Genomic DNA, 144,179 nt, shown 5'->3' on the forward strand with positions numbered 1-144,179 from the left:
AGGTATTACATTACCTGATTTCAAAATATATTACAAAGTTATATTAATCAAAATAGTATGAGACTACCATAAAAACAGACATGTAGACAAATAAGAGGGAACAGAGAGCCCAGAAATAAAATCCATACATTTATGGTCAATTGATTTCAAAAAAGTGCAACAACATACATGGAGAAAGGACAGTCTCTTCCATAAATGATGTTGGGAAAACTGGATAGCCACAAGCAGAAGAATAAAATTGGATCCTTATCTCACACCATATACAAAAATCAACTCAAATGGATTAAAGTCTAAAACATATGACCTGAAACTATAAAAATACTGGAAGAAAACATAGGGGAAAGGCTTCTTGACATTGGTGTGTGCAATCCTTTTTTAGATAAGACCGCAAAAAGCATAGGCAATGAAAAAAAGATAGTCAAATGGGGTTCTATTAAACTAAAAAGCTTCTGTATAGCAAAGGAAACAAGAAACAGTGAAAGAACAACCTATGGGATGGGGAAAATATTTGCCAACAATACATCTGATAAGGGATTAATATCCAAAATATATAGGGAACTCAAACAACTCAAGCAAGAATACAAATAACCTGATTTTAAAAAGGGCAAGAACCTGAGTAGATATTTTTCCAAAGACACCCAAATGGTCAACAGGTATATGAAAAAGTGTTCAACATCACTAATCATCAGGGAAATGCAAATCAAACCACAATGAGATATCACACCACACCTGTCAGAATGGCTATTATCAAAATAATAAAAGATGAAGTGCTGACGAGAAAAAACCCCTGTGCTCTGTTGGTGAGAATGTAATGTACAGCCATTGTGGAAAACAAAAACATTCAGATCACAGCAACAGATGAACCTGGAGGACATTACGCTAAATGAAAGAAGCCAGGCACAGAAAGACAAATACTACAGGACCTCATTTATGTATGGAACCTAAAAAAGTCAAAATTCATAGAAGCAAGGAGTAGAATGGTGGTTTCCAGGGGGTGTGGGTGGGGTAAATGGGGAGATGTTGGTCAAAGGGAACAAAGCTGCAGAATTACACAGGATGAATAAGTTCCGAAGACCTAATGTACAGCATGGTAGCATGGTGGCTAATATTATCAATACTATATTGTATACTTTTTGAAATTTGCTAGGGGAGTAGATCTTAAGTGTTCTCACACCACCGCCCCCGCCTGTTCAAGTCTATATTCAGATGGCCCTAACCTGTTAATCCTGATGCATCCTCACATGGGGCTGGAGATGTGTTCCTGCTCACCACTGCCCTTCCAGCTCTGAGTACAGGCATTTTTGGTGCCGTAGTGCCAGGCAACAGGGAGAGATCCCCTGTCATGCTCACGCGTGTATCTATTCCCACCGCTCCTCCCTCTGCCCCTGCAGGGGTGGGCTGTAGTCGAAAGAGGGGGAAACACACAGAGACCCCAGTGATTTAAGGTCCTCCTCTTCTGAGGGCTCGAGTGCAAGTGTGGGTGATGGGAGGGGTAAAGGGCGGAAGCCAGGGCCATCTGAGTCACACTGTGGGGCAGGGCGGGGCAGTGCAGGGGGCCCAGTCTCTGCAGTCATCTGAAGGCCTGGCTGGGGCTGGAGGCTCTTCAGAGACCTCAGTTCCTGGCCACACAGACTTTTTCACAAGGCTTTGTGAGTGTCTTCGTGACACCTCAGCAGGCTTCCCCAAGAATGAGCGATACAAGAGTGAGAAAAAGGAAAAGGCCACAGCCTTTTGTGACCTAGTCCTGGAAATGACACACTGTCACTGGAAGCAAGTCACTGAGTCCAGGCCACAGTCAAAGGAAGGAGAGTTAAGCTCCACCTCTTGAAGGCAGAGCACCAAAAAAACTGTGGCCATTCCCCCACTACCTGCTCTTCTTGAGTCGAGCCTGTGCTTTCCAACCTGCTCTTTCCTTCTCAGAAGGCTTCTGGGTTCCTTGTGCATCCTCCTCAGCTCTCTGCCCTGAATCTGCAGGGGGCACACAGCTGGTCCTTCTCTTGAGCTTAGCACTCTTTCTCCAACTATGTGACATTGTCGCCCAGAACCAATTCACACCCGTCTTCCCCCTCCTGACACCCTGAGTTTTGGAAATGAGGCACACCTGAATAGCAGAAAAATAGGCCAAGTTTCCTCTCTTGGATGCCTGGAACTAAAAACTTATGAATCTGGGGTAAACAGGTCTAACTTGAGCGTGCGTCAGATCACCCAGAGGACTTGTTAAAACACAGATTTCTGAGTTTCCAAGACTCAGAAGTCTTGGAAGTTGGGTGGGGATTTGCAGTTCTTATGTTTCCAGGTGCTGCTGCTGGTCCATGGACCACACTTTGAGAACCACTGGTCTAAGGGTTAAGTTAGCAAAACAAGTGTATCTTCAGTGACTGAATTATTAGGGTACACTTACTCAGATGACCACTTTCTGCAGGGAAATTTGGATAAACTTACAACTTCCTTGGAAAATTCTACTTTGTGACAGTCTTCTTCTGGTCTCTTATCTTCTCCCTACGTTCCTGCCCTCCCTTTAAACATCACATCCACCTTAAAAGCATACATAACCGTATTTTAAGATTTCCGTTTGTAACTATATTTCAGTTCATCGGAGTACAGATTCTCAGAATTGAGGCACTCTGGAAGAGGCCTGTGGTTTGCAAATTCAAAAACATATTTTGAACGGAGGTCAATTTAAAATATATATCATTACTTCTTTTTGGCCTTTCTTACATGTTCCAAATTTCTTTTACCATCCCCCCACCCCCCGCCTTATATATCAGTTTCAATCGTCTTTATAAAAGTGAACAGCTCTTGAATTAGGAACTTCACAAACTCAAGGCAACTGATAAGTGGTAGCATCCAATATTCAAATGACGTTCTAAAGTAATTTTCCTTTTTTTGCGGTACGCGGGTCTCTCACTGTTGTGGCCTCTCCCGTTGCGGAGCACAGGCTCCGGACGCACAGGCTCAGCGGCCATGGCTCACGGGCCCAGCCTCTCCGCGGCATGTGGGATCTTCCCGGACCGGGGCACGAACCCATGTCCCCTGCATTGGCGGGCGGACTCTCAACCACTGTGTCACCAGGGAAGCCCAATTTTCCGTTTTTATTCCTGCCCTATTTCAGTCAGTCTGGGAGATTCCTGGAAAGAACTTGTGCTAAAAGTATTTCCATTTCCATTAGTAGGTGGCTCCATAAGTAGCCAATTTGTTTTATTTTTCTGTGGATCGTTCTCAACCCTATTTGCCCAAGTTGAGTCACACTGTCAAAGAAAGCTTAAATGGTTTATATTCAAAGAGCTCAAACTTGTTTGTCCTGGTGTGCAATTATAAACACATTTAGAGAAAAAGGAAAATAAAGCCATACCAATATATACTATTTTTCTGTCAGTGACCTCTCTTGTCTCCAGTCTATTTTTATTTAAAATGGAGTCCAGCTTTTAAAGAATAATGAATGTAAAGCGTTTATTACATAATGACTTAGAGGCAGGATCACTATGTATTAAAAGACCTACTGGGAGGCAATTTTCCAAGTTAAGGCCCCAAAGCCAAGGTCTCTGAGGAGCCCTTCCTCCCCCACATCTGCAGGTCTCATGAACGCCATGTCCTGTTCTGGTGAGTTCCTTTAGACAGGAATTTGTGGAGCAGCCTCAGCTGCACACACTCAAACACGCAGCCACGCAGATTATCGCTGAGGAGCTGGATTTATCCTCAGGTGCCTGTCGCTCAGGGCCCTGAACCCTCAAACCTCAGCCCAAAGTCAGCCTGGCGGCCCCATTAGCGGGTCCAGGGCTCGAGCTGCATCTCGTATCTTTTCTCAGATGAGGAATCCAGAGGCTCACGTTTTCCACACGCAGGGTTAGCGAAGTGAATGGTACTGTGTGATCTATTTCTTTCTCACTTTATCACAACTGTTCTCCATACTTTGCCATTATTGTTCTTCAGGAATCCTGAGGTTTTTCCCCCCTAAAAGCCCAGTATTTTGCAAGATAGTCAAAAGGGAAAAATCAAAACATTCTCATTTAAATTCACAGGTCCATTGGTTCTCTTTCAAATCTTTTTTCTTTTAAAATTGTCCCTTCAAGATAAAACCATACAATATGCGACCTTGGAAAAGTCCCTTGATTTCCCTGAGTCTGTTTCCTTATCCATAATATGGGAATTACAGATAATCTGTAATATGGGAATAATAATCCCTCCTTTCAAAAGATTGCTGTGAAGATGAAATACTTTATATGTATGAAAGTTCTTAAGAGTTATGTAAACTTGATTATCATTACCTCAAATTCAGATCAAAACAATACCGATAATATTAATGCCGTCTGGGAATTCCCTGGCGGTCCAGTGGTTAGGACTCAGAGCTTCCACTGCAAGGGGCCCAGGTTCGATCCCTGGTTGGGGAACTAAGATCCCACAAGCTGCAGGGTGCAGCCAAAAAAAAAAATTGAATTAAAAAGAAAAAAAAACCCTATTAATAGCTGCCTAAAACAGAACAGCCCTCACTGTTGCAGATTTCCTAGAAAAGTTATACTAAATACTTAGATTTTATCTATTTTCTCTTGCGCATTTTTTTCTTGTTTTCCCAAAGCCCCCCATTCCTTCAGTCAGTGGCATTCACTACCTCAGAGGATGGGTAAGTCTGCCAGGTCTGGGGAATCCCCAGCACAAGGGGCCTGAACCCCCAGAGTGTGGTCCCCGACGAGAAGCCACATCCAGCATGGCACCTGGTGGTAGCATTACAAGGTCTGAGGGAGAAGCCCAGGCAGCTGGGCCTGAGAGAGGCCTGCAGAGACCCGGGCATCCCAGCACAGTGTGGGGAATGCGGCCAGAAACTCCCCATGGCCCCGGAGGGAAGCCGAAGGGACTGAGCAGAGGGCAAACTGGAAGAGCTCTGGCTGTCTGTAGAGAGTGGATGCTATCTGCACATTAGCAGGGCCTGAGGCTGAAACACAAGGCAGATGAAGCCTAATGATAGAACGCCATGAGAAGAGAGGACAGTGGTGGCAGCTGGCCTCTGAAGATGGCCCCCAATGAACCACACCTGTGCTGTCCCCTCCCACGCTGAATCTGGGTTGGCCTGGTACTCCCTGTAACCGACAGAGTGCAAACGAAGAAATGCTGTAACAGCTCCAGGCCTAAGTCTTAAGAAAGCCTGGCAGCTTTTACTCTAGTTTTTGTGGAAGTCAGCCACCGTGTGAGAAGCCCAGGTCCCCTGCTGGAGAGAGCAGCCCGTGGAGAGGCCCTAGAGGGGAAGACACCACCGGTGGAGAGAGGCCATGTGGAGGAGTGCCAAGGCACCAGGGTTGTCCTCCTGACAGCTTACGACTGTCAGGTACAAACTGGCCTGACAAAGCCAGGTGTATTGAGCCACTGCAGAGACAGACCACACCCCAGAGGAACCATGGGGCATCTCACCAACAAAAGTAAAGCAGAGTTAGCATAAGGTTTGGGGGAAGGGTGGGGTTTAGCGGAATACAAATGAAGCTGAGATTTTTGTTTGTTTTTAATTGAAAAACCAGTTTACTAAACTGAGGTCATCAAAGAAACTCAGTGTAAAGTGGCATTAAGAGCCAACAATTTTCCATGCCAAGGGCTTGTCTATCATTTTTAAAACTGAGATGCCGTATTCCACAGGCCCAAAATTCACATACCATAAAATTCACCATTTTAGAGTATACAATTCGGTGATTATGGTACTGAATCAAAGTTTTGATAGGCTCAAAGCAAAGCAGGCTCCGTGTAAAGGATTCCACATTTGCTCAGGACTGTGAGATGGACGCCAGGGTCGTGTTTCCTCAGACACTAAAGGGTTATGATAGACGGAAAATGCCGTGTCCAGAAACTCTGCACCTGAGGAGGTGCATCTGAGGTTTGCCCAGAAACAAACCAAGGCTTTTTCTCTGTGTCCAAGTGACTTGGCTCCTCTGGGCAAAATTGGGGCGTGTCATTCTTACTGATGAAAGTTTCTGATAGTCTATGATTTTAGAAAACAAAGTTACTCAGGAATAACAAAGATGGTTGTTAGGCCTTTCCCCTTGCAGTGAGTCCCTGGATGGAATATATTCTGTCAATTCTGCATATCATTCAATCCATGTCTCATACTCCAGCCGAATGAAAGGCTGAGCAGATTTTTACATTCTTAGCCAGAGCTAATTATTACTTTCTCAGAAAGAGAAGGCAACCCAGACCTTCCAGCTCAGCGGGGCCTCCGGGACCCAGGTGCAGCTGCTGTCAGACCGCAGCTGCTCGAGATCTCAGGTGAGATGAGAAGAATCGGCTGAGCCCCATCAACCCACCAAACTGTGAGAGAGAATGTCTTGTGTTTACCCACTACATTTGGGGATGGTCTGTGATACATAAATAGATTACTGAACAGCCATGCCTGAAGCAGACCTCTCTTCTGATGGGAGACCTAGATCACCCTCAGGGAAGAAGAAGCCCGGGGAGAGGCGTGAACCTCAGTTAGAGGAAGCACTTAGTCAAAGGAGACTTGAGTGTTACCCTCTGGTGAAAGAAGTTAGAGCACAGTTACCTCTGACCCTCTGGTGATAGAAGTCAGAGCACAGTTACCTCTGGGGGATGTAAGGTTGGGTGGAAAGGGCAGGAGGGAGCCCTCTGGATTGCCGGGGGAAGTGTTAAATATCTCAATCTGGGCAGGGCTTACATGGACGCACACCTACATAACAATTCACTGAGCTGTACACGTAAGACAGCAAGCAGAACTGGAGCTCAGGAGCTAATTTCTATTAGAGTAACAAAGAAAAGTTAACTAGTTCTGTGAAATGTATACCTGCCGCAAACAGGCTGTATAAGTGAACACAAGGAATTATGACAGATGCATGAAGTAAATAAATATTCATGCAGGAAAAAGGTATTAATTATGAGTCTAAACACTGACTGAACAAGATGCCAAAGAGGAACATGATTGAGAGCAGGGAATTTAAGAAGAATATAAAATTACAAAATTGCTGGAATATTCACTCACACAATTCCTATTTTATGAATTAAATTAGAAGTAGGCTGTACCCTCTTCAAGATCACTGTCACTGGAATTAGAGATGGAAGGAAGCTTTGAAATTGTCTTTTACTGGTTCTCAAACTGGTCTGCACACTGGCATCACCAGGGGAGCTTTAAAAGACACTGATGCCTGGGTCCCACCCTAGAGATTCTGATGTAATTGGGCTGGGGTGTGGCCTGAGAATCAGGATCTTTAAAAGCTCCCCAGGTAAAGTAAAAAACGATCCCTTTTAAAATCGCATCAAAAAATATATAAATAAATAAAGGAAGTGAAAGACTTATATGCTAGGAACTATAAAACATTGATAAAGGAAACTGAAGATTATTCAAAGAAATGGAAAGATATCCCATGCTCTTGGATTGGAAGAATTAACATTGTTAAGATGGCCATACTACGCAAAGCAATCTACAGATTTAATGCAATCCCTATCAAATTACCCATAACATGTTTCACAGAACTAGAACAAATAATCCTAAAATTCATATGGAACCATAAAAGGCCCAGAATTGCCAAAGCAATCCTGAGGAAAAAGAACAAAGCTGGAGGCATAACCCTCCCAGACTTCAGACAATACTACAAAGCTACAGTAATCCAAACAGTGTGGTACTGGCACAAAAACAGACACATAGATCAATCGTACAGAATCAAGAGCCCGGAAATAGACCCACACACCTACAGTCAATTAATCTTTGACACAGGAGGCAGGAATATACAATGGAAAAAAGACAGTCTCTTCAGCAAGTGGTGTTAAGAAAGCTGGACAGCCTCATGTAAATCAATGAAGTCAGAACACACCCTCACACCATGCACAAAAAATAAACTCAAAATGGCTTAAAGACTTAAATATAAGACATGACACCATAAAACTCCTAGAAGAGAACATAGGCAAAATTTTCTCTGACAGAAGTCGTACAAATGTTTTCTTAGGCCAGCCTCCCAAGGCAATAGAAGTAAAAGCAAAAATAAACAAATGGAACCTAATCAAACTTTATAAGATTTTGCACAGCAAAGGAAACCATAAACAAAATGAAAAGACAACCTATGGACTGGGAGAAAGTATTTGCAAATGATGTGACTGACAAGGGCTGAATTTCCAAAATATACAAACAGCTCATACAGCTTAATTATCAGAAAACCAAACAACCCAATCAAAAAATAAGCAGAAGACCTAAATAGACATTTCTCCAATGTCTATTTAGGCACACAGTCACTATAGGGACATGGGGACTTCTCTTATCACAGTGGGACAAAGCTAGCTCTGTGACTCCATGAGGGTTGGGGACCAGAGGCAGAGGCGTGGGGGTCAGATGGCCAACAGGCACATGAAAAGATGCTCAACATCGTTAATAACTATAGAAATACAAGTCAAAACAACAAGATATCACCTCACACTGGTCGGAATGGCCATCACTAAAAAATCTACAAATAATACATCCTGGAGAGGGTGTGGAGAAAAGAGAACCCTCCTACACTGTTGGTGGGAATTGTAAATTGGTGCAGCCACTATGGAGAACAGTATGGAGGTTCCCCAAAAAACTAAAACTAGTGTTGCCATACGATCCAGCAATCCTACTCCTGGGCATATATCTGGAGAAAACTCTAATTCCAAAAGATACATGCACCCCTATGTTCATAGCAGCACTATTTACAATAGCCAAGACATGGAAGCAACGTAAATGTCCATCGACAGATGAATAGATAAAGAAGATGTATACACACACACACACACACACACACACACACACACACACATACACAATGGAATACTATTCAGCTGTCAAAAGGAATGAATAATGCCATCTGCAGTAACATGGATGGACCTAGAGATTATCATACTTAGTGAAGTCAGACAGAGAAAGACAAATATCAGATGGTATCACTCATATGTGGAATCTAAAATATGACACAAATGAACCTATCTACAAAACAGAAATAAACGCACAGACATAGAGAACAGACTTACGGTTGCCAAGGGGAGGAGGGGTAGGGGAGTGAAGGAATGGGAGTTTGGGATTAGCAGATGCAAACTATTATATATAGAATGGATGAACGACGAGCTCCTACCGTATAACACAGGGAACTATATTAAATATCCTGTAATAAACCATAATGGAAAAGAATATGAAAAAGAATATATATGTACATAGCTGAATCACTTTGCTGTACACCAGAAAGTAACACAACATTGTAATTACTTCAATTTAAAAAAAACTTTAAAAAAAAAAAATAGAAGCTCCCCCGGTGATGGCAGTGCACTCACCACTAGGGTTGAGAACTTAGGGGTCAATTTCAACCACTTTTCACAATTTCAACCACTTTTCACTTTGCACACGGAGGTCCAGTGCAGACAAATGGCTGTGAAATATGCATTAATTGGCCGTAGCCAATTTTCTCTGATGTGCCCTAACAGGAGAGAGCTGTGGCATGGATAATGCCAAAGAGTGAATAATCTAAAAATAATTTCTGTTTGGTTTGAGAAAGCAGCACGTGACTTCCCGGCCGCAGACTGGCCTGGCTAATTCAGTTTGGCTCAAATGAATGCGCCTTTTCCTGATTTTACACTGACAGCCCAGGCCTGTGCTGAGCTGTGGAAGGAAGGTGGCCAAATTAAAAGCTGGCTGTGGCCAGTTTCCCAATGGGAACAGACAAGCTGTCAAAGGTACACAGTCACTACAGGGACATGGGGACTTCTCTTATCACAGTGGGACAAAGCTAGCTCTGTGACTCCATGAGGGTTGGGGGCCAGAGGCAGAAGAGGGTGTGAAGGGAGAGGGGTTAATGGTGATCAAAGCACTCTTTTGTACAAGGTTTCCTGCTAAGCATTTCTGTAAACAGACATGCTCCAGGCAACTCTGAGTTAGGTGTTCTATTTCCTCCCCCCATTACAGAGATGAGGAAACTGAGGCTCAGAGTGGTATAACCACCAAAGCAGAGCAGGGTAGAAATTCAGGCTTATCATCCTCTGCCCAAGAGAAGAGTCCCGGCCCAAAGCTGAAAAATGAGCTGTTGATGGACCTGGGTCACATCCTTAGATTTTAAGTCTTGGTAATGAACTTTGGCCCCCTTATTTTTCAGCTCTAACAGTCTTACGGCAGCAGTAGAGAGACCTCCAGAAGTGCCCTGCGGCAGCAGAACTGACAGAGAGCCCCAGTGGAGGCTCCCCGAAACCTGTCTCTGGCATCTGTGCTGAACCTGCATCACCCAGGCACCATGTGGCTCCCCTCCCATGTCTGCGTCCAGAAGGATGTGAACGGGGGGGGGCCCTTTCCCGGGAGACATGGATCTCGGATAGAAGCCTTGCCAAAGCTTCCTTGGACCGCGTGGCAACCAGGGTGCTCCCACCCAACCTTCCCCCCTGTCCTCCTTTCCTGGGGTCCCATCGTCATCGCGTCTGATGGCCCTCCCAGCCCCTCCCATTTCCTCTCACACAGATGTTTTCTTTAATAAAATTCTCACGTTTAATCCCATCTTCACATCTGCTTCTCAAAGGACCTGGACTGAAGTAATGCCTCTCCCCACTGGTGCCCCAGCCATGCACACATCATCGTGGGTGGAAGAGGGAGCAAAGGAGGTCACCTTCTGCTGATTCACCTGGGGACCCTGGCCTGAGATTCTGAAGGTGCAGATGACAGAGGCAATATGTTTGCCTTCGTCACTGGTCTCAGTGCCAATGAAGGAAGGAAGTCGAAGTGGCAAGTAATTGACTAACACTCCCATTTGCCCTAATTCAACTGCCAAGAAGTCACTTTTTGTTGCAGGTGACCACAAGCACAAACAACAGTTTGGATTTTTTCCCCATCTTGTTATGTTCCTTGGGGAAGACGTTCAAGCCCTGCACCCTCAGTAACTCCTTGTGGGGAGATTTTCTTGCCATCTTTTGCTCCCCGTGAAGGAAGAGAGCACGTAAACGATATCCTGATTCTAAAACACCTAGAAGGAAGTGGTCCACGGTCATCAGTATCATTTAGCATTGTTCTGGAAGTACTAGCCAATGCCACCAGATGAGAGAAAGGAAGAAGAGGTTAGAGAGAATTCATTAAGGTACGGAATTAGTATACAAAATATGCAAACAATAGCCAAATATAAATATAGTGGAAGATAAGAACTTATTTACAATAGTGACAAAACAGAATAATGTCTACGAACAAGTTTAACAAAAGTTGTGTAGTGCCAATAGGATGAGAATTTTAAAACTCCACGGAGGAACAAATACTTTAATAAATTCAAAGATACCTTACTCTTGAATAGAAATAAAAGTTTAAGATCCAATTATCCAAATATTCATATTTAATACAATATTTAATACGTATCCATTTAACGTCACTCTGTATTAACCACATCTTATTTTCTGTAATGCTGATGCTTTGACACCTGGGCCTTGCTGACCCCAGGGACTGCCCCTCCCAGGTTAGCTAGTTCCCTGTTGGCAAACAACTCTTTTTATATGCAAATCAACCCTAAGCCCAAGATCCCAACCTCCCTCTTTATAGTGCTCTGTATTGGGCTCTCACATTCCAGGCCTCTTATCTCCCTGACCTAATCACCACAGGGTCAGGTACCAGATGCCTGGGGCAGCCCCTGAACCCTGGAGCCCATGGATATTGTTCAAACTAGCCAATCCTAAACCAGCTTAATCTGCCTCACCTGTTTCTTTCCAAGGAAAGCACGGTAAAGGCTTCAGCTGTAAGTTGCCTCTTTCTCTGTGCCCAGAGACCACCCTCACCCTTTCCCCGTGCAGCCCTGCACGGTGTGGGACCCTCTCCTCTCCAGAACTGTGAGTAAGAAACTATCTTTTCTTGGCAATCGTCTCCTGATCTGTTGGCCTTGCTGAATGTGAAGTCCTTCCATTAATGCACTAAATTTTAAAATGTACTCCAATGAAAATACTAGATTTTTTGTGCTACTAGAGTTAATACAGAAAAATACTCAAATGAAGATAAGCATGAAAGCTCTGAAGAAGAATGACGTAGGCAGAGTGGTGGGGAGAGGGCACAGCTGGACGGTGGGCGAAGGGCGGGGGGCGAGAATGGCACTGTGAGTTATGAAATGGAGTTAGAAGTGTAGTGGATGTAAATATCAGTGCACAGCACTAAAGTGTGAAAGAAGTATTTATCTCCAGTAACTCAACTTTACTTTTGACCTCCATTTGGAGAAGGAACTTGGGCCAGTTCCATCAGGGCCTCGAGGCCCAGACCCCACCCCTACACGGCTCTAAGGACGGTGGGGCTTGTCTAACCCAGGCACCAGGGCTGGGCTTTGATCCTCCGTGGCTCACCTCTCCACGCTGCACCCTCAGAATTGTTTGCTGCGGCTTTTGTGATATAACCCCCCCGGGGCCGCCACCGCTGCAAGAAAATGTCCATGGTGTATATATCACGATTCTTCAAGGGGGAGCCCACAGAGGAGCTTGCCAAACAGCAGGAGGATGCAGGCCCTGGTAGATGAGGGGTGGGTGACATCTGGGTACACAGGCACTAGGTCGAGGTGGGAAGGGAGATGGGAATTCGATGCATCATGAATATCGTGTGTAGTGATGAAGGTACACGCAGGGTGCAGTAGGAGGGCTGGGAGAGAGGATAGCTTCACGGAAGAGGTGACAACATGGCTGATACCACATGGCAAACAGCGGGGAGCACACAGAGCTCAGGTTAGAGGGAAAGCGGGTCTGATTTCCTGAGCCCTCCCTGATCACTGGGGTGAGGAGGCAGTACCTGGGAACACGCTGGGACCAGGGAATGAGCCTCAGGATGAACCAGGTAGCTGTAGATGAAGCACTCCACGGAGCTGGCTCCAGTGACCCCTGGGAAGAAGATCATGGATGATGCCATCTCTGGATATTTCCAGGCCTGAGTCAAAATTTAAAGTGTTCCCTTCAAACTTTGAAACTGGAGATCCAGGGGTTTCTATCTGTGCCTTTTCTCTCTGCTCCCTAACTGCAGGGTTAACCACACAACCTGGATTCACCATGGGTTCACTAACCAGCTAGCCTCTCTCCTAGAAGAAAAGGCCTTGGAGGGGAGGGACGATCCAAGATAATCCAGTGAAAACCAGAGGCTTAGGCAGCCTTGCCTGTCAGATCTGAACCCAAGGTGTACTTTAATCTGCACCTTCTCTTGGGGAGGATTTCACAGGATCTTCAGTTTCCTTTATCCACATTACTCCATTATTCAGATGAGCAGCAGCAAATGCAACCAGAAAACACCAGATGATTCAAACTTCATCTGTATACATTTCACTCTCCACAGCAGTCAGCAGAGTCAGTTTTACCAGAGTTTCTCAATCATAATTCCCATCTGGAATTTAACTGGTTTCCAACTTCCTTAATACACTCATAGGAAATTCCATCCTAGTCACTCTCAGTTTGCATGTATCAATACTTTAACCATGTGCCACTTCTTCATGGCAGTGCACTGCTTCCCCACTGCCTAGAGAAGTGTCTTAAAAACAGTAAAGGAAGTTGGTGCAGCCACTATGGGAAACAGTATGGAGGTTCCTCAAAAAACTAAAAATAGAACTACCATACAATCCAGCAATTCCACTTCTGGGTATTTATCCAAAGAAAATAAAAACATTAATTCAAAAAGATATATGCACCCCTATGTTCATTGCAGAATTATTTACAATAGCCAAGGTATGGAAACAACCTCAATGTCCATTCATAGATGACTGGATAAAGAAGATGTGGTGTTAATATATACAGTATACTACTACTCAGCCATACAAAGAATGAAATCTTGCCATTTGCAGCAACATGGATAGATCTGGAGGGTAAGTAAGTCAAACAGAGAAAAACAAATACTGTATGATTTCGCTTACAGGTGGCATCTAAAAAACAAAAAACAAAGGAACAAACAAAATAAAACAGACTCATAGATACAGAGAATAAGCTGGTGGTTGCCAGAAGGAAGGAGGGTGGAAGGATAGATGAAATAGGGGACAAGGTTTAAGAGGTAAAAACTTCCAGCTATAAAATAAATAAGTCACGAGGATATAATGTACACATAGGGAACATAATCACTAATATTGTAACAACTTTGTATGGTGACAGATGGTAACCGGTCTTATTGTGGTGACCATTTCATAATGTATAAAAATATCAAATCACCATGTTGTACACCTGAAACTCACACAATATTGTATGTTTCTTATAATTCAGTTAAAAGTAGTAAAAGAACAAATACATTTTTGGAAGCAATATTATTTTCATTTTCCTTTGGTGTTCGAAATCCTATTATTTCTTTGTAACAGATCTGAGACCTTTTCCCTAAGGAAAACATACTCAAGTGACATAATAAGCTGAGCTACTTCAGAGGTGCATATGTGAAATAACCATAGAAAATATCCACTGAGCTATTTCCAAACATCATGAATTCTCATTCAGCTATTATCCAGTGAGCAGGTGGCTGTTTAAGGAAATAAAAACACACAGCCCCTGTCTTCCAGGAAATGACTCATTCTATTTGGGAAATAAGACCCATTTACTTGCAAAGTGAAACCACACTGCTAAACAGGACACAATTCCAGCCAACATTCTCCTCTTCTCTAAAGTTGCATCTTCCTAAAACACAATGGCATTTATGGAGTGCCTTCTATATACCAGGCACTGGACTTCTGGATAACTTTTTGAACCCCTAGACAACCCCATGAAGTATGAAAGGTTTGGAAAAGAAAATCAGTAGAGGAACTAACCTGATAAGTCATTTCCAAGCCTGAATTCTCAGCGTTCCTAAATTAAGAAAACAACCATAATCTTTCAAAGTTCAGTTTTTATGAGGCACTTGAGTATTCAACATACAAGGATCCCGTAAGAATGTTCCTTATTAAACTAGGGGATACAAAATATTTACCAGTAAACTTTGACTATCAACCAACAGATTCATTTTAGAGGGGCTTATTCAATATCTTATCCTTCTAAGGAAAGATCCCATTTATAAAGCAGGCAGTCAGTGGACAGTGCTCCTGGACTAATCTGATCTTTGTTCAGACTGACCTCTGCTGGTCAGTCTATTAACCTGCCAACTTTTTTTCTCTCTTGAGATAGTATGACTAGAGAAGGAGCCTTTTCCCCAAATTACATCTAGTATCCAGATTTATATAGTTCAACCCACAAATGTTCATCAAGCCCTCAACCTTTCAGCAAAATCTTATGTAGCACTTGGCCGCCAGAGGCCAGTGTCCACGGGCAGAGTAGGACACTGATGAGATTACATAAGCCGCCCACTCTCTGCCCTCCTTGGATATTCCCTACTTCCGCAGCCCAGGCTCTCTAGTCTGTATCTCAGAATACATAAGAGAACCTGCCAGGGGGCCTGATCTCAAGGGCCTGTCAGGCAAAGCCACAGCTCCCTGCAAGTATCTCCTGGGTTCCCACCTCGAAGCTGGAGTCCACGACATTGTGGAGGTCACTCAGGCCCCTAACTAGCCAACGGATATAAGTCTGATATGTACGGTACAGTCAAACTAGCTGAACTTGGATATAAAGTCCTATACTCCAACTCATCTATAAAACTGCAGATAATAAACATGAATGACCCTGAAAGTAGGTGATACTTTTCCATTTCTAATGTTTTCTTAAAACAATGTCTGTTTCTGGTAATACAATTACATAATTATTTTTACTTTAAAATCTTATAAAAGTAGGAAAAACATGAGGGAAATAAAAATTACTTAAATCCCATCACCAAGTTATATTAAAACTTTGGTTTATTTTGTGCCCACCTTTTTTCTCTAAGTATGTATTTGTGTATGAGTAAAGATGTATATCCTGACCTGGACCCATCCATTTTTGTAGCTGTGATTATTTTTCCATTAATAAATATTCATTCTTTAACACAATTTTTATTTTATGATGTTGACAGATCATAATTTACATAACCAATGTCTTATTATTAAACATTGTGGTTGTTCCTAAATAAAACTATGCTGAATGTCCTTATATATAAATATTTGACCAAATGTTTTATTATTTCTTTAAAATACATTTTTGAAATAGGCCCACTGGGTCAAAAGTTATGGGGTATGAACATTTTATGATTGCAAATACAAGCAACGCTAGAATTCCTCTATGGAATTTGTACCAATTTCATCTTCCGCCCCAGCACAGCACTCCTCTCCTCACTTCACCCTCACCAAACATTGAAAATTATAATTTAAAAAGTTCTTTGCTAAGTGGCTGGGGTAAAAAAAAGGTTTTTCTGTTTAACTTACCTACTCATTTGTATTCATACTCATACTTTTATTGATCATTTGTGTTTTTCTGTTAATTATGCATTCATGCCCTTTCCCCATTTTTCTACTAGTGCATTAATATTTTTCTTATTTATAAGAGTTCTTTACATATTAAGGCTGTTGATTCTGTTGGTCTCAATGTGGTACACATAAACTAAGGTTGATAATCCAAATATACCCTGAAATTATTACTTTGGGTGTGGTGTGACTTCTCCTTTGGCTTAATAAGTTCTTTCCTGAAAAACTAAACAGAACAAAAACCTAACTCATAAGATGTAGAACAAGCCCCATTAAATACTGGGTAGACTAAGGTTGGGTAGACTAAGGTATGAAGTGGTCAACGGATAAACTATGAAGGAGAGATAGTCTAGATACTCCAAGTTACTGAACATGCCTCTACATTGCATAGTTCTGAACCTTTTTTCTTCGAAGATGTTATTAAAAGATATGTGACTTTAAGAATGGATTTCCTTAGAAGAATACTGATGTGTCATTCAATAAACCAGTTATGATGCTATTTAATAAATCCCTCTTTCATCTGTAAATGGTTATTTCTGTGGTAGAATACTGGTATCTTTTTATGGTTTTAATCAATTCCTGCACTATAAAATGTCATTTAGAAATGTTTTTTATTTTTCTTTGCAGAACAATTTTAACATTATAGTAATTTTGCTGTGGAAAATAAAATTCCATCTTACAGGAAAGAGATGCCAAGTCACTCACTGGCATCTTTATTTACATATTAGAGCGGGTCAGCCAGTGAAAATCCTAGAAAAAGAAAAGACAACAAACATTCAGTCAAAAGAAATAACTGTGTCAAACTATATCCTATTTTGCTAGCCACAGTGGTGGTAAAGTGAAGTTTGTCTTTGGTCTAGAGCTTTTCCCAAAAAGGAGCTAAAAATCCATTAATGAATCTTGCTGTCTTGTCCTACAAAACAACCTAACATCACTTTCTGGATCTTCCCTCATTAACAATAATCAGGGCACAAAAAAACTAGCGTCTGAAAGAACCAGAAGTACATGCAAAAGAAGAGAGGAATTTACAAAACAGAAATTAGAGTCACAGATGTAGAAAAAAAACTTATGGTTACCAAAGCAGAAAAGGGGGAGAGGGATAAACTGGGAGATTGGAATTGACATATATACACACTATTATATATAAAATAGATAACTAATAAGAACCTACTGTATAGCACAGGGAACTCTACTCAATACTCTGTAATGTCCTATATGGGAATAGAATCTAAAAAAAGAGTGGATATATGTATATGTATAACTGATTCACTTTGCTGTACAGTAGAAACTAACACAACATTGTAAATCAACTATACTCCAAAAAAAATTAATAAAAAAAAAAAAGAGAGAGAGGGAATGAAGGAGGCCCAAAGAGGACCACGAGCTCCCATGTCTAAGAAGAGCTTGAGGAGAAAAAGCAGTGCATGGAAGCCTTGCCCAGGACTAAAACCATCCTACCCACGTGGCCTGGACACAGGCAACTGCAGAGATTAGGTCTTCCCTGTATTTATAGCAGGAAGCAGCCAGCTACACCATGAATTGATGACAAATGGTAACCATTTATAGTTTGTTCTCTATATCTGTGAGTCTGTTTCTCTTCTGTTATATTCATTTGTTTTATTTTACATGCCACATATAAGTGATAATATACAGTGTTTTTCTTTCTCTGTCTGACTTATTTCACTAAGCATAATATCCTCTAGGTCTATCCGTGTTGTTGCAGATCACGGAATTTCCTTCTTTTTATGACTGAGTAGTATTCCATTGTATACCTATACCACATCTTCTTTATCCATTCCTCTGTCGATGGACATTTATGTTGCTTCCATACCTTGGCTATCGTAAATAACGTTGCTATGAACACTAGGGTGCATGTATCTTTTCAGACTCACAGATACAGACAACAAATTAGTGGTCACCAGTGGGGAGAGGAACAAGATACGGGTATGAGATTAAGAGACGCAAATTACTATGTATAAAATAAATAAGCTACAAGGATATATTGCACAGCAGAGAATATAGCCAATATTTTATAATAACTTTATGAATAATTTTATAAAAGTATAATCTATAAAAATATTGAATCACTATGCTGTACACCTAAAACATGATATTGCAAAATCAACTATACTTCATTTTTAAAAAATGACAAATGGTAATGGACACACAATCAATCAATGAAAAATAAACAGTTTAGAAACTATAATATATGGGGAATTCTACTGGAATGAAGATAAATAATGTTGAAGTGGTAGATGCAAAAAATACAAGGATAATCCTCATGGAATTATACAAGAGGAAATAAGAACTTGTATTCTCCAGCAATAGCCCCCAAATTCATAGAGAATTCAGAGAATAGACCATTAGAAGCAGATCATTTAGACAGGCATTAGCAGAGAAGGGACAATCAATTAGGGCCCTTCCGTGACTAACACAGGTCTCAAGTCTATTTTGTCTGTGTGTTCTGAATGTGCTTACCAAGACCCTTGTGGCTTTAGTTTCCTTAGTGCTCTGATGCCCTGATGCCAGGAGGAGGGCATTCTGGTTGCAAAACTGACATCCCAGCTATTGAAAAGCATATACTCAGCTACAGATAAAATGACATGCGATTTTAAAACCTATCTATTGGGTGTCTAGCTTGCAGAAATCATTTCAACAAATAGTTTCTTTTTTTTTCAAGGCAATCAGTAAACCTACAAAGGTACTGAGTAGGTTCTGAAAGTTGTTAATCCTACCTGAAAACAGTCTGCCTGCTTGCTCCACATAAATCCCTGCTAATGCCACCTACGCCATCACCTTTCTGGCCTAGCCTTTCTGTGCTCATCATCCCCATCACCATGCTTCTTAAGTATCTCTTCTCTCTGCTATGAGAAGAGCCTGAGAGGCTATGCCAGAGCCTCTCTCTTTCTCTCTTTCTAAATTTTAACTGAAGTATAATAGGCATACAACCTTATATTAGTTTCAGGTATACAACATAATGATTTGATATTTGTACACATCGAGAAATGATCACTACAATAAACCTAGTTAACATCCATCACCATATATAGTCACAGAAATTTTTCTTGTAATGAGAACTTTTAATATCTATTGTCTTAGTAACTTTCAAATATGCAACACAGTATTATTAACTAAAGTCACTATGCTGTGCATTACATCTCCAAAGACTTTATAACTGGAAGCTTATACATTTTGACCCCCATCACCCATTTTGCCCACTCCCCACCCCCCAACTCTGGCAACCACCAATCTGTTTTCTGTATCTATGAGCTTAGTTTTTTTGTTTGTTCTAGGTTCCATAAGAGAGATTATATGATACTTGTCTTTCTCTGTCTGACTTAAGTCATACAGCATAACGCCCTCGAGGCCCATCCATGTTGCTGTAATGCTAAGATTTCATTATTTTTTATGGCTAAATAATAATCCATTGTGTATATATACAACACATTTTCTTTATCCAGTCATCCATTGTAGACTGTTTCATATCTTGGCTACTGTAAATAATGCTGCAATAAACAAGGAAGTGCATGTATCTTTTAGAGTTAGTGTTTTAATTTTCTTCCCATAAATACACAGAAGTGGAATTGCTGGATAACATGGTAGTTTTGCATTTAATTTTTTGAGGAAACTCCATATTGCTTTCCATAATGGCTGCATGTATTTATATTGCCACCAAGAGGGCACAAGGATTCCCTTTTTCTCTACATCCTTGCCAACACTTATTTTTTGTCTTTTGATAACAGCCATTCTAACATGTATGAGGTGATACCTCACTGTAGTTTTGATTTGCATTTCCCTGATGATTAGTGATGCTGAGCATCTTTTCATGTACCTGTTGACTATCTGTATGTCTTCTTTGGAAAAATGTCAATTCATATTTTCTGCCCAGTTTTTAATTGGATTGTTCTTTGCTATTGAGCTAAATGAGCTCTTTATATTTTTTGGATATTAAACCCTTATCAGACAATATGATTTCAAATATTTTCTCCCATTCAATAGGTTGCCTTTTTGTTTTGTTGATGATTCCCTTTACTATGCAGAAGCTTTTTAGTTTGAGGTAGTCCCGCTTTATTTTTGCTGTTGCCTTAGCTTTTGGGTCAAATTCAAAAAATTATCTCCAAGACCAGCGTCAAGGAGCTTACTGTCAGTTTTCCTCTAGGAATTTTATTGTTTCAGGTCTTATATTCAAATCTTTCATCCATTTTAAGTTAATTATTGTGTATAGTGTAAGATCGTGGTCCAGTTTCATTCTTTTGCATGTGGCTACCTAGTTTTCTCAACACCATTTAATGAAGAGATTGTCCTTACCCCACTGTATATTCTTTTCTCCTTTGTCATAAATTAATTGATCATATATGCATGGCTTTATTTCTGGGGTCTCTATTCTGTTCTATTGATCTATATGTCTGTTTTAATGCCAATACCATATTGTTTTGATTAATAAAATTTTGTATTAATTTTGTATTTTTGTATTGAAATCAAGTAATTTAATGCCTCCAGCTTTGTTCTTTCTAAGATTGCTCTATTTGAGGTCTTTTGTGGTTCCACACAAATTTTAGGATTGTTTGTTCTATTTCTGTGAAAAATGCCATTAAAATTCTGATAAGAGATTGCACTGAATCTGCATATTGTTTTGGGTAGTATGGACAGCTTAACAATATGAATTCTTCCAATCTGAGAACATGGAATAGTTTCCATTTCTTTGTGCCTTCTTCAATTTTTTTCATTAATGTCTTATAGTTTTCAGTGTACAGATCTTTCATCTCCTTGGTTAAATTTATTCCTAGGTATTTTATTCTTTTTTTTTTTTTTTTGCGGTACGCCCGACTTTCACTGTTGTGGCCTCTCCCGTTGCGGAGCACAGGGTCTGGACGCACAGGCTCAACAGCCATCGCTCACGGGCCCAGCCGCTCCGCGGCATGTGGGATCTTCCCGGACCGGGACACGAATCCGTGTCCCCTGCATTGGCAGGGGACTCTCAACCACTGCGCCACCAGGAAAGCTCTATGCTTTGTGATGCAGTTGTAAATGAAGTCGTTTTCTTAATTTCTCTGATAGTTTGTTGTTACTGTATAGAAACACAACAGAACTCTGTGTGTTAATTTTGTATCCTACAACTTTACTGAATTTATTATAATAGTTTCTCAGTGGAGTTTTTAGGGTTTTCTATATATAATGTCACACCATCTGCAAATAGTAACACTTCTACTTCTTTGCTTCCAATTTGTATGCTTTTCATATCTTTTTCTTGCCTAATTGCTCTGGATAGGACCTCCAATACCATGTTGAATAAAAGTGGTAAGACTGAGCACCCTTGTCTTGGTCCTGATCTTAGAGGAAGCTCTAGCTTTTCACTGTTAAATATGATCTTAGCTGTGGGCTTGTGACACATGTCCTTGATTATGTTGAGGTATGTTCCCTCTATAACCACTTTGTTGAGATTTTTTTATCATAAATGTTGAATTTTGTCAAATGCTTTTTTCTGTATCTGTTGAGATGATCATATGATTTTTATCCTTCATTTTGTTAACGAAGTGTACCACTTTGATTGATTTGTAGTTATCGAACCATCTTTGCATACCTGGAATAAATCTCACTTGATCACAGTATATAATCCTTTTAATGTATTGTTGAATTTGGTTCGCTAATGTTTTATTAAGGATTTTTACATCTACGTTCATCAGGGATACTGGCCTGTAATTTTCTTTTCTTGTGGTATCTTTGTCTGGTCTTGGTTATCAGGGTAAGGCTGGCCTTGTAAAAATGAGTTTGGAAGTGTCCCTTCCTCCTTTAATTTTTGGAAGAATTTGAGAGGAATTGATATTAATTCTGCTTTTAATGTTTGGTAGAATTCACCAATGAAGCCACCTGGTCCTGAACTTTTGTTTGAGAGGTTCTGATTCAATCTCCTAACTTGTAATCGGTCCGTTCATATTTTCTATTTCTTCATGACTCAGTCTTGGTAGGTTATATGTTTCTGGGAATTTATCCATTTATTCTAGGCTGTCAAATTTATTGGTATATAATTATTCATAGTAGTCTGTATGAAATTTTGTATTTACATGGTATCAGTTGTAATGGCTCATCTTTCATTTCTGATTTTATTTATTTGAGTCCTCTCTCTTTTTTTCTTGGTGAGTCTAGCAAAAGCTTTGTCAATTTTATCTTTTTAAAGAATCAGCTCTTAGGTCCAGTGGTCTTTTCTATTGTCTTTTTAGGCTCTATGTCATTTATTTGTGCTCTGATCTTTGTTATTTCCTTCCTTCTACTAACTTTGGGCTTTGTTTTTTTCCCTAGTTCCCTCAGGTGTAAAGTTAGGTTGTTTGATTTTTGTTGTTGTTGTTTTTTGAGGTAGGCTTTTACTGCTATGAACCTCCTTCTTAGAATTGCTTCTGCTGTGTCCCATAAATTTTGATATGTTGTATTTCCATTTTCATTTGTCTCAAAGACATTTAAAATTTTTTCTTTTGATTTCTTTTTCGACCCCTCAGTTGTTCAGTGGCATGCTGTTTTATCTCCACATATTTGTGAATTTTCTAGTTTTCTTCTTGTAATTCATTTCTAGTTTCACACCACTGTGGTTGGAAAAGATGCTTTTAATCTTCTTAAATATATGAAGATTTGTTTTGTGGCCTAACATATGATCTATCTTGCAGAACATTCCATGTGCACTTGAAGAATGTGTATTCTGCTGCTTTTGGATGGAATGTTCTGAGTATATCTGTTAAGGCCATCTGTTCTAATGTGTCATTTAAGGCGAATGTTTCCTAACTGATTTTCTGTCTGGATGAGCTATCCATTGATGTAAGTGGGTATTAAAGTCTCCTACTATTATTGTATTGCTGTCTATTTCTCCTCTTAGGTCTGTTAATATTTGCATATATATATGCACTCCTATGTTTTGTGCATAAATATTTACAAATGTTATGTCCTATTGTTGGACTGACCCCTTTATCATTGTGCAATGCCCTTCTTTGTCCCTTATTACAGTCTTTGTTTTAAAGTCTATTTTATCTGATATAAGTATAGCTACCCCAGCTTTCTTTTGGTTTCCATTTGTATGAATTATCTTTTTCCATCTCTTCACTTTCAGTCTCTTTGTGTCCTTATATCTGAAGTGAGTCTCTTATAGGCAGCATATAGATATGCCTCATTTTTATGCACTCAGCCACTCTATTTATTTTGATTCAAGAATCTAATCCATTAATACTTAAAGTTATTATTGATAGGTATGTACTTATTGCCATTTTGCTGTTTTCTGGCTGTTTTGTAGTTACCCTTTGTTTCTTTCACCAACGTCCTTGATATCTGTCTTATAGAAACAGAACTTCAGTAGAATTCTATATATTTCAGAGTTTCCAAATTAATTTATATTTCATTGATTGTCCAGGTATCTGTTCTGCCCATTTGTCCACTGCCTTGTTCAAAAAAGAAAAAAAATCTAACAGCAGATACATGTATAAAGAACCAAGACAGAAAATACTTGAAAAAAAGTAAAACACTGAAAACAGCAGCTGATATGTAAGGTGCAGGCATGGAGGCCAGGTATATAAGAGAAAGCAAAAGTAGCTGGATCAGAATCAGAGTACAAAGTATGAAAAGCAACTTAATCTGGGATGGGAGAGGAACATACTACACACTTTGTCATTTATCTTACTGCTATAGTCTACACCGTAGTTTTGCTTTAGAGGCCAAAGTAACTAACTCTGAATATAATTGCATAAGTTACCCTATTATAGTCTCATATCCCATTGTGCTTCCTCCTCCACTCTCTGTCTTCCAGCCACTTTGGCTTTCTTTCAATTCCTTGGACTTGCCGTGTTCCCTCCTGCCAAAAAGCCTTTGCACATCTTTTCCCTCATTTCTTTGCTGAATTTGTCCCTACTTATCCTTCAGCTCTCGGTTTAAGCATCACTTCTGAGAAGTCTTCCTTGTGACTCCAATATAAATTGAATTCCTTTGTGGGGTTTTTTGTTTGTTTGTTTAAATTTATTTTATTGAAGTACAGTTGATTTACAATGTTGTGTTAATTTCTGCTATACAGCAAAGTGATTCAGTTATATATGTGTGTGTGTGTGTGTATACACACACACATTCTTTTTCATATTCTTTTCCATTATGGTTTATAATAGAATTTTGAATATAGTTTCCTGTGTTATACAGTAGGACCTTATTGTTTACCCATTTTATATATAATAGTTTGCACCTGCTAATCCTAAACTCCCAATCCATCCCTCCCCCACTCCCTCTCCACCTTGGCAACCATAAGTCTGTTCTCTATATCTGTCTGTTTCTGTTTCATAGATAAGTTCATTTGTCATATTTTAGATTCCACATACAAGTGATATCATATGGTATTTGTCTTTCACTTTCTTACTTCACTTAGTATGATACTATCTAGGTCCATCCATGTTGCTGCAAATGGCATTATTTCATCCTTTTTTATGGCTGAGTAGTATTCCACTGTATGTATATGTATATATATATATACATACTACATCTTCATCTGTCATTGGACATTTAGGTTGATTCCATGTCTTGGCTGCTGTAAATAGTGCTGCAGTGAAAAATGAGGTGTGTGTATCTTTCCAAATTATGTTTTTTTCCAGATATATGCCCAGCAGCAGGACTGCTAGATCATGTGGCAAATCTGTTTTTAGTTTTTTGAGGAACCGCCATACTGTTTTCCACAGTACGGAAATTTACATTCCCATCAACAGTGTAGGAGGGTTCCCTTTCTCCACACACCTCCTGGGTTCCTTTGTTTTATGTTCATTCAGAACTGGGTTTCTTTAATTCAGAGGAATTGCCTCACTCTATTGTGATACATTCAGTTGAGAGGTGACTGGACTGCACTCTCCTTCTGGACAGTAAACTCCATGAAGTGAGGTCCGAGCCTGGTTTGCTCACTATGCTATTCTTAGCACCTGACACAGCACAACTAACACATACCTCAACAAATATTCATTGAACAAACAAATGAAAGTGACAAGCTCAGAAACAGTTTAGACAGAACTCAGTAAATGACAGGGTGTTCTATTTGGTAGATACTTTTGGGGGTGGGAGGGGAGATGCATTTCTGCTTTCTGCTTAGCAATCATCTTTACCTGGGCTTTCCGCATGGCTTGCGGCTCAATCATGATGTTGATAAGAGAGGGTTTAGTTGTGTCTGCCAGGCTCTGCCTCAGGGATTTCTGGAGTTCTTCTGGTGTTTGTACAAAATACCCTTTGCCTCCAAATGCAATCATGACATGCTCGTAATGTGAGTGTGGCAGAAGACACATTGGAGGGGCCCTGAAAAAGAAGGTCACAAGTCAATAGAAAAAATTCTCTAAAATAATTTGTGGAAAAATTTCATCTAAGATGAAGGCATGCTTTTACGTAAACTGAGATGCCAGTATATTAAACTTTCCATACACTTTTTATTGTATGTATAGCAATGTGCAACAGAACTTTCTGTGATGATGGAAATTTTTATATCTGTGCTGCCCAGCATAGTAGTTACTAGTGACCTGTTGCAGTGAGCACTTGAAATGTGACTAGTAAAAAGAGGAAGTGAATTTTTAACTTAAACAGCCACATGTGGCTAGTGGCTACTATACTGGGCAGTGAAGGCTACACCATCAACTATTATGAATCCCCCCTCCAAAAAAAAAGAGAAGAAAAGGAATGGTTACTACAAAACAGCAAATAACAACAAAACAACAAACAGAGTCAGCGAGGCATAGCAAACATACCCACAGCCTCTCCCCTGGGGCTGACTAACAGATTCACAACTTCCTCATCACACAGCCAGCCACAAAACTGTCTCAGTTTGGCTCTGTCATCAAATGACCAAGATTTAGCTAAGTGGTAAAAGGAAGGAAGACCTCTATATCATAAACAATATGTAAGCATCTATATTCCTACATGGTGTAGTAGGAATAGTAGGACTGGCAGCATTTGCAATAAGCCTTTTCATTAACAAGGCTTAGACATGAAACTCATTCACCTGAGCCTTCAGTGGCTCCCTGATCATAAACTATTCATTGAAGTGCCAGTCAAGGATGGTTGTGCAAAAAGGAACCATGCACACAGGGTTCCTGTCCTTTAGAGCAGCTGACCATGAAAACAAGCAATACTGACACCACAGAAGCAGGTTTCCAGTATAGCAGACTTTTTAAAGAGAGATTAAAATAGATGAGAAAACATAAATATACACTGTTCTGGGTTACTTACACTGTAGTAGCATCTCCAAATTTTAACATTTCCTTCCAAGTATCTGTATCAAAACCTTGGTAAATTCCATTATTATTCACCACCAAAAGTATGATTGGCAAGTTGTACCTAAAATTGAGAGCAAAATATAAAGGAAATCATTTTTCATTCTGAAGCAATTTCTTTTCATTGGATTGAAATTTTAACTTGAAAATGGATAGTTTTCTATAAGCTTTTTTGTAATATTATGGTAAGACCAAAAATTAAGCATTTGCTATCCTAATAAAGACTATCAAATTATTAACAGAAACATCATGGAGCAGTAGAAAGAATGCAAGGTTAGTGGTTGGCAGACCTGGTCCCACCACTATGCAGCTACGGACCTCAGGCAAATGACTGAGCTTTTCTGACCCTTGGTTTTCACAGATCTGGGAGTTAATGAGAATGACACCTTCCATACTTAATTCCCTCTGAAGCACTTGTTCCTCACAACTGTCCTATAAGGTAGGAACTAGTACGACTCCTATTCCTACTTTAGAGGAGACTTAGGTTTGGTTAAGAGACTTAACCCTAGTCACCTGGGTCTGATGTGGTCAAGCCAGTATTTAAATCCAGGCCAACTGACCCAGAGGCCGTTCTTTTAACCACCAAGCTCTGCTATCTCCCTGCAGAAAACAAGCTTTTATCAGACCAGAACTTTTTTTTCAGTGACCTAAAAACTACTCCCCAGTTTTGCAGGTTTGGGGCATATGGTAGAGAGATCATGAACATGCTGTCCTGGATGAGACAGACCCCACGGTATTTATACTAGTATTCTCAGGACACAGCACAGTGCTGTGCACGGGGCACCTGGCACATGGTGAACGCTTGGTAACTATTTGTTAGGCAAGTGGGTCTTGGGTATAATTTTTCATATTTTGGAGAAAGAAATGCTGACTCAAGATGCTGTTTTACCTGCAGATGGTTTCCACTTCCATGCCAGAAAATCCAAATGCACTGTCTCCTTCCACACAGATGACCTGCTGCCCTGGGTTTCTATCTTTAGCCACTAGAGCAGATGCAATGGCAAAACCCAAACCGACTCCCATTGTTCCAAAAGTACCAGCATCAAGCCTGTTGGGGAACAGAGCTACAATGAAACCCTCTGGGGCATATCACAGATGGTGGAGTTGGCACAAAATCTAGTCATTTTTACATGGCTCATGGAAAAATAAAGAACAATAAAACATTCGCCTTAATATTAAGTTTTTAGACTGTGAGGAACTAATTTGTTAAGGATAAGCAAATGAACAGGAGAAATCGCTCATGATTTCTTGGAAGACTGTGAATATATCCTCCGAACACCGCGTATACAAATTACCACATGATCTCGGACATACCAAGCATAGAAACACTACAAAACGTTACCTACGAATACTTTTATGAAGTATGTCCTTACACTGGCTGTGTATAATTTTCAAATGTTTTCTCAATCTGCTTTTTGTAGTTTCTAATTTAACACGTTCCAATTCATTATAATTGCCTTTACCTGTGACGAGGAAGGTAGTTTTGAAGCACAGTGCGCCCAATATCCATAGTATTTGCTCCTTCGCTCACCACAAAACAGTCTCTGGGCAGTTGTTCTTGAATGTGGTAGAATACTGTGTAATAATTCATAGGCAGGGATTTTTTGAAAGCTAATTCCTGAAATATCAGAGGGAAATAGAATCAAATTAAATTAATATACAGTGAAAATAAACAGCATCAATAAGCTACTTTCAAACTTACTTGCAACAGCCAAAGGCTATGAAATTCCCAAATGGCCACTAGATGATGACTCTGAGAAGCTAATTGATCTGTCAACAGTCCTAGGGGACAGGCTAAGAAAAACGGGTCCCAGTCCCAATTTGGGACACAATCAAATAAGGCAGGAAATATCCCTCTTCCTGGAGATCCACAACGCACACTAGCATATTAAAGACTAAGACGTCCTATAGTAAAGATAGCTGAAGACACTAGGTTAAGCAAAACTAAACAGTCTTATTTGAGCACTTTCAGGGAAACACTGCCTTAGAAAAAGTGAAAATTTTATTCTAGAATATTTTCATCTAAAATATGACCCTACATTTAAAATTAAAAGTGAAGTCGGGGTTTTAGAAAATCTAATCTTTCCCCACATATACTGGAAAGGGGATATGCTTCACCCACTATTCTGGAGGGTCTCTAAATGGAGGGGAAACAGAAAGGTTACTGTCCTTGTCTAGCCAAATGCCTTTTAGAGCTTCAGCAGCAAAGCCCCACTGCCTCTTCACCTGTACTACTTTGGTCTGCTGGAGATTATACCCAAGATGGATGAGGGACCCTCCTATACTCATGCACCAGAGAAGAGAGGCAAGATCCTTCCATCTTAAACTAAGGTGATTCCTACGGAAAAGAAGGAATTAATCACTATACCATTCAGGAAAGAGAACAGAGACTGGCTCCTGATAGGAGAAAGTCATTGATTAAACTTCCAAAAAAGAAAGAATCATATAGAGACAACTCTACTTGTTTGGAAAATGCAAATTTATTCCAAGACGACTGATATATTAGGGAACAATATGAATATAGCTGGAATTTCGTATTTGCTTATGCATGATTCCATCAGTTAGAAACACTACATGAACACAGAAAACTACACCCAGCTGAACCAAGATACAGAGGAATACACAAAACAGCAAAAAAAAAAAAAAAAAAAAATCAGAACAGCTGGAGAGGAACTTCAAGACGGCAGAAGAGTAAGACGTGGAGATCACCTTCCTCCCCACAAATACATCAGAAATACATCTACATGTGGATCAACCCCTACAGAACACCTACTGAACGATGGCAGAAGACCTCAGACCTCCCAAAAGGCAAGAATCTCCCCACGTACCTGGGTAGGACAAAAGAAAAAAGAAAAAACAGAGACAAAAGAATGGGGATGGAACCTGAACCTCGGGGAGGCAGCTGTGAAGGAGGAAAGGTTTCCACACACTAGGAAGCCCCTTCGTGGGCGGAGACTGCAGGTGGCAGAGGGGGAAGCTTCGGAGCCACGGAGGACAGCACAGCAACAGGGGTGCGGAGGCAATTCCCGCACAGAGGATCGGTGCCGGCCAGCACTCACCAGCCGGAGAGGCTTGTCTGCTCACCCGCTGGGACGGGCAGGGCTGGGAGCTGAGGCTCGGGCTTCGGTCGGATCACAGGGAGAGGACTGGGGTTGGCTGCATGAACACAGCCTGAAGGGGGCTAGTGCGCCACAGCTAGCTGGGAGGGAGTCCAGGAAAATGTCTGGAGCTGCCAAAGAGGCAAGAGACTTTTTCTTGCCTCTTTGTTTCCTGGTGCGTGAGGAGAGGGGATTAAGAGCGCTGCTTAAATTAAATTAAATTAAGAGCGACAGAGACAGGCGCGAGCCGCGGCTAAAAGCGCGGACCCCAGAGCCGGGCATGAGACGCTAAGGCTGCTGCTGCCGCCACCAAGAAGCCTGTGTGCGAGCACAGGTCACTATCCACACACCCCCTTCCGGGGAGCCTGTGCAGCCCGCCACTGCCAGGATCCCGGGATCCAGGGACAACTTCCCCGGGAGAATGCACGGCGCACCTCAGGCTGGTGCAACGTCACGCCGGCCTCTGCCGCCGCAGGCTCGCCCCGCACTCCGTGTCCCTCCCTCCCCCTGGCCTGAGTGAGCCAGAGCCCCCGAATCAGCGGCTCCTTTAACCCCATCCTGCCTGAGTGAAGAACAGATGCCCTCAGGCGACCTGCACGCAGAGGTGGGTCCAAATCCAAAGCTGAACCCCAGGAGCTGTGCGAACAAAGAAGAGAAAGGGAAATCTCTACAGGCAGCCTCAGGAGCCACAGATCAAATCTCTACAAGCAACTTGATGTACCCTGCATCTGTGGAATACCTGAAAAGATAACGAATCATCCCAAATTGAGGAGATGGACTTTGGGAGCAATGATATATTTTTTTCCCTTTTTCTCTTTTCGTGAGTGTGTATGTGTATGCTTCTGTGTGTGATTTTGTCTGTATACCTTTGCTTTTACCATTTGTCCTAGGGTTCTGTCCGTTTTCTTTTTTTTTTTAGCATCGTTTTTAGCACTTGTTATCATTGGTGCATTTGTTTTTTGGTTTCATTGCTCTCTTCTTTCTCTCTTTTTTTTATTACTTAAAAATTTTTTTAAAATAATTATTATTTTAATAATTTTACTTTATTTTATTTTATCTTCTTCTTTCTTTTTTTTCCTCCCTTTTATTCTGAGGTGTGTGGATGACAGGCTCTTGGTGCTCCAGCCAGGCATCAAGGCTGTGCCTCTGAGGTGGGAGAGCCAACCTCAGGACACTGGTCCACAAGAGACTTCCCAGGTCCACATAATATCAAACGGCAAAAATCTCCCTGAGATCTCCATCTCAACACCAGCACCCAGTTCCACTCAATGACTAGCAAGCTACAGTACTGGACACCCTATGCCAAACAACTGCAAGACAGGAACACAACCCCATCCATTAGTAGAGAGGCTGCCTAAAATCATAATAAGGCCACAGACACCCCAAAACACTCCACCAGATGTGGACCTGCCCACCAGAAAGACAAGATCCAGCCTCATCCACCAGAACACAGGCACTAGTCCCCTCCACCAGGAAGCCTACACAACCCACTGAAACAACCTTAGCCACTGGGGACAGACACCAAAAACAACAGGAACTACGAACATACAGCCTGTGAAAAGGAGACCCCAAACACAGTAAGTTAAGCAAAATGAGAAGACAGAGAAACTCACAGCAGATGAAGGAGCAAGATAAAAACCCACCAGACCTAACAAATGAAGAGGAAATAGGCAGTCTACCTGAAAAATAATTCAGAGTAATGATAGTAAAGATGATCCAAAATCTTGGAAATAGAATGAAGAAGATACAAGAAACGTTTAACAAGGACCTAGAAGAACTAAAGAGCAAACAACAGTGATGAACAACACAATAAATGAAATTAAAAATTCTCTAGAAGGGATCAATAGCAGAATAACTGAGGCAGAAGAACGGATAAGTGACCTGGAAGATAAAATAGTGGAAATAACTACTGCAGAGCAGGATAAAGAAAAAAGAATGAAAAGAATTGAGGACAGTCTCAGAGACCTCTGGGACAACATTAAACGCACCAATATTCGAATTATAGGGGTTCCAGAAGAAGAAGAGAAAAAGAAAAGGACTGACAAAATATTTGAAGAGATTATAGTTGAAAACTTCCCTAATATGGGAAAGGAAATAGTTAATCAAGTCCAGGAAGCACAGAGAGTCCCATAAATCCAAGGAGAAACATGCCAAGACACATATTAATCAAACTATCAAAAACTAAATACAAAGAAAAAATATTAAAAGCAGCAAGGGAAAAACAACAAATAACACACAAGGGAATCCCCATAAGGTTAATAGCTGATCTTTCAGCAGAAACTCTGCAAGCCAGAAGGGAGTGGCAGGACATATTTAAAGTGATGAAGGAGAAAAACCCACAACCAAGATTACCCAGCAAGGATCTCATTCAGATTTGATGGAAAAACTAAAACCTTTACAGAGAAGCAAAAGCTAAGAGAATTCAGCACCACCAAACCAGCCTTACAACAAATGCTAAAGGAACTTCTCTCGGCAGGAAACACAAGAGAAGAAAATGACCTACAATAACAAACCCAAAACAATTAAGAAAATGGGAATAGGAACATACATATCGATAATTACCTTAAGTGTAAATGGATTAAATGATCCAACCAAAAGAAATAGACTGGCTGAATGGATACAAAAACAAGACCTGTATATATGCTGTCTACAACAGACCTAGGGACACATACAGACTGAAAGTGAGGGGATGGAAAAAGATATTCCATGCAAATGGAGATCAAAAGAAAGCTGGAGGAGCAATTCTCATATCAGACAAAATAGACTTTAAAATAAAGACTATTACAAGAGACAAAGAAGGACACTACATAATGATGAAGGGATCTACCCAAGAAGAAGATATAACAATTGTAAATATTTATGCAACCAACATAGGAGCACCTCAATACACAAGGCAAATGCTAACAGCCATAATAGGGGAAATCGACAGTAACACAATAATAGTAGTGGACATAAACACCCCACTTTCACTAATGGACAGATCATCCAAAATGAAAATAAATAAGGAAACACAAGCTTTAAATGATACATTAAATACGATGGACTTAATTGATATTTATAGGACATTCCACCCAAAAACAACAGAATACACTTTCTTCTCAAGTGCTCATGGAATATTCTCCAGGATAGATCATATCTTGGGTCACAAATCAAGCTTGGTAAATTTAAGAAAACTGAAATCGTATCAAGTATCTTTTTTGACAACGTTATGAGACTAGATATCAATTCCAGGAAAACATCTGTAAAAAATACAAACACATGGAGGGTAAACAATATACTACTAAATAACCAAGAGATCATTGAAAAAATCAGAGAGAAAATTAAAAAAATACCTAGGGACAAATGACAATGAAAACACAACCACACAAAACCTACGGGATGCAGCAAAAGCAGTTTTAAGAGGGAAGTTTATAGCAATACAATCTTACCTCAAGAAACAAGAAACATCTCAAATAAACAACCTAACCTTACACCTAAAGCAATTAGAGACAGAAGAACAAATAACCCCAAAGTTAGCAGAAGGAAAGAAATCATAAAGATCAGATCAGAAATCAAAGAAAAAAGAAATAAAGGAAATGATAGCAAAGATCAATAAAAATAAAAGTTGGTTCTTTGAGAAGATAAACAAAATTGATAAGCCATTAGCCAGACTCATGAAGAAAAAAAGGGAGAAGACTCAAATCAACAGAATTAGAAATGAAAAAGGAGAAGAAACAACTGACACTGCAGAAATACAAAGGATCATGAGAGATTACTACAAGCAACTCTATGCCAATAAAATGGACAAACTGCAAGAAATGGACAAATTCTTAGAAATGCACAACCTGTGGAGACTGAACCAGGAAGAAATAGAAAATATGAGCAGACCAATCACAAGCACTGAAATTGAAACTGTGATTAAAAATCTTCCAACAAACAAAAGCCCAGGACCAGATGGCTTCACAGGCGAATTCTATCAAACATTTAGAGAAGAGCTAACACCTATTCTTCTCAAACTCTTCCAAATATAGCAGAGGGAGGAACACTCTCAAACTCATTCTACGAGGCCACCATCACCTTGATATCAAAACCAGACAAAGACTTCACAAATAAAGAAAACTGCAGGCCAATATCACTGATGAACATAGATGCAAAATCCTCAACAAAATACTAGCAAACAGAATCCAACAGCACATTAAAAGGATCATACACCATGATCAAGTGGGGTTTATCCCAGGAATCTTCAATATATGCAAATCAATCAATGTGATACACCATATTAACAAATTGAAGGAGAAAAAACATATGATCATCTCAATAGATGCAGAAAAAGCTTGTGACAAAATTCAATGCCCATTTATGATAAAAACCCTTCAGAAAGCAGGCATAGAGGGAACTTTCCTCAACATAATAAAGGCCATATATGACAAACCCACAGCCAACACCGTCCTCAATGGTGAAAAACTGAAAGCATTTCCACTAAGATCAGGAAAAAGACAAGGTTGCCCACTCTCACCACTATTATTCAACATAGTTTTGGAAGTTTTAGCCACAGCAATCAGAGAAGAAAAAGAAACAAAAGGAATCCAAATAGGAAAAGAAGACGTAAAGCTGTCACTGTTTGCAGATGACATGATACTATACATAGAGAATCCTACAGATGCTACCAGAAAACTACTACAGCTAATCAATGAATTTGGTAAAGTAGCAGGATACAAAATTAATGCACAGAAATCTCTGGCATTCCTATACACTAATGATGAAAAATCTGAAAGTGAAATTAAGAAAACACTCCCATTTACCACTGCAACAAAAAGAATAAAATATCTAGGAATAAACCTACCTAAGGAGACAAAAGACCTGTAAGCAGAAAATCATAAGACACTGATAAAATAAATTAAAGATGATACAAAGAGATGGAGAGATATACCACGTTCTTGGATTGGAAGAATCAACATTGTGAAAATGACTATATTACCCAAAGCAAACTACAGATTCAATGCAATCCCTATCAAACTACCACTGGCATTTTTCACAGAACTAGAACAAAAAATTTCACAATTTGTATGGAAACACAAAATACCTCGAATAGCCAAAGCAATCTTGAGAATGAAAAACGGAGCTGGAGGAATCAGGCTCCCTGACTTCAGACTATACTACAAAGCTACAGTAATCAAGACAGTATGGTACTGGCACAAAAACAGAAATATAGATCAATGGAACAGGATAGAAAGCCCAGAGATAAACCCACACACATATGGTCACCTTGTCTTTGATAAAGGAGGCAGGAATGTACAGTGGAGAAAAGACAGCCTCTTCAATAAGTGGTGCTGGGAAAATTGGACAGCTACATGTAAAAGAATGAAATTAGAACACTCCCTAACACCATACACAAAAATAAGCTCAAAATGGATTAAAGACTGAAATGTAATGCCAGACACTATCAAACTCTTAGAGGAAAACATAAGCAGAACACTCTATGACATAAATCACAGCAAGATCCTTTTTGACCCACCTGCTAGAGAAACGGAAATAAAAGCAAAAATAAACAAATGGGACCTAATGAAACTTAAAAGGTTTTGCACAGCAAAGGAAACCATAAACAAGAATGAAAAGACAACCTTCAGAATGGGAGAAAATATTTGCATATGAAGCAACTGACAAAGGATTAATCTCCAAAATTTACAAGCAGCTCATGCAGCTCAATATGAAAAAAAATCAACCCAATCCAAAAATGGGCAGAAGACCTAAACAGACATTTCTCCAAAGAAGATATACAGATTGCCAACAAACACATGAAAGAATGCTCAACATCATGAATTATTAGAGAAATGTAAATCAAAACTACAGTGAGATATCATCTCACACCGGTCAGAATAGCCACCATCCAAAAATCTACAAACAATAAATGCTGGAGAGGGTGTGGAGAAAAGGGAACCCTCTTGCACTTTCGGTGGGAATGTAAATTGATACAGCCACCATGGAGAACAGTATGGAGGTTCCTTAAAAAACTAAAAATAGAACTACCATACAACCCAGTAATCCCACTACTGGGCATATACCCTGAGAAAACCATAATTCAAAAAGAGTCATGTACCACAATGTTCATTGCAGCTCTATTTACAATAGCCATGACGTGGAAGTAACCTAAGTGTCCATCAACAGATGAAGGGATAAAGAAGATGTGGCCCATATATACAATGGAATATTACTCAGCCATAAAAAGAAACGAAATTGAGTTATTTGTAGTGAGGTGGTTGGACCTAGAGTCTGTCATAGAGAGTGAAGTAAGTCAGAAAGAGAAAGACAAATGCCATATGCTAACACATATACATGGAATCTAAAAAAGGAAAAAAAAATGGTCATGAAGAACCTAGGGGCAAGATGGGAATAAAGACACAAACCTACTAGAGAATGGACTTGAGGATATGGGAGGGGGAAGGTTAAGCTGGGACAAAGTGAGAGAGTGGCATGGACATATATACACTACCAAACGTAAAGTAGATTGCTAGTGGGAAGCAGCCGCATAGCACGGGGAGATCAGCTCGGTGCTTTGTGACCACCTAGAGGGGTGAGATAGGGAGGGCTGGAGGGAGGGAGACACAAGAGGGAAGAGATACGGAGATATATGTATATGTATAATTGATTCACTTTGTTATAAAGAAGAAACTAACACACCACTGTAAAGCAATTATACTCCAATAAAGATGTTAAAAAAAAATCAGGAACAACTTTCTCACAAAGAGAAACCACTATCCATATACAAAGACTTTAAACAAAAATTGCCAAATCCTGCAGAAGTGGCTCATTTTAGTGCTAACAGTGGATGGTTTGGTAGTTTCATACATTACTATAAATTTCAAAGCCTTCAGCTATCAGGCAGAGCCATGAGTGCAGATAAGGAAGTTGCAAAAGAATTTCCAGCAGTGATACAAAAGTTAATTGAAAAAGAAAGTTACAAATGGTCTCACTAACATAAAATGAAATGAAATGAAATGAAATAAATGTGAGGGGATGGATGTGTTAATTAACTAGATGGGGCGAACTCTTTCACAGTGTGTTTATCAATGCACCATGATGTACCTTTAAATATCTTACAATTTTATACGTCAATTACACCTCCACAGGGACTTCCCTGGTGGCTCAGTGCTTAAGAATCTGCCTGCCAATGCAGGTAACACGGCTCTGAGCCCTGGTCCGGGAAGATCCCACATGTCGCAGAGCAACTAAGACCGTGCATCACAACTACTGAGCCTGCGCTCTAGAGTCCATGAGCCACAACTACTGAGCCCACATGCCACAACTACTGAAGCCCAAGCACCTAGAGCCTTGCTCCGCAACAAAGAGAAGCCACCACAATGAGAAGCCCGTGCACCACAACGAAGAGTAGCCCCCACTCACCGCAACTAGAGAAACCCCACGCACAGCAACAAAGACCCAATGTGGCCAAAAATAAATAAATTAATTAATTAAAAAAATTATACCTCAATAAAGTGGAAATTAAAAAAAAACGAAAAAGGTGGCTATACATTAGATCAAATTTTCAGTTTTGATGAAACATCTATTATAAATGCATGCCTTGGTGGACTTATATCTTACAGGACAAACATGCCCCAACACGCCCCAGGATTTAAAGTTCCAAAAGATCTCTTGTGATTTGGTGCCAAGGTCAAACTGAGGACAAGGAGCCACATCCATCCACATTGGCTCTTACGACTCTCTGTCCAATGTCAGATCCCCTCTTTCCACGGCTTCACGGTAACTCACGAGCTATAACCTTCCCAATGCCCACTTCCACAAGAAACTTCAGGTGCCATATTTATTGTAATACATATATGAATGTGTGTGTATCTTACATGTTATGATTTTAGGAATGCAAATGTCATGCTATGACAGAACTAACTGAACCATGGCCCTGAAGTATTCTTGAGTTTCAGTGGGTCCCATATTACCTTGGATAAAGCTTCATTGCTCTTCATTTTTTCTCTCAGAATTTTCCACCACTTGCTCTCAGGAGGATACTGCCATGGTGTTTTATCAAATTGTTCTAAAAGCTAAAAAGCAGAAACTTTTTCTTTCCTTTTTGAAAATAAATCATATTAGCATAAAAATCTCTTCTAAAAAAGACAACACAGCTACAGTATCCTACCTTTCACATCACTCATACTCTGTTTTTCCTCTGGGCAGTAAACAACTGATAGAAGATAAATAGGTACCACGGAAAGCTTCTGCTTGGTTCAGTGACGACTTCTACCAGAAATTGGGATCCCACAAGACAAAGCAGAACTGTAACCCCCTCCATACTTCACAGCCAAGGGGGCTTGTAAGCCTTCCTCTGCCTCTGACAACAGAAGGAAAATCACCCTGCCAAAGAACCCCTGCAAGAAGACTCATAGCCCCAATACCTAGGGATTCCCATGATACAGATACCAAATGCTCCAGAGTGTTTTAATGTTGGGGATTACATCCTAATTTTGTATAATCATGATAATGATACCAATTTGTATCCAAAGTCATGTAACAAATGTGCCTATATTTTATCTGTCACAGTGAAATGTATAAATTATATACAAATAATAAGAATCTGGATAAGTCACTGATTACAGTTTGAAGAGTAAAAATCTCTTTATTGCCTAAAGAAATACTAAGTTAGATTTTTTCCAGTACATAAAGCCATTTCTTGGCTGCAAGTTCAGTTCCTCTGGAAGCTGTATTATAATCTTTCAGACAGCTGAAATCAGTTTGCCAACTGAATGCCTTTAAATTTTCGATCACCTTTCAAAAATGCTTAACTTACCCACATACAAATTATCTATACATAAGGAGTTGAATTTACCAAGTTCCATAGTTATATTTAAGAATAGCTTTACATCATAAATTTTACTTAAAATAGATATTAATAGACCTGTCACCAAGTGAATCAAGATTTAAACATTTTCAAGAACTGACTTCCCTAAAGACCAAGCCACATAAACTAAAACCCAGGCAAAATCTCTCACCTGTTTAGTGACAGCATTTATGTCTCCTAGCAAGGTCACCGCAGGTCTTACATTATTCCCCAACTCTTCTGCACAGATATCAACCTAAAAAAGAGGCAAGGCTAAAGAACAAACTGTGTTTATTCTTAAAAATCTTTGAGAGTTAAGACAGTAAATGGACTGCGCGTGTTACACATAAGCATAGGATTAAGATTTGATATTCAAGAAGTTCCTTGATAAAAGTATAAATCCGCGGAACTATATGAGTATCATAGCTAGTATAGAAACCTCACTATCATCACTTCAAGAAGTAAAATGGCTGTGTGTCAGTTAGGCTTGAACATTTAAAATTTTATTAAACCTTGTGTAATTGTTCATTAAAAACAAAGAAACCTCACTATCTTCTTTCATTTTAAAATCTACTCCGGGGACTTTCCTGGTGGCGCAGTGGTTAAGAATCCACCTGCCAATGCAGGGGGATGTGGGTTCGAGCCCTGGTCTGGGAAGATCCCACATGCCAAGGAGCAACTAAGCCCGTGGGGCACAACTACTGATCCTGCGCTCTAGAGCCCGTGAGCCACAACTACTGAGCCCACGTGCCACAACTACTGAGCCTGCGTGCCACACCTACTGAAGCCCGCGCGCCTAGAGCCCGTGCTCTGCAGTGAGAAGCCACCGCAGTGAGAAGCCCGCACACCGCAACGAAGAGTAGCCGCCGCTCGCCGCAACCAGAGAAAGCCCGTGTGCAGCAACGAAGACCCAACACAGCCAAAAATAAATAAAAATTAAAAAAAAAATCTACTCTGTAGAACTTTACTATTGTTCCACTATACTCACAGGAATGCATTTGACTTGATCAATTACAGTTTTGAATGTACTGAATAATAAGGTTCTACTTAATTACCCTGGAATTCTTATTCAGAGCAGGAGTTCTCAAATTTCAGCATATATCAGAACCTCCCGGTAGGCCTGTTAAGCCACAGACTGCAAGAATCCACCTCAGAGTTTCTGACCTCAAGAGGTCTGGGGTGGGGCCCAAAAATATACATTTCTAACAGGTTTCCCAGGAGGTGCTGATGCTGCTGGTCCAGGAACCACATTTTGAGACCCACTCCCAGGGAACGGCATGATTTCATCCTATTTACTCAGAAGCTCCATTTCTGGATGGCCATGGGCAAGTGAAAACAGCTTCTTGAGGAAAAGTAATTTAGGCACCCCAAAGGGGATGCACTTCATTCTGTAATCAAGAGGCAGCATCCTCCAGTACAATCCAGGTCTTGCTTGTTTGTGGTTTTAGTTTTCAATGGCCCCTATTAGAAGTTGACTTAGGAAGTAAAAGGTAAGCAGGGAGAAGACAGCAATTGCAGTGAGGCCATTAAAATACCTTTACACAATCTGTGTAGGGCAAACAGGTTTCTGGGAAGTACCTTTCACATCAGTAAGGAAACTGGTTTATAAAGAGGGGTCATAAAGATACAAGAGCTTATTCCAAACACATAGTTTTAGCACCATTGTTTAGATATTTCCATCCAAAGGGTGTTTGACGGTTTTGGAATCTAAAAGAATAACTTGATCCCTAACAATGCTGAATGTTTTGTTCTAATCTACCTCCTACTTGAACCTCTTTTGTCTACCTTTAAATATACTTGAACTATGAAGAAGAGCCAAATTATGCTTTTCAAACTATTGAAAACTTGATTTTGAAAGGTTTTCTGGTTAGCAGTAAAGTGGTACATTATGTTTCATAGGCTTGAAAAGGCAGCTTACTTTGGTACCTGTAATTATGCCAGACAATTTATAAAATTCTACTTTTGTAAAAAGAGAAGAAAGTGGAGCTGATAATGGCTGAGAGAACAATAAACTACACATAGCTCTGATTTTAAATCTCTCCTCTTAGGACTTCCCTGGTGGCACAGTGGTTAAGAATCCGCCTGCCAATACAGGGGACGTGGGTTTGAGCCCTGGTCCGGGAAGATCCCACATGCCAAGGAGCAACTAAGCCCATGTGCCACAACTAATGAGCCTGAGCTCTAGAGCCTGCAAGCCACAACTACTGAGCCTGCGTACAACAACTCCTGAAGCCTGTGCGCCTAGAGCCTGTGCTCCACGACAAGAGAAGCCACTGCAATGAGAAGCCCGCGCACCGCAATGAAGAGTAGCCCGCGCACCGCAATGAAGAGTAGCCCCCGCTCACCACAACTAGAGAAAGCCCAAGTGCAGCAATGAAGACCCAAAAATCAATCAATCAATCAATTAATCTCTCCTCTTTGAGTACCTGGATAAACTTCACATCCGGCTGATATCTTGGAGGCAATCCAAAATGTAAAATCCAATTTAATCTGGCACCAAATAACACAATTACATCAGCAAATTGCAAAGCCCTATTAAAAAGAAAAATCTGATATAACAAAAGGGATATCTACATTCTTATTTGAATTATTCTAAAGTATTTGGAAAAGTCTAAATAATTTGGATCTTGCACTGTTCTTGAGAATCAGCTTATACGGTAAATTTGATCTTTCAAACTGAAATAATTTATGAAGCCATTCTATTTAAATGGTAATCCAAAAGATGAAATAAGTAGAAAATACTACCATAAGACTTTATCTATACTCTATAACATTTATTACTTTTTTATCATTAGAAAAATTAATATAAGTATACTGTAGATAATCTGGAAAAAGCAGAAAAGTATAAAGAAAAAGCCAAAATTTCCCAATAATACTACCAACTTATAAACTATTATTAATATCCTGGCATAATTTCATCTAGTCTTTTTTTCTATGCATGTGTATTTTTATATAGTTGAGCTTATACACTAAATGTCTCATGCGCTTTTGCTTATCATAAATGTTTTCCTTTATCATTAAGTTCTTCTTAAATACAAATTTTAAAGGCTACACATTTTGTTGAACACAAATTTATTTCACCTCTTCTCAAATGCTGGATATTTTTCTTTGTTATTAACAGTACTGGGTTGCACATCTTTATTTGAATCTTAATATATACTTCATATTGATTCCTTGAAGCAGGTATTTTTATGATGATTGATTCACTTTCCCCAACTGCTTTAAAAAAATATTACACCAAGTATATTTCTAACAGTTTTATATATCTTAGTATTTTTGTCAATATAACTTCAAGTTTTTGATATTTACTTTGATATCTACTCTGATATTAATAACCCTTGCTTTCCTTTTGTTTACCTCATACATCTTTGCTTGCTTTTACACTGTATCATTTTGTTTCAGATGTGGCTCTAATGATGCATACAACTGTCATTATTATTGATCCAACTGAAATGTCATGCCTTTTTCCAGGATAATTTTTATTATAATAACTGCCGTGGGTTTTCTTTTTTCTACTTCTTGGCTATTTCCCATTTTTCTTATCTTTTGCCCAGAGAGGATCTGTTTTGGTTTTTTTTTTTTTTGCTTTTATCTTCTGCAGTGGCTTATGCTATTTTTCACAGAAATTCAGTTATTATTTCAACTATATAGTCAAAAAAGCTATCCTCATACTGTTTTGGTCCTGTGGGACCCAATTTAATTAACAGATAAAAACTGAAAATGGGGGCTTCCCTGGTGGCAGTGGTTGAGAGTCCGCCTGCCAATGCAGGGGACATGGGTTCGTGCCCCGGTCCGGGAAGATCCTACATGCTGCGGAGCGGCTGGGCCTGTGAGCCATGGCCACTGAGCCTGTGCATCCGGAGACTGTGCTCTGCAACGGGAGAGGCCACAACAGTGAGAGGCCTGCGTACCACAAAAAAACCCACAAAGAAACAAAAAAAAACTGAAAATGGAAGGACAGATTTGCTTATAGATACTCCAAAACCCTTGAAATTGTTGATACAATTATTTACAGTCCCTTACAACCTTTTTTATATTATTAATGTCATCAATATTATCTTCTTAAAATTCAACAGGAATGAAGATAAACTTCAGCTCAACCCAAGTTAAAGTATATTAAAAGAAAAAAACAGTGTAATAATTAATTTGGCTACTGTACAATGTATACTAATATGAAAAAAGTAAACATATAAGCTTATTAAAATAGCATTAAATGAGCAACATTAAAGATTGAACAGCAAACATGACATTTAAAAACCCCTCAAAATTAATTTAGTGTGTGCATGACAACATGAAAATTACCAAATGTAGAACAGTGGTAAACTGTGGAGAGGGAGGGAGGCAGTGGGATCAGGTAAGATATGCAGGGACTACAAACAAATCTGTAATTTTTTGTTTCTTAAAAAAAAAAACCTTAAAGCAACAACATATTACTTAATATTATATTTGATAAAGTTGAGTGGTGATTACATAGTGCTCATTGAATTACTCTCTCATTTGTATATTTATAATATTTCATAATAAAGAAATTAAAAGAAAAAAATACATGGTTTATCAGGAAGTGTGTTTTAAAAATTTAAAAAGAAGAGGGGCTTCCCTGGCAGTCCAGTGGATAAGACTCCAAGCTCCCACTGCAGGGGGTGTGGGTTTGATCCCTGCTTGGGGACTAAGATGCCGCATGTGGCAGGGCAAAAAAAAAAAAAACAACAGTAAAAAGAATGAGGTGAAGTCAATTAGAAAAAAAAAATCTAAGAAGAGACTTCCAGTGCCAGCCAAGGCTGGGTAATCCCACTCCAGCCAAGCTCTCCCACTGATACAGTGGAAACTCTGAACCAAGCATAAAAAGCAACTACCTGAGGCTTCTGAAAAGTAAACAACAGTAGGTGGACTGGGATGAGATCAAAGAAGTGACCCATGCAGGCGGTGAGTTTTTAAGGTTTTCCCCTCTTTTATCTCTTCGCTTTGATTCAGAGCAGTCCTAGTTGCAGAACTAAAGGAAAGCAAAAACTTGGAGAGAAACCGTGTCTTTTTGGCCAGAAGATCAGGAAAAGGGACCGTGCATGTCTGAGAGCATGGGGGGAAAGCTCCAAAATTTTCTTTTTCTCTATTTCTCTCTCACAGCTGTGCTCTGACGGCAGCACAGTGGCATTGTGGTAAGTCCTAAGCAGCTAAAATCCCAAGAGAAACTTCATTTTTCAGGCAAGAGGAACTGGGAAAAGGGGCCCCTGTGGTCTGGAGAGTATGGTGGCATCCCCCTTATCTTTCATCTTTCTTTTTTTTCCTGCCACTTTGCCTCAAAGGCAGCACCTGTTGTGTGGTATGATAAGGTAGCAGCAAGGGCCAGGAAAAGGGACTCTGGGAAATGGGTGGGCTATGTCTTAAGAAAGAAAAGGAATCCCTAGTTCTGGATATGAACCAGCATGTTTGTATCCAGAACTGGGGCTGGGGCTCACCCCTGGGCTGGGCATGTGTGGACAGATCCAAAGGAGCATAGCAAAGGCTTTGGAAATCAACTGACCCTGGAACCATGCTCACAGTGAGTGAGTCAGAACCTGCACTCTGAATCTAACCAAGCTAACTGCTTGCTAAAACAAACAAACAAAATCAGCATTCTACAGAGGATTTTGGTATGACCTAGAATCTCACAACACAGTATTCAAAATTCTAGGATACAATCCAAAACTACTCAAAACACAAAGAACCAGAAAAATTCCAATTTCAAAAGAGAATATAATGAATAGATGCCAATTGTACTGATGAGCCAGATGTTAGAATCAGTAAACACATACTTTAAATCAGCTATTATAACTATGTTCCATAAGGTAAACAAAAATACTCTTGAAATAAATGGGAAGATAAACGTTCTCAGCAGAGAAATAGAACATATAAAGTAGACAAAAGGAGTAAAAAGAATTAAACAGTTATTCAGGGACCTATGGGAGAATATCAACATGCCTAATATTTGTGTTACTCCAGAAGGAGAAAGAGATTGGTGTAGAAAAAAATATTTGAAGAAATAATGGCCAGAAACTTTCCAAATTTGGTGAAAGGTATCAATGTACAGATTCAAGAAGATTAGAGAAACCCAAACAGGATAAACTAAAAGTAAACCGTGTCCAGACACATCATAATCAAACTGAGAAACAAAGATAAAAAAAAATTCTGGAAGGAGCCACAGAAAGACAACTACATCGGCGGACAGAGATTCTCATGACTACAGATTTCTCATCTGAAACCATGAGAGTCAGGAGATAGAGGACAACATATTTAAAGTGTTGAAAAGTCTGAAAAGAAACAGATGTACTTAAAATTATGTGATTCTTTCAGAACTTCTCCTAGATTCATTAAAGTCACAAAACAATTTAAATTAGCCTGGAATCTGCCAAGCCATTGTATTTAAAATCTGGAGCGCCACGTACCTGGATCTGGCAGCACCTACACAGTTTGGATGGTTGTCAGGGATAACACCCTTTCCCATGGGGGTGGGCAGAAATGGCAATTTACATTGCTCCACCAACTTCCTGATACTCTCCTCTGCACGGGCATAAGCAGCACCTACAAGAAATTGAAATGTATTGGACAAGTCAGTTAAGCTCCAGACACTGTGACCCTTAAAATAGTTCATGTGAAATTGCTTTTAGAACTTCTCAAACATTCTCCTGCTCAGGGCTTAAACTCAAAACAAATTGTGACTATGGTTTTTGTTTGTTTTTTGGCCATGCTGCGCGGCATGTGGGATCTTAGCTCCCCGACCAGGGATCAAACCTGTGCCCCTGCAGTGGAAGCACAGAGTCTTAACCACTGGACCACCAGGGAAGTCCTGTGACTATGGTTTTTATCTTTGGTATTTTAAAATGTTTAAGAAGGCGCTTTCTAACCTCACCTCTCTTTCAGAGAGGTGTACGGCGCTGTACGGCGGCGGAGGTTCGGACGGTCCCGGGCCTGTGGCCGCTTGGCCTCCAACGGCTGGGGTGCAGGGCAGGAGCGCGCGGCCGCCCTGAGTGTAGTGAGGCTGGCGCCGCGGCTGGGCCGGGTCCGAGGCTCCCGGTTCCTGAATGCGTGTAGGACAGCGGCCTGGTCTGGCCTCCGCCACGTTGTCGGTGAAAGATGGACGCTTGAAGCATAGACTGCTGCTAGCTGACTACTTACTATCTGGGAGCACAAAGATGACCTAAGGATGTCCTCGGTGAGGAACTTGACAACTTGATCTTCGGGAGTTGCTTAGAGTATTTAAAATTTCCAGGATTGCTAAAAAAAATACTGCTTTTGGATAGTCCATAAATGTACATCTAAAACAGTGGGACTATAAATAAAATAATTTAATGTGCAAAAAAAAAAATGTTTAAGAAGGCAATAGTTCTAATTTCCCCCCCAAGTAATATTATCAATTATTCTGAAAGATGTCTACCCCTAAACAAAAGTTGCACTTCACACCTCTTGCTGCTCTTAATTGTCAGTTCTATGCTACCTTCCTACTGGATTACTACTCACAATTCCCCGGACACACATCTACTGGTAGGTGCAGGTAGGAGAGGAAGGACTCTGCCCTGACAGGGAAGAGCAACCTCACACTTTGCTCCCCACCACCAGCTAACCAGGACTGCACCGTCATCTAGTCTGTGTATGGAAATTCTAACAAGGGGTCTACGTTTCTAAAGCTCTGTAGATCGCTTCATAGGCTCTATAATCCTGTGATCACAACCGGACTAACTCGAATGGGTCACATCATTTGTTTTTACAGTTGTGTGCCTGCAGAATAACCATATGCTTTATGCCCTCAATGGCACTGAAAACAACTTACTGTTTGAATATAGAAATGATTTCGAGGGAGATGCAAGAGGGAAGAGATATGGAACATATGTATATGTATAACTGATTCACTTTGTTATAAAGCAGAAACTAACACACCATTGTAAAGCAATTATACTCCAATAAATATGTTTTTAAAAAAAAGAAATGATTTCGTTTCTAATGTCATCAAGGCCATCGTTTTAGCTATTTAACTTTATGCTCTTTCTCAGGATTAGTAGAATATTACTCCATATCCAGAAGTTATAATTCTCTACTGAGTCTCAGTAAATAGTATAGTATGTTCAGATTCAATTTAATGCTCCCCACTATAAAACTACCTTAGAATCTTTTGTCATCCATGTAGGATGAAAAATAATCCCTTTTTTTTAATCCAGAAAGTTTCCTTATATTCTCCTTCTTGCCTCAATATTTGTCCATTCAGTTCCCTCTTCCTGGAATGCGTGGGTTCTCTGTGTCCACTCAGTGACCGGTCACCCATTATTTCAAGGGGTGGCTACAGCATCATCTCTTCTGAATGGTCTTTCCACACCACCTACACAGGAACATTGTTGCTGCTTCCCCTGGGAATCCACCTCAGCTCTCTACACACACCCCACTTATTTGTGACCAGGTCTGTCTACTTATAAGTAGGAACCATTATTTCTCTATATATCCCACAAATGTTTTCTATAATCCCTGCCTTATCATAAGGACTCATTAAATGGTGGTTAAAGGAAGTACAAAAACTAGCATCCACTGAGCTCTTTCTATTATTTTGTTGTTTAATTTTAACAGTACTGTTGAGGTAGCTAACCTCTATTTTACAAGTGAGGTAACTGAGACTCAAAGCATTTTTTGCCAAGGTCACAGAGCTAGTATATCACATAGCTGTACACAACTCAGCTCTGACTTCAATTTTTTTCTGTTGTCCACCATTTTTACTAAAACTGTTTTTAGTTTCTATGTAGTTATCTCCTAAGTAGTTGATAACTGACTAGCATGGTCATAGATGATTCATAGCCCCTTTAGGTCTAGAACATATAATGGATACTATAATAAATTGCTGACATGCGTATAAATTGGTACAATACCTTGGAGAAAGCAATTGGACAATATGTTCCAAAGGCCTTAAAATATGAATACATTTTAACTTAATTAATTTTCTTTCTGGGAATCTATCTTATATCCTAAATATGGAAAAAGCTTTAAGTACAAACGAGTCTGTTGCAGCTATTCTAAACACAAACAAAAACTGGCAAAAATTTAAATATTTGCCAGTAAAGTATTAGTATATACATGAATGGATATTAAAAATTATATTTGGGAAAAAAATTTAAGACCATGAGAACATGTTATTCTAACATTAAATGAATTAAGTATAATACGAAACTGTCTAATAGAGTGGCCATTTGACCCAGCAATCCCACTCCTAAGTACGTACTGAAGAGAACTGAAAACATACATCCACACAAACATTTGTACATGAATGTTCATAGCAACATTTTTCACAGTAGTTCAAAAGTGGAAACATCCCGAATGTCCATCAACTATGAATGGATTAAATTAAATGTGGTATGTCCATACAATGGAATAATAATAATAATAGCTATGAATTATATTTATTATATTATATATAATTATAGTAACTATATCATCATTATTATTCAGCAATAAAAAGAAATGATGTACTGATACATGCTACAACGTGGATGAACCTTGAAAACATTACGCTAAATCAAAAAGGTCAGTCACAAAGGACCATACATTATACGATTCTATTTAAAAGAAGTGTCCAAATAGGCAAATCTATAGAGACAGAAAATAGATTCACGGTTGCCTGGGGCAGAGGGCTAAGGAGGTTTGGGGTGACAGCTAAGGGATGTGGGATTTGGGGGAGGGTAATAACAATATTCTAAAATTGATTGTGGTGATGGATGCACAACTTTGTAAATATACCAAAAGATATTAGGTTGTATACTTAAAAAAAAACTGTCTAGGGCTTCCCTGGTGGCGCAGTGGTTGAGAGTCCATCTGCCGATGCAGGGGACACTGGTTCGTGCCCCGGTCCGGGAAGATCCCACATGCCGCGGAGCGGCTAGGCCCGTGAGCCATGGCCGCTGAGCCTGCGTGTCCGGAGCCTGTGCTCCACAACGGGAGAGCCCACAACAGTGAGAGGCCTGCATACCGCAAAAAAAAAAATAAATAAAAAACTGTCTATACAGTATGATCACAAGGTATAAAATATACATGCAAAAAGGAATACAAAAGTACTACATGTTAAAATGATCTTCTTTGGATGAAGGGATTTCTTCTTTCTAATCTACTGGATTTTCCAAATTTTTAATAATATTCATGTGTAATCTTCATAATGGAAAGAAACACATTTTACTCATAAGAAATGTAATAGGGACTTCCCTGGTGGTGCAGTGGTTAAGAATCCGCCTGCCAACGCAGGGGACACGGGTTCGATCCCTGGTCTAGGAAGATCCCACATGCCAAGGAGCAACTAAGCCCGTGTGCCACAATCACTTAAGCCTGTGTGCCTAGAGCCCACGAGCCACAACTACTGAGCCCACGTGCCAGAACTACTGAAGCCTGTGCACCAAGAGCCCATGATCTGCAACTAGAGAAGCCACCACAATGAGAAGCCTGTACACCACAACGAAGAGTAGCCCCCGCTCGACACAACTAGAGAAAGCCCACGTTCAGCAACGAAGACCCAACGCAGCCAAAAATAAATAAAATAAACTAAATAAATTTACAAAAAAAGAAAGAAATGTAATAGGTGATATTCCAGGCATTCTAGAATAATTCTATGATTTCAAAACTAATAAATAATGCTAAATGAATAAAGAGAATTTTTATTTCAATTTCAAACATTAGAGCCAATGCTAATAAATAATGAAGACAATTTCTAAACAGAATCAGCATTCTTTTGAAAGCCTAGCAAGATTTAGAGTTCCATTCAATGCTACCTTTCCCGATGATAAGAAGGGGCTGTTTGGCATTCCTAATAACAGATGCTGCCATACATACAGCAGAGCTTTCTGCCATACTAACAGGAGGTGGCATGCAGCACTCCACGTACCTGGAAGTAAAGAGCTCTGTTAATTAGGAGGCCAACTTTTAAACTTTTTTATTGTGAAAATATCAAATACACAAAAAGGTAGAAAAAATAGTATAATAAACTCCATATGCCCACCCTGTAAATTCAACTACTAATATTTTACCACATTTGCTTCACACATACACAAATAAATATACATATACATTTCTTCCTAAACCATTTGACAGTAGATTACCACAGCAAGACTTAAAAATTAAAAGATAAGGACTTTCTCCCATATAACCATAATATCCTTATCATACCTGGTAAATTAATATTTATTCCCTAAGATCATCTAACAACCAAAGGAGCAATTCACTGACAGGAAATCTGAATTAATGGCTTCACACTGTGGTAGTAGTTGTTGTTGTAGTAATAATAAAAAAACATACTAAAAGTTAATATTTCATACCTACTATGTGCCATTTATCCATATTTAATTTTCAAAATAATGAAATTAGGTATTACCATTATCTCTGTTTCACTACTGTGAAAAAAAAAAAACTCAAAAAGTAGGTAACTTGCCTGGGGTCCCCAGATGGCATGTGGCAAAGGCTGGATTGAAATCGGTTTTTCTGTCTCCAAAGTCCATGCTTTTAACTACCTCACTATATTTCCACTCATTGAGTAAGTCAATATTTTAGTATCACAATATGCATTAGTAAAAGAAATATTAAATATTAAAACTGTCATAGTTAAGTATTTCTAGACACCAACTCCTCAGTGTTTTAGTTCATTTATCCTAATTAATAAACATCATACTGTACAAAACTTGGACATATAATACCAAAAAAGGACATCCAAATCTTTACAAAAATTTTAAAGAAGGCTTACAGAGTTAACTTACCTAAGGCACATCTCCCCCCAACCCCAATAATATTATTTTGATTGTCATGTTCAGGTATTATGAAGAATAGATGTCCTTTTTGTCTGACTCTCCCAAATAGAAACCTCTACTTGGTATCCTGAGTGAACAGAAATGCCCACTGTCTCTCTGTAGTCACTAGGTCCATGACAGCAGGAATGCGCTAAATGGTACTCAGGGTGATGCAGTAACCCAAGTACCCATCCTTACCAGGAGTGACTTAGATACCAGTTTGTTGTACTTATTGTTCACTCAGTGTTTATTTATGGAATAAGGGAATTTGGCAAATCATAGTAACATCTGGTGTTTAAATATTTTTAAATCACAGAGACAGGCTGAAATTTTTTATGCTGAGTTCTTACTAGAACTATTTGAAAATTACTATTTTTCAATAGTCACTTCAACTCTTGGTTTATACCATGAAGACTCTAAGTAACCATACTACATGAGGATTAGTTTTTTATGGTTACTGAAAGAATAATTTCAAATGAGGAGTTTGGGAAGCTCCAAGTATTTGATTTAGTAATTAAACCCCAAAATAATTCCTAAATAATGCCATTTTAATTAAGAGAATTAAGCCCTTTGGCCAGGATTCAGTTTAATTACTAAATCTTCAAAAGTTAAGACAAATTGAAGATTAACTTATAAACTGCTAGGTAAATTCTTTTTAAAAGGTAAGCATTATGGTAACACAATTAAGAAAGAACTCCAGTTAACTATTACTCACCTTACAGAGTTCACATTCACCTGGAGGTTCACAAAATCTGCAGGTATGTCAACATAGCAAGCACCTGGACGACCATAAATACTGCTTCTCACTGCCTAAGTTCATTACAAATGGAAGAAAATATTTAAAAAATCTCAATCCTTATTATCACATTCCACTCAAAGATAATTTAAAATTGTGAAATGAACACTATTTTGATTTTTCTCAACATCCTTAGTTGATGCAACATCCTTAGAAGTAACCAATTTTAATTACATTGAAATGCCCTCTATTGACTCTATATATTTTAAAAGATATTTTTGTTTAAAAGGGGAGAGATAAGAAAAAAATACACACTTAGGGCTTTAAAATTCATTTTCTATTACACTTTAGTCCTAGAAATTATCTACTAGGTTCTGCCTTCCAAGTCTTTACTTTATAACATTACTTTCACCTGCTTCCTAATCCTAATGATTTAGCAAAGGTTTCAGAAACTGTGATGTCGTAACATGTATCAAATGGTTTCTATAACACATGGTTTTTGAAACAGCTTAAAAGTAACTTCACATATAAAACTAACTTATAATACGCTGTTTAATCAACTAAGAGATGGTCTTACATTAATACTAATATAAGTACTAATTTTCAAAAACTTAAAGTAAATTTAAGTAATAATACTTAAATAATTTAAGTAATAAGTACTAATTTTCAAAAATTTAAGTAATAATACTTAATAATATAAGTATTATTTTCAAAAATAATCTTGCAAAAGTATAAGAGAAAGGGTACCCAGGGTTTCAATGTATCCTTCTTTTTATTTTTCCATAATTTAAAAAAATTTTAAAAACTAAAGTAGAGGGGAAATTTTTTCCAAAATAATTTATTTTATCGGTTTCTTTAATTAAGTTAATGACAGTGAATATTAAAATGTACATAGCTATTTATCAATATCATTGCTAACTGCCTGAATATATTCCAAATTGCTACTCATTCTATGGAGAATAAAAGTAACACAGGTAATAAGCAATTGAGAAAAACCAGATGACTTGGAGAGCTCGTAATTAAATACTGTACCTTTTCGATAATAGAGGGAATAGCTTCTATGCTACTTGGCCGGGCAGAGAACTTGCTATATAATCTACAAGCTTCAACCTATATGCGAAAAGAAAATCACTTAAAATTCAGCTCATGTATCATATTACTCTTCTGAAAGATGACAAAATGTTAAGCCATTACTTTCTATTATGTTTAGAGGCAAGATGGAGAAAAATGCATTACCTAGATTGCTTCTTAAAAGCCTATTCAGGGGCTTCCCTGGTGGCGCAGTGGTTGAGAATCTGCCTGCTAATACAGGGGACACGGGTTCGAGCCCTGATCTGGGAGGATCCCACATGCCGCAGAGCAACTAGGCCTGTGAGCCACAACTATTGAGCCTGCACGTCTGGAGCCTGTGCTCCACAACAAGAGAGGCCGCGATAGTGAGAGGCCCACGCACCGCGATGAAAAGTGGCCCCCGCTCACCACAACTAGAGAAAGCCCTCGCACAGAAACGAAGACCCAACACAGCCAAAAATAAATTAATTAATTAATAAACTCCTACCCCCAACAACTTCTTAAAAAAAAAAAAAAAAGCCTATTCAAAGTACAACCAAATCTCTGCCTTGGTGTGATTCAGGAAGAAAAACAAAACAAGCCACAATTTTCATTTCTTAGATTGGCAAACATAAAAAAGTTAGATAATACCCAGCATCTATCATAATACAAGAAAACAGGCACTCTCATAAACTCTGGTGAGAATATAAATAGGAAGGGAAGTTGACAATGTCTCCTAAAAATGTAAGTAAGTATATCCTTGGACCCAGAAATTCTAAAGCCAGGAATACACAACTTCATCTGTTATATCTCATTACAATAATAATCTATTTTTACATTTCTGCCAATTTTCCTGTTATATATTTTGTTGTTATGCTGTTTGACATAAATTCAGTAGTGTTAATTTTTCACTGTTTAATGTACTTTGAAGCATTGTATATTCAATAGAAACTGTTTCTCTTAATACTTTTTGATATAAAATCTACTTAACAGTTGGTAGTCTTAGTCCCACAGGTATGAGTAGGAGTTTTCCTCTCAACTTTTCTCTTCCTCAAAGTCTGATAGTCCCAAACCATTTTTATTCCTGCATTTTCTTGACTCTTTGAAGAGATTATTTTCAGAGTTTAAATTTCTGTCAAAAAGGTGTATTTCTTGGAAGATTGCTCCTAAACAGAGCCTAAGCTTTCTTAATAACCACACTGAGAGTTTCTTGTAGTTGAGGAAAATTACCTTTAAAATATCTCAGGTGCTTTTATTTTAATTGTTTATTTTGCAGACAGGAGTTTTAATTTCTTCTCCATAAATCTTAATGGAGTATACTTACGTTACTAAAATGATAGAGGGATGATCTTAGAGTTGGGTACCTGAGGAAACTCCTGGAAGGCCCCCATTGTTTCCTGACTTCTTTCAGAGGAACCACCAATCACAATCAAGGGCCTGAAATATTAATTTTTTTAAAAGAGAATTACAAATGAGATCAACATGTAAAGTACTCAGCAAGTACCCAATAAATAATAAACACTCAATGAATGTTAAAAAAGAGAGAAAGAGAGAGAATTACATTTTCCCTTAAAAACTGCCAATTTAGAAGGATTTAGGAAACAACTTGGTGTGAGAGAACACTTCCTCAATTTTGGAAAAATCTGTAATTTGTGGTAAATATTTTTCCTCCATGCCCCTCTCTCCCCTGCCTCTTTTGGATACTGATACCTCTGGGTGTGATGATGTAAAATGAATTGTTATGCCCTTCCTATTATTCTTGAAATTAAGAGAAGAAAAAAACTTTTGTCACACTTTCCTAAATGAGTCTATTTGGAAATGGCAGAATGAAAAAAATTCCTCAGCAATAAAATTCTTATGCTTTGGGGAGAAAAAAAAAAGATACAGCAAAGTTAAAGTTACTCAAAAATTATCAGACACTAAAGTAGATAAGAAAGAGAAAGTGTAGGAAGGATGAAAGAAAAGAAGTCAAACCCTAAAAAGTAGGAAACACATGGCAAGAAAGAAAACAATGTCCTTCCCACAGGAAATTTTAACATTTTATGAACTGATCAAAACATATCCCCCTTTAACATGATCTTATGAGTAAAGAACCAGAGATGGGATTAAGGGCAAGAGCGACTAATCTGCTTATAAAGCCAACTCAATAAATATAAGATTTCAATTGTCCTGCTAGTTATGCAAGACAAGGTGAAAAATTAAATACATTCTTGCATATTGAACTGGGATCTTTGATAAACAGTTCTTCACTTAAAGAGACTTATACACACATTCACACACATATATATATATAGATAGATAGATATGGAATATACACATATTTATTCCAAAATATTAATAGTCTTTTTTTCTAGGTAAAAGAGCTGTTGATGTTTTTTTTCTTATTTTCTTCCTAACTCTCTTAATTTTTCACTAAGCCATTTCCTTAAGCACCTGACCCCTGGTCTTCCCACCACAGATCAGTGGTTGCTCCACTAGGTAAAATCATGCATTGAGATTTTTAAGAAAATGTTTTAAGTAATTACCAACAGTTCATGTTTGCATTTGCCATACCACCCAAAGCATGGATGAGACCTGGGCCAGAAACAACAAGGCAAACTCCCGGCCTAAAAGCAAAACAGAATTAATTTTATTAAAAGCAGGTCAAATGCAACACTTGATTCATATCACTTTAGGGTGAAATGTCACCTTCTTGAACTTCAAAGGCAGGATATATAGATCTTTACTACAACTGTAAAACAATTATTAGAATATTTTTTTAATTAGAATAAAAAAGGTTATATCAGTCTTCCTGCAAGAAATAAGGTACCTACCATCCTCACACTGTATTTCACTAACCTCTTTATACTTTGCTCCTATTATATTTGGGCTAAATCAAGTTGACTGCATACAGAAGCAAATTTTTGGCTACTGAGTACATTTCTATATGGAAAAAAAGTGTTTTTAAAAATTTTCTTAACAAATATATAATGTAAATTGGTCTTTGCCAGGAAGTAATTCTGAAATGTAGTGCTCTGCCCCAATTTTTTAAATTGAACTTGAAAGCTTTACCTTAGATGACTTTCTAAGCTTAAAGCACTGAAAAAAAGGTATCTCCATATAATTCAACTTGCCATTTTCAATTTATACAGTAATTTCTTAAGAACCTCTATTTAAGACAGCCTTTAAATTGGTGCAGCCACTGTGAAAAACAGTATGGAGGTTCCTCAAAAAACTAAAAATAGAACTACCATACAATCCAGCAATTCCACTCTGGGTATTTATCAGAAGAAAACAAAAACACTAATTCCGAAAGATATATGTACCCCTATGTTCATGCAGCACTATTTACAACAGCCAAGATATGGAAGCAACCTCAGTGCCCATCCATGGATGAATGGATAGAGAAGATGTGATTGATACACACACACACTGAAATATTACTCAGCCATAAAAAAGAATGAAATCTTGCCATCTGTGTCGACATGGATGGACTCAGAGGATATTATGCTTAGTGAAATAAGTTAGATAGAGAAAACCAAATACCATATGATTTCACTTATATGTGGACTCTTAAAAACAAAACAATGAACAGAAAATAAACTCAGAGACAGAGAAAAAACTGGTGGTTGCCAGAGGGGAGGTGTGTGGAGGAATGGATAAAATAGGTGAAGGGGATTAAGAGGTACAGACTGCCAGCTATAAAATACGTAAGTCATCGGGATGAAATGTACAGCATAGGAACACAGTTAATAATATTTTAACAACTTTATATGGTGATAGATGGGAACTGGTCTTATGGTGGTGACCATTTCATAATGTATAAAAATACTGAATCACTATGCTGTACACCTAAAACTAATATAATACTGTATGTTAATTATAACTCAGTTTAAAAAAAGAAGTTGAGATAAAACATAGACTTGAGTTTACCTGCCTGTCAGATATCCAACCGCAGAGGCAGCATAACAAGCCTACAAAGAAAAAACACTGGGACTTAAGCATTTTGGGACTCTTATAGTATTAAATTGTATTAAGTATTATTATTATACATGTATAAAGTATGTATATAATAATTCACTCTCAAGTAAGGGGGAATTGGAACATTTTTCATTCTAACAAGTAATGTTCTACCTGTAAATTTTAAATAATGGTTTAAGCATCTAATTCTAATTTTGAGTTTTTCAAGGAATTTGTCCATATCATCTAGTTTATTCATAACATCATCTTATAATTGCTTAAACGTCTGCAGGATCAATAGGACTGTCCTCTTTTATTCCTAACATTGATAATTTGTATTTTTTCTCTTTTATTCTTCATCAGTCTTGCTAGGGATTTACCAAATTTATTAATCTTTTCAAAGAACCAATTTTTGGATTTGTTGATTTTTCTCTATTGTTTCTTTGTTTTCTCTTCCATTGATTTCTGCTTTTTTTAAAAAAATAAATTTATTTATTTTTGGCTGTGTTGGGTCTTCATTGCCATGCGTGGGCTTTTTCTAGTTGCGGTGAGCGGGGGCTACTCTTCCTTGCAGCGCGTGGGCTTCTCATTGTCGTGGCTTCTCTTGTTGCAGAGCACGGGCTGTAGGCACACAGGCTTCAGTAGTTGTGTCACGTGGGCTCAGTAGCTGTGGCTTCCAGGCTCTAGAGCTCAGGCTCAGTAGTTGTGGCACATGGGCTTACTTGCTCTGCGGCATGTGGGATCTTCCTGGGCCAGGGCTCAAACCCGTGTCCCTTGCATTGGCAGGCAGATTCTTAACCACTGTGCCACCAGGGAAGCCCAATTCCTGCTTTTGTACTTATTATTTTACTACTTTCAGTTTGGGTTTACCTTGGTTTTCTTTTTCTAGCTTCTTAATATGTAAGCTTAGAGCACTGATTTTTGATCTTCTTTACTAAGTATAGATTCATTTAAAACTATTTCCTCTAAGAACTGCTTTAGCTATAGCTTACATGTTTGAGATCTCATCTTCTCATCATCATTCAATTCAAAATGTTTTCCATTTTCCATTGTGATTTCTTCTTCACCCCACTGGTTATTTAGGGTCCATGGTGACATCCCCTTTTTCACCCGACACTGGTAATTTGTATTTTTTCTCTTTTATTCTTAATCAGTCTGCCGTGAAGGTTATTGATTTTATTAATCTTTTCAAATATTTACAAAGGATTCAAACATACTGAATTTCCAAATGTTTGGGGATTTTCTATCTTTCTGTAATTGAATTCCAGTTTATTTCCATATGGTCAGGTCACATATACTGTTTGTTTCCAATCCTTGGAGATTTGTTGAAATTTCCTTCATGGCCTTCATATGGTTAGTTTTTATTTTTAAACTGCACTTCAGCTCACTATAGGAAGACAAGGAAGGTGCTAAATTAAATACAAGATAATCTGGAAAAATGCTAAATGCCCTTTAGGAAGAAATGAGACTGGGTTGGCAAAATGTCCTAACTTCCTTTCTTGTGCTTCCAAATAAGCCTCCGAGAAGGGTGGCAAGGTAATGAGGTGGAATGAGCACTGGACTGGGGCTTAGGACACCTCTGGAGTCCAATCACGGCTTTACCATTTGTGATACCTGTCACTTTGCAGAGCCACCTACTATACAACATGAGACTTGGCCTTCACCCATTCACCTTGCAGGTACTACCGGACCTCCTATCAAGTGCAGGCTCTACCTACGCACTGGAGATACAGATGTGTCAAGAAAAAATAATATCCGTGACCCCCTGAAGCTCAGAGCCTACTAGGGAAGTCAGGCCGGACAAATAATACACAGACACATAATAATAGTTAGTTACAGAGTGAAGATCAGGGGACAGGACTCAGACCAGGTAAATGTCCCTGCCAATTCTGACACTCGAGACTGGGCAGAGTACAATACTGTATACTGTAAGAGCATGGACTCCAGACCCAGAATACCTAAGTTCAAATCCTGGCTCTGCCAATACCAGCTGCCTCCTTGAGCAAGTTTCTTAACCCCTCTGGGTCTCACTTTTCTCATTTGTAACTAGGATTAACAATGGTTCTTGCCTCCTAGGATTGTTGTGATTGATACGTGTGAAGTATTAGAGGCGAGATAAGCGGCGACTGTCCGCAGTGAAAATTTGCCATTATTATTACTCATCCCCAATGCTGCATTCGGCTCTCCAAGTCCATACTTACCGCCTGCTCGTTCCTCATCCCGATGTATCTGATGCCCACCTCCTGGGCAGCAAGGGCGATTTCGGTCACCGGGATGCCTACGATGCCAAACATGTAATTCACATCCTGTGGGCCAAGAACAGAGAAATGAGGCCGCTAAAAGGAAAACCTCCAGCAAAGCTCCCCCCTGCCCTCCCCGCCGCTCTCCCGTTTCCAAGACAACGTCTCGGCCCCCGTCGGCCGCCGTAGGAGCCTTTCAATCAGGAAGGTCCAGCACACCTGTGTTTTCAGGGCCTGGGCGACGACTTTAGCACCAGACACCAGCCTCTCGCGTCCGTCGCTGCGCTCTGCCAAGTTACTTTCCGACATCTTGCACCTGAAGTGCGAGGCCCTCTCGCAGTGGACAGCAGGCTAACGCGAAGTCACCCAGCCAAACCAACGCCGGAAACACCAACTGTGGGGCCGCTTCTCTGAGTGAGGAGGAGGGCGACCCACCGCTTTAAACGGCGGAGAGGAGAAGGCGGGGCTGAAACCAGCCCGCTCGGGGTGAGGTGAGATGTAAACACACTCTCTCTCCTGCCACAACCAGGCCCTTTCCCCGGGCCCTCCATTCGCGGCCGGCAGAGTGTCAGGAGGAGGCGGGACTAGCTGGAGGCGGAGGCCTGTGCCGAGCAGGTGAGAGGTCGAACCGCGGAGGCCTGTCGCCTTAGTCCACCACCCGGAGCCATTTCGAGACTGCGTAAGGCGGGTGGTACTTACGCAGAGTCCGGGCGGAAGGGGGCTAGGGGCTTGGGCAGAAGGGGACGTTGCGCGCGCTCCCGGCCCCGCCCCCGGCCTCGGGGCTCTGGGGGCTGCGGGCTGGTTTCGCAAAGGCTGCTGGGATGCGGGTGGCTGGAAGGTGCCGGTTGTACGGCGAGGTCGTTTTTGGGTTGCGTGGTCATTCTTCCGCGTCCCTTAGGTTCGAGGATTTGACTTACACGCTTTCTGATTTGTACGCTCATATCTTTGTGGCTTTGCAGTCCGTGAAGATTAATACCCGTCAGTTAAATCCGTAAGCGGATGTGTACTCTACGTCGTGTCTTAGAGGAGGACACGGAATCTCCCAAGCGAGAGATAAAAGTAACTTACCCAGAGCCATTGGACCAGACCGTGCTTCAGACTAACAATCTTGGGCTCTATTCACTGTTAAGCCCTTTGGCCACAGGAGATAAGAGGAGCCCCTTGAGCCTAGTTACTTTTGACCGTTATTTTCTCTAACCCTAGCCAATAACCCTCCACTCTTGTCTTTACAGTCAGGAAATGGGGGGTGGGTTGTGATTCTTAAGAGTCAGTCCCGCACCACAACCAGCTCCTGCAGCTGAGAACCTTTTTTTAAAAAAAAAAGTTTGATTAAAAAAAGAAAATTAGTAGTTGATTTACAATGTGTTAATTTTTTCTGTACAGCAAAGTGATTCAGTTATACATATATATGAATTCTTTTTCTTTTCCATATTCTTTTCCATTGTGGTTTATCACAGGACGAGAACCTTTTAAAACACATTTTTGAGTGAAAAAATGGCCTTACAATGTGTGATTTATGAGGCTATGGCCTCAGGGTCATTAGACCATCTACTCAGTAGCAAACAAAATCGCCAATGGTAAGGAAGGGTGGAACTTTAAAATTTTGATCTGGAGTGTTTTAAAGCAAAAAGACCAGTAATATGTGGAAAGTAAAAAAACAAGAAGAGAGAGGAGTGGGTCATGGGTAGTAAAATGAATGAAAAGCATTAGAAGTGAAAGGATTTCTAAAGCCAGTGGGACCTTCCAAAAAGGTTTCCCCTCGAATTTCAAGCCCTAATGCCCACCCTGGCCCCCTTGGATATGGGGGCCTAGCCTAAGGTAGTCCATCTAAGAGGGAGATTTCTTTGAAGTCTCAGAGTTCATCTGGAAAATAAATGCAGATCTTGCATTGTATTCCAGAATCTATCCATATTTTAATATAAAAGTGATCTTTTTATTGAGGTAAACATACACGTAAATGTACAGATCTTAAATGAGTTTTGACAATTGTATATACCTATGTAACCACCACCCAAAATACAAATGACATTTTAAAATATTTACCTGTGAAATAAAATTGACATTCCAGAAAGATGCACAGTGCTCTTTGTGTGGCTTTGAATAGTCCTTGGTACAGTGTCTCCTGTCCCTGTTTGAGAAGCATAGACCCTATACCTCTCTACCATGTGGGATTGTTTATATCAGTACCTGTATGACAGTTTCTATCCCCAAGCATCAGAATCACTAGGAAAGCTTTTTAAACAAACAGTTGCTTGGGCACTACCCCACATCTTCTGAATCAGCATCTTAAGACAAACCAGGCACCTGTATTTTTTTTAAAGCTGCTACCTAAATTTGATTTGCAGCCTGACTTGAGGACCACTAGCTCTGTACTCGTGCTAGAGGCATGAGTTAATAATTAAATGTGTGATTGCCTTTTACCAAAAACTGTTGCTTAATTTGGATTTATGGGTTCAAGGCTGGTTTGACATCAGTAGCACAGACCATGTAGATGGCAGTTAGTCAGTTCATGTGGACTTGTGTTCAAAGAAGAACTGTGTTCTTCTGTCCCAAAAGAATCACTGACAGAATCACTCAGTATAAAGTGAGAAAACTAAACTATGAATTGGAACAAATCCCCTGAATTCAGAATAACCAATTGTGCAAAGGGACAAATTCTCAACTGACTGGACTCTGCCCTTTAGCAGAGGGAGTCGGTGAGACTGTTGAAATTTGCTTCACCTTACAGCTTTGAGTTCAGGGCCCAACATTCCATGGTTCACTTGGGTCTGATGATTCAGCAAAAGTGCTGAGAGTCTCACCCCAAGATTTGCAGGCACTTGGAGCAACTGCTTTCAATCCAACGGCAATGACAGGATTCCAGGATTCTTTTGTAACTTACCCAAGGCCTTTTGTGCAGACATTGTAAGCGTTAACCACATTCTTTATTACTTTCATTGGTGGTAGGCATGGAATTTTATTTGTTTTGCCTTGTTTGTTTATTCGTGGAAAGAGGTCAAAGGAGGAGTAAGTCTAGGGTTTTTTTTTAACAGAAGAGGCTAAAGTAATGATTACATGCTCTCCAGAGAGCATACTGGTTACTGTATTTGTGGGCTCTGGACCTGAGATTATGAGGGAGATATTTGGTGGCTTTCTTACATCTGGGCGAAGAGAACATCTAGGCAACCAGGTCATTTCCTTAGAGTTGCAAAATAATACCTGGAGAAAATATACTTGCTAAAGATTTAAAATAGGCAGCTTCTACAGTAACTTCTTAGGCCCCAGAGTTATGTTTTAATGGGTAAACTAACTGCTATGAGGACATAAGTGACTTATGTCAAATGGCTTAGAAGTCATAACGTAGTATTTCTTCATATGCAAGTACTCCACACTCGGAGGTGGCCTGTGGCCCAGGGGTTGGTCAACCATCACATATGAAACATGGTATCAGTTTTTAAATGTTTTCTGTTTTCATTTGTTTCTTCTGTTTTGCCATCAGCTTTCATTACAGCCCCTTCCTTTAGCTTTTTTTTTAAAATAAATCTATTTATTTATTTATTGGCTGTGTTGGGTCTTTGTTGCTGCCTGAGAGCTTTCTCTAGTTATGGCAAGCGGGGGCTACTTTTCATTGCGGTGCGCGGGCTTCTCATTGCGGTGGCTTCTCGTTGCGGAGCATGGGCTCTAGGCACACGGGCTTCAGTAGTTGTAGCACGCGGGCTCAGTAGTTGTGGCTCATGGGCTCTAGAGCGCAGGCTCAGTAGTTGTGGCGCACGGGCTTAGTTGCTCCGTGACATGTGGGATCTTCCCAGACCAGGGCTCGAACCTATGTCCCCTGCATTGGCAGGTAGTTTCTCAACCACTGCACCACCAGGGAAGTCCCGATATTTTTTTAAATATATTTTTTATATACTTAAAGATGTCATTTATGACATCTTTCAGACACATGAATAAGAACAGAGATTAACACACACCCATGTGTCCAGCGCTAGCTTAAGAAACACTTAACAAATAGAACGAAACCCCTATTGTTTCCTTCCCCCATCACATCTCCTGCCCTGTGCCATAGAGGTAACCACTATCTTGAATTTGGTGTTTATAATTCCCACCTGTGCATTCTTTAGGTGATTGGCATTTAGGTTGTTTTAAGCTTTTTAGTGTTATAAACAGTTTTCTTTGAATATTCTTGCATGTCTCCTTGTGCACTTGTGTGAGTTTTTATGTATATGTATCTAGCAGTGTTATCAGAGGGTAGGTTCTTATCTCATAGCAGAAAGAATTCAGAGATGAGACAGGGAGGTCAAGAAAGCAAAGTGAGGATTTATTTAAGAGAAAGTATGCTCTCAAGGGGAGAGCAGCCAGTCTCAGGTGAGTAGCTGCACTGAGTTTCTTCAGCAAGCTGCTTTGTGGGGCATAGAAATGAAGGGGTGGAATATTCACTGGGGAGGGAAGGGGTGGGTTCATATTCCCTGATATTCCTCCCAGCTCCACCTTCCCGAGGGGAGGAGGGATTTCTGTCCTTATTTAGCCTTGATCAGAAGTGTCATGACATTGGTGCATGATGAGTACTTCTTATCTGTGAGGCTAATTTTATTGTAATGAGGGCATAGTGAGTGAAATGTTACATTCAGACACTGGAGATTCCCGCCTTTCCCCACCTTTCTTTGTCTACAGGACACTTATCACCCCCCAAATGTGTAGTTTCCTGTCAGTCTGGAGATTCCTGCTTTTCTTTGTCTGACCAGGGACCCCCATTGTTTACAAGATATGTGGTTTCCTGCCATTTGACCCCTGCCCCTCCTTCTCTGCTCGTATCTAGCTAACTGCCTGCTTTAACAGGGGTGGGTCATCATCAATTTTACTAGATATTACCAAATTGGTCTCAAAAGTTATTGTACCAATTTATACCCCTAACTTCTGTATATAAGAACTCCCCTTTCTCTGCACCCTCAATTGTGGAATTTAAAATTTTTTGCCAATTTGATGGTTGTAAAATGGATTTCATTTCCATTTCTCTGACTACTAATGAAGATATCTAGGTATAGATTATATAGTTATATATTTGGATTTACCATTGGGATTTCTGCTGTGAGTTACCTGTTTATATCTTTTGTCCTTTATTGGATTGTTTATCTTATTTATCTTTACATGTTCTTTATATATCCTTGATACTTATTCTTCATCTTTTAACTTTGTTTATAGTTACTTTTGAGGTACAAAATTTTGTGTCTTTTCGGTGTGTGGTCACAACTGACAATTTTGTTTTTCGGCTGTGGCGCACAGCTTGTGGGATCTTAGTTCCCCAACCAGGAAGTGAACCCACGTCCCCTGCAGTGGAAGTGTGGAGTCCTAACCACTGGACCACCAGGGAATTCCCACAACTGACAATTCTTTTCCTTTATTTTATACTCTTTGTATCTTGCTTGAGAAAACTTTCCCTAAACTGAGGTTATATGGAGTTTTTTTTCTATATTTTCATTAAAAAGTTTAGCTTTTTTTATATTTAAGCCTCTTGGTCTACCTGAAATTGATTTATATATATGACGAGAAGTAGCAATCCAGGGTTTTTTCCATATAATATATATATCAATTAGATTTTGATGTGTAACTAACCACTCTAAAACTCAGTGACCTAAAGCAACCACCATTTATTTAATTTATAATCCTGTGAGGCTGGGCTCAGCTGGGCTCCTTCATGTGTCTGTGATCAGTTGCTAGTCAGCTAGGTCACTCTGCCACTGGAAGTTGACCCCCGGTCCCCAGCGGTGGCAGGCTTATCCCCACTGTGCCATATATCTTTCATCATTCAGCAGGCTTCCCTGGGCTTCTTTTATTGGCAGCAGGTTGCAAAAGGGGACAAATCCTATGGCAGAAGCCTTTGTGTGCCCATGTTTGCTAACATCGCATTAGCCAAAGTAAGTTATAGGTAGAGCTCAGTCTCTGAGTGGGATGGCATTAATGTTACATGATAAAGGAAAATGAACACACAGAGAGGAATAATTGCTAGCCATTTTTATAGTCAATTTACTAAACTACTTGTTGTCCAAGCACCTTTGATGGTATAGTTCATTCTTATCACACTGATCCATGTTATCTATCAAGTTGCCATATATGTGTGGTCTGTCTCTGGACTCTGTTCTTTTCCTGTCCCAACACCAGTCCTACACTATCTTAATTTCTATATTTTTAAAATAAGTCTTTATTTTAGGACAAGTCCTTCTACTTCGTTCTTTTGAAACCATCTTATCTATTGTAATTAGTTTCCTATCACTGCTGTAAAAAATTACTACAAAATTAATGGCTTAAAACAACATAAATTTATTATTTTAACAGTTCTGTAGTTCAGAAATCTGAAATGGGGTTCACTGGGATAACAGCAAGGTGTTGGCAGGAGCACGTTCCTTTCTGGAGACTCTGGGAGAGAATCCATGCCTTTCTCCTTCTAGCTTCTAGAGGCCTCTCAAGTTCTTGACTCCATCTTCAAAGTGAGCAGTATCACGCCAAGTCCTTCTCATGCTGCCATCCCTTCTTCTGCCTCCCTCTTTCACTCCCAAGGATACTGGTGATTACATTAAGTTTACCGGGATAATCTCCCTATCTCAGAGTCAGCTAATTAGCACCTTAATTCCCCTTTGCCATGTAACCTAACATACTCACAGATTCTGGGGATTAGGATGTGAACATCTTTGCGGGGCCATTATTCCGCCTCTAGGTTTATTCTTAGCCTTTTTCTCTTTCGTACATATTATAGAATCAGTTTCTCGAATTCCATGAAATACTCATTGGAATTACATTGTTCGTAAATTAATTTGGATAGAACAATATCTTTATATTGAGTCTATCTTGCCATGAGCATTATATATCTCTCCATTTATTTTACTCTTCCTTAATCTTTTAATTGAAATCTTTCCTTATGTTTATTTCTAAGTATCTTACTGTTTAGTTATTTGCATTTTCTAGTTTTGGGGGGCCAATGTATTAGAATGCAATTAATTTTCTTATGCTGGTCTTAAATTTAACTACTGTATTTTCTTATTAATTATAATTTGCTTATAGATGCTCTTGGATTTCTTTGTAGATAATCATATCATTAATGAAAGTTTTGTTTCTTCTTTTCCTATTCTTATATCTTTTATACTTCTTTTTCTTTTTTTAACATTCCTAAATTTATTTCATTTTTATTTTTTGAAGGTTAGACTCCATTTATAGTTATTATAAAATATTGGCTATATTCCCTATGTTATACAATATATCCTTGTAGCTTACTTTATACATAATAGTTTGCACCTCTTAATGCCCCTTCCCTCTTCCCTCTCCCCACTGGTAACCACTAGTTTGTCCTCTACATCTCTGAGTTTTACTTCTTTTTTGTTATATTCACTAGTTTGTTGTATTTTTTAGATTCCACATATAAGTTATATCACACAGTATTTGTCTTTCTCTGACTTATTTCACTTGACATAATACTCTCCAAGTCCATCCATGTTGTTGCAAATGGCAAAACTGCATTCTTTTATATGGCTGAGTAGTATTCCATTGTGTGTGTGTATGTATGTGTGTATATACATACACACACACACCACATCTTCTCTACCTGTTCATCTGTTGGACACTTAGGTTGCTTCCATATCTTAGCAACTGTAAATAGTGCTGCTGTGAACACTGGGGTGCTTGTATCTTTTTGAAATTAGCGTTTTTGGGTTTTTTAGATATATACCCAGGAGTGGAATTGCTGGGTCATGTGGTAGTTTTATTTTTATTTTTTTGAGGAACCTCCCTACTGTTTTCCACAGTGGCTATACCAATTAACATTCCCGCCAACAGCGTACAAGGATTCCCTTTCTCCACATCCTCACCACATTTGTTATTTGTGTTCTTTTTGATGATAGCCATTCTGACAGGTGTAAAGTGATATCTTATTATGGTTTTGATTTGCATTTTCCTGATGATTAGTGATGTTGAACATCTTTTCACGTGCCTGTTGGCCATCTACATTTCTTCTTTGGATATACTTCTTTTTCTTATCTTATTGCACTGGCTAAGACCTCCTGTACAATATAGATAAGAAGCGCTGATAAGTCACATTTTAATTTCCTTTAATTTATTAATGTGGTGAATTAAGTTGATACACTTTCTCATATTAAATGATCCATCATTCTTGTGATAAACCCAACTTGGTCACGATGATTTTCTTCTTAGACATTGCTTAGTTAGTTTGCTTTTTTTTTTTTTTGCAGTATGCGGGCCTCTCACTGTTGTGGCCTCTCCTGTTGCGGAGCACAGGCTCCGGACGCGCAGGCTCAGTGGCCATGGCTAACGGGCCCAGCCGCTCCGCGGCATGTGGGATCCTCCCGGACCGGGGCAAGAACCCGTGTGCCCTGCGTTGGCAGGCGGTGTTTGCTATTATTTTTATTTAGGCTTTCTGCATTTGTGTTTAAGAGTGAGAGTCAACCATTATTTTCCTTTTTTTTTTTTTTTTTTTTGCTGTACGCGGGCCTCTCACTGTTGTGGCCTCTCCCGTTGCAGAGCATAGACTCCGGACGCGCAGACTTAGCGGCCATGGCTCACGGGCCTAGCCACTCTGCGGCATGTGGGAACTTCCCGGACCGGGGCACGAACCCATGTCCCCTGCATCGACAGGCGGACTCTCAATGACTGCGCCACCAGGGAAGCCCATGTCTGTGAATTTGAATCCTAAACCCACATAAGGAAACCTTTGTTATAACTTCTCAGGGGATACGTTTTCCCCCCTTCAAAACCCAAGATGAGATGTACAAGTTTCTATGTCAGATAGTTACTTTTGCTGGCAGGCAGGTGTTTATATGTTTGTCTGACATATCATTATTGCATTATTGCACTGGGTATTGCATTATTATTTGGATAATATCATTATTACCCAAAGTTTGTAGTTTACATTAGGATTCACTTAGTGTTATATGTACATTTTGTGGGGTTTGACAAATGTATAATGAAATGTATCCCCCACTATAGTATCATACAGAATGGCTTCACTGCCCTAAAAATCCTCTGTGCTCCACCTGTTTAGCCCTCCCTTCTGAACTTTTTACTGTCTCCACAGTTTTGCCTTTTCCAGAATGTCATATAGTTGAAGTCACACATATATACCCTTTTCAGATTGGCTTCTTTCACTTAGTAAAATGCATCTAAGTTTCCTCCATGTCTTTTCATGGCTTAATAGCTCCTTTCTTCTTAGTGCTGAACAATATTCCATTGTTTGGATGGACCATGGTTTATCCATTCACTTACTCTCAGTTGCTTCCAAGTATTGGCACTTATGAATAAAGTGGGTGTAAACACTTGCGTGCGGGTTTTTGCATGGACATAAGTTTTCAACTCATTTGGGGAAATACAGGTGTATGGCTGCTGGATCACATGGTAAGAGAACTGTATGTTTAGGTTTTAAGGAACTACCAGTTTTTTTCCCAAAGTGGCTGTACCTTTGTATTCCCACCAGCAGTGAATGAGAGTTCATGTTGCTCCACATCCTTGCCAGCATTTGGTGTTGTCAGGGTTCTCAATTCTCAGTTTTGGCCATTTATTAGGTGTTTAGTGGTATCTGTCATGGTTTTAACTTGCAGTTCCCTAATGATACATGATGTGAAGCATCTTTTCATATGCTTATTTGTCATCTATATATCTTCTTTGGTGAGGTAATTGTTCAGATCTTTTGCCTATTTTAAATTGATTTGTTTGTTTTCTTATTGTTAAATTTAAGAGATCTTTTTTTTTTTTTTTTTGCGGTACGCGGGCCTCTCACTGTTGTGGCCTCTCCCGTTGTGGAGCACAGGCTCCGGACGCGCAGGCTTAGCGGCCATGGCTCACGGGCCTAGCCACTCTGTGGCATATGGGATCTTCCCGGACCGGGGCACGAACCCGTGTCCCCTGCATCGGCAGGCGGACTCTCAACCACTGAACCACCAGGGAAGCCCTAAGAGATCTTTTTATATTTTGGGTAACCATCTTTTATCTTTTGCAGATATTTTCTCCTAGTCTGTGGCTTGTCTTATTCTCTTGACATTGTCTTACACAGAGCAGAAGTTGTTGTTTTTTTTGTTTTGTTTTGTTTTTAATTTGAGGTATAGTTGATTTACAATGTTGTGTTAATTTCTGGTGTACAGCAAAGTGATTCAGTTATACATATGTATACATTCTTTTTCAATATGGTTTATTACAGGATATTGAGTATAGTTTCCTGTGCTATACAGAAGGACCTTGTTGTTTATCTATTTTATATAGAGTAGTTTGTATCTGCTAATCCCAAACTCCTAATTTATCCCTCCCCTACCCCCTTTTCCCTTTGGTATTCATAAGTTTGTTTTCTATTTCTGAGTCTGTTTCCTAAATAAGTTCATTTGTGTCATATTTTAGATTCCACATACAAGTGATATCATATACTATTTGTCTTTCTCTGACTTACTTCACTTAGTATGATAATCTCTAGGTCCATCCATGTTGCTGCAAATGACATTATTTCATTCTTTTTTATGGCTGAGTAGTATTCCATTGTGTGTGTACGAATATATATATATATATGTTTGTATGTATGTATATATATGACATCTTCTTTATCCATTCATCTGTTGATGGACATTTAGGTTGCTTCCATGTTTGGCTGCTGTAAAAAGTGCTGCTATGAACATAAGAGTGCATGTATCTTTTTGAATTAGTGTTTTCTTTGGATCTATACCCAAGAATGGGATTGCTGGATCATATGGCAACTCTGTTTTTAGTTTTTTGTGGAATCTCCATACTGTTCTCCATAGTGGCTGCACCCATTTACATTCCCACCCGCAGTGTAGGAGGGTTCCCTTTTCTCTACACCCTCTCCGGCATTTATTTTTAGACTTTTTAATGATGGGCATTCTGACCGGTGTGAGGTGATACCTCACTGTAGTTTTGATTTGCATTTCTCTAATAATTAGCAATGTTGAGCATCTTTTCATGTGCCTGTTGGCCATCTATATGTCTTCTTTGGAGAAATGTCTATTTAGATCTTCTGCCCACTTTTTGATTGAGTTATTTGGGTTTTTTTGTTATTGAGTTGTATGAGCTGTTTGTATATTTTGGAAATTAAGCCCTTGTCAGTCGCATCATTTGCAAATACTTTCTCCCAGTCCATAGGTTGTCTTTTCATTTTGTTTATGGTTTCCTTTGCTGTACAAAAGCTTATGAGTTTGATTAGGTCCCGTTTATTTTTGCTTTTATTTCTATTGCCTTGGGAGACTGACCTAAGAAAACATTGGTATGATTCACGTCAGAGAATGTTTTGCCTATGTTCTCTTCTAGGAGTTTTGTGGTGTCATGTCTTATATTTAAGTCTTAAACACTTTTGAATTTATTTTTGTGTATGGTGTGAGGGTATGTTGTGACTTCATTGATTTACATGCGGCTGTCCAGCTTTCTTAACACCATTTGCTGAAGAGACTGACTTTTCTCCATTGTAAATTCTTGCCTCCTTTATTGAAGATTAATTGACCATAGATGTGAAACTGCACACCTCAGATTGGGACTCGAACCCAGCCAAAACCCAAATTGGGACTTGAACCCACTCTCTTTTAATTGCGATCACACACCTGGTCCCAGGACTTAAGCTCAGGTTCTTTATGTCTCATCGCAGAAAGAATTCAGTGAGAGACTTTCAGTGAAAGTGATAGGTAAGAAATGGAATTATTTAGAGAGATACACATTCCATAGACAGAATACGGTCCATCTCAAAAGGCGAGAATGGCCCTGGGAGAAACACACTACACAAAGTGTGGGCCATCTCAGGAGGCAAGAGACCCCAAAATATGGGGTGGTTAGTTTTTATGGGATGGGTAATTTCATAGGCTAGCAAGTGGAAGGATTACTCCAACTATTTTGGAGAAGGAGTGGGGATTTCCAGGAATTGAGCAACTGCCCACTTTTTGACCTTATATGGTTAACCTTGGAACTGTCATGGTGCTGGTGGGTGTGTCATTTAGCTTATGCTAATGTATACAATGAACATATAATTAGGCTCAAGGTCCCCTGGAAGTGGAATCTTCCTCCATCTTGGACCTAGTTGGTTCTAACCGGTTTATTTTTTATCCAATAGCTATGTCATTCTTTTACAGGTTGTACCCTGCCCCCTTCCCTCCTGTTTCAGTTGTGTGAGTTTATTTCTGGGCACAGGGCAGAGGTTTTTAATTTTAATGAAGTCCAGCTTATCATTTATTTCTTTCATGGATCATGCCTTTGGTGTTGTATCTAAGAAGTCATCACCATACTCAAGGTTATCTAGGTTCTCTCCCATGTTATCTTCTAGGAGTTTTGTAGTTTTACACTTTACATTTAGGTCTGTGATCCATTTTGAGTTAATTTTTGTGAAGGGTGTATGTGATGAAATTTATAATAACAAATATATGTTTAGTATTCATCCCCATTTCTATCACAGCGCTCCTAAAACCCTTGGAATTTCCGAAGTGATAAGGGCAATATGTGTCTTTTGATATTCATAACAAGCCCCTTTCAACCACACCTGAGTTTATGTTAATGTGTTAAATTTTGGAAAGCCCCTAAGTATGGGGTCTGATTGCCGGGGTAATCAACCATGTGATTGAAGGGTTGTAATTTAGCCCCTGACCTCCTGGGAGAGGGGAGGGGATGGAGTTTGAGTTCAGTCACCAATGGCCAGTGATTTAATCAAGGATACCCAAAAAGACAGGATTCAGAGAGCTTCTGGGTTGGTGAACATTTGGAGATACAGGGAGAGGGCACCCCTTCCCATATACCTTGCCCCTATATACCTCTTCATCTGGCTTTTTTATCTGTATCTTTTATCGTGTCTTTTATAATTAACTGTTAATGTAAATAAATGTTTCTGAGTTCTGTGAGTTGCTCTAGCAAATTACCAAACAGGAGGAGAGGGTTGTGGGAATCTCTATAACTAGTCAGTCAGAAGCACAGATAACCTGGATTTGCAATTATCATCTAAAGTGGGGAAGGAGTGAGCCCTTAGGCTGTGGGATCTGACACTACCTTTAAGTAGATAGTGTCAGAACTGAGTTAATTGTTTGGTGGTATTGGACAAAACACATAGGGGGTAAGAGCTCTGTCTAGACTGATTTTCTTGCATGTAATGTCTACTTGTTCCAGCACTATTTGTTGAAAAGACTGTCTTTGCTTCAGTGTATTGCCTTTGCTCCTGTCAGAGATCAGTTGACTGTATTTATGTAGATCTGTTTCTGTGCTCTCTGTTTTATTTTATTATTGATGTATTTGTTTATTCTTTTGCCAATACCACACTGACTTGATTACTGTAGTTTTATAGTAAGTCTTGAAGTTGGATAGTGTCAGTTCTCAGACTTTGTTCTTCTCCTTCAGTAGTGTATTGGCTATTCTGGGTCTTTTGTTTCTCCATATAAACTTTTGAATCAGTTTATCGATATCCACAAAATAACTTGCTGGGATTTTATTTGGGATTGGATTCAATCTGTAGATCAAGTAGGGAAGAACTGACATCTTGACGATATTGATTCTTCCTCTCCATGAACATGGAATCCTTTCATTTCATTCTTCAGAGTTTGGTGATTTCTCTTATAGATCTCTTACATATTTCATTAGATTTATACCTAAGTATTTCATTTTTGGGGTGCTAATGTAAATGGTATTGTGTTTTTCATTTCAAATTCTACTTGTTAATTGCTGGTATATAGAAAAGCAATCGACTTTTTAAAAAAAATATTTATTTATTTTATTTTTGTCTGCATCGGGTCTTAGTTGCAGCATGTGGGATCTTTTGTTGCGGTTCATGGGCTTCTCTCTAGTTGTGGCACATGGACTGCAGAGCACGTGGGCTCTGTCGTTGTGGTGCACGGGCTCCAGAGCACATGGGTTCTGTAGTTGCAGCACATGGGCTCACTAGTTGTGGCGTGTGGACTCAGTAGTTGCGGCGTGTGGGCTTAGTTGCCCCGTGGCATGTGGGATCCCAGTTCCCCGACCAGGGATCGAACCCACATCCCCTGCATTGGATCCCTGCATCCTCTTAACCACTGGACCACCAGGGAAGTCCCTAGGAAAGCAATAGACTTTTGTATATTAACATTTTATCCTGTAACCTTGCTATAATCACTTATTAGTTCCAGGAGGGTTTATTTTTATCAGTTCTTTCAGATTTTCTACGTAGATAATCATGTCATCTGCAAAGAAAGACAGGTTTATATCTTCTTTCTCAATCTGTATGTCTTTTATTTCCTTTAATTGTCTTATTGCATTAGCTAGAACTTCTAGTACAATGTTGAAAAAGAATGGCAAGAGGGAGCATCCTTGTTTTATACCTGATCTTAGTAGGAAAACTTAGTTTTTCTCACCATTAAGTATGATGCTAACTGTAGGTTTTTCGGTAGATGCTCTTGATCATGTTGAGGAAGGTCCCCCCTCTATTCCTAGTTTACTGAGAGTTTTTATCATGAAGGGTTTTGGATTTTATCAAATGCTTTTTCTTTTTTTTAAATTTAATTTTATTTATTTATTTTTTATACAGCAGATTCTTATTAGTTATCTATTTTATACATATTAGTGTATTCAAATGCTTTTTCTGCATCCAATTTTTCTTTTTTAGTCCATTGTTGTGATGGATTACACGAACTTATTTTCAAATGTTGAATCAGCCTAGCATGCCTGGAATAAATCTCATTTGGTCATGGTGTATAATCCTTTTTGTAAATTATTGGATTGGATTTGCTAATATTTTGTTGAGGATTTTTGCAGTTTTATTTTCTTGTAATGTCTTTGTCTGGTTTTTGCATTAGGGTAATGCAAGCCTCATAGAATGAGTTTGGAAGTACAGTTGATCCTTGAACAACACGGGTTTAAATTGCATGAGTCCACTTATACGTGGATTTTTTTTTCAATAAATACTACAGTACCACACAATCTGCAGTTGGTTGAATCCACAGATGTGGAACCTTGTGTACTGAGGGCTGGCTCTGGGACTGGAGCATCCGTGGATTTAGTATCTGCAGCAGATCCTGGAACCATGGATACCAAGGGATGACTGTATGCTCTCTGATTCTGTCTTCTAGAAGAGATTGTTAAGAATTAGTATAATTTCTTCCTTAAGTGTTTGGTAGAATTTACCAGTGAACCTATCTGGGCCTGTTTTACATGTTTTGGAAGGCCTGCTGTTGGACAGGGCTGGGTCCCAGGGTGGCTGGCTGTGTGGCCCTGGGGGATACAGGGCTGGTGCCCATCTGCTGATGGGCAGCTAAGCCTCCAGCACTAATAGGGTAGAGGGAGGACTCCGGAATGGTGCTTGCTAGCACTAGTGTCCTCGTGGTAGAACAAGTACCTCAAAATGGCTGCCATCAGTATCTATGTGCCCTGGGGGACCCCATTTGCCTCTTGCCTCTCTAGGACTCTCTAAGATCAGCAAGTGGGTCTGACCCAGGGTCCTTTCAAATTATGCCTCTGCCCTGGGTCTAGGAGCCTGTGAGATTTTGCTTGTGCCCTTTAAGAGCAGAGTCTGTATTTCCTTCAGCCCTCTGGATCTCCCCTATGCAATCCGCACTGACTTTCAAAGCAAAACTTTCTGTGGGCTCATCTTCTCTATGCAGGACCCCTGGGCTGGAGCCCAGTGTAGGACTCAGACCCTTCACTCCTTGGGGAGAACCTCCACAATTGTAATTACCCTCCAGTTTGTGGGTGTTGACTAAACTGCATCTTTGCCCCTCCTACCAGCTTCCTGTGGCTCCTTCTTTATATCTTTAGTTGTAGAAAATCTTTTCTGCTAGCCTTCAGCTTGTTCTCATATAGTTGTTTTGTAAATAGGTGTAATTTTGGTGTACCCAAAATGGGAGGAGGTGAGCTCAGAGCCTTCCTACTCTACCACCTTGGTCACACCAAAGCTTAGATTATTGATCTTAGATCTCTTTTCTTTCCTAATATATGTATTCAATACTGTTCAAAATATCCCTCTTTACACTCCTATCACTGCATCTCACAAGTTTTCATAAGTTGTATTTTCATTTAGTTCAAAATATTTTAAAATTTCTCTTGAGATTTCCTCTTTGACCCATGTGTTATCATAGAAGCAAGTTGTTCAATCTCCAAGTATTTGAGGATTTCCCAGTTACCTTTCTGTTATTGATTTCTAGTTTAATTCCATTGCGGTTTGAATGCAGACATTGCATGATTTCTGTTCTTTAGAATTTGTTAAGGTATGTTTTATGGCCCATAATGTTTTCTGTCTTGATGAATACAGGATATTTCATGCAAGCTTGAGAAGAATGTGTATTCTGGTGTTATTGGATGAAGTAGTCTATAATTATATCCAATTATTTTTTTGAATTTTTTTTTTTTTTTTTTTTTTTTTGTGGTACGCGGGCCTCTCACTGTTGTGGCCTCTCCCATTGCGGGGCACAGGCTCCGGACGCGCAGGCTCATCGGCCATGGCTCACGGGCCTAGCCGCTCCGCGGCATGTGGGATCTTCCCAGACCGGGGCACGAACCTGTGTCCCCTGCATCGGCAGGCGGACTCTCAACCACTGCGCCACCAGGGAAGCCTTATTTTTTTGAATTTTTGAAATTTATTTAATTTATTTTTTTATACAGCAGTTTCTTATTAGTTATCCATTTTATACATATTAGTGTATACATGTCAATCCCAATCTCCCAATGCATCACACCACAACCACCCCCCTGCCACTTTCCCCCCTTGGTGTCCATACGTTTGTTCTCTACATCTGTGTGTCTATTTCTGCCTTGCAAACCGGTTCATCTGTACCATTTTTCTAGGTTCCACATATATGCGTTAATATACGGTATTTGTTTTTCTCTTTCTGACTTACTTCACTCTGTATGACAGTCTCTAGATCCATCAACGCCTCTACAAATGACTTGATTTCGTTCCTTTTTCTGGCTGAGTAATATTCCATTGTATATATGTACAACATCTTCTTTATCCATTCTTCTGTCGATGGGCATTTAGGTTGCTTCCATGTCTTGGCTATTGTAAATAGTGCTGCAGTGAACATTGGGGTGCATGTGTATTTTTGAATTATGGTTTTCTCTGGGTATATGCGCAGTAGTGGGATTGCTGCGTCATATGGTAGTTCTATTTTTAGTTTTTTAAGAAACCTCCATACTGTTCTCCATAGTGGCTGTATCCATTTACATTCCCACCAACAGTGCAAGAGGGTTCTCTTTTCTCCACACCCTCTCCAGCATTTATTGTTTGTGGATTTTCTGATGATGCCCATTCTAACTAGTATGAGGTGATACCTCATTGTCATTTTGATTTGCATTTCTCTAATGGTTAGTGATGTTGAGCAGCTTTTCATGTGCTTCTTGGCCATCTGTATGTCTTCTTTGGAGAAATGTCTATTTAGGTCTTCTGCCCATTTTTGGATTGGGTTGTTTGTTTTTATAAAAATTGAGCTGCACGAGCTGTTTATATATTTTGGAGATTAATCCTTTGTCCGCTGATTCATTTGCATATATTTTCTCCCACTCTGAGGGTTGTCTTTTTGTCTTGTTTGTAGTTTCCTTTGCTTTGCAAAAGCTTTTAAGTTTCATAAGGTCCCATTTAATTTTGTTTTTATTTCCATTACTCTAGGAGGTGGATCAAAAAAGATCTTGCTGTGATTTATGTCATAGAGTGTTCTTCCTATGTTTTCCTCTAAGAGTTTTATAGTGTCTCGTCTTACATTTAGGTCTCTAATCCATTTTGAGTTTATTTTTGTGTATGGTGTTAGGGAGTGTTCTAATTTCATTCTTTTACATGTAGCTGTCCAGTTTTCCCAGCACCACTTATTGAAGAGACTGTCTTTTCTCCATTGTATATCCTTCCCTCTTCTGTCATAGATTAGTTGACTATATGTGCGTGGGTTTATCTCTGGGCTTTCTATCCAGTTCCATTGATCTATATTTCTGTTTTTGTGCCAGTACCATATTGTCTTGATTACTGTAGCTTTGTGGTATAGTCTGAAGTCAGGGAGTCTGATTCCTCCAGCTCCATTTTTTTCCCCTCAAGATTGCACTTCTATTCAGGGTCTTTTGTGTCTCCATACAAATTTTAAGATTTTTTGTTCCAGTTCTGTAAAAAATGCCATTAGTAATTTGATAGGGATTGCATTGACTCTGTAGATTGCTTTGGGTACTATAGTCATTTTCACAATATTGGTTCTTCCAATCCAAGAACATGGTATATCTCTCCATCTGTTCACGTCATCTTTGATTTCTTTCATCAGTGTCTTATAATTTTCTGAGTGCAGGTCTTTTACCTTCTTAGGTAGATTTATTCCTAGATATTTTGTTCTATTTGTTGTGATGATGAATGGAATTGTTTCCTTAATTTCTCTTTTTGATCTTTTGTTGTTAGTGTGTAGGAATGCAAGAGATTTCTGTGCACTAATTTTGTATCCTGCAACTTTACCAAATTCATTGATTAGCTCTAGTAGTTTTCTGGTGACATCTGTAGGATTCTCTATGTATAGTATCATGTCATCTGCAAACAGTGACAGTTTTACTTCTTCTTTTCCAATTTGTATTCCTTTTATTTCTTTTTCTTCTCTGATTGCTGTGGCTAGGACTTCCAAAACTATGTTGAATAATAGTGGCGAGAGTGGACATCCTTGTCTTGTTCCTGATCTTAGAGAAAATGCTTTCAGTTTTTCACCACTGAGAATGATGTTTGCTGTGGGTTTGTTGTATATGGCCTTTATTATGTTGAGGTAGGTTCCCTCTATGCCCACTTTCTGGAGAGTTTTTTTTTTATCATAAATGGGTGTTGAATTTTGTCAGAAGATTTTTCTGCGTCTATTGAGATGATCATGTGGGTTTTATTCTTCACTTTTGTGGGGGGACATTAAAGGTCACCAGGCTTTTTATTGCCATTAAAGCAGACTCGGACAGGATGGTCCCAGCCTCGAGAGGGGACAGCCTGGCGGTCATGGGAACACTCATCACAGAAGCCCTGTCTGCAGGCCCAGCAGTGGTACTTGGAAAGCTTGACGCTGAACTCCTTCTGGCAGTTGTGGTAGTGCAGGATCTCATGGTCTGGTACCCAGTACACCGGCCTGGCCGCATCCTTCACCAAACCTAGTGGTATGTCATTGGCCGTCACCACGGCTCCCAAAGTGTCCTGCACGGACTTGCCCACCTTCCAAGCAATCAGCATCCCACCCTCACTGAGGTACCCTGTGCCTCAGTGGCATCTAACTGAGAATTCCTGGCTTCATAGCAGTTGTCACACACCCGCATGGGTGCAGGGCCCCAGCCCCACTCCGGCACTGGCCGGGTCATGGGTGAACAGCTGTCTCAGAAGCCCTCCCCCCAGGCCCGGCAGTGATGCTTGATGTCATTATCTTTAAAGGATGTAGCACACTTGTTGCAGCTCAGGATCTGGGAGTTGGGCCTCCAGTAGGCAGGGGCGATCTGGTATGTCAGCCAGGATGTCACAACCTTGGTGGGCCCAAGGCTAAGCTCAGACACCGACTGAGCCATGAAGTTCATCCCATCCAAGAGGCGCTGGGCAGCATTGTTGTTGTCCTTCTGAAATCCATTAGTTCCAGGCCACACATGCACAATCTCTGTCTGCACCACTGTGTCCACAGGATATTGGTTCCCAAACCAGTACTGCCGGCTACAATAGACCACGCTGCAGTTGGGACATTCGATTACGTACCCAGACCAGGCATATTTTGCGAGACCCATCCAGGGGGAGTCGGTTGAAGCAGCCGTCTTGGGCACCACGCTGACTTCATTGCCTCTCTCGTAGCAGGCCTTGCAGGTAAAAACCCGGTTGTCATACTGGTGAGAGTATCTGCAGTGGCTTTTGGCTTCATGAGGTACTCCTTCTTTCCCGTGATTCATGCTGTTCTTACATCCAGCCCCACAGCTGAGGCACAGGACGGAGCAGGTGAAGTACTCATCTGGAAAAAGGGAGCTGTGTGCCATCTCATCATCGGGGATCTCACCGCTGAAGCGGTCGCTGAGGGCCTTCAGAGCTTTGAAGATGATCCCCGGGTGCCGGGGAGAACGGGTGGTGTTATTCTCTAGTTGTTGCTCCAAAGCACGCCGAAGACCAGAAAAGTCTGTGGGAGGATTGTATGTCCTCGTTCCCTTGTAACGAATAGAACTGGAGACTTCAGGGAAGCGGCCCAGCTTCCGGAACCGGTCCTGGATGAGCTTCTCGGGCACCTCGGAGGGGTGATCAGAGCCCAGCAGCTGAGCGTGCACAGTCTCGTGGAAAACGATAACAGCAGGGCCCAGGGTGGACAGGGGGACATCCAGGCCACAGCGGGCAGTGGTAGCCTTGAGCTCCTTGGTGAAGTGCTTCAGATAAGCTTCTGAGGCGTCCCCAAGGAACTTGAAGAGGTCATTGTGCAGTCGGTCTGCATGAGTTCGATAGATGACGAGGCCTAATGGCCAGGACCTTAAGCAGTACCCGTGTTCTCTGGCTTATATTCACTGTAGCCCCTAAGAGCCCTTCTGTGTCTATCACTGCTACTTTGTGGACTGGGTCATATGCCGCCCACACTCCAACAGTGCAGGACTCCTGGGCAGGGGAGGTTTTGAAGACTTCCCGGCCACAAAAGAAAGTGTGGTTGAGGGTATGAGACTTCTCATCCCCAGTATTTCCAAAAATGGAAACCACTTTCAGATGCTGATAGGGTTTGCAGTCCAATTTCCTAATAAAGTCCTCTTCATTCGTTACCTGAATTTCTTCATTCTCATCTACTAGGAGGAAACTCACAACCTTCTCAGTCATCTTCTTCGTCTTGGTGTCCTCATCCATCCCTTCTTCCTCCAGCAACGCCTGTACCTTAGCCACATGGTACACAGTAACAGGTTGCCTCCTTTTGTTACCCCCAGAATGAGTCCTCTCTGGCACTCCAGGAACAAGTTGATTTTACAGGTCTGGCACCTCACGTCTGCTGTCTGCTTCATACCTGGAGAACGCCCACTGGGGCCCTTGCAGGGGTCACAGTAAGGGACGTGGCCAGCTTTGAGTCTGATCCGCTCATGGTTTCTCAGGCGCTCCTGCCACTGGAGCTTCTCCTCGCAGCGGAGACACTGCAGGCTGCAGCACTCATCACACTTGGAGACGGCTTCGTCAGTCCCGCTGCAGGTGTAACTCTCCTGGCACCACAGCCCAGGGTTCAGGCCCTTCTCTGCTGGGGAAGTCTGCGCACTCATATTCAGACTGAGAAGGAAAGCATCTACAATATAACGGTACCTGGGCTTTCCCCAGAAGTGAAGACAAAGGCGTTGAGTCTGAAGACTGAGCACAGCCTCCACAGGGTTCTGAACACCCTTAAAAAAATGTTTTTAAAAAAACATTCGATGTCCTATCAGAATTCTTCACACATTTACAAACGTTCGGATGTTTAATTTTCTGCTGCCAAGCCTCCTGGATCAGCAGCAATGTTGACTTGGCTTGATAGTTTCATCCTCCATAAAGTGCAGGCAAATATATGGTTAAAATTAACTTGAGAGGGTCTGTTATGGCTATCTGAGAGAGATCTGATGGGTTCACTGAGGTGGGCGCATGCATGGGGCCTCAGACACAAGGTTTTGGTAATGAAAGAGAGTGGTCAGGAACTTTTCAATATTATCCAGCTTAAGTCAGTATTTCAGAGGATACCTCGACGCCTCTCTCCAGCCGGGGATTCCTCACCCTTCCTTCTTTCCGGACAACACCACCACAACCCGAGGGGCAGCAGCAAGGTCTAAGAACAAAGAAGGGCACCCCAAATCCCCCCCACGCTGGCAGAGGCCAGAGCCGCATCCATTGTTTATACCACCCCCACCGCCCCCGCCCCCCCCCCTTCCTTCCCGGGGGCAGAGGGAGCTCCAGGGCTATCACTCGTCCGGTGCAGGGCTATGCCCTTCCCTCCCCGACCGCAGCATCCCGAGAACCCTACCAAGAAGCAGCTCTGCTGTGGCGAGGAAGCGTCAGGGGATCCCGGGGCCCCAGTGGAGGTGTGGGCTGTTCCTCAGGGCACCAGTGGATCTATCCTCATCTCCATTTCCATCCCCCTCCTCCTTCACTGCCTCCTGGGGTTCCTCCTCTCCTGTTGTCAGTTAGGATCAGCTGATGTGAGTGAACTTCTCCCTGCTCCCAATTTGTTAATATGGTGTATCACACTGATTGATTTGTGTATATTGATACACAATATAAATATTTTGCATCCCTGGGATAAATCCCACTTGATTATGGTATATGATCCTTTTAATGTGTTGTTGGATTCTGTTTGCTAGTATTTTGTTGAGGAATTTTGCATCTATATTCATCAGTGATACTGGTCTGTAATTTTCTTTTTTTGTAGTATCTTTGTCTGGTTTTGGTATCAGGGTGATGGTGGCCTCATAGAATGAGTTTGGGAGTGTTCCTTCCTCTGCAATTTTTTGGAAGAGCTTGAGAAGGATAGGTGTTAGCTCTTCTCTAAATGTTTGGTAGAATTCACCTGTGAAGCCATCTGGTCCTGGACTTTTGTTTGTTGGAAGATTTTTAATCACAGTTTCAATTTCATCACTTGTGATTTGTCTGTTCATATTTTCTGTTTCTTTCTGGTTCAGTCTTGGAAGCTCATACCTTTCTAAGACTTTGTCCATTTCTTCCAGGTTGTCCATTTTATTGGCATACAGTTGCTTGTAGTAGTCTCTTAGGATGCTTTGTATTTCTGTGGCGTCTGTTGTAACTTCTCCTTTTTCATTTCTGATTTTATTGATTTGAGTCCTCTCCCTGTTTTTCTTGATGAGTCTGGCTAATGGTTTATCAATTTTGTTGTTTATCTTCTCAAAGAACCAGCTTTTAGTTTTATTGATCTTTACTATTGTTTTCTTTGTTTCTATTTCATTTATTTCTGCTCTGATCTTTATGATTTCTTTTCTTCTACTAACTTTGGGTTTTGTTTGTTCTTCTTTCTCTAGTTCCTTTAGGTGTAAGGTTAGATTGTTTATTTGACATTTTTCTTGTTTCTTGAGGTAGGCTTGTATTGCTATAAACTTCCCTCTTCATCTCATAGGTTTTGGATCATCGTGTTTTCGTTGTCATTTGTCTCAAGGTTATTTTTTAATTTCCTCTTTGATTTCTTCAGTGATCTCTTGGTTATTTAGTAACATATTGTTTAACCTCCATGTGTCTGTGTTTTTTAGGTTTTTTTCTCTATAATTGATTTCTAATCTCATAGCATTGTGGTCAGAAAAGATGCTTGATATGATTTCAATTTTCTTAAATTTACTGAGGCTTAATTTGTGACCCAAGATGTGATCTATCCTGGAGAATGTTCCTTGCACACTTGAGAAGAAAGTGTAATCTGTTTTTGGATGGAGTGTCCTATAAATACCAATTAAATCTATCTGGTCTATTGTGTCATTTAAAGCTTGTGTTTCCTTATTAATTTTCTGTTTGGATAATCTGTCCACTGGTGTAAGTGAAGTGTTAAAGTCCCCCACTATTATTGTGTTACTGTTGATTTCCTCTTTTATAGCTGTTAGCAGTTGCCTTAGATATTGAGGTGCTCCTATGTTGGATGCATATATATTTATAATTGTTATATCTTCTTCTTGGATTGATCCCTTCATCATTATGTAGTGTCCTTCCTTGTCTCTTTATTTAACATTCTTTATTTTAAAGTCTATTTTATCTGATATGAGTATTGCTACTCCAGCTTTCTTTTGATTTCCATTTGCATGGAATATCTTTTTCCACCCCCTCACTTTCAGTCTGTATGTGTCCCTAGGTCTGAAGTAGGTTTCTTGTAGACAGCATATATATGGGTCTTGTTTTTGTATCCATTCAGCGAGCCTGTGTCTTTTGGTTGGCACATTTAATCCATTCACTTTTAATGTAATTATCGATATGTATGTTCCTATTACCATTTTCTTAATTGTTTTGGGTTTGTTTTTGTAGGTCCTTTTCTTCTCTTGTGTTTCCCACTTAGAGAAGTTCCTTTAGCATTTGTTGTAGAGCTGGTTTGGTGGTGCTGAACTCTCTCAGCTTTTGCTTGTCTGTAAAGCTTTTGATTTCTCCGTTGAATCTGAATGAGATCCTTGCTGGGTAGAGTAATCTTGGTTGTAGGTTCTTCCCTTTCATCACTTTAAACATATCATGCCACTCCCTTCTGGCTTACAGAGTTTCTGCTGAGAAATCAGCTGTTAACCTTATGGGAGTTGCCTTTTATGTTATTTGTTGTTTTTCCCTTGTTGCTTTCAAAAATTTGTCTTTGTCTTTAATTTTTGTCAATTTGATTACTGTGTGTCTCGGCATGTTTCTCCTTGAGTTTATCCTGCCTGGAGCTCTCTGTGCTTCCTGGACTTGGGTGGCTATTTCCTTTTCCATGTTAGGGAAGTTTTTGACTATAATCTCTTCAAATATTTTTGGGTCTTTTCTCTCTCTCTTCTCCTTCTAGGACCTCTGTAATGCGAATGTTGTTGCATTTAATGTTGTCCCAGAGGTCTGTTAGGCTGTCTTCATTTCTTTTCATTCTTTTTTCTTTATTCTGTTCCATGGCAGTGAATTCCACCATTGTGTCTTCCAGGTCACTTATCCGTTCTTCTGCCCCAGTTATCCTGCTATTGATTCCTTCTAGTGTATTTTTCATTTCAGTTATTGTATTGTTCATCTCTGTTTGTTTGTTCTTTAATTCTTCTAGGTGTTTTTTCTTTAATTTTTCTAGGTCTTTGTTAAACATTTCTTGCATCTTCTCGATCTTTGCCTCCATTCTTTTTCCGAGATCCTGGATCATCTTCACTATCATTATTCTGAATTCTTTTTCTGGAAGGTTTCCTATCTCCATTTCATTTAGTTGTTTTTCTGGGGTTTTATCTTTTTCCTTCATCTGGTACTTAGCCCTCTGCCTTTTCATCTTGTCTATCTTTTTGTGAATGTGGCTTTAGTTCCACAGGTTGCAGGATTGTAGTTCTTCTTGCTTCTGCTCTCTGCCCTTTGGTGGATGAGGCTATCTGAGAGGCTTGTGCAAGTTTCCTGATGGGAGGGACTGGTGGTGGGTAGAGCTGGCTGTTGCTCTGGTGGGCAGAGCTCAGTAAAACTTTAATCTGCTTATCTGCTGATGGGTGGGGCTGGGTTCCCTCCCTGTTGGTTGTTTGGCCTGAGGCTACCCAACACTGGAGCCTACCTGGCTCTTTGGTGGGGCTAATGGTGGACTCCGGGAGGGCTCACACCGAGGAGTACTTCCCAGAACTTCTGCTGCCAGTGTCCTTGCCCCCACGTTGAGACATAGCCACCCCCCACCTCTGCAGGAGACCATCCAACACTAGCAGGTAGGTCTGGTTCAGTCTCCTGTGGGGTCAGTGCTCCTCCTCCTGGGTCCCAATGTGCACACTACTTTGTGTGTGCCCTGCAAGGGTGGAGCCTCTGGTTTCCCCAGTCCTGTCAAAGTCCTGCAATCAAATCCCACTAGCCTTCAAAGTTTGATTCTCTAGGAATTCCTCCTCCTGTTGCCAGACCCCCAGGTTGGGAAGCCTGACGTGGGGCTCAGAACCTTCACTCCAGCGGGTGGACTTCTGTGGTATAAGTGTTCTCCAGTTTGTGAGTCAACCACCCTGCGGTTATGGGGTTTGATTTCATTGTGATTGTGCCCCTCCTACCGTCTCACTGTGGCTTCTCCTTTGTCTTTGGTTGTGGGGTATCTTTTTTGGTGAGTTCCAGTGTCTTCCTGTCAATGATTGTTCAGCAGTTAGTTGTGATTCCGGTGCTCTCGCAAGAGGGAGTGAGCGCACATCCTTCTACTCTGCCATCTTGAACCAATCTTCACTATTTTTTTAAATGGTAACTTTATAATATATATATATATTCTTAATTATATTATTTATTTTTGGCTGCGTTGGGTCTTCATTGCTGCATGCGGGCTTCCTCTAGTTGCGGCAAGCGAGGGCTGCTCTTCATTGCGGTGTGTGGGCTTCTGATAGCAGTGGCTTTTCTTGTTGTGGATCACAGGCTCTAGGTGCATGGGCTTCTGTCGTTGTGGCACACGGGGTCAGTAGTTACGGCTCATGGGCTGTAGAGTGCAGGCTCAGTAGTTGTGGCGCACGGGCTTAGTTGCTCTGTGGCATGTGGGATCTTCCCAGGCCAGGGCTCAAACCCATGTCCCCTCCATTGGCAGATGGACTCTTAACCACTGTGCCACCAGGGAAGTCCAAATCATAGTTATTTTTAATTGCTGGTCTGATCATTCCAACATGTCTGCCACATCTGACTCTGGTTCTGTTGCTTGATGTGTCTCTTCAAAATTTTTTTTTTTTTTGCCTTCTAGTATGCCTAGTAATTCTTTTTTGAAAGCTGGATATGAGACATGAGGTACTGGGTAGAGGAACTGTAATAAATAGGCATTTAGCGGTGCTGGCCAGGTGTGGAAAGTGAGAAGTGCTCTTTTGTCCTGTGGTCTATCTTTTAGTGAACTTGACAAGTTCATGCTGCCCAGTCTAGCCCACCTCTCTGGTGGGACAGGATGGCTAGAGGGGGCTGGAGTTGGGTGTCTCCCTCCCCCTAGGTCGTTTAGGTTCTATAAAGCCCCAATAGGTTCACTGTGCTAAAACAGTTTCTTTTGAGGGCAGGCCTCCTGAGGAACAGTGCACTCTGGCTGCTTTTCCGCTCTTTCTAGCCGCAGAGATTATCTCCAGCTGCACTGCGAGGACCGGGTACAGCTCCTACAGGAAGAACTCAGAACTGTGGGCACACCCTGCCAAAGCCGGGCTCCCCCGAAGTTCTTCACTCTTGGACCTGTCCACCCTGAGCCTCCAGCAACTGGTCAGTTACAGTTTAGCTTTTCCTGTACTGGTACTGGCTCCACTGAGGTTTCTGCTCACAGGTTTCTACTCAGTTAGGTTGTGATTTTTTGTATTCACCTGTCTGTCTCTCTAAATTTTGGAGGCAGCAGTTTGCCCTGTGGTCTCAGTTCTCAGATGTATCTAAGAAGAGCTGTTGGTTTTCAGTGTGTTCACATTTTTACTTGTTAACATATAAGAAGAGCTGTTGGTTTTCAGTTTGTTCACATTTTTACTTGTTAACATAGAATGGCTGCTTCCAAGCTCCTTATATGCCAGACTGGAAACCAGAAGTCTCAACTGTTTATTTTTTTCCTTATGTTTTTCATTTAGTAGAAAAACAGTGTGACATTAAGAAAACATTTTAAATCTCCATAAGATGACCTGTCATGTTTTCAGTTATTCACATTCTTTTCCAGTCTTTGTTCACATGTATGCATGTTTTACTTCGCTATTACCACTGTAAACAGAGAAAAGTTTTCACCATGTTTGTTGAGCATAGCTATCTTTAAAATTTTTACTTAATATTCCACCTGGTTTGTATATATTTTCATAGCTTTCTTCATATTGGATGTTAGATATTGTTTGTTTCCAGCTTTCATCTACTGGGACTTATTCTTCAATTTTAGCTAGCATCCACTTATTAAACATTAAGTGCTTTACATCAGGTATTTTCACTTCCAGTTTGTAGTTGAAGAAGTTGAAGCTTCTTTGTGTTAAATAACTTATCCGAGCTTATATAATGAGTAAGTATCAGAGCCAGGATTTACTTTTTTTTTTTGGCTGCGCCACACGGCATGAAGAATCTTACTTCCCCAACCGGGGATCAAACCCGTGTCCCCTGCGGTGGAAGTGTGGGGTCCTAACCACTGGACCACCAGGGAATTCCCAGATCCAGGATTTCAAATCAGACATTTTAAAACTCAAAAGCCCATGTTCTTTACTTCCATAGTATGCTGTCATTTCAACTGACTTTTTTCTTATTTAAATGACTTCCTAAGATAAAGTCCCAGAAGAATACTGTTTGTGATTTATAATATGAATTATTAAACTTTTTTCCCAATAAGAAAGTACTATTATTATCACTTTACTAGTTTATTTTTTTTCAAATTTAATATTTTAAAATAGTACAAGTTAATGTTTATTTTGTATGTAAGTTGAGTTTTTCAAAGTGTTTGTTTATGATTTGTTTTCTTCTTTAAATCTGTTCTTGTTTATTGCCTATTTATAAGTGTTATCTTGATGTTTATATTTTGCATGTAAATTTTAATTTATCAATCTGTTTCTTCTATTATTTTAACTGCTTCAGATTTTAGAAAGTTGTTTCATCAAACCCTTGATAGCCAATTATAATTTATTCTAGTTTTCCTAACATTCAACATGTAACTCCTGATTTTGAGTTTGTTTTTGTATATGGTGTAAGGTGTTTAATCTTATTTCCAAATTGTTGTTCAGTTATCCCAATATCACTTATTCAATCAAACTTTTCCTCTTGTTGTTCTGAGTGTGGTGGCATACAGAGAACTACCAGTAAGGCACACAAATAATTACCAGTCTGTCCAAAGCAGAAGAAAACAAAAATGCTCAGTGCCTCTAGGAAGAGAGGCGAAAGCAGAGATACTGACCATTTCTCTGCCATTTACCATGCCCTGCGTGGAGTCGGCCACGTTTGTGAGTAGGGCTAAGGTCACTCTCATTCTTGATCATGTGCTGCCCTCTAACTGCACTGCGGGTCACCTACAGCTTGCCACCATGCTTGTGTCGAGAGCATCCTCCACAGGTACTCAGAGGGACAGCATCTGGACCCATTTGCCTGCCTTTTGCTGTTTCTCTCTTGGTGAGCTTGACTGTGCCTCTCCCCAGCAGATACTTCCTGGACCCTCCATAGGAGAAGGTGGCCTTTGGCATGTTTTCTCTAGTGCTGTGTTTTACCTTAGATTTTTTTGTTGTTTCTTTTACTCTTCCTACTATTATTCATTCTCAGTGTTTCCAGACTATCCTATTAGGGATTGTTCTTTTGACTTGGGGACCACGGTTTCCTGGCTCTAATACCCATTCCATTGTCCTCCACGCTCTGCATGCAGGGCATCCTCACCATCTTGCTGGTCCTGTGATCTGGGTGTTTCAGTCCCGAGCACTGGCAGACAAGAGCACAGAGGTGATGGGACGTGGTGTCGTGATGTTTGGCCCACCATGCCCTTAGAGATGTTTTATCCACCATACATTTAATTCACAAAGAACCTTTGCATTGCCCCCACTTCTGAGCACATCTTCCCTGAAAAATTTGACCTGTGGTTCTAGGGCATCATATTTTCCATGGGCTGATTGTGTTTCTCCATGTCCAGTCTTCAGGTCCTCATTCCCTAGAAGGTGCTTCTTCTGATGACTCTAATTGAAGGTAGTCCAACAAAGAAATGGGGGAGAAATTTCCCAAGGGCTTTTTTTTTTTTTTTGTGGTATGCGGGTCTCTCACTGTTGTGGCCTCTCCCGTTGCGGGGCACAGGCTCAGGACGTGCAGGCTCAGCGGCCATGGCTCACGGGCCCAGCCGCTCCACAGCACGCGGGATCCTCCTGGACCGGGACACAAACCTGCGTCCCCTGCATCGGCAGGCAGACTCCCAACCACTGCGCCACCAGGGAAGCCCCAGATAAGCTTTTGAGAAGAAATCTGATACACTTCTGCAGAATATAATTGGAAGATTTTTCAGATTACCTATAAATGTATAATTATATTTATAAATAATTATGTTAAAATTTTTAAATTAAAATTTATTTAAATTTATAAATATATTATACATTATTTACTTATTCATTTAATTCCTACATATTTCTTTATTCATCTTATGTAGTTACCTAATGGAATATCTATCTCTTACCCCTGTTCTAGTCTTTTAAAATCAGGAACCTTATTTAAACAAATGAAAACCAGTAACAACCTGGTTCTACAGTGATGTTCCTGTCAAGGCAAAGACAAGCACTTAATCCTTTAACCGACCTGGACCAGATTGTTTTGGGGACTTTTTTCCCCCCAGTTTGAGTATTTAAATACTTTGCTGGTCATTTCCACTAATGTGGTGGGAGCACTTTGAAATCTGCCCACATTCTCTCAGCCCTTTTGTTGGAGAAGCACCTGGGAAATAAAGGTGATGGTTCTGACTCATGTCGTTCTTTGACGTGAGGGGAAGATAGTGTCAGAATGTACCTGCCTTTACCCTCCAGCCCAGTGGCTCTGCAGGTGACCCCAGGCCAGGAGTATCAGCACCACCATCACCTGGGAACTCATTAGAAAATGCATATTCTAGGGCCCTACCCTAGGTCTGCTGAGTGAAAACTTCTGGGCAAGGGGTCCAGGGAACTGCATGTTCAAGCCTTTCAGGTGCCTCAGCGTCAGCATCCCCATTTGAGAACCACTGCTCTGGTCTGACCAACCAGTCTCTCCCTTGTGAGGGTACTTTGAATTTCTGTTGAATTCTGCTGCAGCTGCAATGAAGACACCACAGTGGTCTTTGAAGGTCTGACTGATAAGTTACCCCCATCTTGAACATGTACTGGGAGGGTTGGACCAGGAGACAGGAGAGTTGCTTTCCATTCTGTTCTCACCACTAACTAGTCCTGGAGGATTCCCTCTTCATGAAAATGGAATTTTACCATCTGCTTTCATTGCTTTATGTGACAGGAAGATAAAATCAAGCAGTGGATGTTAAAGTGGTTTGAAAACATTAACATGTAACATAAAATGCAACGTGGCAGCCATGTAAAAATTTGTCCCTTTGGATCCTTTACCTCAACTAGATTTCCCTGTGAAGAGTGCTGTGCATCTATGGATGGGTTGCATTGCTTTGCACACCCACTCACATCTATGGGGTGTACTGCTGTAAGAAATCACAGCAAATTTAGAACCTGTGAATATAGAAGATGAAATAGGTCCTAGGAACATGGCAAATAAAAAAATAGCTTTCATGAGACCCAAATCTTGGAAAGTCAAATGTTGTCTAGTTTTTTCACTGTAAAAGAGTTAGGTGGGGAAAAAAGAGATAGATAAAGTGTTAGGAATGGAAAGGAGGAAAAAGCATCCATTTACTTCTTAAGAATGACCCACTCTTGCGGCGCTTCAGCGCAAATCCCCACGTGGGTAAGTGGTACTCCGTTGGCCCACAGGGTGGCAGTAGCGGACCTGGAGGGGTCTCTTCTTTGGAGCAGAGTCTCGTGGGCGCTCTTTTCTGTCTGCACAACAAAGTGAAGAAAAGAGACTTCTTCCATTAAACACCTGTGCATTTCAGGGGGAAGTTTTGTCTTAAATAATGAAGGTGATTTCCCATTTGAGGAAAAGAAAGGTGACATATTTAGGTTCAAGTGCCACGATTGCTCATTCGGTGTTCTAAGAGAAATTACTCCCGTCACCAGAAAGGGGCCCCAGTCCAAGGCCTGGTCCACGGTTACACTTTAGTATGTCACTCGCTTTTTGGAGGTAACAGCTGGAATGTTTTATAATAGTGTTTATTTTTACTTGTTGACAGTTTGCTTTATTTATTTATTTATGGCTGTGTTGGGCCTTCGTTTCTGTGCGAGGGCTTTCTCTAGTTGTGGCAAGCGGGGGCCACTCTTCATCGCGGTGCATGGGCCTAGCACTATCGTGGCCTCTCTTGTTGCAGAGCACAGGCTCCAGACGCGCAGGCTCAGTAGCTGTGGCTCACGGGCCCAGTTGCTCCACGGCATATGGGATCTTCCCAGACCAGGGCTTGAACCTATGTCCCCTGCATTGGCAGGCGGACTCTCAACCACTGGGCCACCAGGGAAGCCCCTGGAATGTTTTTAAAAGAAAAATGACAATTTACCAGTTCAGCCAGGAGTTCCTGGTAATTTACTCACTGTTCCATGTAAGTTCAGCCTTGAACCTCAGCATCACCCTCACTCAGTTGCCACCTGACACACACCCCTGAGGCATCAGAGTCTTGGTGGTGGATGGTTTGCACGAAGCTGTTCAAGCTACAACACTGTGGGGCTTTACATTGTTCCAGGGCTGGTCATGGACCAGGTCACTAGGCACAGAGGCAGAGAACAAGAGGCTTTCTGGGAAATGAAGGTCTCTTTGGGGTTTCTTTAAATTCAGATTATGTAAGTTAGATGCAGATGAGCATTTCTCCTGCTTATGTAAAAGGATTTAGACAAGGAAATCACAAAACTCATGAGAATGGGTTTAGAACTGTTTGGAACTTAACAGTATTTTTCATGGCATCCTGTCAGATACACGTGGAAGTGTATACTGTGCTCGCTCATAATGACTTAGCTGGTCCCTCAGCTTTGTTCCACAGGATATGACATTTCCTCTGCCAACTTCCCAATCATGGGGCTGTCATTCTCCTTCACAAGAGTGACAAGATCTTTTATTAAAATGATCAGTATGTTTATATATAAAATTTTAAGTGTATATACCTGCCTCTGAAATTATCTTATTAAGAATACCTTCATAATAATCCTTTCATTTTATTGCAAAAGACACTATTGTAATAGCATGGCTAGGAAGGAAACACAGCTAATTTTCAAGGTGACTCATTTAGCAAGATGGAAAACAAAAGTTCCTTGTGTGTAAAAATATCTAGTGATTGACATGTTACCAAATTTCCACAAAACAGATTTCCATGTAATTTAAGACTTGGATTTTTTTTCCTCATAGATCATAAGAACCCTCCTGACCAGGATTAGTGTCAAGGGAGCATGTTTCTTTATGAACTGAGAAGCAGAGGCTTCTGTAGGGCGGTGAGAAGACCAGGATGCTTTTGCATGAAGATGTCACTCCAGCAGTGCTGTCCCCACCCCAGCAATGATTTCCTGGCTCAGCTCTCACTCTGCAGGCAGCGGGGAATTCTGAGCAGAGGAGCGTCTTGATTGACCCAGGCTTTAACTGGATCTCCACGGAGATGAGGCTGGAAGAGAGTGGGGCGCTGTGGGAGCTGCCGGTTATCTCCCTCTGACTTCATTTTCTGCCGCCTTCCGTGGTCCCTGGTCCCTGGTCCCAGCCCACCGCTCTCCTGGCTGCTTCTTGAACCACCCGAAAGCTCCCAGTCGGGCCTTTAGAGCGAGCAGCCCGCTGCCTGGGACCCTCTTCCCCCGGCACCTACGGGCCTCCTCTCGCACCTTCTTCGGACGCCGGCTTCTCCTGGAGCCCGTCCAGGTCTAAAACCTACCCCCACCCACGCCAGGCCCTCCCTGCCCCCTCCCCGTGTTTATGGCTCCTTCGTACTTATTGCCAAATGACACGTTAGGTGCAGTCAGTTGGCAATGACAATGGGGTTAACGTCCCAATAAACCCATCGTAAGTTGAGAATATCATGGGTCAAAAATGCATTTGATACACGCAGCCTCCCGGACATCCCAGCTCAGCCCCGCCCACCTCACACGTTCTCAGAACACTCACATTAGCCTGCACGTGGGCAGAACCCTCTAATGCAAGGCCTAGTTTATAATAAAGGGTTGACTATTTCACGGAGTTTATGGAATACTGCACTGAAAGGGAAGAACTGAATGGAGTGCGGGTCTGGATGGTTGTCAGTGTATCAGTTGCTCACCCCCGTGACTGGGGGCTGCAGCTGCCCTGCCCAGGATCAGAGAGAGGGTCGTACTGCATGCCGGACCCCCAGGGAAAGTCCACATTCTGAATTCTGAGCACGGTTTCCACTGAACGCATATGGCTTTCGCACCATCGTAAAGTCGAACCATCACGAGTAGGGGGACGATCTGTGTTGATTGTGGCAGTTTCCTCATACATGGGGAGGGTCCACTCTGAAGGGCTAGGCGCCTTCACTGCTGGGTCCCCGACGCCTGCACCTCCGCGGGTATCACGTGGATGTTGAAGTGAGCGCGGTCCCGGCCCTGCCGTCTCCCGCCCCCGCCTCAGTGGAGCTCAGGAAGCAGGATGTGGGAGCACACTGTCACCTCAGTGGTGCCTTCACGCTGGGCCCTTCCTGGATTTTAGACTCCCGCCAAATGCCTACGATGGAAGGAGGTTCGAAGCTAGCTTTTCAGACTGAGCACACATCTCCAGCCACCATTCTGTTTATGGTCCAGGCCCTGCCCTGCTCAGCAGGTGGATCTGTTGCTGGATCACCAAGAACCTCGTGACTCCCAGGGAGACCCCGGCCCCTCAGCCACTCGGTGAGCGCCATCCTGAGCCAGCACCGGGCCACCTGTGCCCTTGCATCCTGTCGCCTGCCAGCACCTGCTGCTGCCATCCAGGCCTTTCACAGCCCCTGCCACGTAGAGAGGGAAAACCAGAACTCCACTCTTCAGCAAGGGTGCACTGTGGTGCCTATTTTTATTTTAATGACTCATTCTCTCCTACCTCATTAGGCTTGCTTCTTTCAAGGGGGAATACCTGGCTGAATCTGCATAACCCCTTATTATTGACCTACCTCTGTTCACGCAGAAATGATTGCCACTCACGGCTCTCCTACCAGGCTCTTTTTGTAAATAATCTAAATTTATTTTCTCAAAATAGAAAGGGGATATCTTGCTGGTTCCGCAATTTCCTTGTTTTGCTGGACTGCAAGGCCCTGAGATTTTATTTATTTATGGCTGCCTTGGGTCTTCATTGCTGTGCGTGGGCTTCAGTAGTTGTGGCACGCAGGCTCAGTAGCTGTGGCGTACGGGCTTAGTTGCTCCACGGCATGTGAGATCTTCCCAGACCAGGGCTCGAACTCGTGTCCCCTGCATTGGCAGGCGGACTCTCAGCCACTGCGCCACCAGGGAAGCCCAGTCCCTGAGATTTAAACGAATGTTCTTTGTCCCCACATCAGCGGCATGCAGCTCTTAGCTGAGGAAGGAGGACCCTGCAAACGCCGCTTTCAGCTCCAGGACCTCCTGACCTGCCCCCACCGGGTCCTGGTTCATGTGCTCCCCCCACCACCCGGCCTTGTTTCCCCCCTCTTAGTGAGGCCATGACCTTATACTTTAGAAATATTGCGAATTTGACTTTGAAGATGAAAGCTTTCCCCTCAAACCACTCCCCATTATCATCATTCTGAAACCAGAGCTGGAATGGGAAACCGATTTTGAGACTTTAAAAATTATTCCCTGCTGGGACGTAGAGACTGTCATACAGAGTGAAGGAAGTCAGAAAGAGAGAAACAAATACCATATATTAACGCATATATGTGGAACCTAGAAAAATGGTACAGATGAACCGGTTTGCAGGGCAGAAATAGAGACACAGATGTAGAGAACAAACGTATGGACACCAAGGGGGGAAAGCGGGGCTGGGGGGGATGAATTGGGAGATTGGGATTGACATATATACATTAATAGGTATAAAATAGATACCTAATAAGAACTTGCTGTATAAGAAAAATAAAATAAAATTCAAAAAAAATTATTCATTGCTGGTCTTCAGAGGCAAAATTCAGATAAGAGAGCTTATCAGTTATACTTCCGTTTCTACTCAAAAGCTCATGGCCGCTCACTCAAAGGCCTCTTGATCTGATCTTCCAACACTGCTTACAGTGCCCCAGACTGACGGCAGCACGCCCTGGAGCCTGGCATTTGGATGGAACATTTCTTCCCTGAGGAGAGAAGTGACAGTTTGAGACAGGGCGGGGTTGGGATGGAGAGCGCTGCTCACCCTGAGAAGTATCTGAGTTTGCGAGGATTCTGACTGAGCACCCCGAGTCCGTGGTCTGCTGCTGAAAATACTTATGGTTGCTTTTGTTTCTGGAACTTTGAGAGAAAAAGAAATTTGTGGCGGCCTGGGGGGTCTGGTTTTGAAATGCAAACACGGGGGTTCTGAGTCAGACTTGGGCAGGGTGGCATTTTGTCTTTAAAGAGCAGCAATGTGGTTCCTCGATTTGTCTCTGCTGTCTTGACATTTAGTTGGATTCCTGGGCAATTGGTTGGCCCAGGCACATCTCCACGGAGCACGGGGCCTGGCCTTGGCACTGCCTGGCAAGTCTGTGTGCTTGGGGAGGGACTGTGGCTGGGAGGCCAAGCCAATTTTCAAGGCAGAACTGTGTGTAAAAACACCCAGTGACACATAACTTTTAGAAATTAAAATGCCTATTCTTGGGAAAAAAAGGCACACAGAAGTGTCATTGAAAGTTTACTTCTAATCTCTTACGGTAGGAGCTACAAAGCTGAGTTTACTTTCTAGAAAATTCTAGTTTATTTTCTAGAAAGTTGCATTTTATTACTGCAAAGGGATTTTATTTCCAAATGAGTATGGTTTTTTTGAGCAGGAGTTTTGGAGTCCCAGAAACAGAGGTTGAGAAGGTGATGGGGTGCAATGGCAATTCTCAAGTTCAAGGAGGGGGAAAAAGTCATGCTTTGATGGGGAGACTTCTTTTTGACTGTCCATAACCTGGCATTTAAGTAGAAGTCAGCAGTTTCTCTGCACCAAGTTAAAGAATGTGGTGCTGGGTAAAGGGAGGCTTACGCTTTATATTCATCACTAACCAAAGAAAGGCAGGGAGAATTGTGATCCATCAGGTTTTTGTGGCTAAGATAGCCGAGCTGTATTATTAGGATCATGACAGTCCCAGCTGGTATAGATGGCTGACCTGTAGTATGTTTGTGTGTACTGAGGGCAGGCGGTGGGGTGTGGAGTATGTCACAGAGTTATCTAAAATAATTAGAATAGTTATTATTGCCTAAATCTGAAGTGTGCAACTAGAAGAGTCCTGCTGGGGAAGCAAATCGTGGCAAACATTGGGTCTGTTGTGGAAATGTTCTAAAACCAGACTGTTAACACAGTGAGCCATTTTAAACGTAACTCGCTGCGTGTTTGGAGAGAAACACATACCCTCTTATTAGGAACCTGAAACTCTTTGAGCTGCAGCATCACAGCCGGTGAGTCTGATTGCCGGGATTAATCAATCACAGCTGCGCAAGTCCCAATCTTGGTGGGATTCTGGATTCAGCTGTTTTCTCCTTGCCCCATTGCGTTCTAGATTGATGGTCTGCATTATGTCTGGAGCCAGCCGTCAGCTCGCTCTTCTCCTCTGCGGCTGTTGCGTGGCTGCCCTGGGGGCCCAGGCCGAGGAGCGCTGCCCGGCTGAGCGTCACCAGGCTGCCCAATACGTGGCTGCCGTGTACGAGCACCGGTCCATCCTGAGCCCGAACCCGCTGGCCCTCACCAGCCGCAAGCAGGCCTTGGAGCTCATGAACCAGAACCTCGACATCTATGAACAGCAAGTGACGATCGCAGCCCAAAAGGCAAGAAGCGCTCCCGGGTCAGCTTGTTTGCAGAGCAGGGCAGATTAGCCCTTGGTGTTGCGTTTCCCTCTGGGAATTCAGCCCAGCCAGTAAAGATGAGCTGAATGAGTCCATTGGCTGGAGTCCCGCTACTGAGAGGGTGGCCTGCATCAGCAGACCCTCCAGGGCTGGGAGGAGTGCAGAATTTGGGGCCCGCCCTAGACTTGCTGAGTCAGAATGTACATTTTAGCAAGATTCCCCAGGTGATGCTTCCCCTCCAGCCTGGGAAGCCCAGAGCCAGGCACGTGGCAGTGCCAGAAGAATCGCTCAGTTGCTTGTAAACAAATGTGTATGCCCGGCTCCCACGCCTGCAGAGTCAGCTGGGGAGCACGTCGGGGCGCTGGGATTTTTTAAGGTTCCCTGGTGGATTCAGATGTGCAGAAACATCTGAAAGCCAGCAGGCACGACGGCCTCTCATGCTCTCGGAGGCTTTCAAGGATAACTAAAGTAGTAAGCGGCCCCAGAGCTGTGTTTGCTGCCTCCCGATGACGTGGGGCTCCTTTCTGGTCCCCGCGCCAGACCCCGAAGCCTGAGAGCTCAGTCCAGACAGAACCCAGCCTAGCGGACAAAGGACGCCGGTGCCGCCTTTGTGAAGGCTTCCTGCGCGGCCCCTTTTCCGCTCCTGCCGGGAAGGGTGGGGCAGACGGGGAGGTGTGGGAGCCAGAAGTCTCTGTAGGAAAATGGCCTGCTGGGAGGGCAGTCTGGCCTTGAGCCCCGGCAGGGGTTGGGGGGGAACCTGCCCGGCTGCTTGAGGAAGCCCTGCTCTGCCCTGCCTGGGCAGCAGGCGGGCTTCCTGCGAGCAGAACGGCTGTGTCTGTGAGTTAAGCGGGCAGACCTGTGGTGCCTGCAGGTCCTGCCCAAACAGCCCCTGTCTCTGTTCTGGGTGGTCAGCACTGCCTGGACAACCACTGGCCGTCGCTACCTTTTAAAATGTAGCCTGTAGTACCTATATATGTAACACACAAATGTTGGAAGGGCGCTTAAAGGCCCGGTCCAGCTGTTCTGATGGGTGACACTGCTCTTTTTTTCCCAGCCCGACGTCCAGCTTCCCCTGGACGCCTCCAGTGGCCCAGGACTCACTGTCCACTTGAGGACAGTGGGAACTTCTGGAAAGGGCTTCCTTCCCATGAGCAACAATCAGCCTCCCTGTAACTGCCACGCATCGTCCTGTCCTCCTAGCCAAACAGAACAGACTGAATCCCATCCCACACACGCCATCTTTCCCAGATCTGAGGACGGCCCCAGCATGTCTCCCAGGCTGTGTCTCTCCAGTCCCATCCACAGTTCCCTGAGGGTTGCGGTTCCAGCCCTGTCCCCCAAGACTTTCCGGGTTACGTCTGTGCCCTGAGCTGCACGCGGTTTTGTCGAGGGCAGGGCGGAGGAAACCTGCCACCGTTCTCATCCTACGTGTTGTCCCCAGAAGGAAAGCTTTTGGCAGCCACACCTTGCTGTGGGTTCATCAGGGGCTTGCTGTCAGCCAAAGCCCCTGAGCCCTTTTCACACAGACACACACGCTGCCGTGGCTGTCCTGTACTTGTGAGGTTAATTTATTTAACCCGAGAGCAAAGCCTCACATTTATGCCATTAAATTTCATCCTGGTGGGCTATTTGGGGATCTTCACTGACAGACATCCTGCATATCAGTTACCTTCACGTCACTCACACTTCTGGGACATACCTCATTTGTGTCTGCACCGTAGCCGGTGTAAAAACATCCCAGCCCGTGCCCGCAGGCCGCCTCCTGACACAGGTCCGTTCTCTGCACGGAGGTGTTGGCTCACAGGCAGCTGAAATGTCACCCCCTTCTTCTTCATCCTGTCCACAAGACCATGCTAAGACACTTGGCAGATGCCGTACTGAAACCCAGAGACTGTGACTGCAGTTTTCCCCTGCATTTTAATCACCTGCCCCCAAATGAAACATGTTTTTCTTGAACCCATGATGCCAGCAGGCACCATTCCTTCTCTGTTTGTGGCCCAGGAGCAGGTACAAAGCTGTTGATCCAGTCATTTTTTAGGGCTTACAGACATCTCGGCTCCCCTACGTGGTTATATGTGTTAAAGTAACCTCTAACACAGGTTGATGCCATGCGTGTGTCAAAGTTTTCTATCAAACTTGCTATAAGGGCAGAGGTTCCTGCAGGCCAATTAAATGAGTTCTCGCTTGAGTCCTCTCATTTACAGGGAAGAAAAGGAGTTGCGCTTAAAGATATTAGGCTGGGTGGTCAGCTGGGTTGGCACCCGGAATTCCCCAGGAGTTCTTGAGCTCACTGGTCTGTCAGAAAATTGCTCAAGCCCTTTATCAGGAATGCAAATTCCTTCCTACAATGGATGAGTAATCACATCAGACCCAAAGTTCTGTCCCGGCTCAAGTCTGAGTCCTCATTCTGGGCAGATGTATATTCAGGAAATGCAATTTAATTTGAATATTAATCTAATATGTATCCATAACTGTTAATGTCCATAGGAAACCATTCAGTGCTTTCAAAGTTGTGTTTTTAATAAAGGAAAACATGTGTCCAAGTATAATTTTCAGAAAGTTAGAAACATGACTCTTACACATAGAGAAGAATGGACATGTGTCAAAGCTCTTATTTAACTCATTAATTAACTCAGGAACCAGCAAGATAGTAAAGCTGGTTCAAAAGATAACTTGAGGAACAGATGTGAGTGTATCCATCACTCAAATGAATGTTGAGATGAATCTGCTAATAGATACAAAACAGGCTAATGTCATACAGGGCAATAAAACTGTCATGTTTAGGGTGTTTTATTAAATAGCGAAGTCAAACAGTGATACATTCACTAGATGAGTAATCCTCGAGTGTGCTTGTCAGTACCCTGGTATATTGTAGAAAGATATACGTATACAAAGAATGTATACATAAATTCTTCGTCTTGCTTTATTTCCAAGTTTGTGATCATCTTTCTTTCTAATGTGCAATAAGATGACCAGCCTCGTATTCTGCTGGAGGGAGTGTACATTGCTGTAAGCTTTCTGGAAAGCTACTTGGCAAAGTATATTAAGAATTTAAAATTTTTCATACACTTGACTCAGTATTTTCACTTATAAGGCTTTATTCTAAAGAAATAATCAGAGCTCCAATCAAAGATTTGTGTACAACGCTCATTCAGAAAGTGTTTTGAGCACCCTGTACACAGATGGTCACCACAGTTTTTTTTATTACAAAAAGTTGGGAACAATTCAAATGCCCAATAACAGAGGATAAACTGCGGTGTCCTCTTAAATATAATCCAGCATATAATACAAGCGATATTTCTGAAGGTATCTTTGTAGTCTTGATGCTCTGTAGTGAGAGAGTCAAGGTGGAAAACCGTATGTTTATTATTGTCTCAATTATACACGCACACACCTATACAGAGAGGGGGAAAAAATGAAAAGAGGCAAGATGTTAACAATAAGTATCTTCATGATATAGGATTATGAATTCTTCCTTTATGTTGTGTTTTCCAAATTTTCTACACTTAAACTTTTGAAAAATTTTTTATAACCAGGAAAAAAATTATAAGGAGTTTGCAGTGCATTCCAGAAATAGTGACTCAAATTGCCTGTGATTTTAGATTATTCATGCCTGCTCTGCCATCCTCCTCCACCTTTCACTGTGGGGTGACGCTGCTCCAGGCTTAACATTTTCAGCCGAGCAAGTGCAGAGCGGCAGCAGAAGGGGCCCTGGCGCTGGGAGCTGAGGGCTGCTCTGTTTGGGTTTCCTCAGGTTGCTGCCACTGTCACAGGGAGCCTCGGGCTGTCACAGGCAAGGACCCCCAGTGTCTCCAGGTATGGGAGAAGGCCTGTAGGGCGGTCAGGGCTCTGACGGGAGTCTCCTAACTCCCAGTGGGAGAAATGCAAGATAGAGCAAGTCCTGGTTCCTATGCTAAAATCAACGCACTTGACTTTCACCCACCAGCCCACTGGGGCCCATTAGAATCTCATGTGGGGACCTGTTGCCGGGACCGCACCCACAGTTGATTGAAGCAGACTTTTTAGGGATGGGCCCAAGCATCACTGCTGAGCAAAGATTGTGTTTTCAGAAGTCCCCTGTCTGATTTAGAAGCACAACGAAGGTTGAAAACCACCCACCGGACTAGAGGTAGCACATCTGCTAAGCCTGATACTCAGGCCTGTTACAGTCGCCGCTCCATCTCCCATGGCACCGCCACCAACTCCAAACCCATCCAAACTCACTTGTAACCTTCTTCCCTGGCCAGCCCTCGGTACAGTGCTGGTCCCTAGAAGACTTGGTCTTTCTTCCCTCAGAGTTAGGCCAAGTGAGACGGCTCCCCCGAGGCTCAGATCCCTGCCGAGCCCAGCTACCACGTCTGGACCTTTGTGGTTCCTGGTTCAGAGCAGGTGCAGGACAGCTGTCAGAGGAATGAAGGGGTGCTTCCCATTATCTGTTAACGGACTATTTCTGATGTTTTGACTTGCAGGGTGTACAGATTATAGTGTTTCCAGAAGATGGCATCCATGGATTCAACTTTACAAGAACATCCATTTACCCGTTTTTGGACTTCCTGCCTTCTCCCTACTTGGTCAGGTGGAACCCATGCCTGGAGCCCCACCGATTCCATGACACGGAAGTATGTAAGGGGACCAGCCTTCCTCCTCAGGAGGTGGGAGGCTCACGGAGATGAACCAAGCCAAGGGCCAAGAGCCAGGACATGTTGAATGAGAGTGACAGGAGCCCTTAGGGGCCTGAGAACCAAACCCGAGCTCCCTGTGCCAGTCATTCACTTAAAAATGTCTGCTATTATGAGGCATTTACTCATCTGTGGATCGTTCTATTTGTTGATCACACAAGAAATGCATGAATATATGCTTCTACAACAAATCAAAGTTAATAAAATGAAAGCCCACCTTCACCACACCCCATCCCTCAGTCACCTCCCTTTCTAGACAAACTGCCGTCAGTGCATCCACTTATATTCTTTTCTATGCATCTCATAGATACTGACATCTTTATTTTTTAATTTTATTATTTTTACTGAAGTACAGTTGATTTACAATGTTGTGTTAATTTCTGCTGTACAGCAAAGTGATTCAGTTATACTTACATATATTCACTATTTTTTATATTCTTTTCCATTATGGTTTATCACAGGATATTGAATATGGTTCCCTGTGCTGTACAGTAGGACCTTGTTTATCTATTTTATATATAGTAGCTGGCATCTGCTAATCCCAAACTCTCAATTCATCCCTCCCCAGCCCCACTTGGCAACCAAAAGTCTGTTCTTTATATCTGTGGGTCTCTTTCTGTTTCATAGATAAGTTCATTTGTGTATATTTTAGATTCCCCATATAAATGATATCAAAGGTATTTGTCTTTCTCTTTCTGACTTAACGTCACTTAGTATGATAATCTCTAGGTCCATCCATGTTGCTGCAAATGGCATTATTTCATTCTTTTTATGGTTGAGTAGTATTCCATTGTGTGTATGTATATATGTATATGTGTATATATCTATACACACACACCACATTTTCTTTATCCATTCATCTGTCGATGGACATTTAGATTGTTTCCATGTCTTGGCTACTGTGAATAGTCTGCTGTGAACACAGGGATGCATGTTTCTTTTTGAATTATAGTTTTGTCTGGTTATATTCCCAGGAATGGGGTTGCTAGATCATGTGGTAGTTCTGTTTTTAGTTTTTTGAGGAACCTCCACACTGTTTTCCACAGTGGATGCACCAATTTACCTTCCCACTAACAGTGTAAGAGGGTTCCTCTTCCTCCACACTCTCTCCCGCATTTGTTATTTGTAGACTTTTTAATGATGGCCATTCTGACCGCTGTGAGGTGCTACCTCATTGTAGTCTTGGTTTGCATTTCTCTAATAACTAGAAATGTTGAGCATCTTTTGATGTGCCTGTTGGCCATCTGTATGTCTTCTTTGGAGAAATGTCTGTTTAGGTCTTCTGCCCATTTTTCGATTGGGTTTTTTTTTGTTGTTGAGTTGTGTGAGCTGTTTGTATATGTTGGAAATTGAGCCCTTGTCAGTCACATCATTTGCAAATATTTTATCCTCGTCTGTAGGTTGTCTTCTCGTTTTGTTTATGGTTTCCTTTGCTGTAGAAAAGCTTATAAAGTTTGAATAGGTCCCATTTGTTTATTTTTGCTTTTATTTCTGTTGCCTTGAGAGATTGACCTAAGAAAACAGTGGTACAATTTCTATCAGAGAATGTTTTGCCTATGTTCTCTTTTAGGAGTTTTATGGTGTCATGTCTTATATTTAAGTCCTTAAGCCGTTTTGAGTTTATTTTTGTGTATGGTGTGAGGATGTGTTCTAACTTCATTGATTTACATGTGGCTGTCCAGCTTTCCTAACACCACTTGCTGAAGAGACTGTCTTTTCTCCATTGTATATTCTTGCCTCCTTTGTTGAAGATTAACTCACTGTAGATGTGTGGGTTTATTACTGGGCTCCCTGTTCTGTCCCATTGATCCATATGTTTGTTTTTGTGCCAAGACCACACTGTTTTGATTACTGTGGCTTTGTAGTATTGTCTGAAGTCTGGGAGGGTTATGCCTCCAGCTTTGTTCTTTTTCCTCAGGATTGCTTTGGCAATTCTGGGTCTTTTATGGTTCTATATAAATTTTAGGCTTATCTGTTCTAGTTCTGTGAAAAAATGTCATGGGTAATTTGATAGGGATTGCATTAAATCTGTAGATTGCTTTGGGTGGTATGGCCATTTTAACAATATTAATTCTTCCAATCCAAGAGCATGGGATATCTTTCCATTTCTTTATTTTTTTAAATTATTTTTTAAAATTATTTATTTTTGGCTGTGTTTGGTCTTCGTTGCTGCACATGGGCTTTCTCTAGTTATGGCAAGCGGGGGCTACTCTTCGTTGTGCACGGGCTTCTCATTGTAGTGGCTTCTCTTGTTGCAGAGCAAGGGCTCTAGGCATGCAGGCTTCAGTAGTTGCAGCTCATGGGCTCAGTAGCTGTGGCTTGCAGGCTCTAGAGCGCAGGCTCAGTAGTTATGACTCATGGGCTTAGTTGCTCCGCAGCGTGTGGGATCTTCCCGGACCAGGGCTCGAACGCATGTCCCCTGCATTGGCAGGTGGATTCTTAACCACTGCGCCACCTGGGAAGTCCCTCCATTTCTTTAAATCATCTTCAATTTCCTTTATTAATATTTTATAGTTCTCACCATATAAGTCTTTCACCTCCTTGGTCAAGTTTATTCCTAAGTTTTTTTTTTTTTTTGATGCACTTTTAAAAGGGATTGTTTTTTTTACATTCCCTTTCTGATAATTTATTTTTAGTGTACAGAAATGAAACTGATTTCTGTATGTTAATCTTGTATCCTGCTACCTGGCTGAATTCATTTATCAGTTCTAGTAGTTTTTGTGTGGAGTCTTTAGTGTTACTATAGACTATATATATATAGTATGTCATCTGCACATAACGACAGTTTTACCTCTTACCTTCCAATTCGGATACTTTTTATTTCTTTTTCCTGTCTGATTGCTGTGGCTAGGACTTCCAGTACTGTGTTGACTACAGGTGGTGAGAGTGGGCATCCCTGTCTTGTTCCAGATTTTAGCGGGAAGGCTTTCAGCTTTTCACCTTTGAGTATTATATTGGCTGTGGGTTTGTCATAAACAGCTTTTATTATGTTGAGATATATTCCCTCTATACCAACTTTAGTGAGAGTTTTTTTCATGAATGGATGTTGAATTTTATCAAATGCTTTTTCTGCATCTATTGAGATGATCATGTGCTTTTTGTCTTTTGTTGATTTGTGTATACTGAACCATCCTTGTGACCCTGGGATGAAGCCAACTTGGTTGTGGTGCATGATCTTTTTTATGTGTTGCTGGATTCAGTTTGCTAATACTTTGTTGAGAATTTTTGCATCTATATTCCTCAAAGATAATGCCTGTAATTTTCTTACTTGGTAGTGGTTTCGTCTGGTTTTGGTATCAGGGTGATGGTGGCTTCATAGAATGTCTTTGTTAGTGGCCCCTCCTCTTCAATCTTTTGGAAGAGTTTGAGAAGGATCAGTATAGGTTATTTTTTGTATGTTTGGCAGAATTCCCCAGTGAAGCCATCTGGTCCTGGACTTTTGTTTGTAGGAAGTTTTCTTTTCTTTTTATTACAGATTCTATTTCACTTGTAGTGATCAGTCTGTTCAAATTATCTATTTCTTCTTGATTCAGTTTTGGTGGCCTGTATGATTCTAGAAACTTGTCCATTTCTTCTAAGTTGTCCAATTTGTTGGCGTATAATTGTTCATAGTATTCTCTTATGGTTTTCTGTATTTCAGCAGTATTGATTGTTATTTCTCCTTTTTCATTTCATATTTTGTTTATTTGGGTCCCCTCTCTTTTCTTCTTGGTGAGCCTGAGCAGAGGTTTGTTGATTTTGTTTACCCTTTCAAAGAACCAGCTCTTGGTTTTATTGATTTTTTTTCTATTGTTTTTTAATCTCCATTTTATTCATTTTCCTCTCTGATCTTTACTGTTTGCTTCCTTCTGCTGACTTTAGGTTTTGTTTGCCCTTCTTTTCCTAATTCTTTTAGGTGGTAGGTTAGGTTGTTTGAGATTTTTCTTGTTTTTTGAGGAAGGCCTGTATCACTATGAACTTCCCTCTAAGAACTGCTTTTGCTGCATCCCATATTTTTTTTTTTTTTGCGGTACGCAGGCCCCTCACCGTTGTGGCCTCTCCCGTTGCGGAGCACAGGCTCCGGATGCACAGGCTCAGCGGCCGTGGCTCACAGGCCCAGCCGCTCCGCAGCATGTGGGATCTTCCTGGACTGGGGCACGAACCTGTGTCCCCTGCATCGGCAGGTGGACTCTCAACTGCTGCACCACCAGGGAAGCCCATCCCATAGATTTTGTATGGTTGTGTTTTTATTGTCATTTGCCTCAAGGTATTTTTTAATTTCTTCTTTGATTTCGTTGTTGACCCATTGGCTTTTTAGTAGCATGTTGTTTAGTCTCCATGTAATTGTCTTTTCTCATTTTTTTTTCTGGGGTTGATTTCTAGTTTCATGCCATTGTGGTCAGAAAAGATGCTTGAAATAATTTCTATCCTCTTAAATTTGTTGAGGCTTATTTTGTACCCTAGTATGGTGTCAATCCTAGAGAGTGTTCCATGTGCACTTGAAAAGAATGCATTTTTAAAAAATTTAATGTCCTGAAAATATCAATTAAGTCCAACTTTTCGATTGTTATCATTTAGGATCTCTGTTGCCATATTGATTTTCTGTCTAGAAGATCTGTCCATTGATGTGAGTGGGGTGTTAAAGTCTCCTATTATTGAGCTCCTGTCAGTTTCTCCCTTTATGTCTGTATTTGTTTTATGTATTTGGCTGCTCCTGTATTGGGTGCATATATGTTGATGAGTGTAGTATCTTCTTCTTGTATTGATCCTTTTGTCATTATATAGAGTCCTTCTTTATCTTTCTTTATGGCCCTTGTTTTAAAATCTGTTTTGTCTGATATGAGTATTGTGACCCTTGTTTTCCTGTCATTTCTGTCTGCATGAAATATTTTTCCACCCCCTCACTTTCAACCTGTGTGTCCTTTGCCCTAAAGTAAGCAGCATATTGTAGGCCCTTGTTTTTTAACCCAATCTTCCACTCTGTGTCTTTTGATTGGAGCATTTAGTCCACTGACATTTAAGGTAATTATTGATAGATATGTATTTATTGCCACTTTAGAACTTGTTTTCTACTTGATTTTTTAATTTCTTCTTTGTTCCTTTTTCTTTTCCCTTTTGCAGTTTGATGATTTTTTTTTGTATTATGCTTATGTTCTCTTCTTTTTGGTTTTTTTTGAATATATTGTATGTTTTTGATTTGTGGTTACCCTGTATTTCAAGCACATTAACCCCTTCCTATATCTAATTGCTTTAGACTGGTAGTCATACAAACTGAAACACGTTCTAGAAAAATAATCTACGTTTTCATACTCTCCTCTTTCACATTTTATGATTTTAATTATTTTATGATTTTACACCTTCATATTCATCTGTTCGCTGTTCATTGTGGTTATCATTTTTATTTTAATCTGTGTACTGGCTTATTTAAGTGATTTATTTTCCAATTGTGATTTTCCTCTTTCCTATAGATTCCTTCTTCTTTTCTATTTAGAGAAGACCTTTCAATATTTCCCTTCGGATAGGTTTACTACTGCTGTATTCTTTTAGCTTTTGCTTGTCTGGGAAAGTGTTTCTCTCTCCTTCTATTCTAGATGATAATCTTGCTAGGTAGAGTATCCTAGGTTGCAGCTTGCCACTCCCTTCTGGCCTGCAGCTTTTCTGTAGAGAAATCAGCTGGTAGCCTTTTAGGGGTTCCCTTGTAAGGAACTCTGTTTTTCTCTTGCTGCCTTTAGAATCCTCTATCTTTAACTTTTGCCTTTTTACTTATAGTATGTCTTGGTGTAGGTCTGTTTTGGTTCACCTTGTTTGGGACCCTCTGTGCTTCCTGTGCCTGGATATCTGTTTCTTTCTTTAGGTTTGGGAAGTTTTCAGCCGTAATTTCTTCAAATACATTTTCGATCCCCTTTTCTCTTTCTTTTCCTTTAGACTCCCTATTATGTGTAGATTGGCATGTTTTACATTATCCTATAGGTCTTTTATATTGCTTGCATTTTTTCTAATCTGGCTTTCTGTCTGCTGTTCTGATTGGGTGATTTCCATTATTCTACCTTCTGGATCATTTACTTGTTCTTCTGAATTATTCAATCTGCTGTTCATTGCCTTTAGCTCAGCTTTTGTCTGGGCAAATGAGTTTTCTAATTTTTCTTAGCTCCTCTTTATTGTTTCTAGTTCCTTTTTACAGTAATCTGCATTTCTATCAATAGTCCTTCTTAATTCCTTTAGTATTTTCATTATCTCCTTTTTGAACTTGGTGTCTGTTAAAGAGATCTGTTTTATTGTTTGTTCTTTCAGGGGAATTCTCTTGATCTTTTAATTGGGAGTGGCTCCTCTGCTTCTTTATTTTACTTATGTTTCTCTTACTCTGTGAGTTTGGGAGAAACAATTATCTACTGTGGTCCTGGAAGGCTATTTTTATGTGGGAGTGTCCCTGTGTGGGTTTAATATTTTTTGGTATGAGGGCTGTTTTCACTATGAATGCCTGCGACCTCTTTCCTCAGTGTGTGCTGACCGTTATGCCCTTGATAGGAGGTGTGGTGGTGTTGTGGTGACCAGAGCCTGCACTGGGTATTGAGCAGGGTCTTCTCCCTAGTTGTTGGAGTAGAAGCCCCTAGGATCCATTTCTGAGCTGGGGTACGAAGTAGGCAGGATTGCAGCGCTCCCACTGGGAGAGGACCCACTGAATATTCCTCTGCCAGAGCTGTTCACCCGTAAGGGTGCTCTGTGGTGTCACCTATTGTATGCTTACAAAGTACACTGTTGTTGGCACTGCCTTCAGCCCCATCTCAACCTTGGGAATGCTGGCAGTCAGCCCTGATGTCCCTCAGGCATTGTTTTCACAAGGCTACCAGTGCAAATCCATTGAAGTCAGGTACCAAGACTGCAGTAGTCACACACCTGGACCTGCTGTGGGAGCTATGGAAGCAGCCCAGACCCTGGCCCAGCCTCTATGTACATGCACCCACAAAGCCCACAGATGCTAAGGCCAGTCCTGTTCCAGCCACGGGAACACCCATTGTCCACTTGGGTGTCCCTCAGGCGCTGAGTTTACAAAGCAGGCCCCAGTAGGGTAAATCTGCACAGCCACAGGGAAAGGGCTCAGATTTCAGCCCTACCTCTGCATGTGGGCAACCCACTAGCGCGCTCCCAGAGCTCGTAGAGGAGCGCATGGAGAAAGAGGCTGCTGTGCTGGGCCCCATCCCTCGCTTTGCTGACATGCGTGTTGACAATGGGGTTTCAGTGGCGGCGCACACCTGCCATGAGCATGCCGAAAGTGAGGCTACTGTGGCAGGCTCGCCCCTCCCTCCCGCGCTCCTTAACAAAGGCCCTTTGCTTCTATGGAGGACCCGGGCTTCCTCCATGTATACCGCTGGTTGCAGCCCGTACCACACTCCAGCCCCTTCAGGCTGTCTCTGCAGCCAACCGCAGTGCTCTCCCCAGGTCTGTCCTCTGAAGCCTGAGTTTCAGCACCCAGCCCCAGCACATACCAGTGGATGCACGTCTCAGGCTGAGGAGTGCAGGGCAGTGGCCTGGCTGATTCTCGTGCCCAGTGAAGGAAGGGGCTTCCCAGAGTGTGGGAACCTTTCCTCTTTCACAACTACCTCCCAGGGGCACAAGTCCTGTCCCAATTCCCTTTTTTTTTTTTTCCACTCTACCCAGTTGTGTGGAGATCCTTCTTGTGATTTTGGGTGTTGGAGATATTCTGCCAGGGTTCAGTAGGTATTTTGTGAGAATTGTTCCAGATGTAGATGTATTTTTGATGTATTTGTGGGAGGAGGTAAGCTCCATGTCCTTCTGCTCCACCATATTGATTGCAGCCCCCCAAGATAAGCACTTTTAAAAATTATTTTTTAAAGAGCACCAAGTTTTCCCTTTAAAAGATTTTGATTGCACTTTGCATCCCCAGTAATAGTGCATGAGTGCCTGTTTGCCCATCCTTTGGTCAATGCAAGATAGAATAGTCTTTTTAATTTTTGCCAATCTTACAGAGGTGAAAAATGATATCTCATTATCATTTTAATTTGTATCTCCTTACTACTAATGAGACTGAGCATCTTGTCAATGTTTGTTGGCCATTTGTATTTGTTCATCTGTGAACCACCTGTTCATATCCTTTGCACGCTTTCAGTAGTGGTTACTTTTTTCTTATTGATCTATGATAGCTATTTATATATTATCGATACAATACAGGTACTATTTTAAAATTGTAAGAAAAAGGCAGGGTTTAAAAATTTCCTTTATTTACACTTTTATTTTTTCCCTCTAGGTCCTCCAGCGCCTGAGTTGTATGGCTGTCAAGGGAGAGATGTTCCTGGTGGCCAATCTTGGGACAAAGCAGCCTTGTCATAGCAGTGACCCAGGGTGCCCAAATGATGGCAGATACCAGTATAACACGAACGTGGTGTTCAGCAGTAATGGAACCCTGGTTGACAGCTACCGCAAACAAAACCTCTACTTTGAAGCAGCGTTCAATACCCCCCTGGAAGTGGATCGCATCACCTTTGATACCCCCTTTGCTGGCAAGTTTGGCATCTTCACTTGCTTTGACATATTGTTCTTCGACCCTGCTGTCAGGCTCCTCAGAGACTCGGAGGTGAAGCATGTCGTGTATCCGACCGCCTGGATGAACCAGCTCCCACTCTTGGCAGCCATTCAGATTCAGAGAGGTTTCGCCATCGCCTTTGGCGTCAACTTTCTGGCTGCGAACATCCACCATCCATCTCTGGGGATGACGGGAAGTGGCATACACACCCCTCTGAAGTCCTTTTGGCACCATGACATGGAAAGCCCCGAAGGTCACCTTATAATTGCCCAGGTAGCCAAAAATCCACAGGGTCTCATTGGCACAGGGAATGCCACAGGGAAAATGGACCCATCCCACAGTAAGTTTTTAAAAATCTTGGCAGGGGATCCATACTCTGAGAAGGATGCTCAGGACGTCCACTGTGATGGAGCCCCCAAATGGAATACGAATGCCCCTCCCACGTTTAACTCTGAGATGATGTATGACAATTTCACCCTGGTTCCCGTGTGGGGCAAGGAAGGCTACCTCCAAGTCTGTGCAAATAGCCTTTGCTGTCATTTGCTTTACCAGAGGCCCACTCTGTCCAAGGAGCTGTATGCCCTGGGGGTCTTTGACGGCCTTCACACTGTGCACGGCACTTACTACGTTCAAGTCTGTGCCCTGGTCAAGTGTGGCGGTCTTGGCTTTGAGACCTGTGGGCAGGAGGTCACAGAGGCTGCGGGGATATTTGAGTTTCACCTGTGGGGGAACTTCAGTACCTCCTATATCTTTCCAATGCTTCTGACCTCAGGGATGACCCTGGAAACCCCTGACCAGCTGGGCTGGGAGAATGATCACTATTTCCTGAGGAAGAGCGAACTGTCCTCCGGCCTGGTGACGGCAGCTCTGTACGGGCGGTTGCATGAGAAGGACTAGGGGGTGTGGGGTGGGCTCCCCCTGCACTGGCACAGGCCAAAGCTCACAGCACCGGGACCACTTCTTCGCTCCAGAGCCCATCCTGGGAGCCATGGGAAGAGGTAGGGAGACAGATTTCGCCAGTGTCTTTTCCTCTTAAGCACAAATTCATGAGACATTTTCTGGTATTTTCTACTCACATTTCTATTATTCAAGCCACGTCTTCTTCCAGCAGATCTTCCATTACACAATTGTTTTAAGAGCGCAAACAAAAATAAACGTCAGTTTATATTTTACACGTCCACAAAACAGCAGGTTTCGTGTGTGTTCTTGCTGTTGATCAAGTGACACCCAGGATATACAGGTATTTCAGAAGCCTCAAACATTTTCTGGGGTAAGAAACAAACTCTCAGAGCAAAAGCCGTGTTAGAAATGGCTGCCATGGGGACGTTTCCATTCTGGTTGGCCAGAATTCATCCCCCAGGACTGATCGTGCCAGAGCCGCCAGCAGCATCAGCAATGTGGAGCCTGAGGCAGCTTTTAAAAATAGAAGGGAAGCTTTTCTCACATCTGCCTTTCTGTCAGTGATTGGAATGTGTCAGGCAGGACTCAGAATAACTGGAAAGAAAGAGTGCAGTGCGCCGGAGAGAGAGGGAGGCTGGAAAAAAGTGCTGAAGAGAGGGCAGCGATGGGAACAGATGAGTCATAGGGTTCTTGTGCACAGCGTGTCTCATCCAGGGATTCCAGGCACCTTAATAAATCACACTAGCCCTGGGCAAGAGCCTTCTGGCTGCCCAACTGTGCAGGGTGGAACAATGCTGGGAATTCATTCCCAGTCCGCTGGCAGGGCCTTCTCTTTGCAGACGGGTTGCAGGAACGGTGTGGGGTTTGGCCCGCTTAGTCTTTATTCAGTCACTCAACAGGTGTCTTTGGAAAGCCCACCAGGGACAGAGCGAGGACCTCCCAAAATATGAACTGCACGTGCAAAATCACATTCAGCGTGTGAAGACATTCTTTAGGCCACTGGTCTGTATTATTCGTATCCAACATTTCAAAGTCACTTTGACTCTATGCCTAGTAACTGTTTCAGATCATTTTTAAGGTGGAAAATCTGCAGCTTTTAAAGAAAATGGATAGTTAGCTTTCCGTGATTTGCCTCTTCAATGTGTGGCTATATTTAGTTTCATCTCCTTTATAAATTAGGTTTTTAAAAACAGTATGTGCATATATCTATACATAATTACATGAAGTAAAAACTGAAATTCTTTCCCCATTCCCCCCACAGTGTGGCTTTCCAGACCCCTTCCTGGCTTTTAGGCAGGATACTAAAGAGCATAGATCCTAGGGTCAGACTGACCAGCTTTACTTTCTTGGCCTCCCTGTTTGCTCTTCACTACGTAGACCTTGACTATTTATTTGAACCTTGGCTGTGCCCCAGTTTTCTCATTTGTGGGATGTGTATTGAATCATCCATGTGGGAAAGAAGCAAAGACCCGCTGACTCACTGCCCGCTTGCAAAGGCCTAGAATGAGTCAAGCCGGCCTTCAGGGAATTTGCAGGAACAGCTCAGGATTCCTGAGGAAACCCAGGAGGTCCCCCCGGAACGGGATGGCGACCTCTCCCACCAGATGCTGGCGCAGACCCGGGAGGGGCGAGCTGGAGGGGGCACACGGCTCCGGATGTGGTCGCCCCTGCTCCAGGGAAACAGAAATCATCTCAGAAATGCATATTGTTGCTTCCTGCCAAGATGATTCAAATCATCCAGAGAGAGACAGAGGCCAGGCCAAAACACAGACTTGGTGGAGCTACTTCACCCAGCAGACATTTTTGAAGCACCTGCTGGATGCACATTTTGCTCTTCTGAGCAGAGTACTGAGAACTTTCCCCGAGTTACTATCTACTGACAATTTAGAACTAACTAACTGCTCATGAAGTAGAAATGAGGGGGACAAGAAATTATGATTTTTATGATAAAAAGTAGTTGCCAGATGGCAGAACAAAGTGGAGGGTAGGGGGGAAATGAATAAAATAAATCATTTTCAGGAAAAAAAAAAAGGCACGTATGACTCACGGTTGTGATACGCTTCTGTCAGCTATGATCCTGCAACTCAGGAAGCAGATGGCGATCTTGACCATAACACAGGGGCAGACACCCAGTGTATTTTTGGTGGAATGAGGCCTGGGGAAGCGGCTCTCCATGTGGTTTCTCATGGGGGTGCAGCTGCGCCTCTCTGTGGTCTTCTGCACAGAGGGGGTGAGAGACAACGATGGGCTTAAAAAGTCCTGTTATTAGAGAAGGTAAAGCCACAGCCTGCTGGCAGCCTGTCCGCCCCAGTGCCCACCATGGGCTCTCGAGAAGAGGGCCTGCCCACAGCCCTGCTGAGGGAAACCCACCTGGGCCAGTGCTGACCCACAGGCGGCCGGCTCAGTGCCCTCAAAAGAAACCCTGTACCCACGAGCAGTCATGTCCATTCTCCCTCCCCCCATCCCATGGCAACTACTAATACACTTTCTATCTCTACGGATTTGCCCATTCTGAACATTTTATATAAATGGAATCATACACTATGTGGCCTTTCGTTCCTGCCCTCTTCCACTTAGTGTAATGTTTTCAAGGTTTATCCTTGTGTAGTATGTATAAGTTCTCCCTTCTTATGGTTGAATAGTATTTCATTGTATAGATATACCACATTTGTTTATCCATTAAGTTAGTGGACATTGCGTTTCCACTTTTTGGCTATTAGGAATAAATAATGCTGCCATGAATATTCATGTACAAGTTTATATGTGAATATACGTTTTTCAATTCCTTGGGTATAGTATATATCTAGGAGTGTAATTGCTGGGTTATACCAGTCAATGTTTAATTATTTGAGGAACTGTCAGACAGACTGTTTTCCAAAGGGGCTGCATCATTTTGCATCCCTATTAGCAATGTTTAAGAATTCAAATTTCTCCACATCCTTGCTAATGCTTCTTATTGTCTGTTTGTTAAAATCACAGCCATCTCAGTGGTTGTGGTTTCTCATCGTGGTTGTGATTTCATTGCCCTAGTTGCTAATAACGCTGAACATCTTTCCAAGTGCTTATTGGCCACCCATATATCTTCTCTGAAGAAATTATTAAAATCTTACGCCCATTTAAAAAATTGGATTGTCTTTTTATTATTTAGTTGTAAGAGTTCTTTGTCTATTTTGGATATTAGACCCTTATCAGATAAGTGATCTGCAAATATTTTCTCCATTTGTTGGTTGTCTTTTCACTTTTTGATACCATTTTTTGGTACACAAAAGTTTTTAATTTTGTGATGAAAATTTTAAGATGAAGCCGAATTTATCTTCTTTCTTTGGTTGCTTGTGCTTTAGGTGTCATACCTAATTAAAGGTCATAGGCTTACAGCTATGTTTTCCTCTAAGAGTTTTATTGTTTGAGCTCTTACGCTTAGATCTACGATCCACTGAAGTTAATTTTTCTGTGTGTTGTGAGATAGGGGTGCAAATTCATTCTTTTGCAAGTGAGCATCTAGCTGTCCCAGCGCCATTTGTTGACATTATTCTTCCCCATTGTATTGTCTTGGTGACCTTATTGAAATCTATTGACCATAAATATACAGGTTTATTTCTAGACTCAATTTTATTCCATTGATCTGTATGTCTGTCCTAAAGCAAGTACCACACTTGTCCTTATTACAGTAGCATTGTAGTAAGTTTTTAAATTGGGAAGCGTTGAGTCCTCTTTGTTCTTTATCAAAATTGTTTTGGCTATTTTGCGTCCTTTGCAGTTCCATATGAACGTTTTAGGGTCACTTGTTCAATTTCTGTCAAAAAAAATCAGTGGAATTTTGATAGGTATTGCATTAAATCTGGAGATTAATTTGGGGAATGCCATTTTAATAATATTAAATCTTCCAGTTCATGAACACAGGATGTCTTCCCATTTAGTTTTGTCATTTTTAGTGTACAAATTTTTATACTCCTTTTATTTTTATTCCCAGGTATTTTTTGGATGCTATTATAAATGGAATTGTTTTCTTAATTTCATTTTTGGATTGTTAATTCCAAGTATATAAAAATAGAGTTGGTTTTTTATATTGATCTTGTGTCCGGTAAGCTTGCTGAACTTACCAGCACTAATAATGTACTGGTGGAGTTTTTAGGATTTTCTATATACCAGATCATGTCATCTACAAATTAACTTTTTATATGAATGCCTTTTTTTTTTCCCCCCTTCCTAATTGTTCTGGCTAGAACCTCTAGTACAGTGTTGAGTAGATGTGGTGAGAGTGGACATACTTGCCTCATTTCTGATCTTAGGGGAAAAGCTTTCAGTCATTCATCATTAAGTATGATGTTAGCTGTGGGCTTTTCATAGATGAAGAAGTTTCCTTCTACGCCTAGTGTTTAGTGTTTTTATCATGAAAGGGTTTCAAATTCTTTTTCTCCATTAATAGTGATAATCAAGTGTTTACCCCCTTTATTATACAGTGTATTACATTGGCTTATTTTTTTTTTTAACATTGGCTTATTTTTATTTGTTGAAAATATCTTGCATTCCTGGGATAAATCCCACTTGGTCATGGTATATATTACCTTTTAAGCATTGATAGATTTGGGTTGATAGTATTTTTTTTGATGACTTTTGCATCTGTATTCATAAGGGATATTCATGGTGTATAAGACTTTCTAGATGGTGATAGATTTGGTTCAATATTATTTTGTTGATAATTTTTGCATCCACATTCATAAAGGATATTGGGTCTGTAGTGTTCTTTTCTTGAGATGCCTTTGTCTGGTTTTGGTATGAGGTTAATACTTCACAGAGCGAGTTGGGAAGTGTTTCCCCCCTCTTCAGTTTTTTAAGAGTTTGTGAAAGACTGGCGTTAATTCTTCAAATGTTTTGTAGAATCCACCAGTGAAGTCACCTGGTCCTGAGCTTTTCTTTCTGGGGAGTTTTTTTTATTACAAATTCAATGTCTTTACGTGTTATAGGCCTACTCATATTTTCTATTTCTTCTTGAAACAGTTTTGATGGTTTATCTTTCTAGGATTTTGTTCATCTGGGTTAGCAGATCTGTTGGTATGTAATTATTCATAGTACTCTAATAAATTTTTTATTTCTGTGAGGTTAGAATTCCCCCCTCTTCATTCCTGATTTTCAGTCGTCTTTTTTTCTTGGTCATTCTAGCTACAAGTTTGTCAATTTTGTTGATTTTTGTAAATGAACTTTGTTTTGTTGATTTTTCTCTATTTTTTTTGAATCCCTACTTCATTTATTTCTGCTCTAATTTCTATTGTTTTCTTCTGCCTGCTTTGGATTTTAGTCTGCACTTCTTTTGTCTAGTTTCTTAAACTGCAAGATTATAGACTTGAGACCTTTCTTCCTTTTTACTGTGTTTACAGCTTAATTTCCTTCTAAGCACTGCTTTCACTGCAGTGAAATGGAATGTTATACTTTTGCTTTCATTAATCTCAAAATATTTCTCATTTATTTAGTAGTACAGCCATTACAGCTCTCTTTTGGATGCTGTTGCCATGGTATTTCTCTTCATCCTCTGACTTTCAACTTATTTGTGTCTTTGAATCTAAAGCACATGTTTTATAGACAGTATATAATTGGATGTTTTATATTCATTCTGTTACTCTCTGCCTTATAATTAGAGTTTAATCTATTTACATTCAATGTATTACCGATAACGTAGATTTTACACCTGCCATTTTGCGATTTGTTTTGTATCTGTTCTTTTTTGTTTCTCTAGGCCTCCATCACTGCCTTCTTTTGTGTTAGATATTTTCTAGTGTACCATTTTAATTCTCTTGTCATTTCTTTTTTGTTTGTTTTGTTTTGTTTTGCGGTACGCGGGCCTCTCACTGCTGTGGCCTCTCCCGTTGCGGAGCACAGGCTCCGGACGCGCAGGCTCAGCGGCCTTGGCTCATGGGCCCAGCCGCTCCGTGGCATGTGGGATCTTCCCGGACCGGGGCACGAACCCGTGTCCCCTGCATCGGCAGGCAGACTCTCAACCACTGCGCCACCGGGGAAGCCCTGTCATTTCTTTTATAATTTATAGTTATCTTCTTAGCGTTTGTCCTGGGTATTCCAACTAACATGTTAACTTATAACAATTTAGTTCATACTAATAAAGCTAAATTTCAATACAGATACAGCTTGAAGATACTGCAGGTTCAGTTCCAGACCACTGCAGTAAAGCAAATATCACAAAGTGAGTTACACAAATTTTTTTTGGTTTCCCAGTGAATATAAAAGTTATGTTTACAATATACTGTAGTCTACTAGGTGTGCAATGGCATTATCTCTAAAAAACTGTACATGCCCTAATTAAAAAACACTTTATTGCTGAAAAATGCTAACCATCATCTGAGCTTTCAGTGAGTTGTAATCTTTTTGTTGGTGGAGGGCCTCGCCTCAGTGTTGACGGCTGCTGACTGATCAGGGTGGTGGTGCTGAAGGCCGGGGTGACTGGCAGCTTCTTAAAATAAGACAACAGTGCAGTCTGCCCCATCAACTGACTCTTCATTCATGAACGATTTCTCTGTAGCATGCAGTGCTGTTTGATAGCATCTTACCCCCAGGAGACCTTTCAAAATTGGAGTCAGTCCTCTCAAAGCCTGTCAGTGCTTTATCAATTAAGTTTATGTAATATTCTAAACCTTTGTCATTTCAACCGTCTTCACAGCATGTTCACCAGGAGTAGATTCCATCTCAAGAAACCACTTTCTTTGTTCATAAGCAGCAACTCCTCATCTGTTAAACTTCTATCATGAGATTGTAGCAATTCACATCTTCAGGCTCCACGTCTAATTCTAGTTCTCTTGCTGTTTCCACCACATCTACAGTTGTTTCCTCTACCCTCACAGTCATCCAGGACGGTTGGAATCAACTTCTTCCAAACTCCTGTTTATGTTGATATTTTGACCTCTTCCCATGAATCACGAATGTGTCATGGCATCTAGAATGGTGAATCCTTTCCAGAAGGTTTTCAGCTGACTTTGCCTAGATCCATCAGAGGGATCACTCTCTATGGTAGCTATAGCCTTAGGAAATGTAGTTCTTAAATAATAAGGCTTGAAAGTCAGAATTACTCCTTCATCCATAGACCGCAGAATGGATGTTGTGTTGGCAAGTATGGAAACATGCATCTCATTGTGCATCTCCCTCAGAGCTCTTGGGTGACCAGGTGCATTCTCAATGAGCAGTTGTCTTGAAAGGAATCTTATTTTCTGAGCAACAGGTCTCAACAGTGGGCTTAAAATATTCAGTAAGCCATGTTATCAACAGATGTGCTGTCATCCAGGCTTTGTTGTTATGGAGGACAGGCAGAATAGATAGCATAATTCTTAAGGGTCCCAGGATTTTCAGAATCCGAGTATTGGCTTCAACGTTAGCTGCATTGTTAACTGCAATGTTAGCCCCTAACAACAGAGTCAGCCTGTCCTTTGAAGCTTTGAAGCCAGGCATTGACTTCTCCTCTCTAGCTATGAAAGTCCTAGATGGCATCTTCTTCCCACAGAAGGCAGTCCATGTACATTGAAAATTTGTTGTTTAGTGTGGCCACCTTCATTAATGATGTTAGCTGGATCTTCTGGATAACTTGCTGTAGCTTCTACATCAGCACTCACTGCTTCGCCTTGCACTCTGATGTCACAGAGATGGATTCTTGCCTTAAACCTCATGAACCAACCTCTGCTAAGTTTCGCACTTTTCTTCTGCAGCTTCCCCCTCTCTCAGCCTTCACAGAATTGAAGAGAGTTAAGGTCTTGCTCTGGATTAGGCTTTGGTTTAAGGGAATGTGGTGGCTGGTTTGATCTTCTATCCAGACTACTAAAACTTTCTACATATCAGCAATAAGGCTGTTTTGCTTTCTTATCATTCATGTGTTTCCTGGAGTAGCACTTTCAATTTCCTTCAGGAACTTTTCCTTTGCATCCATTCACAATGTGGCTAACTGTTTGGTGCACTGGGCCTAGCTGTTGGCCTATCTGGGCTTTTGACATGCTTTCCTCACTAAGCTTAACCATACCTAGCTTTTGATTTAAAGTGAGAGACGTGAGACTCTTCACTTAAAGTACTTAGAGGCCATTATAGGGTTATTAATAGGCCTAATTTCAATATTGTTGTGTCACAGGGAAGAGGGAGGTCTGAGGAGAGGGAGAGAGATGAGGAAATAAATGGCTGGTTGGTGGAGCAGTCAGAATACACACATTTGCTAAATTCGCCATCTTATATGAGTGTGGTTCGTGACACCCCCAAATAATCACAATAGGAACATCACAGATCAAGGATCACACATCACCGTAACAAATATAATAAGAATAAAATTCCAAATATTGCAACAATTACCAAAACGTGACAGATAAGAAGTGAGCATACATTGCTGGAAAAGTTCAGCATTGCCACAAACCTTTAATTTGTAAAAAATGCATTATCTGTGAAGTGCAATAAAGTGAAGCCCAATAAAACAAGGTATGCCTGTACTATACAAAACCTTTTTCTACAGGAGCTAGCTCCATTTCCCCTGTTCCTTTGTGTTGTTATTGTCACAAACTACATTTTCATACATTGTGTGCCCATCAACACAGATTTATAATTACAGCTTTATGTAGTTGACTTTTAAATCAGATAAGAGAAATAAAGATTTACAAAAAATAGATTTGTACTGTCTTTAAATTTACTTAGCTGTTATATTTACTGTTGCTCTTTATTTCTGTTTTTGTTTATTTTAGTAACAAACAGGTAAAATAAATAGGATTATCTTAATTTGTCTGTCATTTTTGAAAGACAGTTGTGCTGGATATAGAGTTCTTGACTGACAGTATTTTTCTTTCAGCGCCTTGAGTGCCATGCCCCTGCCTTCTGACTCCCTTGACTCTGATGAGAAACCAGCTGTTACTCTTATTAGTAAGATTTCTTTTACATGATGAACTGCTTCTCTCTTTCTGCTTTCAAGAGTCTTGTTTTGTCTTTTGATAGTTTGATTATAATGTGTGTAGGCTGGATCTCTTTGAGTTTATATTCTATGTGGAGTTCTTTGAGCTTTCTGAGTTTGTAGATTAACGTTTTTGAAATTGTTTAAGTTTTCAGCCATTATTTCTTCAAATATTCTTTCTGCCTCCTCTTCTTTCTCTTCTCCTTCTGGGACTTGCCTGGTGTGTATGTTGCTATGTTTACTGGGATCTCACAGGTCTCTGAGGCTACGATTACTTTTCATTTTTTCCCCCTGTTCCTCAAGACTAGGAACTGACCTATTTTCAAGCTCACTGATTCTTCTGCCTACTCAAATCTAACACTGAGGCCCTCTATTCCAGTTACTATAATTTCCAAATACAGAATTTCCATTTGCTTTTAAAAATATTATCTCTGTATATTTATCGATATTCTCTATTTGATGAAGCATTTAAAAAAAACCTTTCTCTTAATTCTTTAGACATGGTTTCTGTTAGCCCCTTGAACATGTTTAAAATAAATGATTTATGGGCTTCCCTGGTGGTGCAGTGGTTAACAATCCGCCTGCCAGTGCAGGGGACACAGGTTTGATCCCGGGTCCGGGAAGATCCCACATGCTGTGGAGCAACTAGGCCTGTATGCCACAACTACTGAGGCTGCGCTCTAAAGCCCGTGAGCCACAACTACTGAGCCTGTGTGCCACAACTACTGAAGCCTGCATGCCTAGAGCTCGTGCTCTGCAACAAGAGAAGCCACCGCAATGAGAAGCCCTCGCACCACAACGAAGAGTAGCCCCTGCTCGCCACAACTAGAGAAAGCCCGCATGCAGCAACGAAGACCCAATGCGGCCAAAAATAAAGTGAATAAAATAAAATAAATAAAATTTAAAAAATAAAATAAATGATTTACATTCTTTGTGTAGTAAACCCAATGTCTCAGCTTCTTCAAGGATAGTTTCTATTGATTGTTTTTCCTGTGTATGGACCATACATTGTTTCTCTGCATATCTCAATCTTTTGTTGAAAACTGGACTTTTAAAATAATATAACATGGCAATTCTGGAAATCAGATTCATCTCCCTCCCCAGGGTTTGTTGTTATTGCTGCTTGTTATACTGGTTCAGTGACTTTTCTGAACATGTTCTGTAAAGTCTGTATCTTTTGCCATGTGTGGCCAATGAAGTCTCTACTCATTTAGCTTAGCTGTCAGCTAACGACTGGACAGAGATTTCCTTAAACACCTGGGACCAAAAGAATTCCCTGGTCTTTGCCAAGGGGCTGTGTACGTAAGGGCACATCTTTAGAACACAGCCTGGCAGTTGAAAATTGGCTTTCACTTCCTGTTTGTGCAGAGCCTCAAAATTAGGCACAGGCAAGAATTTCAGGTAGCCTCGGGTCTTCCACAAGCATGCACACAACTCCACGTATGTGTGGCATTCTAGAATTCCTAGAACCATGTCTTACGGATATCTATTCCCCTAGCTTTTCCTTTTAAGCTTTTTGGTTGTCTGTTGCTTGCCTCAGCTCTTATCCACCTGCTAAGGCAAGTGCAACATTAAAACTCTTGCCTGGTGCTGGGAAAACTGGAGAGCTACATGTAAAAGAATGAAATTAGAACATTCTCTAACACCATACACAAAAATAAATTCAAAATGGATTAAATACCTAAATGTAAGACCGGATACTATAAAACTCCTAGAGGAAATCACAGGCAGAGCACCCTTTGACATAAATCACAGCAGTATCTTTTTGGATCCATCACCTGGAGTAATGGAAATAAAAACAAAAATAAAATGGGACCTAATTAAACTTAAAAGCTTTTGCACAGCAAAGGAAATCATAAACAAAATGAAAAGACAATCTATGGACTGGGAGAAAATATTTGCGAACAATGTGACCAACAAGGGATTAATCTCCAAAATATACAAACAGCTCATATAGCTCAATATGAAAAAAACAAACAACCCAATAAAAAAATGTGCAGAAGATCTAAACAGACATTTTTCTAAAGAAGACATTCAGATGGCCAACAGGCACATGAAAAGATATTCAACATCGCTAATTATTAGAGAAATGCAAATCAAAACTCACAGAGTGGCCATCATTAAAAAGTCTACAAACAATAAATGCTGGAGAGGGTGTGGAGAAAAGGGAACCCTCTTGCACTGTTGGTGGGAATGTAAATTGGTGCAGCCACTATGGAGAACAGTATGGAGGTTCCTTAAAAAACTAAAAATAGAGCTACCACATGATCCTGCAATCCCACTCCTGGGCATATATCCGGAGAAAACCGTAATTTGAAAAGATACATACACCCCAATGTTCATAGCAGCACTATTCACAATAGCCAAGACATGGAAGCAATGTAAATGTCCATCAACAGATGAATGAATAAAGAAGATATGGTGTATACACACACACACTGGAATATTATTCAGTCATAAAAAAGAATGAAATAATGCTATTTGCAGCAACGGATGGACCTAGAGATTATCACAGTAAGTGAAGTAAGCCAGACAGAGAAAGACAAATATCATATCACTTATATGTGGAATCTAAAATATAACACAAATGAACTTATCTACAAAACAGAAATAGACCCACAGACACAGAAAACAAACTTATGGTTACCAAAGGGGAAAGGGGAGGGGAAGGATAAATCAGGAGTTTGGGATTAACATATATACACTACTATATATAAAATATATAACCAATGAGGACCTACTACATAGCACAGGGAACTATACTCAGTATTTTGTAATAACCTGTAAGGGAAAAGAATCTGAAATATATATATATATATAACCGATCGCCTTGCTGTATACCTGAAACTAACATGACATTGTAAATCAACTACATTTCAATTAAAAAAAAAAACCCAAAATTCTCTCCTGTAATTGTTTTCAACAGATACCTCTCCAGGGAGAGTAACTTTCACACTGGGTCAACTTTGAGTTAGCTCAACTACAGGCAGTGTGGTAAGTGGGATCTTCCAGGGAACCATCAGACAGGCAAAATAATGAGAATTCTTGGGAATGAAGCTTTGGAAGAGCTCTAGTTTTGTTTTGCTTCTTTTGGTGGGTGCTTGTCTGCACCAAGAATGTGGGCTTAGTGGGCTTCCCTGGTGGCGCAGTGGTTGAGAGTCTGCCTGCCGATGCAGGGGTGACGGGTTCGTGCCCCGGTCCGGGAAGATCCCACGTGCCACGGAGTGGCTGGGCCCGTGAGCCATGGCCGCTGAGCCTGCGCGTCCGGAGCCTGTACTCCACAACGGGAGAGGCCATAACAGTGAGAGGCCCACGTACCACAAAAAAAACACCAAAAACCAAAAAAAATGTGGGCTTAGTTGTCAAGGCTCCTGCAGAGCTGGAATGAGGAATGCAACTTGAGCACAAAGGTCAATGATCTTATCGAGACTCAGTGGTCCTTGCTCTGCCATTTTCACTGACATCACTTGGAAAAAGCTTTTGGACCATTTGCAATGTCTTAGGTCCTATTTCTACTAGTCACCTAACTGCAGGCAACAAATGGCCTTTCTTCCCATGCCCCTACACACTTATGGCCACCTAGATGTGAGGAGAGACAAAGCTCTTCTCAAGCCCCTTTACCTTGAATTCTTTTCATTCACATTCTCTTTGACTTTGCCATTTCTTACCATGAGTGAGTATCAGAACCATGAGAAACTTTCCTCTCATGTATACTGGGTCCTACCATCTTTGTGGCAGGCATGATAAGAGTTCAAACCAGGTTACACAAGAAGTAAGATGGTAAGTGAAAAATTTACTGTCAACACAAAAAATGCATTTTGGTTGTTTCTACTAGGTCTGAGGCAATATAACAGTGCCTGCTGTTACTTTGGGTACCAGAAATGAACCAACTTCCCATTTTTTTGGGGTGGCCAACATTACCGAAAAGTCTGTTTTAGAGCTTAGTGGTAACCTAACCCCAAGCACTGTGCCATGTTCATTTCTAACTGAAGGTTTAAGCAAGTTACATGTCATGGACTAGGGATGGCAGAGCTAGGAGACATCTGAGAAACACTTTCAATCAACCCAGATCCCCTCTATTTAAATGACAATTGATGCCTGGGTTAACCTATGACATGCTTTGGGTTAGTTTAACCTCAGGTTTGCTTTTGGGGATTAGCTCACCATCTTTCTCTATCCTTTTCCTGCTTTTATTAGTTTGTTGCTTCAACATTCTTCCACTTTCTCAGCAAAACCTTACGGTGTCTCACATCAGAAATTGTTTGTGTAGGGACTTCCCTGGTGGTGCAGTGATTAAGACTCTGCGCTCCCAATGCAGGGGGCCGGGGTTCGATCCCTGGTCAGGGAACTAGATCCCATGTGCATGCCACAATTAAGAGTTTGCATGCCACAACCAAGAAGCCCACCTGCTGCAACTAAGGAGCCCACCTGCTGCAACTAAGACCCAGTGCAACCAAAATAAATAAATTTTTAAAAAGGTTATCCCATTAAAAAATAAAACTGTGGAATCCCCTAGTGCATAAAAGGGCAAGGCATTTTTTAAATCAAGGATCTCCCCCAAATACCAAATCTCACAAATCTTTCTCTGCAGAATAATCGCCATTGACATCCTTTTTGTCTTTCTCCCCGACTAAAATGGAGGCCTCCTGAGGGTAGAGACTTCATCCCTGGCGTAGCTCCAGGATTTAAGACAGTGCCTGCTGCAGAGTGTGTACTCAAAAGATGTTTGCTGAAGGGCTTAAAAGCGAAAATGCAATTTTTCTTCAAGTTTAGAGAAGGGAGAAGGTGAAGAAATATTTTAAGATCAAATCACTGGCTTTTCAAATTAAGCCTGCATTTCAGTCCTAATCAAGAAAGAAGACAGATAAGAATCATAGGAAGGCAAGAGGAGTAAACCACCCTCGAGAAAATGAGAAATAACACAGAAAGAGGAAGGCAGAGAAATGGAGACTCACATGAGTGCTGGAGACGGTGAGGTGTGGAAATGACCTAGGCAGTGGAGAGTGTTCTACACCCGTGTACTTTTACTGTTTTCCATTAGATTAGGCTCCGATTTGGAAGGGATGGTCACAGTCAGACACGAGAGGGGAATGGTACTACACTGAAATCAAACACCTACCCAATCGGTTCGACACTGCCAGGGAAGAGCTTTCCAATTCCAAATTCATTTTTGCTACCCAGTTTTACATCTGAATCCCCTACACCAGAAGGAACCACAAGAAGGGAAGGAACAGGCAGAGAGCAAAGACTGCTAAGCATGCCCGTGGATAAACTGAGAACAATGACACGCTGGCCTGGCTCATCATTTCAGGGCTAAATGAATTGTGAACTGAACTCAAATTATCCTTCCCCAACGAGCACAGCCAACTGCCCGATCTCACTGAGGTTGGGCTTGGCCAGTGGAGTATTAGCAGCAGTGATGCATGCAGAGGCGTGAACTGTGTGGGTCAGGCTTGCCTTCTTGTGCTTCGTTCACCGAGAACACAGACGGAGCAGATCGAGCCCAACTCACGATGTGCGGTCAAGCCCAGCCAGACTCCAGATTGAGGCGTCACCCAGCTGAGCCCGTCAGCCAACCTGCAAAGGCATAAGCGAGGATGAGTATTTTAGCCTGACGAGACCTGAGGCAGCAACAGCAACAGAAATGTAAGCAGATGTCATTCTCTTAGGCTCCATCACGAGGACACATTCCGCTAACTCTTCCTTCACTGCTCTATGCCCAGAGCCTGGCACAGTTCTTGGGACACAGCAGGTGTTCAATAAGCATCTGCTGCGGTACATTTCTGTTTCTTTTAAAGCTAGTGACCTAGGATAATAAAACTGAAAGGAGCTTACATAACTTAGTGGTCAAGCATATGGTCCAACTTCAAAATGGCCAATTTCAACAAGGACCAGAAAGCATATTAGAGGTCATCAGGTGATTGAGCACCAGTGGTGGAAATGACTGCCTGGAGGTGAATCTAGGCTTCATGATTTACTGGCCAAACAAGCTTGGGCAAAAGTCACTTCACCTCTTTGCCTTATTCCTCACCTGTTAAATGGTGCTATGAATAGGACCCACCTCATAGGACAGTTGTGTGGATTAAGATATGGATTTCAAGTACTTACAACTTTGCCTGGTACATGACAAACACCGTAAATGCACCTTCTGTTGTTATCATCAACATAAGATGATTTGGAAAAGTTATTAACATCTTCTTGACCTGCTCCTCCAATCACCTATTTGTATCTCCTTGTTCTCACTTCTAGCTAATCTCTGTACATGTTTATAATAAGCTATTTTTTAGCTCGGGAATGCTAAGTGCTGATGTCTATTCCATCCACCTCCCCTCCACCAACCATTTTAAGAACTGCTGATTTTGTTCTTTTCACCCAAGATATCATTTGCCCCTTCTCCACCTGCTCAAATCATATTTGTTCCTCAATGTCCAACCTAAACGCCACCTCTTCCAAGAAGCCTGTTCTGATCACCCTTCCCAGAGTGAACTTGTTGTTCACTGACCTTCCATAGTTAGCAGTTCATCTCTACCTCAATTACACTTTCACACTTTCCACTTTTAGGTACGTACCTTTCCATGATGAAATTGTGAGCTCCGAGAGGACAAGATCCCAATTTCTAGGCTCACTTTCTGCCCATTCCCATCCCCAAGTATATAGCGGGCAAGCAGTAAGTATTTGTTGAATAACTGTATTTGAAAAGCCCATTTAGAAAGGTTCATCTAAATTGTAAAACAGCTTTATTGAAAATTCAGTAAGTTTCTAAAGAAAGGTAAAAACCAGTTACAACTGAACACTAATCAGATATTTTAAGGGAAAAGAAGTTTGCACATGAAAGACTTGATTTATTGCATTAAAAAACTTTATTTCATTTAAAAGGTCCAATATAAGCCAAATTAAACCCCAAATCGACAGCTACACTTAGAGATATCCTGAACTAAATGGCACTGTTTTGAGTTGTGTGTCTTATTAAAGGAGATCATTTGCTATTACCACCACTGCCCTAAAAGTAGTTCTACAACAGAAGCTGGTATTATAATACATAGCAGATACTTCAGATGTCATCTTTCATGCAGAAGTTAAAAAAGCAAACAGGCTTTTCTATTCTGTGCAGGTATAAAAACTACTACAGAACAGGGCCTGAATGCCTCTGACATACAAGGTGTAACTATAAAGGAACTCACTGGCACTGTGTCCCTTCATTCAAGCAGTCTGCGTGCTTCCCCCAACAATACTAGTGCCATTAAAATACTGTTCGGGACAGTACTTTGGGATTTCCCCTCATTAGGTGCCGACCAAAGGAAGTGGTCGATCAAGCTGGGGGACAGACTATCACAAAATGGGATCACAGAGCAATGGAATAGCTTTCCGAGTGGGCAAGTGATTCAGAAGACCCACCTCACCAGTACTTCCAGTCATGGCATCATTTACATAAAATGATGCAAGATCTAAATTCTGGTATGTGTGAGGATAAATTAAAAACAGCTTGTTGCTTTATAGCTACACCTTGGGTTTCATTAGAGGCGGTAAATCTAACAGTGTGTCTAATGAGTCCTTCTGGAAATCACTTCAGCAGACAAGTCAAATAGCCTGCAAAAGAGAAGACACGGCAGAGGGCATATAAGTCATCCTGCCGAGGTTCTCAGCCTTCTCTTGGAGGACAGACCAGGGCCCAAGGACAGAAGTTCCCAGGAGGGAAGGAGGCTTCAGCTCCACCTAAGGAAGACCTTTCTAACAGAGCTGCTCAACAACTGAATGGACTGCTTGGTGAGGTAGAGTCACTGGAAATATTCAAGGTGGAAAGATCACCCTTGTAGAAGAGACTCCTGTATTTGTTAAGAGGTTAGACTGGATGAACCTCAGGTCTCTTTCAATTCTGAGATTCTAGAAAATTCCCTCAGGGAATTCAGAAGAGAATTCCTAAAAGGAAAGAGAAAGCACACATATGTATACTTTTAGAATCCTCTTGAGTTTTTTTCTTTTTTTCAAAAGGTACAATAGAAAATGTAGTCTGCTGTCTTTAAAATGCATATTCACCTTCCTACCACTAATAATCAGGAAGGGTCCATTATGACTTCTTTATATTATAAAGAAAAGATGGATGATTACATTTATAATTTCTGTAAATACTTTAGAAAAAAATGCTTAAAATCTAGTAGTCAATGCCCTAGAAACTTTATAGATTTTTAGGTAATATGCACAGATACAAATACATTATTAAATACAACTCACATCTGTGTTTTATTATACTCTAAAATATACAGGAATCTTGATGTACTGAAAGAGTGCAAGTAAATACAGTATTCAAGCAGTCACTATTTCTATTTACATGCTCATTAATTCTTCAAAAACCCACAAAATTATCAAATAGATCAAAATACTGTTCTGTGTTTTCACACTTTATATTCAGAAAAACCAGCTGATAATTTACAATGTCATAAAGTTTCCAGTTTCACAATACAAAAAGAATAAAATGAAATTGGGTATCATTTTGTGAAAATTTATGGAACTCTACCCAGACCTGGAAGACCCCCTACATATGTGAAATCATTTTCACTGGGAAAGTGACAGTTACAGTAAAAGCAGACCCATATAAATTGTTATTTAAAAGCCTCAACATCAGCCTTTCCCCCCTCTTTTTGTTACTTAAAAGGCAGTCTTCCAATTCGGCAGGCAATTGCTTCCTTCCCTAAACAGTAGCATGTTATAAACACCCTACTTTAAATGTCAATAAGACCTAAAGGTTTTAGTATTTTAAACCTTGCCCAATATAGAAATGCCTTCCAAACCTGATGGCGTTAACTTATGAATAACAAGGGAGTTTCTCTTTTTGATTCTTCACTAAACAATGACAACAAAAATCCCCCAATCCACTGTGGAGGCACAAGGGTGACACAGGCGATGAAGGTGTACCATCCAAAGTAGTGAGATTGAAAACTCCACTCCCCAGGACCACTTGGCTGCAACAGGGTGAAAATCATCTACTTTCTGATTTCATGAAATTTCCTTCTTCTAGGAAACTCTTTACATTTTCAAACAAAAATAGTTCAATTTTAAACCTAAACCATTCAAAACTGGGCAACAATAGCCCGACCCCAATCTACATCATGTCTACATCACAAATATTTTCACCCTGACTGCACCCAATCAGCTGGTTTTCAATTCTAATATTATAAAAGTTGGAATTTTAAAATTTTTATGTAAAAGAAAAAAAAATGTAAAAATACATCTGCTTTCTCTCATGGTTTAATACAGTATTAGAAGGCTTTCAGATGTTTTCTTAAAAAAAAAATCAACATTTAAAACCAAATCTCAGCTTCATTTTCAGAAATATTAAAGTTTGGTTTAGATAATGTCTCATTTCACCCGCTCCAGCTTCCGCAAAGTGGCATTCTATTAAAACCCTTTGAGTTATTTGGTCCTTTGGCAATTTGCTGTGCACATCATGCCTACTGTACCAAACTTTTATTGCCCTTAAATTTAGTTGTAGTTTTACTGATAAAACTGAAATCTAGTGTCTTTATCTCTTCTTTCACCATAGTGTTGCTTGTATGAGCAGATTAGGGTACACAGTGTCCCAAGTAATTCCTGGCACTGCAAAACCAAATTACATAATTCCACAAAGCAATGTGCCATCAAAGTGTTTTCCTCTGGTCAAGTCTATTTCAAGATTCTAGAAGTTCCTTTTGCAAAACTTGCCTTTAAAACTCTTCTTCCTAATGTTACCACATTTCTTCTATTCGCCCACTCTGTCATCTTTCCTCTTAGGCTGAATTTGTACGTGAATGAGAAAGTGCCTTTTTCCTGAAAAGCACAGTTTGAAGCGTCAGTGCCAGAACTGCCCCCTGGACCTCTGGCTCAGCCGGTCAGTAGGTCTCCGAATCAGAGTCATTGAGCTCGTCCACATCGGTGTATAAGTACTCCTGCTCCCCGCTGACGTTGTTGAAGCTGCAGTAGGAGCTGGGTTCATTCCTCATGATGGGCAAGGCTTCGAAGCTCACTGTTTTTGAGGTGTTTGTATAACGGTTAATGGCATTGAATGTCAGAGATGATAAAGGGCTACTTGATGAGACAGGCATCATGGTGGCCAAAATGAGAGCGAGGCAATCAGCCACGTCCTTGTTGGGAGCACAGGCCAAAGCTGGGGTATAGCCTAGAATTAAAGATAAAATTTAAAAATTACTCACCCTAAGACTCATTTCACTAACACAAGGAAATAAGCCTAAAGGCCTTCAACTTTACACATACTTTAAATTACCTAGCTTATATAGTAAACTGGTTTTACTGGAATGACTCAGAACTTTCCAATAAGTAGAGAAAGAGGAAAGTCATAGAAATCTAGGGTGGGAGGAGACCTAACAGACTACATTATAGCAGAGGAAACTGAGGCCCAGGATGGATGATTCCTCCACTATCTCACAACTTATCTCTATCCATCCAGATTCATAGACAATATCAGACTAGAATAAGGGGAAAAAAACAGACTGACCAATCTTTGTTCAGAATGGTGGGAGAGTCTTACTGTTAATTCGTCGTTCTGTAAGTGCTTACATGCTGAGAAACCTAAATGTGCACAGATTCATGAATGAGGCTCTGAGCAGGTGCTCAAAAGATGCTTGTTCAATGAATGACACATGGCCATCAATTAACTTTTCTTTTAGGGTCACAGTCCACTGAAGAAAAACAGATAAACTAAACAGGTTTAAAGCTCCTAAGTCAAAACAAATGTTTCCTTTGTATATGTTCCCTTCTTTAGCAGAAGAAGACTGACTTTAGCCCTAAGGCACCACAGAGTATCAATACAACAGAGTAAGGAGACACTTGGTTGGGTAGGGAGAGCAGATGGTGATGGTGAGAACACAGATCCTAATTTAATCATCAACCTCTGTCGTTACTGCAGCAATTTATAACTGGATCATTAATGTGAAGGTTAGAATTGACTGTAAAATAAGATGGGTACTTACTATGACTTGCCAACTTTGGACCGTGATTACTATTTCACATTGCAAAGTATGTCAGAAGACATCAGGTCACAGGCGACCTTCATTATCATCTGTTATACTATCCCTTCCATCTCTTTATAAGGAAAAGCTATATAAAACCTTGAAAATGATCAACAAAGATTGCCTATTGGCTACTGATTTAGAGCCTCACAATGTGACCAAATATCTTATACAAGTTAGCGATTTAGGCTCCTGATTTTAATCTATATAGTTGCTGTATTTCCAGAAATGTAATTTACTGATAATGAAAGTTTCTTTTATAGCTAGGAGAGTCTGCACTTATCTTAGTGGGTGATACCACTCACTTCTATGGATTTCATGACTACATTTTACTAATGATTCCCAAATCTCTATGTCCAACCTAGATCTTGCTGACTTTGGGCTCCAGATCCATATATCTACATCCAGTTACCCACTTGGAGTTTCCAGTGAACTTTTCTCATGTCCCTAACTGAACCCAGCTCTTCCTCCTACATTCTCATCTTAAACAATGGCACTTCCCCCCCCACATCACCCCACGCCAGGCTGCAGGTGACTTCTTCCCTCCCCGACTTCCATCAAAAGGGCTCCAGAGGGCTTCCCTGGTGGCGCAGTGGTTGAGAGTCTGCCTGCCGATGCAGGGGACACGGGTTCGTGCCCCGGTCCGGGAAGATCCCACATGCCGCGGAGCAGCTAGGCCTGTGAGCCATGGCCGTTGAGCCTGCGCATCCGGAGCCTGTGCTCCGCAACGGGAGAGGGCCACAACAGTGAGATGCCCGCGTACCGCAAAAAAAAAAAAAAAGGGCTCTAGAAACATCAACGTCCTTTCATCTCCAATGTCTCTGCCTTAATTCTGCCCACCCCCTCCTTCCACCCTTAACTGTGAACTTGTTTCCTAGTCTAGGCTTGCTCCCCTTCAGACTAGCTGCTGTCTCCCTGATACACAGATCCTTTGCCACTTGACCTAAGAGACTCTGGCGTAACTCAGTACTCAAGCTGCCCTGCGTTGTATCTCTAAATACGTCACACTCTCTGCTTAAGAAGTTTTCTCCCCACTTTTTACTTGTCCTTTGGATTTTGGCTCAGAACGCACTTTTGGGGGATGCCTTCCCCGATATCTCTCATGGCATTCTAGGGTTATTCTAACTGAACTACTTCAAGGGCCTTGTGTCAGCCTGTTTATATGCACTGCCATTCAAGGAAGTAGGCTGTCTTACTCTACACTGTATCTGCAGGATTCAGCACAGTTCTCGGCACATCATCACCTAACACATACTCACTGAGCCCCACATGGCCAGGCGCTCTTCTAACTGCTTAGAGTAGATCTGTGAGTGCAGCTGACAAAGACTCCTGCCCTCATATGTTAGAAGATAAACTCTATGGAAAAAAGAACGAGGAAGGAGTAGAGCAGGTTAAACAAGAGCTGAAAATGCTATGGGGGGTGTGCAGCAGGCTGCAGTATAAAAAGGGTAGTCAGGATGGGATTCATTGAAGAGATGATATTTGAGTTAAGACTGGAAACAGGTGAAGGGTTTAGTCAGAGACTGCTGGGGGCAGAGTGCTCCAAGCAGAGGAAGCAGCCAGAACAAACATGACAATGCATGCACATCCCTGGTGTGAGGCGCCGCCACAGAAGAATGCGACGATGGAGGAAGAGTAGGAGATGAGGTGGGAGAGGTAATGGCGAGCGGGATGACCCAGTAGGGCCTTGGAGATCATTTAAGGGTTCTCAGTAAACTGAGATTCAGAGGGAAGCATCTTCCCATGTATTCTAAAAGGATCGTGGCCAGGGTGGTAGATGAGGGAAAAAAGTGGGCATATTTTGAACATACTTTGGAGGTGGGTCAGTAGTACATGCCGGTGGACTGTACCCTGGGTGTGAGAGGGGTCGAGGAGCAACTGTAAGGATGGAAACGGCCACCAGCTGAGCCAAGGGTGGTAGTGGGCACAGCAGGCTTGGCAGAGGGGGAGAGAAAGGCCCATCAGTTCAGTTCTGGATATGTGCACCAGACATCCACTGTCAATTAGGCAGCTGGAGACAGAAATTTAGGAATTCTCAGCACAGAGGTAGTGTTTAGAACCAAAGGACTGGATGAGGTCACCCAGGGAGTCAATGTAGGTAGGGAAAGCAAAAAGAACTGAGTACTGAGTCCGAGAGCCCTCCAATATTAACAAGCTGGGGATAGCGCAAGAAATTATAACTAGTACTGTAGGAGGAAAACTAAGAAAATGTGGAGTCCTGAAAGCCAAGTAAAGAAAGTTTATCCAGAAAAAGGGATACACCTGAAACTAATATAATACTGTATGTCAGTTATACCTCAATAAGAAATGAGTAAAATAAAAAATAAACAAAAAATTTTCAGTTCCAGTAAATCTGGTTATTTAATCTAACCAACAAAGTAGTGAGTTACAAATCCTCACCCGGTTATCAATTCAAGGAACCAGGCATTTGTGAATGAAGAATGCCCTAGGGACCTCCCTGGTGGTGCAGTGGTAACAATCCGCCTGCCAATGCAGGGGACATGGGTTCAAGCCATGGTCTGGGAAGATCCCACATGCTGCGGAGCAACTAAGCCTGTGCACCACAACTACGGAGCCAGCGCTCTAGAGCCCGCAAGCCACAACTACTGAGACCACGTGCCACAACTACTGAAGCCCCCGTGCTCCGCAAGAGACGCCACCGCAATGAGAAGCCCACACACAACAAAGAGTAGCCCCCACTCGCCGCAACTAGAGAAAGCCCGCTCACAGCAACAAAGACCCAACATAGCCAAAAATAAAATGAATAAAATAAAATAAACAACAAAAAGAAGAATATCCTAAAGAAGGATATTATAATCAAATCATATGTATTCTCTCTGACTCTCCCTCTTATCCTGCCCTGAAATGATCTGTACCTACTGATCCCGGGAACAGTGTGCAGCACAATAGAAAGTATGGAGATTTTGGGGGGGGAACAGCGGACACTAGCTATGGTAAATCGCAACCTTCACATCCCTTATTCACATATGTTTTCAATTCCACATTAAAAGCCTTTTTTTATTTTTAAAGAAGGAATAATCAGTTGTGTGAAATTCTGATGTGTCAAGTGAAAGGAGAGGTGACTCTTAGCATTGCAGTGGTCACTGGTGACCTTGCTGAGAGCCGTTCTGTAGTGCGGTGGGAGTAACAGCCTGACCAGGGGGGATTCACAAGAGCAAGAAAAAGGGGAAGTGGAGACAGAGGGAGAGCCAACTTTTGAGTAACTGTGCTGCAGAGGGGAACAGAGAAATACGGCAACAGCTGGTAGGAGCAGTGGGAGTAATGAGAGATTTTTTAAGATGAGAGAAATAATGTCTTTATGCTGATGGGAGTAATCTAGAAAGATTCCTACAAAAAAGTCATTATTACAGGACACGAAAGCAAAGAATTGCTAAAGTGACAGTCTCAAGTATGCAAAAGAGGATAGGACCTAGTGCATAAGTGGGAAGATTAGCTTTAGACAAAACCTGGCATTTAAGTAAGGGCCTTGATAAATATTTGTTGACAGAACAAATTCTTTGAATACTAAGGTAACTAAACCAAAGTTAGTAAACCCTAACTCTGATTTAATAAATACATGAAACTCAGAAGTTCACCTGTTAGATGGACTTTTCCTGCTTCTCTTGCCCTTATTCCCTTTGCCACAAAGTATAAGTTCTAGTCAGTATTAACTTCAGCTCTTCTCTTTGACCAATAAAAAATATCCAAGTCTACTTTACTTCAAATATGTATCATCGAAAGATGAAAGCTTCTAACAGGTTAAGGAAAGAGAACACAGAAGCTACTTACCATTTTCATCTACTGCAAGCACACTTGCTCCTTTCCCCAAAAGTTCTTGAACCACCATTGTTAGCCCATTTCGGGCAGCAACATGCAGAGGTCTGGAGGGAAAAAAATATGTGTACATGTATATGTGTGCACGCCCATGTGTGTGTGTGCTCGTTCTCTCTCTCTATCCTGGTTGTTGAAGACCATTTTTGCTTGGCTGTGCAGATCTAGAGATGCAAACTGGAGGCCCGTGGTCCTGATAGCAATGAATATGGGAGCAGGGCACGGCAGAGCCAGTGTGCAGTGCACTGTCAGGCATCGTCATGCACCTGAGCTCAGCACTGGGCCCATCAACAGGTTTCCACCTTCACCAAACCCTTTTGTGAGTTTCCTTCAAGACTCAATGTTTGAAGAGATTTTACTAACTAAACTGCCTTCTTTTTTTCTTTTCCTGTATACCAATGTTTATTTAGCATTATATATAATAGCCAGATACAAAAAGACAACTGTTGTATGATTCCACTTATATGAAGCACCTAAAAAGGCAAATCCATAGGAGAAGAAAGTCAACTAGAAACTCTCTGGGACTGGGTGCGGGTAAGGGCAGTGGAGCAGATACTGATAAACTTGCCTTCTTAAGTTGTTTTAAGAAATGTGGTTGGCAAACACGTATAATAGAATATACAATAAAAACTGTAAATTGCAACAGCACAAATTCCAACAGGCTCTGAAAACAGTTTACAGGTTCCATGACTCATTTTTGGACCCTTAAGGGATCTGACTGATACATGAATGGAAACCAGTATTATAAGGTTTTTCTCTTTACTAAGTCTCAAAGTAGAATAGCAAATGAAAATGGAGAGAGGACAATGGGAGACACTGATCCAGGATTTAATGAGTCACCTGGAGGCTGGCGGTTCACAATTAGAACTTGATTATTTCTGAAATCTCTCTAGCTCACAGACACGTATAAAACCTTTTGCCTCATTTACTGCTAGTGTCAAATAATTTATTATTCCAGTTGGTTGCCATAAAATACACAGAACAGTATTACTTTCCTCCATAAAACTGGATTGAGAAACAACACATTTCAATTCAAAAGCTTTTTTAGTAATATGCCTTTTAATTATGATGATTTTAGAAATGAGTTTTGTCACTTATAAGAACTGTTCCTTATTTTTTAACTGCTTCTGTGATAGACTGATTCCAATGGTCCCATGTTAAAAAAGAACCCCATTAATCATTTTTATAATTATAGGTCACAAGGTTTACACTAGACACTGAAAGTACTCACGTTTGCAAAGCTGCATTGGTTGCATTGATGAGGTTTCTATCTGTTATCTTTTCCAGTATTAACAAGGCACTAGTTTCATGACCCTAAAATTATGGCAAATAACTCTTAAAAACTTCAGCACCATTAAAGATAAATTTATACACTCAATACACCCCAACCCTAGTCCATGTAACATATACATCACCATACATATGCCATGCATTTTCTTGGCTAATGCCTTAAATATTTGCCCGAACATGTGTTGGTGTAATGGGGTTACAGAAGAAGACAGGAATATTTAAGATCAGAGAGATTAGAGAAAGACAATCATTACATTTAGGCTTGTGGTCCAAAACTTACTTGGCTTACTGGAAACTTTCATATACCACGGTGCTTAACACATCAGTATTTTTTCCCAAGAAATCTGATGTCAGTGATTATTAGAGAGGTTTGGTCCCTAGCTCTGTGCATTTTAGTTAAGTGGAAAAACTTTAAATGCCACTGTTGATATTAACAATGAAAATATATCCTTAAGATGTGTACCTACCTTGCTGCAAGCCAAATGGAGGGCGGTGTTTTTACTGTTATCTTGTAAAGTCAGATCTGCACTAGCGCTGCTGACCAGCATCTCTGGGAGGAAAAATTGTATCAACTCTTTTGCTTATGAACATACACCTCAGATTACTAATAACTCACTGTAGAGAAATGAAGACAGAAAGGAAAAATATCCCTCTAGCAAAATCTTAAGTGCAAAAAACACACTGTAATATAAAGGTCTATACCATATTTTTATACTGTTGTATAAGTAACAGACAAGAACAACAGAAACTAACATTCCTTTTGTGAGGTCTTACTAAATTTCAAAGACTGTTTTAAGTGCTCTGGATTTATAGTAACTTATTTACCCCTCAAAACAACCCTACAAAGTAGATACTGTTATTTTTTTCACTTTATAGATGGAAAAATTGAGGCATGAGGGTTGCTTAGTTGGCAGAGACTCCAGAGCTAGGGTTCTTAACCACTATCCTAACACTGCCTGCTAACGTCACTATTCAATCAGTAAGGGCAAATGGAAATACTGTGGGCCTAAATGAAAACGTGGGTATAAGCAACTAAAAGGTTTTAAATCTCAGAAACGGTGAGATAACTAATGCAAAATTCAGTGAACTAGAGTCAGATGGGAGCTACATTATACATAAGCAATATCCACACTTAGAGTAGTAAAAAGCCTTAAGCAGTTCTTTTACCAACTGTATTTGTCTGTCCGTTTTCTGCAGCCATCATGAGAGGTGTTTTCCCAGAGAAGTCCACAGAGTTGACATGAGCATTATGGCTGAGTAGCAGCTGCAAACACTCTACATGGTCTGTGAAGGCGGCCGCATGGAGAGGAGTTCTGCACACAGAGAAATGGGAAGACTGGACTAGATCTGTGCACTGTATACTCTTAATTTATGAAAGCAATTTTCAAGGGTTTACATACTAGGCATTGCTTGGATACAAACAGGCTTAAAGGGGGGAGCTTACTAACTCCTGCCACAAAAATTTGTGTTTCTGATAATATAGAAGTCCCTTAATTAAACTAGTATAAATTATGAAATTGCCAAAAAAATTACATCATTAAAGGAAATTCTGAAAGAAATAAATCCTGACCCAAATACTGCCATCTATTACAAAAGCTGGACTCTTCCTATTTAGAAATCTGTTAACTTTACTAAAAAGAGTCATTGGGTAACAAACACATCTTTTTTTTGTGTGTGTGTGTGTTACGCAGGCCTCTCACTGTTGTGGCCTCTCCCGTTGTGGGGCACAGGCTCCGGATGCGCAGGCTCAGCGGCCATGGCTCACAGGCCCAGCCGCTCCGCGGCATGTGGGATCCTCCCGGACCGGGGCACGAACCCGTGTCCCCTGCATCGGCAGGCGGACTCTCAACCACTGCGCCACCAGGGAAGCCCCAACACACATCTTCTTTAAAAAGGGAAATCTTTTAGCCAGGAAGACTGGCTAAAAGTCACGGTAGAAAAGCCTTTTATAATGAGAATGTAATTAAGATTTTGTAACAATTTATACTTGTAAATATAAAATCAACTTTTAGTTAATAATGGGGTCTCTTTAAATTCTTCCACACTAATCTAGTAGTTAAAATTTCCTACATGGTTGACTTCCTACCTTCCTTTTGAATCTGTGGCGTTCACACTGCTGGCGCCTAACGTGTCAATTAACATCTCAGCAGCACCTTCGTTGTCATTTATCCTGTGAAGGTAACAAGGTGATCACTCTCACAGCCATGGTGTATTTCTCAACCACTCAAACCAAATCCGATTCATTCTGCCTTTACTTACACAGCACAATGCAATGGACTGAAAGCATTTCCTTCTGTTTTCTGGAAAACGTCCTGTTCTAAAAGGAGTTCTACACATGTCTCGTGACCTAATTAAGTAAATGAGGATCAGATATTAAAATCCAAAACAGATACTGAGGTGCCCATACACACCAACATATCCCTACAGATAAGGCTTTACATGGACTACAAGTAATCAGTTCCCTGAACCCATTAAACATCACATTTTTAGGCACTTTGGGCAGCTTCTTACGATAATTTAGTATCAGTTTATTATTATTTGTGTGTGTGTGTTTTGGCTGTGTTGGGTCTTTGTTGCTGTGCATGGGCTTTCTCTAGTTGTGGCGAGTGATGGCTACTCTTCATTGTGGTTGGTGCACGGGCTTCTCATTGCGGTGCCTTCTCTTGTTGCAGAGCACGGGCTCTAGGCTCGCGGGCTTCAGTAGTTACGGTGCATGGGCTCAGTAGTTGTGGCACATGGGCTTAGCTGCTCCATGGTATGTGGGGTCTTCCCGGACCAGGGCTCGAACCCGTGTCCCCTGCATTGGCAGGTGGATTCTTAACCACTGTGCCACCAGGGAAGTCCAATATCAGTTTTTTATGGACATGACAAATATTTACTTTGTGGGGGAAAAAAATTAGTCTCATTATTCTTTTCTATGGTGACCAGTTAGAGCTCTTTGGGCATTATTTTTTAAAATGTCCTATCTATATAGCATAGTATAACTTTCAAAATAATAGATGTTTATGCAGCATAATTAACTTCAAAATTTGAATATTTTCTGGCTCTACTAAGGAGTTAATGGTAAAATCTCAAATTCTATCCAAGCGTTCAGAAGGAAAAAAGTACATGTCCCTGTCCCCACCCCATTCCCCAGTTCCACTCTCTAGTGACCACTAGTGACCATTATTACCTTCCAGTTCCAAAAAATTTTTAGGCATATACAACTGCATGCACATAAACACACACTTCCTTTTTTAAAAATTTTTACACAATTGGGATGTTCTGTTCTGCAACTTGTTTTTTACTTTAAAAACTATGTATCTTCCCACAGTAGCATGTACAGACATCCTATTGTTGAATGTTTGGAAAAACTTCACAGTATCAGAATGTATCATAAAGGATTTAATCTCTAATTATCGGTTTTGAGGTGACTGCTAGTTTTCCTTTGTGATATTATCAACAATGCTGTAAATGTTCCAGTACTTAAAAAGTATTTATTTCTAGGAACAATCTTCTGGAAATGATCTTGCTGGGTTAAAGGTCAAGTATATTGATTACTAATAGGTATCAGGCCCACAGTTTTTAATAGCAACTTTGAAAACAGGGGAAAACCTCAGATTTTCAAACCTGAGATTTTCTTAATCCAATTTTCAAAGCCAGGGTTTTAGTAAAAGTACCCCCACTGCTGTATTAATGGCAGAAAATGAAATGTTGCTTCTTTTATTTCGTTAGTCATTTGGGATGTGCATTAGGAATAAATTAGATTCTTAAACAGCCTCTTTACTTCCATGGCTTAACATCTGGCTAACAAAGTGATGCTCTTTTTCTTTTTTAATTACTCTAACATTCTCAAACAATAGTTCATCTTAATCTTTATCCTATAATTGTTTTTAGCAGGAAAAGAAAGTATGTTTTAGGAAACCTATGGTTATGTTCCATCATCTGTCAGTTCTTTCATCCAGTGATTCTCAACGGGGGCAATTTTAGCCCTCAGGGGACATTTGGCCATGTCTAGAGACATTTTTGCTTATCACAGCTGGGGATGGGGTAGGGAAGGGCTATGGCATCTAGTGGGTAGAAGCCGGGGCTGCTGTTAAACCTCTTGCATGCACACGACAGTCACTCGCAACGAACGATTATCTGGCCTCAAAGGTCAACAGTGCCGAGGGTGGGAAACCCTGCTTCAATTCTCCCTCTCCAAATGTTAACTCATGGCCAAGAAGTAACCAAGGAAAGTTGTTCAGTATTGATTTGAGAGTCTCCTATTTTCCTGGGATAGCAGTTCTCAAGGTGTGGTCTGGGGAGCTGCTGGGTAATACTGCAAATTATTCTTTTCTTTAACAAGCCATCAAAGCAATGTGCCACTCTATTAATATTTTTTTGAAAAATAGTTTTTCATAAAAATGCTATTTATATTAACATGTAATGGATTTATTATTATTTTAAAATAAATTAATAAATATCCTTAAATTACTCAGTCCTAATTTCCAATACAGTAAATACTAACAGCTATAAGCCACAGGTCCTGAGACTGAAAGATGTGAGAATCACTGTCTGCATAGACTGTGGATGGCAAAAGGGAGTCCCGGGGCTCTGGATTCAGCAGTCATTACTGGGGTCATGTCAAGCTGAAAATTTCTTCACTTTGTGTCCTGGTTTATAAAAGTATATAGGATAAAACTGGTCTCTTCATTTTTTAGAGGGATATTCTGAAGATGCTTATAGCTTCGTAAAAATTGATACATTTTTAAAAGGAACATATGAGATCATGGAAGTATTCTTAGTTCTGTGATTGAATGACTCCATAAACTGGAAATCTGAACTTTAAAGTTGGGTATGTATAACCAGTTCTCTTCTAAAGCTTTGCCATCATTCCATTTTAATTTTGAGAGAAAGGTTGTTTTCTATCCTGTTGGAGTGCTTCCAATTCCTTTTTTAGCCGTACAATAATTACTAGTCAAAGTAAAACTATTTTACATATTCAACTCTCAGAATGCCAAATTATAAAATAGGCTTTTGGCTGTAAATATGGTATTAATTTTACACTGCCTGTACAGTCTCTGTACATATAGCCAACACACATCTAATTCCTTCTAGCTCAATTCAGAATCATCACCAATTTTGCTACAGTCTGGAAATTAGACACATCTGCTATGATCTTTAAATGGCAACCAGGCACGTAGTTTGTGCAAAATTTTGTGTCTTGTACACAACGTGCTCAGAGAGTCTAAATTCAGCAGTGATGGAGTAAGAAACTCACTTTAGGAAAACCGTGTTCTCCGGAAAGACGTGGTAGGAATGTTATAATAAATAGCAACTCTCCAAAGGACAGTTACAGCAGTATTTTTACAACTAAATGCTCTACCTGAGGAAAACTACCTTACTGTGTGATTTTTCCAATGGTTAATTCTCACTGACTTAAAAAAAAAAAAAAAAAGCACCAATAAAAGTCTGTTTCAAAATAGTTTTATCTGTGGATGTTTTCCTACTGCTTGGTTCTCCTTATACTTGTAAGATGTCAAGTTACATTATAAAGACAAACCAATTTCAATGGCAAAATACAGTATCTTCTTTGACTTAGAATTTATCTTGGACAACTTTGCTATATTCATTAAATACCAACTTTAGTGAGTTGAAAAAGGAAGAAGAGTTGAAATCCAAAGGTTTTATAGTTTTCAAAACTGTTCTGGCTAAGGATCTGAGGTAGTAAAATATGAAACTGACTAAACCAAGCTTTTGAATTAGCAATATATTTAACTATTCAAGTTTTCTATGGCACCATCAGTACTCAGAGTTGCAAAATGACCAAATGTAGCCACAGGTCAATCCTCAAGAAGACATCAAAGCTTTCTCAGAGCAAAAGAATAGAGCTCTCAATTCTGATACAAGAATTAATATGAAAATCAAAATACTGTTATCTAGAAAATGCTTAAGAAAATGTTTAAACTATAATTTTGCAAGATTCAGATTTCTCCTCTTTTACCACAACTCAACAATTATTTGTCAAAATGGCTCCCAGTAAAAGAACCACATCAAAAAGTGTACTACAGAAAGACAGAAACCTCCTCTCTGGCAAGGCAGTCAGCTGTATTTTATAACAGCCACTATGCTTATTTTTTAAAGCAAGTGGATATTATATAAAGAGGCAATTTCTATTTTCTGTACATTTTGAGGGAAAGTTGTTAGAACTGTCAACTAGTTTTGTAGATATGCTATTACAACTAACAATAACCTGAATGCTACACTGAAATTCAAAACAAATAAAAAACCCCTCACATCCCTGATAAAGCCCTAAGCATACACTTAGGCAGGACTGATGTTTTAACACTGCATATAACGTACCCAAATGTTTTCTAAGATGATCAAATCTTCAATATGCTCTGTTACTTACATTATTTTAGTGACATTTCGAAAGCCAAATCCCATTTTTCACATCTATCATTTAAAAATAGCTTTATACTTCTCTGATTGGCCTTTAATGAGTCTACCTGTAAAAGGACTAACTGTGACGGTTAGTCTCCAGGAAGCTAAAAGTAAGTCTGTTATAATCATGCAGCCAAGTTCACTTAACCACAAAAGTGTCCAAGTTTCTAGTTTCTACTTCCGTGATTTATTCTACCAGGATTTTATTCCCTTAAAATGTTGAACATACGTGTTACTGTTGATATAAGGATCTTAACTTGCAACGTGCTCAGAAAACATACACAGATTTCAGTCTAGAATATGATACATTTTCACTGTTTCTCTTACCTTTGTCATTTTTTCCCTAATAACAAGTACATTTAGAAAAAAATATAATAAAAACACAAGCATAACTATATAAAAGACATTGGAAATAATATTATAAAAGTATATTAATAACAAATAATATTAATATTATTGTTATAAAAGTAATTAATATTATAAAAGTATCTTAAAAATGCAAAATACTTATTGAAGCAAAAGTCTAAAAAACTTTTAAACTTAGTGACTGCTTATCTCAAAACATCTGTGACAACCAGCATCTTGGCTTTAGCACGACAAGGCACTGGAGTAAGCTATAACTACATGGTAGGTTATTCTTAATATATCATTCTCATGGAAGTCAGAATGTGTCAGTTAGTTGTCTCTCTGTGGTACATAACGGGCAGGTAACGTGGGTCTGTGTCTGTGTACTTAACCGTTGTAGCAAGCCCAGTGAAGCGCCGTGTATCCATGATTGTCCGCCATGGCTGGATTTGCATCCATAGATGCTGCTGACTGCAGAAGAGCTCCGAGAACACCAATGTGTCCACAGGCAGCTGACAAGTGTATTGGTGTCCGGCCCCTGCTATCTCGTAATAAGCACTTAGCACCATGTTGAAGCAATGCATCTACACACTCTTCATGGCCTGTGACTGCCTGAAAGGAAAATTATTTGCATGTAGCTGAATACACTATGTTGGGCACTCCATGCCAATTATAGCTAATTACGAATTTTAAAGTCCATATTCCCCATGTCCTCCCACCAATCAAGGCATTTATCATATTTTGAGTAACCCAGTATTTTTACTCAAAGTGGCTTAAAAATTTAAAGCAGTGACCTTGTCAAAATAAAAGTAAATATGAAAACCAGGAATAATGGGGCTTCTAGTTCAACAAAAAAAATATTTCAAAGGTGAAAAAATTAAGACAAAAATGTATAAGAAAATAGTTGTGATAATGGAAAAAAGTAAAACTGACATCAATTCTACTCAAGCCTTTAGGGTTATAAAAATTTTTTTAAACTAATTAATTAATTAATTTTTGGCTGCGCTGGGTCCTCGTCGCTGCGCGCAGGCTCCCTCCAGCCACGGTGAGCAGGGGCCACTCCTTGCTGCGGTGCGCAGGCTTCTCATTGCGGAAAACAGGCCCCAGGCACCCAGGCCCCAGCAGCCACGGCCCACAGGCTCAGTATTTGTGGCTCGTGGGCTCTAGAGTGCAGGCTCAGCAGTTGTGGTGCACGGGCTTAGCTGATCTGAGGCACGTGGGATCCTCCCGGACCAGGGCTCAAACCCGTGACCCCCGCACTGGCAGGCGATTCCCAACCACTGCACTACCAGGGAAGACCCCGAAGATTTAAAAATTCTGTTCCAACATTATTCGTCTCTGGATTAAGTTGTGTTTTGTGGTTGTTAAAAATTAGAGTTCAAAAACTAAGATAGTGAAAGAAACAGTAAAGATTATTTGGTAAAAATTAAATGAAGAAAAATATAAACACAGCCTAGTTCAGTTTTAGGTAAAACGAGGTCATAAAAACGTTCAGAAAGGAAGCGAGAACACTTCTGCTTACCCCTCTGTGCAGTGCCGTCCTTCCCCATTTATCTTTGGCATCTACGTTTGCTCCTTTGTTCAGCAGTGAGTAGACACAGTCCGTGTGCCCGTTGAGCACAGACAGCATCAGAGGAGTCCTGGGTAACAACAGGAGCAGCTCCGTCACCACCGAGACTTCATCCATGAAAATACACTGTGTTGGCCTGCCTTCTAAACATGTCTTTCTGTGATGCAACTTTAAAGTATACTTAAAAAACTTTATTTGATGTTACTCAGTTACACACTATGACAGACTTACTAAAATAGGGGGGCAAAGGTATGAAGATTAACAAACATCCTAAAACTAATTTAAAAATTAGTAAAACTTACTGTCCATTTCCATCTTGAATATCTACTGCATTCTGTGGTTCTGCATTTCCTATTAGTAGCCGTAAGCATTCCGAATGACCATTTGTTGCTGTAAAGTGATATTCAAAAATTTCAGCAATTATATATCTATAAAATGATAAAATAGAAAATGTCCATCTTAAACCACATTTGCTAGATATAATTTTGGAATGTTCATTGAACTTAACAGGCAAGAAAGAAAATGCTCATTTTATTTAGCTCTCTGGTGGTGCCAATGTGGTCAGGAAGGGCAGCCTGCCTCCAGCCAAGGGATGAAATCATGATCAGACAAGTCAATCACATCAACCCCATTCTCCTTTGCCAATGGCTGGTTTCAAGTTCTGCCCACTGAGATGTTAAGAAGTCTGGAGGACGTCTGGGAAATATTTTTATTCCTGATAGTGAAAGTCCCCCTTCTTTCCTGATTTTAGATGTGATCCTTGGGGATACTTCAAGGAAATTGTTTGGCCCATCATTTTTTTTTTAAACTGGATTCACGGACACTCAGTACACAGCAGCTACTGATGAGTGCTCGTATCGTCTAAGCTCAACACCCAAAGCATCAGGCATAAGATCCCTGTGGGAAAGGACTGGCTCACATCCAGAACCAATGTCCTTTCTATGATTTAAGAGTAAGATGCTCCCCAGCAGGTCTCCAAATTTGAAAGGCATCCTGGTTCTAACCAAGGCTTGCATTTATTGAAGAGGTGGGTGCTAACAGTAAGTGGTAACTCTTTCAGTGGGTAGGACTTATGAATTATATGGCATTGGTCAGCCACTTCTGAGGGACTTACTAGTGTCTTGGTTCAATATTTATCTATTAAGAGTGCAAACAGTCCATGAAAGCTTTAAATTAGCTCTGCAAATAATGTGCTTACAATATAATTTTTCAAGTTGCAGAATAATATACAACGTCACTCTTTTTCAGAATAAGGTAACAGAAAATGATAGCATTTTGACTTCTTATTTTTACCATATAGCAGTTTATATACATATCCTTATTAGAACTTTTAATCCATTATTAAAATTTTTTTCTTTGAGCCCTGCTTGATTATCTGATAGTTTCTGAAAGGCTGCTCTGGAGCAACAGTGGGTGTTACCTATAGTCTTCTAAAATGTAAGTTTTCCAAATGACCAGAAGCAAAGTCCCAGACCTACATTCAAATGGATCCATTTTAAGGATCACCCTATAAAAACAGACTAAGTGAAATGAATCTAATCATACGAAGATGGCCTATTGGGGATGAGACAAATACTTGGCTAGGATTTCTTCACATATACCA

The 144,179-nt window shown here is 40.9% G+C and overlaps 4 protein-coding genes across 13 annotated transcripts in view; 1 reads left to right on the forward strand and 3 right to left on the reverse strand.

Annotated features, from left to right (window-relative positions):
* Positions 1–12,360: 12,360 nt before the first annotated feature.
* Positions 12,361–58,591, reverse strand: HACL1 (2-hydroxyacyl-CoA lyase 1). Of its 2 annotated transcripts, none has more exons than XM_029213619.1 (17): positions 58,375–58,572; positions 58,117–58,221; positions 55,889–55,929; positions 54,502–54,582; positions 53,341–53,413; positions 51,959–52,036; positions 50,906–51,000; positions 49,183–49,295; positions 44,836–44,971; positions 40,843–40,948; positions 38,589–38,672; positions 37,542–37,643; positions 27,976–28,130; positions 27,402–27,560; positions 26,469–26,576; positions 25,358–25,544; positions 12,361–12,804 (listed from the first exon to the last, which is right to left on the reverse strand). In XM_029213619.1, exons 1-17 carry the CDS (start codon positions 58,462–58,464, stop codon positions 12,517–12,519), a joined length of 2,001 nt encoding a protein of 666 aa, XP_029069452.1. In that variant the 5' UTR covers positions 58,465–58,572; the 3' UTR covers positions 12,361–12,516. The 2 variants fall into 2 exon arrangements, with proteins under 2 accessions (XP_029069452.1, XP_029069453.1); XM_029213620.1 differs by lacking the exon at positions 12,361–12,804 and adding an exon at positions 16,834–17,000 and having other exon boundaries at positions 58,375–58,591.
* On the forward strand, positions 58,547–109,501 carry BTD (biotinidase). 5 transcript variants are annotated; one of them, XM_029213626.1, is made up of 4 exons: positions 58,547–58,646; positions 94,839–95,103; positions 99,591–99,740; positions 108,043–109,501. In XM_029213626.1, the coding sequence occupies exons 2-4, from the start codon at positions 94,843–94,845 to the stop codon at positions 109,213–109,215; spliced, it is 1,584 nt and encodes a 527-aa protein (XP_029069459.1). In that variant the 5' UTR covers positions 58,547–58,646; positions 94,839–94,842; the 3' UTR covers positions 109,216–109,501. The 5 variants fall into 5 exon arrangements, with proteins under 5 accessions (XP_029069459.1, XP_029069454.1, XP_029069458.1 ...); XM_029213621.1 differs by lacking the exon at positions 58,547–58,646 and adding an exon at positions 58,720–58,770; XM_029213625.1 differs by lacking the exon at positions 58,547–58,646 and adding an exon at positions 84,176–84,886.
* On the reverse strand, positions 76,979–79,311 carry LOC114890190 (zinc finger FYVE domain-containing protein 1-like). The gene is given in 5 exon segments (XM_029213618.1): positions 76,979–77,302; positions 77,305–77,755; positions 77,798–78,535; positions 78,537–78,999; positions 79,002–79,311. Coding segments are annotated over 5 exon segments (2,286 nt in total).
* A 16,848-nt stretch (positions 109,502–126,349) lies between the features above and the next one.
* ANKRD28 (ankyrin repeat domain 28) overlaps positions 126,350–144,179 on the reverse strand; it is a 181,746-nt gene continuing 163,916 nt past the window's right edge. For 2 of the 5 annotated variants that reach the window (XM_029214088.1, XM_029214087.1), the window contains exons 19-28: positions 142,879–142,966; positions 142,529–142,646; positions 141,399–141,618; positions 136,516–136,603; positions 136,343–136,426; positions 135,424–135,569; positions 134,724–134,806; positions 134,198–134,280; positions 132,925–133,016; positions 126,350–128,285 (exon numbers count right to left, since the gene is read on the reverse strand). In XM_029214088.1, coding sequence (XP_029069921.1) covers positions 127,999–128,285; positions 132,925–133,016; positions 134,198–134,280; positions 134,724–134,806; positions 135,424–135,569; positions 136,343–136,426; positions 136,516–136,603; positions 141,399–141,618; positions 142,529–142,646; positions 142,879–142,966 — 1,289 coding nt within the window. In that variant the 3' untranslated portion in view covers positions 126,350–127,998. Of the gene's footprint in view, positions 128,286–129,199; positions 129,235–132,924; positions 133,017–134,193; positions 134,281–134,723; positions 134,807–135,423; positions 135,570–136,342; positions 136,427–136,515; positions 136,604–141,398; positions 141,619–142,528; positions 142,647–142,878; positions 142,967–144,179 lie in introns of those variants that run through there. The other 3 variants (XM_029214091.1, XM_029214089.1, XM_029214090.1) reach the window with 3 other exon arrangements.

The sequence above is a fragment of the Monodon monoceros genome, unplaced genomic scaffold, assembly GCF_005190385.1.
Source record: "Monodon monoceros isolate NGI ecotype Baffin Bay Population unplaced genomic scaffold, NGI_Narwhal_1 Super_Scaffold_11, whole genome shotgun sequence".
NCBI lineage: Eukaryota > Metazoa > Chordata > Mammalia > Artiodactyla > Monodontidae > Monodon > Monodon monoceros.

Coding starts and splice junctions, on each gene's coding strand:
- HACL1 (XM_029213619.1), bottom strand. CDS start 58,464: ATGTCGGAAAGTAACTTGGCAGAGCGCAGCGACGGACGCGAGAGGCTG. Junction 51,001..51,958: donor TTCCCTCTATTATCGAAAAG/GTACAGTATTTA, acceptor TAATGAACTTAG/GCAGTGAGAAGCAGTATTTA. Junction 44,972..49,182: donor CCTTCTTATCATCGGGAAAG/GTAGCATTGAAT, acceptor AATTTCTTGTAG/GTGCTGCTTATGCCCGTGCA.
- BTD (XM_029213626.1), top strand. CDS start 94,843: ATGGTCTGCATTATGTCTGGAGCCAGCCGTCAGCTCGCTCTTCTCCTC. Junction 95,104..99,590: donor TGACGATCGCAGCCCAAAAG/GCAAGAAGCGCT, acceptor TTTGACTTGCAG/GGTGTACAGATTATAGTGTT. Junction 99,741..108,042: donor ACCGATTCCATGACACGGAA/GTATGTAAGGGG, acceptor TTTTCCCTCTAG/GTCCTCCAGCGCCTGAGTTG.